The sequence below is a fragment of the Carcharhinus amblyrhynchos genome, chromosome 34 (genome assembly GCF_965287045.1).
Source record: "Carcharhinus amblyrhynchos chromosome 34, sCarAmb.v2.hapA, whole genome shotgun sequence".
Lineage (NCBI taxonomy): Eukaryota > Metazoa > Chordata > Chondrichthyes > Carcharhiniformes > Carcharhinidae > Carcharhinus > Carcharhinus amblyrhynchos.
This window is the reverse complement of record NC_137357.1, coordinates 12,501,427-12,624,496: the sequence shown is the minus strand read 5'-3', so window position 1 is coordinate 12,624,496 and position 123,070 is coordinate 12,501,427. Positions and strand designations below refer to the sequence as shown.

Genomic DNA, 123,070 nt, shown 5'->3' with positions numbered 1-123,070 from the left:
ATATAAAGAGCAAGAGGGTAGTCAGGGAGAGGGTTGGCCCACTCAAGGACAATCTGTATGGAGAGCCAGAGGAAAAGGGCAAGGTACTAAATGAGTACTTTGCGTCAGTATTCACCAAACAGAAGAACTTAGTAGCTGATGAGTCTGGGAAAGGGTGTGTGGATTGTTTGAGTCATGTTGAGATCAAAAAGGAGGTGGTATTGGCATTCTTGAGAAACATTAAGGTAGACAAGTCCCCAGGGCCTGATGGGATGTACCCCAAAATATTGAGAGGGTCAAGGGAGGAAATTGCTGGGGCCTTGAGAGAAATCTTTGTGTCCTCACTGGCTACAGGGAAGGTCTCAGATGATTGGAGAATAGCCTGTGTTGTTCCTTTGTTTAAGAAGGGTAGCAAGAAGATTCCAGGCCAGTGAACCTTACATCAGTGGTAGGGAAATTATTGGAGGGGATTTTTTGATACAGGATTTAGTCCCACTTAGCATTAAGTGGATGTATTAGTGAGAGGCAACATGTTTTTGTGAAGGGAAGGTCGTGTCTCACTAACATGATTGAGTTTTTTGAGGAAGCGACAAAGATGATTGATGAGGGTAAGGCAGTGGTTGTTGTCTACAAGGACTTCAGTTAGGCTTTTGACAAGGTCCTTCATGGCAGATTGGTGCAGAAGGTGAAGTTGCATGGGATTAGAGGTGAGATGGCAAGGTGGAGACAAAACTTTCTCTGTCATAGTTGACAGAGAATACGGTGGAAGGGTGCGTTTCTGAATGGAGGGCTGTGACAAGTGGTGTTCCTCAGGGATCAGTGCTGGGACCTTTGCTGTTTGTAATATATATAAATGATTTGGAGCAAAATGTAACTGAATTGATTAGTAAGTTTGCAGATGACACAAAGGTTATTGGATTTGCGGATAGCAATGAGGACCATCAAAGGATGCAGCAGGATATAGATCAGTTGGAGACTTGGGTGGAGAGATGGCAGATGGAGTTTAATTCGGTCAAATGTGAGGTAATGCATTTTAGAAGGTCTAATACAGATAGGAAATACACAGTAAATTGCAGAACCCTTAAGAGTATTAATAGGCAAAGGGATCTGGGTGTACAGGTACACGGTCACTGAAAGTGGCAATGCAGGTGGAGAAGGCAGTCAAGAAGGTATACGGCATGCTTGCCTTTATCGGCTGGGGTATTCAGTTTAAAAATTGGCAAGTCGTGTTGCAGCTCTACGGAACCTTAGTTAGGCTGCACTTGGAATATAGTGTTCAATTCTGGTCACCACATTATCAAAAGGATGTGGATGCTTTGGAGAGGGTACAGAAAAGATTTACCAGGATGTTGCCTGGTATGGAGGGCATCAGCAAAGAAGAGAGGTTGGTGAAACTTGGTTTGTTCTCACTGGAGCAACAGCGGCTGAAGAAAGACCTGATAGAAGCCTACAAGATTGAGAGGGGTGGACAGAGTGGATAGTCAGAAACTTTTTCCCACGGTGGAAGAGTCAATTACCAGGGGCAGAGGTTTAAGGTTTGAGGGGCAAGTTTTAAAAGAGATGTACAAGGCAGATTTTTTACACAGGGTGGTGGGTGCCTGAACTCATTGCCAGGGGAGGTGGTGGAAGCGGATACAGTAGTGACTTTTAAGGGGTGTTTTGACAAGTACATGAATGAGATGGGAATACAGGGATATGGTCCCCGGAAGCGTAGGGGATCTTAGTTAAGATGGGCAGCATGTTCAGTGCAGGCTTGGAGGGCCGAAGGGTCTGTTCCTGTGCTGTAATTTTCTTTGTTCTTTGAGAGGTTGGAGAAACTTGGTTTGTTCTCATTGGAATGATGGAGGTTAAGGGGCGACCTGATGGAAGTCTGTAAGATTATGAGAGGCATGGACAGAGTGGATAGTCAGAAGCTTTTTCCCACTGTGGAAGAGTCAATTACAAGGGGACATAAGTTTAAGGTGCGAGGGGCAAGGTTTAAAGGAGATGTACGAGGCAGATTTTTTACACAGAGGGTGGTGGGTGCCTGGAACTCGCTGCCGGGGAGGTAGTGGAAGCGGATACGGTAGTGACTTTTAAGGGGCATCTGGACAAATACGTGAATAGGACAGGAATAAAGGGATATGGTCCCTGGAAGGGGAGGAAGTTTTACTTCAGCTGGGCAGCACGGTCGGTGCAGGCTTGGAGGGCCAAAAGGCCTGTTCCTGTACTGTAATTTGCTTTGTTCATGGCACCCAAGGCTGCCATGTTGCTAGATTGTAAATGGTTTTGCCGAGCTCCAAGAGGTCTTATTCCTGCTGTCATCAAAGCCCCAGTTTGGGCAAAGAGGAATTTCAAGTTGTCCTACAGCTGAATCTAGGCTTTTCATGTCTGATCCTGTCTCAGTTGTTGCTCTTTCAACTTGCTGTGTTTTGTTTTGATTTCTTGGTTTAATTACAGAGTCTGTATAAAGTTGTCCAGTTTTTCCAGTTAAACACACATGGAACGCTTGCAAACATTGGCTCGATTGTGTTCTTTTGATGGAAATGGTGTAGAGACATGCAGTTATCTGTTAAAACTGATTGTTGGATTTACCTCGTGTTAATGTTGGAATCGGTTAATAGGCATTTAAAATCAATGACGCTGGCACTTAGCCTGTCAGTCTAGCCCATTTAGAATCTCCTACTCCTGCAATTAAAATGGGGCTGTTGATGATGTGTGAACAGAGCTGCAAGTATCTACTTGCCGAGAGAGTTAGAATTGTTTTGAAAGAACAGGAATTTGGTGAGTGGGAATTTGATGGCAAATGTTTTGAACTGAGGGACGGGTCAATATGTGAATGATCAGAGGGATCAGTTTGGGATGTTTTGAAGTGCGATGAATCAGCTGGGAGCTGCTGTCGTGTGGGAACTCTGGGATGGTTCACACTCAGGTGGGCGTGTGCCTGACCCACAAGTGGGTGAACTTGCTCGATTTTCCAGTCAGTGAGTGGGTGCACATGCACAAAGGGTTAATTAAGGACATTAGCAATTCAGTAGATTGCGATTTCGTGCTCCCCGTGTGATTTTCGGCTCATCACACAAAATGCATCACTTTGTTTTGCATTCCCTCATCCAAGGGCTGGATAAAAGATTCCCAGAGGAAGCAACGCTTACTCGGTCACTAAGTTTGTAGCTGTGACAGTATTCTCCTCTAGTTTCCAAGAAATTTCTTCACCCAGAGGGTGGTGAATGTGTGGAATTCACTACCACGGAATGTAGTTGAGGCCAAAACATGGGTGATTTCAAGAAGAAATTAGATTTTGCTCTTGAGGCTAAAGGGGTCAAGAGATATGGGGGGCGGTGTTGGGGATCAGGATATTGAATTTGATGATCAGCTATGATCAAAATGAATGGCGGAGCACGCTTGAAGGGCCAAATGGCCGCCTCCTGCTTCTAGTTTGTATGTTTCTAATTCTTACACATTTGAAAGATGACTTTGAGCTTTTTTGGACTTCCCTGGATGATTTTCCTGAGGTTTGCTCAGTCATTTGAAGGCACGAGTCCTGTGCCTCTGACCCAATGGGGGAAATGTATTCTGCTGGTGGAAGATCCTCTGAAGAGGAAGAGCAGAGGTGAGATGAGAATGGACAGCATCCCAGGGCAAGACTTTTAGAAGGAGAGGCACAGGGTCAGTTGGTGCAGGGCCAGCAGGGAAGCCATGATGAGAGGGTTAGAGAATGATGCCATTACCCAATGGCTGGAGTATAAAGGTCGCACTCAACTATCTCCAACTGTCTGAGTTCCAGTGCCACGGGACATAATGACAGCAATATCTAGCATGATAGGTCCCAAAATCACTTCCAGTTGTGTGTCTGGACACAATGACCCTTGACCTCTATGATTCCAGCTCTTTCCAGGGCTCCGTGAGGGACCTATGCCATGTCTTTTGGTCACAGTTGTGTCGAGCTGGTGATTGATGCCATCTTTACATGTTCACCAACCACGAGACAGACAAGGATAGCCAGGTGGAAGGAGCATGAGGCTTTATATTGTTGGCCGGGCTCCCTCGCATTCAGGGTGTTAGCAACAAGCCAGGAATTTTCATCAATGGTGGGGGTTCCACAAGTAAGTGTGCAGATTGTGGCCATGGGACATCGATTCTCCATGTTTGTGCCCACTGCCCAAGGTGCACTCTCAATGTTTACATTCTGCCTTGGATGTGTTCTCAATGTTTACATCCTGCTGTCCTCACAGGCATCAAGGTTCCTGGTCCTGGGTAACTCGCCCCATCCCTTAATTAAGTGGCTGATGATCTTAATCCATCACCCAAGACCTGAGGCTCAGGAGAAAGAGACAACAGGGGCTTAGCTCCATGAGTGGTGATGGAGAGCACCATCAGATACCTGAACCAATCTGGGGGAGCGTTGCAGAATTCTCCAGAGTGCATCTCCCTCATCGTTGTTGCATGCTGTGCCCTGCACAACCTGGCTCTGACAGCGGGGGTGGGTCCCAGTGGAGCCTGAGAATCCACAGAGTGAGGACATTGAGAAGGACAACAGAAGCATTCAGGGGGCCAGGGGGAATGTGGGATGCTTTGATCCAGCGAACTGTTAGTTAGTTATCCAGGACATCAAGGCTGATTTGATTCAATATCTCTTGCAAAAAGATCTTCAACTGAGAGCCCCACGCAGAATTTCAGCGCTGTGCAATGTCCTCCAGGTACAAGCTGGCTGCAGCATTGGCAGCCTGCTGACTTGACTTTCCTGGTGGCTGTGATAACCTTGGCTGATGTCCTTGAGGGAACATCTGAGTTGTCTCCGATTGGGAAGGTGCGTCTGGCCCTATAGCTGGACACGCTTCAGTCATCGTGGCATTGTCAGCACTGACAGAGTGTCAAAGGGCTATTGGCCTTGCCTGGAACATCTCACAAGGAACTCATGGAGACAGCACCCACGAGCGTGAGATTGAGGTGAGTTTGCACCTCCCTGCTCCCACCAATGGACAGGCAGCTGGAAGAGACACTCAGTGCCTCACTGACCTATCTCACTGACAGTGACCTCCAGAGGTCAGAGCCGGTGCATTGGCTTACAGTCCCTGGAATCCTTGTGGGGGCGGGGGGGCCCTGAATCAGCCTCTCCACTGGAGGTGAAATTTTCTTGATTGAGGAAGCTATGTGCTTGGTGCCCATGTTAGGCATGGATCTCTCTGTGGTGGAAGTCAGGGCATACAGATGTTCATGGATCTCTGCCAGCTATCACCATGCATCAATCTGGGCCTACACAATCTGCAGCCTGATGCACATTTCCAGAGGCTCGGATCTATGTGGTCAGTGCTCCCACTGTCAGTGCCCGGTAATCTCTCTGCCTCTACCGCTTCCTTACGTGAGTGTAATGTGCCCTAATCACTGAGGACTATCCTCAGAGACAATGACCTACTGCCTATTGATGTGTCAATACCTTGTGTCTGATTTAGAGAGACACTGTGATGCAGGTGCAAGAAGGATGTTTTCCTGGGGCGTCTTGGAGTCACCTACAACTCCAGATCTGCGAAAGGAAACCGCAACATCAGTAAATTTAATCACTGGTCTCTCTGTACGTGCTGGGGAACCTGATGAGGCAATGGAGAGATGCTGCATGATGCCTCCTGCATTAGAGTTTCAATGGGCATTCTGTGTGGGACGGCTCCCATTCTGCTAAGGGGAGCCCCCTGCAGCCTCCCTTCCCCACAGTGCATGCATTTGGGACCTGCACTCTTTGTGCCAGACTCCATCTCAACAAGACAGGAGAAGCAAGCTGACAGTTCATCTCCAGCGCATCAGCTTCACTCTGGTTGAGGATCAGCAGATGCGGGATATATCTCTTCTTCTTGTTCTTCTTCCTCCTCCTGACAGTGGACAACAGAAAATCTTTTCCATGTTCCATTTTCCTTGAGGTTCGTTCCAGAAGCTTCCCCCTCTTCGGGTGTTTGTCCTGCCACTTGTGGCATCCCGCCCTTCCAATGCACTGTTGTGTAACAAGGCAGTCACATTCAGACCCCTGAGACAGCTCCACACCATTTCTGCACTTAGCCTTGCTGATCACGGGAGCTCATTGAACCTTCTGGGACTGTGGAGCAATGTTCTGCTCACAGACTGGGTACTTACCTCTGGCCAGGCCTTCTTTGTCATGTGGGGTGCCTTTGCCTGCCCGTCTGATGTCAGTGGCTGGTACTGATGCCATTGCTGAACAAGACAAGTTACAGTGGTTCCAGACAGTGCCCTCAGTGGCACCCACAGCTCCTGGCAGCCTTCAGGACATAACGATCCGCATATCCCCCGCCTCCCCCCACCGACTCAGACACACCCTAAGGATAAAATTCAGGCCGATGTCAGTGGTACAGGAAATGTCTTGAGTTGCACAAACTCACGGTTCGGGTTTTTGAGGTAGCAGATGTCGGGCGTCAGTGCAGGATGTACAGAAAACTTTACTGGAACACATCTCCCATCAGGTGGTCAGGAGGGTGAGAGAATCAAAGAATCCCTGCAGTGGAGAAGAAGGTCATTCAGCCCATCAAGCTGACACTGACAACAATTCCATACAAGCCTCACGCCTGTAACCCCACACATTTGCCTTGGTAATCCCCCTGACACTAAGGGCCAATTTAGCATGGCCAGTCAACCGAACCCACAGAGCTTTCAGATTGTGGGTGGAAATCAGAGTCACCCGGAGGAAACCCACGCAGACACAGGAAAAATGTGCAAACTCCACGCAGTCACCTGTGGCAGGAATTGAACCCAGGTCTCTGGAGCTGTGAAGCAGCAGTCCTGACCACAATGCCACTGTGCCGTCCAGGAGCCTGTGTCTGACATGGAGTGCAGGGACCCTCGGGGAAGGTGGACTCGGAACCCAGTCTCCAGTGCACATTTCCTCGTGGAGAATGCAGAACACACGCGTGGCACTGTGGTAAATGACCTCACGTGACTGCACAGCAATGGGAAAATGCAGTGGTGATGGGGTTTGACAGTTTCTCCCAGTGCCAAGTCCTGCATATTGTGTTGTCTGCTGGGTGCCAGTGGAAAGGGCATCATTGAGAGGGTGCAGAATATTTAATGGGGGAAAGCAAGATGCCACAAGTTGGAGTCTGTTTGAGAATTATTGCGATAGAAAGAGCAAGTGTTGAGGTCCTGCAGTCAATTTAAGGATCTGAGTAAGACGTTCAAAAGCAGGGCCTGGAAGGTAGTGATCTCTGGAATACTCCAAGTAGCATCTTCCAATTGTTAAAGAACAGCAAACAAGTTAACCTGTGACAAGAGAGATGGTACCGGAGGAAACACCTGAGGTTTCTGGAGCAGAGAGGCTGGACAAGGCAGATGGCTTACACCTCCAGGCAACTGGAAGCTGTGTCTTCACTGGAAGTGGACGCATGTTGTGCTAGAGGGTTTATAATCAGCTGGCAGGTTGAGTGAAATCTCAGAGGAGAAAGAAGGGATGCAGAGGACTAGAAGAGGCAAATCGCATTGCTGGAAGGAGTAATTCAGAATTAGGAAAAATCGGACAGCAACATAAAGTGAGGTTATTGCAGCTGAGTTTGGAGTGCATGTGCGTTAATGCCATGGCATATGACAAATAGGTGAGTGGGGGGCAAGGGAACAACATACCACGATTGTACTTGGCACCAGTAGGAGACCTCATTCAGAGTGAAACAATTAGGAACAGAATTCAGTAAAGATAGGGAAGGAAAAAGGAGAGCAATGCTGTATTGATGGCTGCACCAGAGACACATGTTGTCATCGAGGGATTGAAATCTATTTTCTGAGTGATGATCCATTCTGCTGCTGTGTACATACCACAGGCCAGCAAATAGCACAAAGGAGATTGAGGGGCAAATTCGCAGACAAGCTTGTGAAGATGTAAGAACTGCACAATGGTGATAATGGAAGATTCAGTTAGCCTATGAAGGACCAGGATGATATTGGGAAAAGACGTAGGGCAGGGCAGGTGAGGTGAACTCCTAAAATGGTGTAGCTTCTAACCCAACGTGGAAGGAAGCAATGGTGAGTCTAGTTGCAGGGGTTCATCTAGTGGATGTAATGATCCCAGACTCTAAAACTGCCGAGGTGCTGAGAATCCTTTGAACTGTGTAAACGTTGATGGAGAATTTGTCACTGTCACAGATATGTTCATTTTCTAATTTATGAATTCAGCAGTGAAAGCTTTAACGGGAACCCCTTCTCTTGCAGTATTCGTGCCTGACATGTTGCTTTGTTCTGTATCTGTCCCAAGGGAAAGGTTCTGTGCGGAAGATGAGCTTCGAACAGGCGAAGGGTTTGGATCGGGTAAATGAGAGAATGCCTCCACGCAAGCCGCTGACCGTAAGTCAGCCTGCGACACCAGGTGCAGTTCAGGCCCACCCTGCTCGGGCACCGGCTAAGGCTCAAGGTCCGGTTCAAGTGCGGCCCCAAGCTCCGGGTCAGGGAAAGTGGCCTCCTCAAGTGGGTCATGGACCGCAAAACAACCCACAGCAACATCAGGTGGCGGTTGGGCGGTCCCAGCACAGCAGCAGCGTCTCCACTGGCAAGCAGCAACCTGCTGCCCAGCGCCCCCTGCCGACACAGCCTGGTGTGGCAGCTGCCAAGACTGGAAACAAAGGAAGGGATAAGATGGCACACTAACAGCTCGCCTGCCCTGTCTTACAGGCGCAATGAGGTCCTATTTATTTATTCCGATTGCTTGCAAGATGGGAGTGTCCCAGGATCCAAACTCCCACCTCATTCCCTCAACTCTGGTCAGCAGTGATCGGTGCCCAGTTGACTTGGCAAGTGGAGGAAATGAGGCTGTTTCGCTTCAGAAGACATCACACCTCCATCAGGCTGAAGAGGTCGGGAAGAACTTTACTAATGGTTTCATGAGGGCCTTGCTGAGTCTCTGAAGGACCAGGAGCTTTCCTGCCTGGGACACCTCCTCTTGGGGAAATGTGTGGGTGGGATTGGGTTTCACAGTGACCCATAGCTCCTCTCATTGCTGTACTCTGATAGATATTTGAACCCAGAGTATTAAACCTTAGTTAAAGGTGCTGGAGGCATTAGGGAAGTACAGTCTTCACTTGTGAAGTGTTGCTGTGCAATGAACGATGGTAAACGGGAGACCCTGCAGGGAGTCCGTGTAGTCTTGAAGGCTGAGAACACTTGTCTTCCTTCCTGACTGTTGGCCGGCCCTCATCCCCTCGCCTCCCCCATAGCGCTCCCCTCACCAATATTTTGGGATGATTTGTTTTACCGCCTGGTGTCTGAGGCGCTCAGTGTCACCTGGTGTCTGAGGCGTTCAGTGTCACCTGGTGTCTGAGGCGCTCAGTGTCACCTGGTGTCTGAGGCGCTCAGTGTCACCTGGTGTCTGAGGCGCTCAGTGTCACCTGGTGTCTGAGGCGCTCAGTGTCACCCCAATGACCCCATGACTTTTTGTATGAATTCTGACTCCATTTTGTTCAGTGAAACTGAGAGCTCGTGCAAAGGTTTTGGAGAAAAGAGAATGTAGAAACAAACTTGTTTCATTCTGGGTTTTTATTTAATTTTTTTTTGAAGAAACTAAGTTGGTTGAACAGCACACGGTCGACATCTTGTTTTGATTCTTGCGTCGTCATCTTGTAGTAAGTGACCAAATGTCTGTTTTTGATCATCGGTCCCTTTTAAAATTTTTTTGGGGTGGGGGTGGTGTGGCAGTGGTGCTGTGATGGGTGGGATCGGCTGGAGAGTGAAGTATGAGAGTGAACTCTGGCACTACCAAAACTACAACTGGAGCAAATGTCAGCCAGAGAGACGGGGATTGAAATGGAAACCATTCCAATGCCTTTCGCGCTCTCTCTCTCTTGCCTCTCCCCTTTGCTCTCTCTCTCCCTCTCCAATATCTGCGCAATCCCACCCTGTCCTGCAGTGTCTCACGCACTCAATTTTTTCTCTCCATGTCCCTCCACCCTAGGCCAGCCCCTCATTGTCAGTCGTCAAGAGTCTTGCAGGTTGAAGATTTTGTTGTTCTCAGTCCGCATTGAAAATCTGATTGCCCAGACACACTCCTGCAGTATTTCCCGGTAAAACCCGCCCCATTTCAATATTGGGTTGAAGATCCTGTAAAGCCTCAGGAGATCAGTCAGTTATGTGTGGAGAGGATGGGAATCAGGCTTGCCCCTCTTATTCTCTAGCTGTTTAGATGAAAAATTAAGTTCTTAAAATTGAGAGCTGATGATGGTGACCCTTCTCTCATGTGAAAATGTTGGAGTGGGAAAGGCCGAGTTCATTGAACTTTCTTCTCAAATTAATAATCCAGTTTTAAAACCCAGGTTACAGAGGAAAATTGTACCGGCCTGGATAATCTGGCTCATTCTTCTGTACAAATCCACTGAGTGTTTCCAAAAGGAGTTTCTTTTTGTTTCTTTTATCTCTGAGAACAGATCTATGTTAGTACAATGAACTATTCACTGACTGAGAATAGCAGCAAGTCTCCAGTCTTAAGGGGATATTAGTGTTCAGCATACAGTTCAGGAAAATTCTTCCCCAGCTGTGCTTTGAGTGCATAGTTCTGTCATGTCTGTTCATGGTAGTCTTCTGACAGTGTGTGTACTTATTGCAGAGCAGTGCCAGTTCCGGCCCATGTATGGCACTCGTTACAATGACTCCCAAATAGTTTTGGTTTGCCGATTCTCTTCAACTGTTGGCACACATCAGTATGTTATATTTTGTTTGGATGGTAGTGTGTACTTCTAGCTGCGCTGGAATCTGTGGCTGTAATGGTGCGTTTGTTGCAGTTTTCCGATAAGTGAACATCCCCAGATGGATGAAACACTTTTGCCAGTTTTCAGATGCTCAAAACAGTGGACTTAAAATCTCTACTGAATGTTCATGGTGCTCCAACTTTGCTGTTCCCTCTCTGGGAACTCCCTGCTGTGTAGGGACTGTATGTAGTGCAGGTGAGCACCACTGGTTGTAGAATAGATACAGAAGGCTAAAGCAGGATGCCAAGAGTCATTGGTCAGGGAATGATTGCTGTGGTGTAGGTTGCCACAAACCAGCCGATTGCTTGTACAAAGGCTATTTGGTAACATGACCCAGAGTCAGCTTGTTATGGCTTAGTTTGTTTCCCAGCTTATCCCACATTCCTACTCTGAAACGCTGAGTACTGGTATCTCTGACTTTCCAGCTGAGAATGGCAAGAGGAGTGAGTACAAGCTGCTGATGAGGTAGGCTTAAAGTATTTTCATTATTTAACTTAGTGAAATAAGGGTTTTTAGAGTTTGCTGGCTTTCGCTGAAGTTGTAACAGTCAACTAACTCCCTGTTCTCATTGCCTTTTAATCATGAGAGGGTACATGAAGTCAGCTGCCAGCTTCAAGAGACCCAAGCGGCTTTTAAAAATTGTCACGGGCTTGCTGCAGCACCTGTCCAAACTGAGGCATTGCTGCGATTGCCATTTGCTGCCTGAGATAACGTGAAAGGTTTGCAGGAGAATGCTTCTCGTTTTCTTCATCCTTGTAAACATAAGGTATTCAGAAATATTCAAACATGGACATTGGTGGAGCACTCAATTCATTCTTTGATTGCCTGCACTTGAGAAAAACTGACCCTGACCCACATGCCAGACAAGACTGGTATCCTTCAATTCACGTGCAAGCAATCCTATTCATCCCACTCCTCTATATCTCATGTCTAACATGAGCTTCTTCAGTTTCACATCATAGACTGAAAGGTAGAAGCTTTCTCCGATTGAAATTATTTTGGTGAGAAATGGCCCTTCAAAAGACCTGACTCCCTCTTTTAACCATTTGGCTTCCAGTTCAACAGGAAAAAATTATTATTTTGGTGTCTTTGAGTTCTCCTTTTTGCGGAATCTTGAAAAATGTGCTGTAACTTTTCCTGTGTTTTTTTTTAATTTAAGAAAAGAACAACTCCCCTGAGGAGAGAAATACTGCATTGATACTGTTGGTTAAAAAGAGTTTCATTAACTTGTGTTTTTTTGTAAGTGCACTGAGAAAACTGTAATGGTTTCTAATTTAGCACGGCGAGATGATAGCAAACTTTTCTTGTAACAAAATTTGCATTAAAAATACAAGTTTGATTTCATTAGACAGTGATGTGAATGTGAGTTCCTACCCTGCTCTGTGAATGTGAAGCTGCAGTGAAGTGTCAAGTGTTCTCTGGTGTGGGTCAAGACACAGGGAGACCCCAAGTGGAACAGATTTCATTCCCCAAAGGACACTGGTTGTTCTTCATGATTACTTTGGTGAAAGTAGATCTTTATTTCCCATTTATAATGCTCATGTCAAATTGTCTAATTGCTGCAGTGAGATTTACAATCCAGTAACATGATTGCTGTACCTGTCTAAATGAGCACTCAGTCTCAGTGGAGGATGTTTGCTGTTGGGCAGTCCTCCTTGGTTAGTCCTCGTACTCGATCACGCTGTAGCTGAAGGCTGTCGGAGGACAATGAACTGTTCAAAATGCCCTTGGTGGAGAGGATATGCTGGTGCAGGAAGGATGCAATGTTCCCTGTTTATGGCTTAGGGGACAATGTGAACGGACAGACAATCCCCACCCTTGGAGAAGATATGATGAGTTAATGCTGCAGAGTGACTCTGGGGTAATGTCTGATGAAAGGTTTGGAGCTGTGAGTATGAGAGGAGTGTGTGGGCATGGGGTAAGGTGGGCAGATACGGGGATACGGTGAGGTGGACAGAGTGGAGGTGCGGTGAGGTGGGCAGAGAGTGAGGGTGGGTCAGGAGGAGACCTGATATGTATGCGTGTGGATTCTGTTTGTTGGTGACTGGGGTCACTGCTGCAGCAGACGAGGGTGAGTTCAAATGAATTCATTTGGTGAAAAATGGTGATAATATTGCAGTGGAGAGAGAGAAAGAGAGACTTCAGAAGCTCACTGTATAGTGCAGCTTAGTGACCAATGCCTGTCACCACATAGCGATAGTAGACAGACAAATGGAACAGAAGGAAGTGGGGTTTGTGTCCTGGAATGGCCTCGGCCAGTCAAAGAACTATCCGGTCAGTAATCTGCAGTGTTGTCATCTGGAGGATTCCAGTTTTCATGGAGAAATGGGATTGCAGGATATGAAACATAGAAAATAGACCTCACCAGCCTTTTGTGGTCGAGAATTCCACAGGCTGACCAATTTCTAGATGAATAAATTTCTCCTCATCTCAGTCCCTTTTCTTTCAATAATGACCTCTGGTTCGAGACCGCCATTGGGAACATCCTTCCTGCATCTACTGTTCCAGTCTTGTTGGAATTTTATAGATTTAGATGAAATCACCCCCTCAGATTCTTCTGAACCTCAGCGAGTATAACCTAACTAATTCAATCTCTCCTCACACGTCAGTCCTGCCATCCCAGGAATCAGCCTGATAAACCTTTGCTGTACTCCGTCTACAGCAAGGACATCCTTCCTCAGATAAGGAGATCAAAACTGCATACAGTACTCCAGGTGTGGCCTCACCAAAGGCCCTATATGACTGCAGCAAGACATCCTTGCTCTGCACTTGAATCCTCTTGCTATGAAAGCCAACATACCGTTTTGCCTTCTTTACTGTCTGCTGTACTTGCATGCTTACCTCGTTGCACATTCCTCTTCTCTGTTAATAGCCATTAACGTCACAATCTGTCTTCCTGTTTTTGCACCCAAAGTGGAAAACTTCACATTTATTGACATTATCCTGCATCTGCCATGCATTTTCCCACTCCACTCAGCCTGTCCAAATCACGCTGAAGCATCCTCCTCACAGCTCAACCAACTTTGTGTCACCTGCAAATTTGGGGAATTTGCATTAAGTCCCTTCATCTAAATCATCAATGTACATTGTGAATAGCAGGAATCATAGAAAGTAGAAGCAAGAGTAGGCCATTTGGCCGTTCAAGCCTATTCTGCCATTCATTTTGATCATGGATGATCATCAAATTCAATATCCTGATTTCCCCCCTCCCCCCATCCCATATCTCTTGATCCCTTTAGCCCCAAGACCTCTATCTAATTTCTTATTGAAATCAGACAATATTTTGTCTTCAACTACATTCTGTGGGAGTGAATTCCACATATTCACCACCCTCTGGGTGAAGAAATTTCTCCTTACCTGTGTTCTAAAAGTTTTACCTCTTACCTCAAACTATGACCCCTAGTTCTGGACTGTCCCACCATCAGGAACATTCTTTCTGAATCTATCCTGTCTAACCCTGTTAGAATTTCATAAATTCAGTGAAATGCCTTCTCACTCTTCCAAACTCCTGTGAATATAATCCTAACGGATTGGGCCTCTCCTCATATGAAAGACCTGCCATCCCAGGAATCAGCATGGTAAATCTTCGCTATACTCCCTCTGTAGCAAGGACATTCTTCCTCAGATCAGGACACCAAAACTGCACACAATACTCCAGGTGTGGCCTCACTAATGCCCTTTTGCAATTGTAGCAAAACATCCCTATCCCTATACTCAAATCCTCTTGCTATGAAGGCCAACGTATTATTTGTTACATTTACTGCCTGAAGTACCTGCGCGCTTACTTTCAGCGATTGATGCATGAAAATACCACAGTCTTGCTGAGTATCCACATCTCTCAATTTACACCCATTCAAGTAATGATCTGTCTTCCTATTTTTGTTGCCCAAGTGGATAACATCACATTTATCCACGTTGTACTGCAGACTGTTAAATTACACTGAAGCATCTCTGCATCCCCCTCACAGATTATCTTCCCACCCAGTTTTGTGTCATCCTATTACCAACCCCTGAGGTAACCTACGAGTCACTGTATGCCATTTGGAAAAAGACACATTCGTTCCTGCTATTGTTTCCTGTCTGCCGATCAGTTTTCTATTGATGTCAACACACTACCTCCAATCCCATGCACTTGAGCTTAACTCGTTAATCTCTTGCGTGACCCCCATTACAGACAAAACGGCACCAATAAAATGCTTGGACCTGCTTGAAAAATCTTCAGGGAAACATGATTAAAATACATTTCTTAAGCCCACAGCTTCAGCACATGTGGGACTTTGTCAAAAGCCTTCTGAGTCTCCAAATAAACCACATCTACTAGTTTCCCCCTCATCATCCCTCCGAGTTCAATCCTTAAAGAATTCCAGTTGAGTTGTCGGGCATCAGCTCCCTTTCATAAATCCTTGCTGACTCTGTTCAATCCTGCCACTATTTTCCAAGTGATCTGCTATAACATCCTGATGGACTGTAAGATTTTTCCTACTGCTGAGGTCAGGCTGACTGCTCCGTAATTTCTCGCTCACGGAAAGCGGACAGGTGGATTTTTTCGTCTTGATGACCAGGATAACTAATTTTTGGGGCTTATGGGTACAGCATCCTTGGCCTGCTATTGGGTACCACGTCAAATATCTGGAGCGCTTCCACCACAGACACCCGGGGTGGAATATCCAGTCATTAGCACGGTGGGCCTGCATGGATCAGGATTCAAATCTTGGATGTTCTGACCCGGAGTTGGGAATGTTAACAATGAGTGAATGTGCTGGGAAGATCCTTCTGGAGAGGATCACGTGTCTATGCAGATGGCCAGGAGGGTGTGCTGTGCCCTCACGAATCCAGCAATCAGTTCCACTGGAAAATGAAACCAGCTGTAAATTCTTTCTATTGCCAGCCACACACTCTCCAGCTGCAGCTGGCTGCAGAGTGTTACGTATAGGATAGCTACTTGGTTTTATGATAAACATACAAACAAGGAGCAGAAGCAGGCCATTCAGCCCTTGTGGCCTGTTCTGCCATTTAATATGATCGTGATTGATTGAGCCATCAGCTGAAATCTGCAGCCCACCTACTCCTGAGAATCTATCACCCTCCTTGTTTACGAAGAATCTGTCCACCTCTGCCTTAACGTTATTCTAAAACTCTGCTTCCACCATCTTCCCGATATCCTCGGGAAGAGTTCCATAGATTCACGATAGAGTGAAAAAAATTAATCATCTCCATTTTGAATGGACAGCTTTTTCTTTTTAAACAGTGACTGCACCACCCATTCTCAATCCTCTTGACAAGAAGAAACATCCTCTCCAAGACCACCCTGCCAGTACCCCTCAGCATCTTAAAGCTTTCAATCAAATTGCCTCTTACTCAGCTGAACTCAGTGGATACAAGCCCAGTCTGTCCAACCTCTCCAGATAAAACATTCCTGGTGTTAGTCTAACAAATCTTCTGTGATCATGCTTGCAAAACATCAACATACTTCCTTAAATAAGGTGACCGATAACTGTACTTGATACTCCGTGATGTGGTCTCTTCAGTGATCTGTACTTCAGGTGGGAGGCCAATCTGAGGCTTCTCTGTCCAGCCAAAGTTAAAAGATTGCTTCCTGCAAAGCTGATGAACTGGTTATTTTCACATTGCTGTTTGTGGGAGTTGGCTCCCAGATTTGGTTACAGCTCCAGTTCTATACAACACACACCCACTATTTTCCCAAAGCGTCAGTGCTCAACACAATATGCTTTAAACAAGACCCCGCAGTGTTTTGTTTTCCATTGCCTGTGTTATTTTTAACGTGATGGTTTTTATTGCCCCCATGGTAAAAGATGTGCAGTTTCTGAACTGGAGATTGGGCAGAAGAGAAACAAAAGGCTATGAAAACACACGGATCCGGTGATAGGATCGAAACACACAAGACCTGGGCTCTGTGACAAAACTTGTGAACCAAGACTGAAGTTTGGAACCACCCAGAGGAAGCCTTTGTTCACACAATCACAGAATTGTTGTGCAGATGGAGGCCATTCATCCCATTGTGTCTGCACCAGCTCTCCAAATGATCAATTAGTTACAATCCCATGCCTTCTCCCCATAACCCTGCCCATTCTTTAACTTTAGTCTAATTCCCTTCCCTCTGAATGCTACCTCCACCACACTCCCCGTCAGTGCTTTCTGGACTTGAGCCACTGGCTGTGAGAAAAAGATTTCCCCCAATCGCTTTTGTTTTTTTTCACCAATTACTTTAAATCCTCTCCTTCTCCTGATAGGAACAGTTTCCATTTTATCCAAACCTTTCAGGATTTTGAACATCTTTATCAAATCTGGTCTTAATTTTCTCCGAGAAGTGTTCTTGCTTCACAGTGACTTCAATCTTTGTCCTTGGGACTATCATTTGAATCTCCTTCACATTCTTTCTAAAGTGTGTTGTCCAGAACTGGATCGCTGCCCCAGCTGAGTGTTCCTTACAAATGCAGCAAATCTGCCCTGGTTTTGTATTCTCTGCTTTATTAATTTTCTGACCTGTCCTGCCACCTAAGAATTATGCACAAGCACACCCAGGTCCCTCTGCTCCAAGAATTGTAGACTTTTATTGCCCTTCTATATTCTTCCTACCAAAACGAATCGCCTCATTGCTCCACTTTGAACAAAATATGTCACTGCCCAGTCCACCAGCTTGTCAATGGCCTTTGGAACTCTGATGCTATTCATTTCTGAGTTCAGTGATTATGATCACATCACGTTATCCTCTCACTGAAGTTGATTCCAAGTCTGAATCTTCCACTCTGGCAGGCATGTGGCAGGGAGGTGAGTGAGCAGAGTTGGGCTGATTCGTTTTCTGTGATACCCCAGTGTTGAAGGGTCTCAATCATGCCAAACAGCAGTGGGACAAGGACCTGTGCGACCTGTATGTCTGCTTTGAAGACAAAGGAGAGAACAGACCAAAAGTCACCTTGCTGGATACTTAGAGGGATCAAGAGTTGTTCTCTAAAGACAGTCCATGTTGTATCAACGTGCCGGGGCAGTGCAGACACTGTGATCCTTGGCTTATCGGCATTGTTGGAATGTGAGATTGCAGTCTCCAGTTTTCACAACACCCTCCCTGCTACAGGTCAAACTACTGAGCTGATTCTGCTTGAGGGTTACTTACGGAGCAGGATATCACTGTCAACTTCATTATTCTCCCAGTTATGGTCTGGGATCGATCTGAGATTGAGACTGACCCTCTTGACAGTGCGGCGCTCCCTCAGCACTGACCCTCTTGACAGTGCCACTGTGTGTATTTTGCAACCAGATTTCAAGTGTCTCTTGAATTGCTGACTTTCTGACTCCAAGTCCTCAGTCCCATTCACTGAACTGCAGACTCTCATCATAGAAGATGCACAACAGCCAGAGAGTCATACACCTGAGCCCTTTCACTGCTCACCCTCTGATCAGTCACTGTGTTTATAAACTGTGTGCTCACCATTCTAATATATTAGCAACACTAATAAATGTAATCTGCCACTCAGTGGTGATTGTTGGGCTGCTACTTTTTCCTGGGGCTAGCTGAGTTAACAAAAGCTCAGTTGTTCTGAGTGAGTGACCCTCACACTTCGGAAAAAAAAATTAATCTCACCGAATACAATACTCCACGTGCGCGCCCCCACCCACCCCCTCGCCTCGACCTGTCGGCTGCCTTTGACCTGGCTGAACCTCCTCCAATGCCTTTCCACTCTCAACCAGCAGGAATGCTCTCTCTTTGTTCCATTCTCATCTATCTCATCACAGCCACACAAGAATTCACAATGGATGCTCCTTCTGCTCCTGCACCATTACCTTGGCAGAGTGGTTTAGCAATGCTGCCTCAAAGCACGAGGGACCTGAGTTCAATTCCCGGCTTGGGTCACTGTGTATGTGGAGTTTGTACATTCTGTCCATGTCTGTGCGTGTTTCCTCTGGGTGCTCCAGTTTCCTCCCACACTTCAAAGATGTGTGGGTTAGGTTGATTGGCCATACCAAATTCACCCTTAGTGTCCTGAGATGTGTGTGTTAGAGGGGTTAGCAGGATAAATATGTAGGGTGTGGGTGGGATTGTGGTCGGTACAGACTTGATGGGCCGAATGGCCTCTTTTTGCACTTGTAGGGCTTTTCTGATTCTCTGGTGCCTTCCAGGGATCAGTCCATATGCTTTGCTCCTTTATCATCCACATGCTTGCCTGTGGCATCTGAAAGCATAGCATTAGTTTCCGCATGGACGCGAACACACAGCTCTCCCTCACCACCACCTGTCTGAACCCATTCAAGTTTCTAGGTTATCTCCATCTAATGCTGAAGAGGCAGAAATTTCCTTCAGTTAACAAGGAGTGAGCCTGAGGTCCTGTTCTCGAGTTGCTGCACCAAACTGCATCGGTGAGCTGCTGGCTCCATCCCTCTCCATTGGTGACCTTCCTGATTCATCCCTCTCCCTTCATGAGCTGCTGGCTCCGTCCCCCTCCATCGGGGAGCTGCTGCCTCCATCCTTCTCATCTGAGATTAAGATGATGTATCTTTTGGTTTCATGTTTGACCCCAGCCTTGTATTCCTGCCATCATTCAAACTATCAATTTCCATCTCGATAAAATTACCCAGCTTCATCCTGTCTTACTGACTTTGTTACTGAAACTTTCACCCATGCCTTCGTCACCTCCAGAATCGACTATTTCAGCACGCTCCTGGCTGCATTCCCACATTCTAACCTCAACCATCTCAGGGTCATCCAAAATCCTGCTGCCCTTTGTCTTCAGTCTAAGTGCTGTCCCTAATTACTACTCTGCACACTGATCTACCGACTTGGTTCCCAGTCAGGCAATATCTTGAGTTATAATTCTCGACCTTTTCAAATTCCTTCACCACTCCCTTTGTCTGTAATCTCTCACGGTTTCCTCGTTGAATATGTTTAAGTCATGGGTAGATAGATTTCTGATCAATAAGGGAATTGAGGGTTATGGGGAGAGAGCGGGAAAGTGGAACTGATCCACTTCAGATCAGCCATGATCTTACTGAATGGTGGGGCAGGCTCGAAGGGCGAGATGGCCTACTCCTGCCCTGATTTCTTATGTTCGATGCACAGCTGCACAACCCTCCAAGATATCTGCATTCTTCCAGCTGTGGCCTCTGGTCCCTGCCTATTTTTAATTCCCCCCACGTTGGCAGTCATGACTTCAGCTGCCTGGACCCCAAGTTCTGAAGTTCCTTCCCTCTTCCTCACTTTCCTCATTTAAGATATGCTATAAAAGTCCGTCTTTGAGCAAGCTTTTCTGACCTAATATCTATCTCCTGATGTGTCTCAGTGTTGTACCGTTCATGTGAACTGCCTTTTGTTGAAGGGATCAAACGAATTGAGTCTCAGAACATATAGGGCTTCAACTAACAGCTTATCAAGCTTGTTCAGCATGCATGAGGGAGCGAATTCAGCTCTGAGTCAAGATTGCTTCTGAGTGACTCTGCACACTGCCACCCCCCCGGCCCTGCCCCGCTGCAAGTTCTTTGAGCGTTCTTGTATCTTTTCATGTTACCCTGTTTACGTGCGAGGTTCTGATGAAATAAGGTCATAGAGGTTTACAGAATGGAAACAGGCCCTTCGGCCCAACTTGTCCATGCTGCCCTTTTTTTAAAACCTCCAAACTAATCCCAGTTGCCCATATTTGGCCAATATTCCCTCTATACCCATCGTACCCATGTAACTGTCTAAATGCTTTTTAAAAGACAAAATTGTGCCCACCTCTACGACTACCTCTGGCAGCTTGTTCCAGTCACCACCCACTGTGTGAAAAAATTGCCCCTCTGGACTCTTTTGTATCTCTCCCCTCTCACCTTAAACCTATGCCTTCTAGTTTTAGACTCCTGTACCTTTGGGAAAAGATATTGGCTATTAAGCTGATCTATGCCCCTAATCATCATCATGTTGCTCTAAGTTCTGCTTTTGTCGCATTGTGCTATCTCCATTGCTGTGTGAGATTTTATCTTTAAACTGTTCTCCTGTTCCTATCCTGTATTGATCATGTTAACATCATTGTAATATCAAATCATTACACATAATTTCTAATGTGTAAGTTTCAGCTGTGGATACCAATCACCAGAGTTATCCTGCGGCTTGGTTCGCTTCTCAGAGGCAAAGTGGATCTGATGCATTATCTCCAGACATCATGGGGTTATGGTCAATTGTATCATTCTTATTGCTGCAATTTCTCGAGATTAACACCAGGCATGTGACTGTGTCAGTACTGTTTGTGGGATAGTTACTTGAAGTTTGACTCCCTCTGCCAGGCTGCCATTTTTTTAACCCTCTCTGTCCCTTCCACTCTGGTTGCAGCCTCAGCTCCCTTTTTCCCCGACGCACCTTTGGACATTTCATGACACTAAAAGTATTCTATCAGTTGTTGAGTAAACTCTGGCTCGGGTCACTGATTGTGTGGAGTTTGCATGTTCTCCCCTGTCTGCTTGGGTTTCCTCCAGGTGCTCTGGTTTCCTCCCACAGTCTGAAAGATGTGCTGGTTAGGTGCATTGGCCATGCTAAATTCTCCCTCAGTGTACCCAAACAGGCGCCAACTCGGGAATTTGCACACAAACTTGATTGCAGTGTTAATGTGGGCCAATTTGTGACACTAATAAATAAACTTAAATTGTGATCGTGTTCAGTTACAGCTGTGCACCACGCTGTACAAAGATAACACCTTGACCCTGTTAAATAAACCCTGCGTCTATCGTTAATGTCCACAGTTAAGTCATTTGAAGCTGGAATATTGTTTGGGTGATTCCGTACAGCCAACTCCTGTTCTGAAACAGCAAGTAGGAGGCATTGTCCACGTGTCAGGAATGGTGATAGGCACCTGGCTTCAGCTGGCTTGCTATGGACAGAAGCTACAGGAGATCTGACTGAAGGACAGAAAGACTTGGATTTATCGAAACTAGAAGCAGGCGAAGGCCATTCAGCCCTTTGAGCCTGCTCCTCCATTCATTTTGATTCTGGCTAATATTCAAATTCAATATCCTGAATCCCCCTTTCTTCCATATCCCTTGATCCCTTTAGCCCCAAGAGCTATATCTAATTTCTTGGTAATATCAGGCAACATTTTGGGCTCAACTACGTTCTGTGAGAGTGAATTCCACACATTCATCACTCTCTGGGTGAAGAAATTTCTCCTCACCTTTCTCCTCACCTCAGCTCTAAAAGGTTTACCCCTTTTCCTCAAATTCTGATCCCTCATTCTGGACTGCCCCACCGTTGGGGACATTGTTTCTGCATCTAACTCTGTTTTTATGAGATTCCCCCCTCATTCTTCTGATGTCCAGCGAATATGATCCTAACCAACTTAGTCTCTCCTCATGTGACAGACCTATCCCAGGAATCAGCCTGGTAAACCTTTGCTGTACTCCCTCTATACCAAGGCCATCCTTCCTCAGATAAGCACACCAAAACTGCACACAACACTCCAGGTGTGGCCTCACCAACGCCCTACAATTGCAGCAAAATATGGCACCTTTGATGTCAGGAAACACTGTACAGCCAGTCAAGTATTTTTTAAAGTTCTATTGTAATGTGACATGGGGAGCAACTAATTTGTGCACAGCAAGATCCCACTGGCAGACTTGTGATGATGAGTGGATAAATTGTTTTGATAATGTTGGGTGAGAGAGAAACCTTACCCTGCTCTTTGACATAGTGCCACAGGATCTTTCGCATTCACCCTCGAAGGCAGACAAGCCAATGTTTCAACATCTCAACCAAAAGACAGCACCTCCTGCAGTGCAGCACTCCACCAGTACTGCATTGGGTGTGTCAGACTTGCTGCAATTTGAACCACTTACCAGTTGACGCTGAGAGTGATGCCCACTGCATTCCATTTGCAAGCTTTTATTGTAACTGAGTTGTGAGTGTTGCACTGTGACTGCTGCCTTCAACCCAAGGTTTACAATTCTTGCCATCATGATTGAACTGAAGCCATGTTAGAATGATGGAATCATTTTCTATTTTGCTCACTGATTCCACTTCCTGAATGGTTTTGCTTCACCCTGTCTATTAATAAACATACATCTCATTTTTGATTCCTTGAGATGGTAATTTTTTCCATTTCTGTCTGCCTCAGAATTCCTCCCAATTCCCCTCTGCTCCCAGTTGCAACCCTTTACCTACTTATTCCCTAACGATTGGAGCCTCACATTCCTTCCAAACTCCCTTCCTTTTCATTTCCCTGCTTTGTTCATTCAGATCTGGCTGTGCAGTGATATTGGATTTTGTTGCATTATTCACCACTCTCCTCCAGCACCTCGCTACCAACCAGGAGGGTGGGACTGCACTGGCCTGCTTCCATTCTGAGCTATTTGATTATAGCCCAAGATTCATTCGCAATGACTTCTCTTCCTGATCTCACACACAAACTCTGGTGTCTCCCAGGGATCAATCCTTGGCATTTTCCTATTTCTCATCTAAATATTAGCCCTCAGCAATGTTGAAAAGCACAACTGGTTTTCACAAGGGTGCAGAAAACATTCCACCTCATTAACACCTCTGTAAACTCCTCCATAATTCTAAATCGCCAATTTGGTTCACCACTGAACAGAATGTGTAGCAATCACTTCCGATTAGATTTTGGGAATATTAAAGCCATTATCTTTGAACAACATTCCAAGCTACCAACTCCTCCATTTTCCGAATAACTGTCTGACACTGAACCGCATGTTAGCAATCTCGTGGGCAAGGCGTGAAGGGTAATTGTGAGGAAGAACTTTTCCTCACGGAGTGAGTGGTGCCAAGCTGAAGCTTGCTGCCTGCAAGCGTTGTGGAAGCACAGATCTTTAATTTTGAAATTGGGACAAAGGGAGACAAAATTTAAGGGCTTTGGGGGTACGACAGGAAATGGGGATGAGACGGGAAAGGGAAATGGGGATGGGGTGGAGTGGGGAATGGGGATAGGACGGTGGATGGGACACGGAATGGAAATAGGGTGGGGATGGGACAGGGAATGGCGATAGGACAGGGAATGGGGCTAATTTATTTGATAACACAGAACTGAGATGGACTCCACTGGCAAATGACAACCTTTTATGACTTCTGTGAATAAAAGTATTGGTGTCAGATTTAACCCCTGAGCATACACATGCAGTGTGTGCTGGAACATTCAGTCTTATTGAAAAGACATTGAGGCCTGGAACACTCAGTCCTGTTAAATACACAGTCAGTACTCAGACACCCATGAGGGATATTTGTGTACAGGCTACCCATGATGTGTTTATTCCATGTCTGGATGAATGAAATGTATGTGAAGATGTGACCCCACTAATGTTTACAAGGACCTTCACAGGTGGAGCCCCTCACTCACTCTCTTTCGTATTGACGCCTGGTTTATGCTTCATTCCTGGATCCACATCAACAGTCTGGATTCAATTTACAACCAACCGGCTTTCTCTGAAGAGAAAGCTCTTGTTTGAATTAAGGGTGGTTTATGTATTTGAGATTAACTATTTCCTGAGTGAGCCAGAGAGCCAGACTGTTCCTCAGTTTGATGGGTAAATGGGGTGTAGGGCATGGCCCTGTACCCTCGGCTGCAGGAGATCCCTGACCAGTGGTGGACAGCTCTGTCCACTGAAGGAATGCGAGCAGGAGACCCCTGTCCAGTATGGGTCCTATATACCGAACTCCCAGAGCAGTCCTCTGTGCCGATGGAAGAATCATAGAATCCTACAGTGCAGAAGAGGCCCTTTGGCCCATCACTTCCACACTGACATCCAAGAAACACCTGAATTCCCATCTAATCCCATCTGCCAGCACTTGGCTCATAGCCCTGAATGTTATGATGTGCCAAGTGCTCATTCAGATACTCATTCATGGATAAAAGCAAATTATTGTGGATGCTGGAATCTGAAACCAAAAGAGAAAATATTGGAAAATCTCAGCAGGTCTGGCAGCATCTGTATGGAGAGAAAAGGGCTGATGTTTTGAATCTAGATGACGTTTTGTCAAACTGAAGGATTTCTTAAAGGATGTGAGGCAGCCCGTCTCCACCACCCTCCAGCAGCACATTCCAGACTGTCACCACCCTCTGGGTAAAAACATTTTCCTCACATCTCCCCAAACCTCTGCCCCTCACCTTAAAATTATGTCCTCTTGCGACTGACCCTTCAACTAAAGAGATCAGCTGTTCCTTATCCACTCTGTCCATGTCCCTTATGATCTTGTTCACTTCAATCAGGTCGCCCTCAGTCTTCTCTGCTCCAGAGAAAACAACCCAAGCCTATCTTTTCATAACTTCAATGTTTCATCCCAAGCAGCATCCTGGTGAATCTCCTCTGCACCCCCTCCAGTGCAATCACAATCTTCCTATAATGTGATGACCAGAACTACACACAGTTCAAGCTGTGGCCTCACCAAAGTTCTGTACAACTCCAACATGACCTCTCTGCTTTTGTGACCTATGCCTCGATTATGCCTTTTTCACCTTCCCACTAACATGCCCCTTCCACCCAAGGGATAAGTAAGCAACATTAAAGCTCATGGTATTGGGGGGTAACATATTGACATGGATATTGGCAGACAGGAAGCAGGGAGTGGGAATAAACAGGTCCTTTTCAGAGAGGTGGGCAGTAGCATTCAGTGCTGGGACCCCAGATATTCACGATATACGTTAATGATTTGGACAAAGAAATTGAATGCAAAAACTCCAAATTTGCAGATGACAGTGTGTGCTGAGAGGAGAATGCTAAAAGGTTGCAGGGTGACTTGGACAAGTTGGCTGATTGGGCAAATACTTGGCAAATGCAATATAATGTCAATAAATGTGAGGTTATCCACTTTGGTGGCAAAAACAGGAAGGAAGATTATTATCTGAGTGGTGGCCGTTTAGGAAAAGGAGAAATCAGAATACTACAGTGCAGAAAGAGGCCATTCGGCCCATCGAGTCTGCACCAGCCTCAATCCCACCTAGGCCCTATTCCCACATATTTACCCACTAATCCCTCTGACCGCTGCATCCCCAGGACACTAAGGGCAATTTAGAATGGCCAACCAACCTAGCCACATCTTGGGAAGTGCAGCATGACCTGGATGTCATGACGGAACAGTTGCTTAAGGTTGGACATTGAAGTACAGCAGACAGTGAGGAGAGCTAATGGCATGCTGGCCTTCATAACAAGAGGATTTGAGTATCGGAGTAAGGATATCTTGCTGCAGTTATACAGGGCCTTGGTGAGGCCATACCTTGAGTATTGTGTGCAGTTGAGGAAGGACATTCTTGCGATTGAGGGAGTCCAGCAATGGTTCACCAGGCTGATTCCTGGAATGTCAGGACTGACATATGAAGAGAGACTAGATCGACTGGGCTTGTACTCACTGGAATTGAGAAGAATGAAAGGGGATCTCATAGAAACATAAAAAATCCTGATGGCATTGGACAAGTTAGTTACAGGAAGAATGTTCCCAATGTTGGTGAAGTACAGAACTAGGGGTTCACACTCTTAAAATAAGGGAGAAGCCATTCAGGACTGAGATGAGGAAGAACTTCTTGACTCAGAGAGTTGTGAACCTGTGGAATTCTCCAGCACAGAAAGCTGTTGGGGCCAGTTTGTTAGATATGTTCAAGAGGGAGCTGGACGTGGCCCTTGTGACTAAAGGGATCAAGGGGTATGGAGAGAAAGCGGAAGTGGGATGCTGAAAGTGCATGACCAGTCATGATCCTATTGAATGGTGGAACAGGCTCAAAGGACCAAATGGCCCAATCCTGCACCTATTCTGTGGACAAACTCGTGAAGGTCCCTTTGTTTCACACAACTACATGGACTTTAGCAAGACCTTTGACAAGGTACCACATGGTAGGTTGTTGCATAAGGTTAAATCTCACAAGATCCAGGTGAGGTAGCCAATTGGATACAAAATTAGCTTGATGACAGAAGACAGAGGATGGTTGTAGAGGGGTTGTTTATCAAACTGGAGGCCTGTAACCAGTGGTGTGCCTCGGGGATCGGTGCTGGGTCCACTGTTAATTATTTATATTAATGATTTGCATAAGGATATAGGATGCATGGTTAGTAAGTTTGTAGATGATGCCAACATTGGTCGCTTCGTGGACAGTGAAGAAGATTATCTGGGATTGCAATGGGATCTTGATCAATTGGGCAACTGGGTTGATGAATGGCAGTTGGAGTTTAATTTTGATAAATGCAAGGTGATGCATTTTGGTAGATTGAACCAGGGAGGACTTATTCGGTTAATGGTAGGGCGTTGGAGAGAGTTACAGAAAAAAGAAATCTCGGAATACCAGTTCATTCTTTAAAATAGCCATTGCTATTTCTTTTTCAACGATAAAAAATACACATTCCTTGAAAGTGGAGTCACAGGCAGTTGGAGTGGTGAAGAAGGCACTCGGCATGCTTGGTTTCATTGGTCAGAACATTGAATACAAAAGTTGGGATATCTTGTTGAAGTTGTACAAGACATTTGGAATACTGTGTAGAGTTCTGGTCCCCCTATTATAGAAAGGATATTATTAAACTAGAAAGAGTGCAGAAAAGATTTATTGGGATGCTACCGGGACTTGATGGATCGAGTTATAAGGAGAAACTGGATAGAGTGAGACTTTTTTCCCTGGAATGTAGGAGGCTCCAGGGCGATCTTAGAGGTCTATAAAATAAATAGACTTCTAAAAAATCTGGTCAAGAAGAAGAAAGAGGCACATGACATGCATAAGCAGCCGGGATCATGTGAATCCCTTGAAGAGTATACAGGGTTTAGGAGTAGAGTTTGATAAGGTTTGCGTTTGATAAGGTTCACCATGGTAGGCTTCTGCACAAAATGCAGATGTATGGGATTGGGGGTGATCTAGGGAACTGGATTAGGAATTGGCTAGCGGATAGGAGACAGAGGGTAGTGGTTGACGGTAAATATTCATCATGGAGTTCGGTTACAAGTGGTGTGCCTCAGGGATCTGTGTTGGGGCCACTGCTGTTTGTGATTTTTATTAATGATCTGGATGAGGGTATAGTTGGGTGGATCAGTAAATTTGCTGATGACACCAAAGTCGGAGGTGTGGTAGATAGTGAGGAAGGGTGTCATAGTTTGCAGGAAGACTTAGACAGGTTGCAGAGCTGGGCCGAGAGGTGGCGGATGGAGTTTAATGCAGAGAAATGTGAGGTAATTCACTTTGGTAGGAATAACAGATGTGTTGAGTATAGGGCTAACGGGAAGACTTTGAATAGTGTGGAGGAGCAGAGGGATCTAGGTGTATGTGTACATAGATCCCTGAAAGTTGGGAATCAAGTAGATAAGGTTGTTAAGAAGGCATACAGTGTCTTGGCGTTTATTGGTAGGGGGATTGAATTTAGGAGTCGTAGCGTTATGTTGCAACTGTACACAACTCTGGTGCGGCCGCACTTGGAGTATTGTGTGCAGTTCTGGTCCCCACATTACAGGAAGGATGTGGAGGCTTTGGAGAGGGTGCAGAGGAGGTTTACCAGGATGTTGCCTGGTATGGAGGGGAGATCCTATGAGGAGAGGCTGAGGGATTTGGGGTTGTTTTCGCTGGAAAGAAGGCGGCTAAGAGGGGATCTTATTGAAACATATAAGATGATTAGAGGTTTAGATAGGGTGGATAGTGATAGCCTTTTTCCTCTGATGGAAAAATCTAGCACGAGGGGGCATGGCTTTAAACTAAGGGGGGGTAGTTATAGGACAGATGTCAGGGGTAGGTTCTTTACCGAGAGGGTGGTGAGGGATTGGAATGCCCTGCCTGCTGCAGTTGTAAATGCGCCTAGTTTGGGGGCGTTTAAGAGGTCTGTGGACAGGTTTATGGACGAAAAGGGATTGGTTTAGGTTAGTGGGTCATTGTTGTTGTTTTTTTTAACTGGTCGGCGCAACATCGTGGGCCGAAGGGCCTGTTCTGCGCTGTAATGTTCTATGTTCTATAGAGTTAAGAAAGAAATCAGGAGGGCAAAAAGGGAGCATGAAATTGTTTTGGCAGATAAGGCAAAGGAGAATCCAAAGAGCTTCTACAAATACATCAAGGGCCAAAGAGTAACAATGAAGAGAATAGGGCCTCTTAAGGACCAACAAGTTCATCGATATGCGGATCCACAAGAGGTGGGTGAGATCCTAAGTGAATATTTCTCTTCAGTAGCTACTGTTGAGAAAAGCATGGATGTTAGAGAACTCGGGGAAATAAATAGCGATGTCTTGAGGAGTGTATGTATTACAGACAAGGAGGTGCTGGAAGTCAAGGTAGATAAGTCCCCGGGAGCTGATGAAGTATAACACAGGACATTTTGGGAGGCGAGGGATGAAATTGTGGGTCCCCTAGCCAAGATAGTTGAATTATCGATACTCACAGGTGAGGTGCCTGAAGATTGGAGTGGCAAATGTTGTGCCTTTGTTAAAAAGGGCTGCAGGGAAAAGCCTGGGAACTACAGGCCGGTGAGCCTCACATCTGTGGTGGGTAAGTTGTTGGAAGGTATTTTGAAAGACAGAATCTACAAGCATTTAGAGATGCAAGGACTGATTAGAGACAGCATGGCTATGTGAGTGGAAAATCATGTCTCACAAATTTGATTGAGTTTTTTGAAGGGGTAACCAAGAAGGTAGATGAGGCCAGTGCAGTTGATGATGTCTACATGGACTCGAGCAAGGCCTTTGACAAGGTACCGCATGGTAGGTTGTTGCATTAAGTTAAATTTCACGGGATCCAGGGTGAGTTATCTAAATGGATACAAAATTGGCTTCTGTCGGTGGTTGTGGAGAACTGTTTTTCAAACTGGAGGCTTGTAACCAGCGGTATGCCTCAGGGATCAGTGCTGGGCCCACTGTTATTTGTCACTTACATTAATAATTTGGATGAGAATATAGGGGACATGGTTAACAAGTTTGCAGATGACACGAAGATTGGCGTAGTGGACAGTGAAGAAAGTTATCTCCAACTGCAACGGGCATGTTGGACGCGGTGGGCTCGAGGAGGAGTTCTTGGAATGCTGGCGGGATAGTTTCCTTGAACAGTGTGTGTTGGAGCTGACGAGGGAGCGAGCTTTCTTGGATCTGGTGTTATGTAATGAGGCGGGTAGAATTAGGGACCTTGCAGTGAAGGATCCTCTTGGGGAGAGTGATCATTGTATGGTGGAGTTTCTGGTGCAGATGGAGGAGGAGAAAGTGGGTTCCCGGACACGCGTCCTTTGTTTGAACAGAGGGGAGTACGGTAGGATGAGAGAAGAATTGGCGAATGTGGACTGGGGGAGCGCGTTGGAAGGTAGGTCTGCTGAGGAGCAGTGGAGGATCTTTAAGGAGATCTTTCTTGGTGCTCAGCAGAAATTTATTCCGATGGTCAAAAAGGACCGTAGGAGGAGAGGTAATAAGCCGTGGATAACGAAGGAGGTGAAGGAAAGTGTTAAATTAAAAGCGGAGGCGTTTAGAGTAGCTAAGAGTAGTGGGCGAGAAGAGGATTGGGAGAGGTTTAAATGTCAACAAAGATTGACAAAGAAGTTGATCAAGAAGGGTAGGAGAAACGATGAAGCTGGGCTAGCGCTTAATATAAAAAAGGATAGCAAGAGTTTTTATAAATACATAAAAAGGAAGAGGCTGGCTAGGGTGAACGTTGGACCCTTAGAGGATGAGAAGGGGGACTTAGTGGTAGGGGATGGGGATATGGCTGAGGTCTTGAATAACTTTTTTGTTTCGGTCTTCATGGAGGAGGGCGTGAATAATTTGCCAGGTGTTGGCGATGGAAAGGTGGTAGGACTGGAGGGTCTCAATGACATTACTGTTACTAGAGAGGCGGTGCTCGACAGACTGGAGGGGCTGATTGTGGACAAGTCCCCAGGACCGGATGGAATGCATCCGAGGGTTCTGAAAGAAATGGCAGAGGTGATAGTGGATGCCTTAGTGGTTATTTTCCAGACGTCGCTGGATTCCGGGGAAGTGCCGGAAGATTGGAAAACGGCTAATGTTACGCCGTTGTTTAAGAAGGGTGCCAGGCAAAAGGCAGGGAATTATAGGCTGGTTAGTTTAACGTCTGTTGTAGGTAAAATGTTAGAATCTGTCATCAAGGAGGAAATAGCGAGGCATCTTGAGGGGAATTGCTTGATAGAGCAGACGCAGCACGGTTTCGTTAAAGGGAAGTCGTGTCTGACAAATTTACTGGAGTTCTATGAGGATGTGTCCAGGTCGGTGGATAGAGGAGAGCCGGTGGATGTGGTCTTTCTTGATTTTCAGAAGGCGTTTGACAAGGTACCTCACGAGGTTATTGCAGAAGGTCAGGGGACATGGAGTTGGGGGTAGGGTGTTAGCGTGGATAGAGGATTGGTTGTCAAATAGGAGGCAGAGAGTGGGGGTCAATGGGTGCTATTCGGATTGGCGGTCGGTGACGAGTGGAGTGCCCCAGGGGTCGGTGCTGGGGCCTCAGCTATTTACCATTTATATAGATGATCTGGAGGAGGGAACCGAGTGTATGGTGTCGAAATTTGCTGATGACACCAAGATTGGTGGAACGGCAAATTGTGCGGAGGGTGTGGAGAGTCTACAGAAGGATCTAGATGGGCTGGGCGAATGGGCCAGGAAATGGCAAATGGAATTTAATGTTGGCAAGTGCGAGGTGGTCCACTTTGGTAGGAATAATGGTAGGAAGGATTATTACTTACATGGTGAAAAACTGCAGCAGGCGACGGTGCAGAGGGACCTTGGGGTCCTTGTGCATGAGTCGCAAAAACCCAGCTTGCAGGCGCAGCAGGTGGTCAGGAAGGCAAATGGGATGCTGGCCTTCATAGCGAGGGGGATTGAATATAAAAGTAGGGAGGTCTTGCTGCGGCTGTATAGGGCATTGGTGAGGCCGCAGCTGGAGTACTGTGTGCAGTTTTGGGCGCCGTACTTACGTAAGGTTATTTTGGCCTTGGAGGGAGTGCAGAGGAGGTTTACTCGGCTGATGCCGGAGTTGAGGGGGTTGAGCTATGAGGAGAGGCTGAATAAACTGGGCTTGTACTCGTTAGAGTTTAGAAGAATGAGGGGAGATCTCATTGAGACGTATAAGATGATGAATGGGATGGATAGGATAGAGGTGGAGAGACTCTTCCCGCTCAGAAAGGACAGTAGGACTAGGGGGCACAGCCTCAAGATAAAGGGGGGGCGGTTTAGAACGGAGTTGAGGAAGAACTTCTTCACTCAAAGGGTGGTGAATCTCTGGAATTCTCTGCCTGTTGAAGTGGTGGAGGCTACCTCGCTAAATATTTTTAAGACGCGGGTTGATGAGTTTTTGATAAGAGAGGGGATTAAGGGTTATGGGGAGAGGGCGGGAATGTGGAACTGAGCCACGACAGATCAGCCATGATCTTATTGAATGGCGGGGCAGGCTCGAAGGGCTAGATGGCCTACTCCTGCTCCTATTTCTTATGTTCTTATGTTTTAAACAAAAAAGGGCTGCATGGATAAGTTGGGCCGAAGGGCCTGTTTCCATGCTGTAAACCTCTATGACTCTAACTAATGTCATTGCTGTTCATTGAATACTTCTTTGTCAAATTATTCCTTCCATAGTGTATCACCTCATAGTTTTCAGGGTTAAATTCCATCTGCCATCCCATCTATACCTACTGGTAGCCCAAGAGGTTTGTGTGAGTTTAAATTTGAAGCTGTCTTGATCTCTTTTTGCAAATGGGGAATGAAGTCCACTGAAGTTTTGCCCTCTCTCGGAGCTGATGCCCTCTCCGGTGCAGACACTGCTGACTGCCACAGTGAATGGAGCTCTTCATTCGGTCCAAAGAGCCTGGCCGAACCCTGAGCTCAGTCGCCAGGCTGCAGATCCAGGACAATCTGAAATAGTAGCCCCTGTCAGCAGGGCTTAGAGAGGCAGAGAGTGAGTTAATGTCCAGCTCATTGCCCTGAACATGGGCCAGATTGTATGCAAATAACTCCCTGAGACTCTGTGTGCTCTCACTGGTTGCTGCGAGGGATATGTTTTACACACTCACGCTCACTCACATGCAAACGCACACACTCACTAACCTTCATAAGTAACAGGAAATAGTTCCAGTCAAAACCTGAACTTGAGAAGAGGACTTTAGACCAGCTGGTGACGCGAGAGAGGGAGAGTCACACAGTCCCTAAGTGCAGAGCTGCTCGTCTGAAACACAGCCAAGTCAACAGTAAGTTCATTTTCAAATTGAATTCTTATCCAGAGGAAATGTCTTTCTGCTTTTCACAGCTGGTTTGTGACAGACTGTATTTGTCAAGCGCCAGTTCAGTGCTGCTTCCAATGGCTTTGTGTGAATATATTGAACAAACTGTGTCTGACCAGATATCAAGTTGCAATGAAGTACTGAGTGTCAGAGTGTCTGAAAGTGTATCAGTGTGCTTTTCAGTCTGTCTCTTACTGTCAGTCTCACTGTCCGTGTGTGTTTGTCATGTCTCGCTGTCAGTGTGTCTCAGTCTGTGTCTCGCTGTCGGTGTATGTTTGTCATGTCTCACTGTCCGTGTGTGTTTGTCATGTCTCGCTGTCAGTGTGTCTCAGTCTGTGTCTCGCTGTCGGTGTATGTTTGTCATGTCTCGCTGTCAGCGTGTGTTTGTTGTCTCACTGTGTGTGTTTGTCTGTTCTCACTGTCAGTGTGTTTGTTGTGTCTCACTATCAGTATGTGTCAGTCTGTCTCTCTCTGTCAGTCTGTCTCAGTCTGTGTCTTACTGTCAGTACATCTGAAAGTGTGCCACTGTATATCTCACAGTGGGTGTATGTATTTTAGTCTGTTTACACAGATGTGTGTAAGGATATGTGTGGGCCAGTTTGTATATGTACATATGTACCGTGGATGTATATCTAAGTGCATCTGATTTTGTGTGTGCATAAACAGGTCTGTTTTCGTGTGCATTGTTTGTGCAATCATGTTCACACACTTCTGTGTTTTTTAATATATTTTTATTGAAGATTTTTCTTTTTTTTTACAAATACAACATACTCTCAGAAATGGGTCCAGTATAGCAAGGTCATTCTTAAACAAGTACAAGTAGGAAGCGGGGAGAAAAACAGTTCAGTTGTTTTGGATTACTCATTAAATCCAGCACCTCCCATCATACAAGAAATGAAAGGATATATTAAAGGATGGAATATCAGGATAACAGGATACAGCCACTATTGGCTAGCGGTATAACCAAACTTAGAGGATAACGGTGACAGCAGTTATGGAAAATTAATTTTTTTTGTACCATTCCCATTGCTTATTTAACCGTAAATAATACAGGATATTAGCACTGGTAAAATGGTGATTAGAGCACCATGGATTTTCATCTTTCACTTGGGCACGCACCAAAGGAAGCTTCCTCTGTCCCCGCCACAGTGGGGGTACCAACAGTACAATCCCAGGATATATAGTTTGTCTGTACCATAACAGGAGTTGAGCAACAAATCTCTGACCCCAAAACAACTGAAATAATAGGTGAGCTCTTGGGAATTTTCCTTGCTCATTGTGACGATGGGTGGAGCACCACCCATTACCTTCATATTAAACCACTTGCTCACCTCTCTGCAATGGTGCTACCCATTTGACCACAATTGTAATGAAGGCTATGGCACAATATAATTGCTGCAGCACAGGAGACCGTTTGGCCCATCGAGTCTGCACTGGCTCTCTGAAAGAACATCTTACCCAGGCCCCCGCCCTATCCCTGCAACCCCATACATTTAACATGGTCAATCCACCTAACCCGCACGTCTTTGGACTGTGGGAGGAAATCAGAGCACCTGGGGGAAACCCACGCAGACCCGGGGAGAACATGCAAACTCCACACAGACAATGACCCAAGGCTGGAGTTGAACCTGGGTCCCTGGCACTGAGACACTGCTTACCACTGTGCTACCCTGCTGCCTGACTGTGCTCGGTTATACTCCCATCAATATGAACAAAGCACAGTACAAGATCAACACAGGGATATCATAACATCGGGTATAGTCCAGTATTAACCAATCCTGATATTTGCAGTGTAACAGGAAACAGGCTGCTAACACCTCTGTGCTCATCTTTGTCAGGATCACACAACTTTGTCAGGATAAAAGACAATATTACGGAGTCAGAGTATAATTTCAAGGGAACAAAGGTCAGGATTAATGATGAACTGCAGGATAATATAACCATCCAAGGGGCTGGTATCGGCCAAAGCCATGACAGGATCATTGAGCAAGATCCTGAGTTTCTCCGAAGCCGTTGCCTTTGTGCAATGAATGTCATTGTCCCAAAGCCCTCAAAAAAAGAATCCTAGGGCCCCTGGGCGGTGATATACATGGTGATCACATCCGACTGCCTCCAGCCCTTCATGAAGGAGGACAAGATAATGTATGAGCAGTAGTTGGAGTCTTTGACTGACCCCCAGGTCTCAAAGATCAGACACAGTGTGCTCCATTGAACTCAAAACACCCAGTCTTCAAATCGCGATTGTGAAAGCGTGGCAGCCAGTTCCCGAATTCAGCTGGGAATTCATCCCCAGCTCCCCAATCTGGGCTCCTCCTCCGGTCCCATCTCCCCAAATCGACCAGGATGTTTGACATTCCATGCAGCAGGATTTCCAAGGATTGAAGATGAGTCCCTACTGAGGAAACTGCCTTCCTGACTGACAGGATTCTCTCCTCAACTTCATCCATTCTCTTAAGGATAACTGTCAGTTTACCAATGTGAACAGCCTAGAGCCCAGACTGCTATCCACCACTTCACTCACAATGGCAGCCATCATCTCGATGCCTATAGCATTGCCAAAGCGTAGGCCTGCTCACCAATGAAACTAGCACTGTGAACTGTCTCCAACCACCTCAATCCGACAAGCATTTTCTTCACTCAACTCACTGTCATCGCAATTTAGCTCACATCACATGACCCCGTTGCTTTGCTTTTAGTTAAGTATATGTTTGTGTGCATGTTGATGGTATGTGCAGGTGTGTACTTGTGCATGTGTATGTCTGTTTGTGTGCTTATTATCAGTCTGAGTTTGTGCATGTGTGTAATATTTGTGTATGTGTATCTGTTTAACTATCCATGTGTTAGTCACATGCTTCTCAGTTTTTGTGTGTGTCTGCGTAAGTGGACGTTCACATGTATATCTGTATGTACGTCTGTGTAATGGGATTGTGCGTGAGCATAGAAGCAAAACATTGCGGATGCTGGAATCTGAATCAAAAACAGAAAATGCTGGAAAATCTCAGCAGGTCTGACAGCATCTGTTGGGAGAGAATGGAGCCAACGTTTCCAGTCTAGGTGATCTTTTGTCAGAGCTGAGTGCACATGTACATCTGTGCATGCTTGTACATTCACTGGTATGTGTCCCTGCTTTTGTCTGCATTTATGTACATTCTTGCATCTGATTTGTGTGTGATTAGGTAAATGTTCATGTTCATTAGAATGCCTCCATGTCTGTGTAAGCTTTTGCATATAGAACATAGAACACTACAGCACAAACAGGCCCACAAGTTGCGCCGATCACATCTATACCTACCAAGCCATAGAACTATCTGTAACTCCCAATCCCATTAGATCCCATATACTCATCCAGAAGTCTTTTAAAAGACCCCAGCAAGTTCGCCTCTACCACCACCAACAGCAGCCGATTCCACTCATTCACCACCCTCTGAGTGAAAAGCTTTCCCCTGACGTCTCCTCTGTACTTGCTTCCCAGCACCTTAAACCTGTGTCCTCTCGTAGCGACCGTTTCAGCCCTGGGAAATAGCCTCCGAGAATCCACCCTATCTGTTCCTCTCAACATTTTATAAACCTCTATCAGGTCGCCTCTCAACCTTCGTCTCTCCAGGGAGAAGAGACCTAGCTCCCTCAACCTATCTTCATAAGGCATGCCTCCCAATCCAGGCAACATCCTTGTAAATCTCCTCGGCACCCTCTCAATAGCTTCCACGTCCTCCCTGTAGTGAGGTGACCAGAACTGCGCCCAGTACTCCAAGTGGGGTCTGACAAGGATCCTATAAAGTTGCAGCATTACCTCCCGACTCCTAAACTCAATCCCTCAATTAATGAAGACCAGTACACCATAGGGCTTCTTGACCACATCCTCCACCTGCGAGGCCGATTTAGGAGTCCTATGGACCCAGACCCCAAGATCCTTCTGCTCTTCAACCCAGCAAAGACTCCAATGTTCTCATGTTTGTGTTTTAATTTGCATTTGTGCATACATGTTGCATGTTTGTGTATTACACATTTTTGTGCATTTGCATGTTTGTGTGTGTTGCATGTTTGTGTATGTTGCATGTTTCTGTGTGTAGTATTCCCCAAATTGTCCATTTCACCCCACCCTGTTTTCTGACCTTGTCATTGGCTGGTTCACCTTGACTGTGATTGATGGTGAAAGGTTGGAATTGCTCCACCGTAATCTTCCCACATGCAATGAGGGTGGGGGGGAGGGGTGCGGAGTGGGGTAGGGTGGGGAGGACTGTAGGGGCGTGGAGCAGGGTAGGATGGGGAGGGGATAGGGATGCAGGGAGGGGTGTAGAGATGGGTAGGGCTGTGGAGGGGTGTCGGGTGGGTAGGGGTGGGGAGGCGGGTGAGGGAGGGGTGTCGGGTGGGGAGGGATTAGCAGAGCAGAAGGGTGGGGTGAAGGTGGGGGGGAGGGGTGTGAAGCGGGATAGGGTGGGGAGAGCGGTAAGTGTGGGGACGGGTTGAGGTTGTGGAGGGGGTAGCAGTGCAGAGTGAGGGGGCATGAGGGTAGGGAGGGGGGAGCATCCTGAAAATAGGGAAAGAGAAAGCAGCAGTTGAACAATTCTGAAGTGGATTTGTAAACTGGGTTGAAGCTGAATCGGCAGTTGTTGGTAAAGATGTTTTATTGGAGTGATTTGCAGATGGGTGAAACTGATAAAATCCAAATTAAACTGACGGCCTTTAAAGAATGAATAAACAACACTGCCAGAGGGTGGAGGCTTTGGAGAGAGTGTAGAAATGGTTTACCAGGATGTTGCCTGGGGATGGAGAGTATTAGCTATGAGGAGAGTCATAGAGTCAGACAGGTTTACAGCATGGAAATAGGCCCTTTGGCCCAACTTGTCCATGCCACCCTTTTTTTTAAATCCCTAAACTAATCCCAATTGCCCTCATTTGGTCCATATCCCTCTATACCCATCTTACCCATGTAACTGTCTAAATGCTTTTAAAAAGCCTCTACAACTACCTCTGGCAGCTTGTTCCAGACACTCACCACCCTCTGAGCGAAAAAATTGCCCCTCTGGACACTTGTGAATAAACTGGGATTGTTCTCCCTGGAAAGACAGAGACTGAGAAGCGACCTGATCAAAGTTTAAACAATTATCAGGGGTATGGATGGGGTGAACAGTTGGAAGCTTTTTCCTTGGTGCAGAAACGATAATTACAAGAGGGCACAAGTTCAAGATAAGGGGGGAAAGGTTCAGGGGAGATGTGCGGGGGAGATTTTTTACACAGAGGATGGGGGTGGCCTGGAATGTACTGCCAAGTGAGGTGGTTGTGGCAGACATGTTAGCGATATTTAAGACTTATCTTGATAGGCATCTGAACAAACGGGCAATCGAGGGATATCAGCAGTTGGCCTGGACAAGACAACGTGACCAGTGCAGGGTTGGAGGGCCGAAGGGCCTGTTCCTATGCTGTACTGCTGAAAGCTCGTCCTACCAATAAACCTGGACTTTAACCTGGTATTGAGAGACTACTTACTGTGCATACCGCAGTCCAGTGCCAGCATCTCTACATCATGTGCTGTACTGCTCTATGTTCTTTGTTCTTTTTCCATTGCCTTTCACAATGGGCAAACACCCCAGAGCCATCGAGAGACAATTAAATACTTGGAAACTGTTGTGATGCAGAAAAATGACAGCCAATTTACACAGAGTACAATTCCAGATACAGCAATGTGATAAAGGCCAGATAATCTGTTCTAATCATGGTGCTGGAGGGTCAAATGTTGGCCACCCTAGCAGGGAGTACTCCCCTGCTGCTGTACATCATAATGCGATTCACTGCGAGAGAAGCTGGGGCATTGGTCTGACGTCTCATCCAACAAGTGACATCTCTGAAAGTGAGAATTCCCTCAGCCAATGCGGCGCTCCCTCAATCTCTCCCCTCCACCAGTGTGGCGCTCCCTCAATCTTTCCCATCCGCCAGTGTGGCGGTCCCTCAATCTTTCCCATCCGCCAGTGTGGCGGTCCCTCAATCTTTCCCATCCGCCAGTGTGGCGGTCCCTCAATCTTTCCCCACTGCCAGTGTGGCGCTCCCTCAATCTTTCCCATCCGCCAGTGTGGCGGTCCCTCAATCTTTCCCATCCGCCAGTGTGGCGGTCCCTCAATCTTTCCCCTCCGCCAGTGTGGCGGTCCCTCAATCTTTCCCCTCCGACAGTGCGGCACTCCCTCAGTCTCTCCGGTCTGACAGTGCGGTGCTCCCTCAATCTCTGCCCTCTGACAATGAGGCACTCCCACAGTACCAACAGTACAAGTGTATGTGTTGTGTGCTCATTTTCCAGTGGGATTTGGACCCACAGCTTTCCAACTGTAGAGTACACTGAGCCATGATGACACCTGATTGGGTATGATATCCTGAACACAGCACTGGCTGGGACAGCAGAAAACCTGCTCTGTCCAACCTGTTCCATGAGAGGATTTTGTTCTCTCAGGTTGGGCTTTGACAGTTTCTCCCCAACCCCTTGCTCATCCAACCACCTTCATCGAACACCCTATCACGGATATTGGACCTTGTAGAGGGGCAACACATCAGAAGTCCAATGCTGTCTTCACTGGTGTAAATTGCAGTCGTAATCAGGAGCAGGAGAATCCCTGTTCATTCCTCATCACCGACCCATTGCTACCTCCATGCAAGCACCTTTCCCTGTCCTGCTCACTGACCCCACACATCATCACACATTCAAAACCCTCCCTCCCTCCCCATCCACTAAATGTACCATCCACCTCCATCCCTACTCCACTCCCTCCATACTGCTGTATCCTCCCACCATCAGAGAATCCCTACAGTGCAGAAGTAGGCCATTCAGTCGATCGAGCCTGCACTGACAACAATTCCACTCAGCCCCTGTATTTCCCCGTAACCCCACGTATTTACTCTATTAATCGACCCATCTTGAGACACGAAGGGGCAATTTAGTGTCATCAAGTTAACCAGCTCATTTTGGACTGTGGGAGAGAACATAAGAAATAGGAGCAGGAGTAGGCCATCCAGCTCATCGAGCCCGCCCTGCCATTCAATAACATCATGGCTGACCTGAAAGTGGTTCAGTTCCACTTACCCACCTGCTCCACATAACTCTAAATTCCCTTATCGATCAGAAATCTATCGACCCGTGACTTAAACATATTCAATGAGGTAGCCTCCACCACTTCAATGGGCAGAGAATTCCAGATATTCACTACCCTCTGAGAGAATAAGTTCCTCCTCAACTCTGTTCTAAACTGCACCCCCAACCCTCATTTTGAGGTTGTGCCCTCTAGTTCTGGTTTCCTTTCTAAGTGAAAAGAATCTCTCTACCTCTAGCCTATTGAGCCCCTTCATTATCTTGTATGTCTCTATCAGATCCCCCCTAAGCCGTCTAATCTCCAATGACTACAGCCCAATCTACTCAATCTCTCCTCATAAGCTAACCCCCTCATCTCCGGTATCAACCTGGTGAACCTTCTCTGTACTCCCTCCAAGGCCAATATACCCTTTCGCAAATAAGGGGACCAAAATTGTACACAGGACTCCATTTGCAGCTACAAACCGGCACATCCAGAGGAAACCCACACAGACACAGGGAGAATGTGCAAACTCCACACAGACTGTCACCCGAGGCTGGGATTGAACCCAGGTCCCTGAAAGTATGAGGCAGCAGTGCTAACCACTGTGCCACTGTGCTGCCCTGGGTCCCTGGCACTGTGAGGCAGCAGTGCTTGCCACTGTACCACCTGGGTCCCTGACGCTGTGAGGCAGCAGTGCTTGCCACTGTGCAGCCATGATTGATGTCACGTATACGTTTGGTGCACTGAGGCCTGTGTAACTACTAAACCTGTTGAACTTTCTTTAAGGAGCCTCTGCATGCAGCTCACGTGACCCTTGCTCAATAAAGCCAATTATACAGCAACAGACGAACCATGAATTACATTCCTTCCCTTTGCTGGATGCTCCCTCTTGTTACTACCCCACCAACAATAGCAGTGCGAGGAACTGAGGGGCTAAGTGCATGAGGAACTCCCTTATGCTCAATCCCACTCATAGCTGTGGCTCTCTTCAACAAAAGAGGACTTGACACTTTGTGAAGTTTGTTGCCAGGAACAGCCCAGAGGCTGTACAGGAACTGAGAGTGAGTCACTGATCCCTCGAGCTACACAGCAGCACAACATTGAGTGGACATACACATCCCAGTAAACTGGCAGGCTCTGCTTTAACCCTTAACTAACAAGGGTACAGATTGTGTTTGGCAGCAAGTTACAGCCTGAAATCTAATTGGGGGAGAGTGGGTTGTAGGTTGGGGAGTTCAGCAAGTTCTGGTTTTAGGAGGGAGATGGGCAGTGGGGAGCAGTTTAAATACAGATTAACAAATTCCTGAAGTGAGCTACAGACTGGAATCTAATCAAGGAATTAGGGTGGTTTATATTGAGAATAACTGGTATCAGTTGCTAGTACAGAACTTGAGCATTGCTGAAAAAGGAACATGTCAAAGCTTTTCATCTTGTACTCATCAGGATACTTTGCAAGGAGCAAACATCAGTTTATACTGTATGAAAGGAGAGTGCTGATTGGTTGGCAAGACAACTATCACAGGCAGAGGTATTGCCAGGTCGAATGCACGGTGATTGACAGTTAACTGTCAAGTACCAGTCAGCTTACTGGCAGCATCCTGTTAGTGGTGCAGAACGTGCAACAGCTAACTTCACCTGCTGCTCAAATTATTGTGATATTTTGATCTTCTAGGGGTCATAATCTGGGCACTTTTCAGACAGAAAGAACATATATACACATTGTGCCTGCTTCAGATAAACAAAATAAGTGACAGGCATTCAGTGACATATTTCTCAAAGCAATGCCTTTACCAACCAGAGTGGTTTAAATTTCAAACAATCCATGCCAATAAACTGTCAGTCACCTCGGGTGTTCTCCGTGGCAACACCTCTACCAATCAGAATCTCTTTGTCAACCAATCAGCATATTCCCCTCAAAATGCATAAATTATTGTTTTCCCCTGTATCTATTCTTGCAACGTACCCTGTTAACCTGCAACACCACAAGCTCTTATTTTGATATGACGTTTATCAAATGCCTTTTGGAAACAAGTATACACATCTACAGGTTCCCCTTTAACAAATTGTCAAAACCTTCATGAGGTATGAGCTGCATCATGGGCAATGATATGCTGATAAGTCAACAGGTTGATTAGTTATCTAGTTTATGACAAGAAATCATTTGGGGAGAGGGCGGGAATGTGGAACTGAGCCACGACAGATCAGCCATGATCTTATTGAATGGCGGGGCAGGCCCGAAGGGCTAGATGGCCTACTCCTGCTCCTATTTCTTATGTTCTTATGAGGACTGAGGATACTTTTTGATTAATTGAGCACAATAGCCTGACCTAAGTTAACAATCAAATTGCTGTTATCACATTTCCAGGTTGGTCCACCTGCCATTAGGTTTCTGGATTGTCGGCAGCAAACTGACTGTGTCAGATACAATGACCAAGACCCATCACATGCTCATCATAAGGCTGTAACTACAACCCCACCCAATAAACTTAAGCAAATACTCTAGACAGATATGACAGGGCAGCACAGTAACAGTGGTCAGTGCTGAAGGGAGTGCCCGACTATCAGAGGGTCGATACTGAGGGAGTGCCGCACTGTCAGAGGGTCAGTGCTGAGGGAGCACTGCACTGTCAGAGGGTCAGTACTGAGGGAGTGCTGCATTGTCAGAGGGTCACTACTGAGGGAGTGCTGCATTGTCACAGAGTCAGTACTGAGGGAGTGCTGCACTGTCAGATGGCCAGTACTGAGGAAGAGCCGCACTGTCAGAGGGTCAGGGCTGAGGAGTATTGCACTGTCACGGGGTCAGTATTGAGGGAGTTCTGTACTGTTGAGGGTCCCGAACTAAGGGAGTGCCCGACTGTCAGAGGGTCCGTACTGAGCGAATGCCACACTGTCGGAGGGTTAGGGCTGAGGGAGTGATGCATTGTCACAGAGTCAGTACTGAGGGAGTGCTGCGTTGTCACAGAGTCAGTACTGAGGGAGTGCTGTGTTGTCACAGAGTCAGTACTGAGGGAGTGCTGCACTGTCAGATGGTCAGTACTGAGGGAATGTCACACGGTCAGAGGGTCAGTACTGAGCGAGTGCCGCACTGTCAGAGGGTCAGGGCTGAGGGAATGCTGCACTACCAGAGGGTCAGTACCGAAGGAGTGTCGCACTGTCAGAGGGTCAATACTGAAGGAGTGCCACAGTGTCAAAGGGTCATTGCTGAGATAGAGCCGCACTGTCACAGGGTCAGTACTGAGGGAGTGCTGCACTGTCAGAGAGTCAGTACTGAGGGAGTGCTGCACTGTCAGAGAGTCAGTACTGAGGGAGTGGCACATTGTCAGAAGGTCAGTACTGAGGGAGTGGCACACTGTCAGAGGGTCAGCGCTGAGGGAGTGCCGCATTGTCAGAGGGTCAGCATTGAGGGAGTGCCGCACTATCAGAGGGTCAGCACTGAGGGAGTGCCACGCTGTCAGAGGATCAGTACTGAGGGGGTGCCACGCTGTCAGAGGATCAGTACTGAGGGGGTGCCACGCTGTCAGAGGATCAGGACTGAGAGAGTGTTGCTAAAAAGGAGCATCTGCTGCCCCCTCAGATGGATCTGAAAAATGGTATGGTACTATTTTGAAGAAAAGCAGAAGTGTTTACTCCTTTCTCTCTGAACTACTATAACCAAAACACATGGTGTGATTATGATCTAACCGGACTGCATTCAGACAGTGACTGTGCTGTACAAAGCATTTCATTGACTGAAGAACTCGCAGACTTTCTGAGGCCGTGAAAGACCCTCTCAAAATGTAAATTCTATCTGTTTTTTCTCCCACTTGCTCCCTCACTGGAGAGAGGACTGAGTCCACAGCAATGTAACTCAGTCTTGCATCAGCCCACCCACTGCTGTTTCCAAGATAGCAAAGTCCATTAGCAACAAAGGAATGAGTGGCTTGGCTCAGAGTTATGGAAAAGAATGAGTAATATTGGCTATTTGGAAAGCTGCACACAATTCCCGGATCCAACCAGTGGCAGCTTGAGGGAATGAGTGAGGCTCAGAGAGAAAAACTGCCTAAAACATTAACATGTTGAATACAGTGCGCCAGCCACTCAGTAACTTACAGGAAAGCCTGTATTCATTCTGAAAATACAGTATTAATAAATTGTCAGCAAACTGAAGTACTTCATGTTAAAGACGGAATGGTGATTATTAAACCAGTACTGCACAGAATTAACCCAGTTTCATGCAAAAATCACCCTCTGTTAACCTTGTTATGATGAGTATTACTCCTGAAAATCATGGTAGGTACCAACCTTGTAATACTCAATATTACCATAAAATCATAGGAATAGGAGCAGAATTAGGCCACTTGGTCCATCAAGTCTGCCCCGCTATTCAGTCATGGCTGATATTTTTTTCATCCCAATTCATAGAATCATAGAATCCTTACGGTACAGAAGAAGGCCATTCGGCCCATCGGGTCTGTACCGACCACAATCCAACCCAGGCCCTATTCCTGTAGGCCCCATGCATTCACCTTGCTAACCCCTGACACTAGGGTCAATTAAGTGTAGCCAATCAACCTAACCCACACATCTTTGGACTGTGGGAGGAAACTGGAGCACCCGGAGGAGACCCACACAGAGAAAGTACAGACTCCACACAGATAATCACCTCAGGTCAGAATTGAACCTAGTTCCCTGGTGCTGTGAGGCAGCGTACTAACCACTGTGCCGCCCAATTCTCCTGCCTTTTCCCCATAATCTCTGATCCCCTTATTAATCAAAAGCCTACCCATCTCTGTCTTAAACACCCTCAATGACCTGGCCTCCACAGCCTTCTGCGGCAAAGAGTCCTACAGTTTTCTGACCCCTGGAAGTCTGTAAAATTCGGAGACAAAGCTGTGCAACACAGGAAGATATTTGTAATATTAACTCTTTAACTGACAATCTTAGCTCTGGAATACAAAGGTTAACTCAAAAGGGCTCTTGGCTCTGCATGTATCATCAGTAACCCTGTATTTCAGGAGTAATCAGTCAGTACTCCCTGAACAGCCTAATTATATTCTTTGCTTGACCCTGTAATATATAGTGTGGACTAGTTAATCCTATAATCTGTCATTGGACCCACCCTTGGCAGTTTAATTTTTATGTCAGTTGACAGTGTAATTCTTCTGTCCTGACCTCAGAAGAAGTTGTGTCCCTCCTTCAGTGAGGAGACTGGGTCACAGAGTGAAGAATGCTGCGCATCCTGCAGTTGAGGGATGTTCATTCAGTGTGCGGCTCTCCAAGTCCAAGCTCATTGGTAGATGATATCTGTCTAAATGAAGCAACAAGTCCATCACAGAATCCCAACAGTGCAGAAGGAGGCCATTCAATCCTGCACAGCCAGCAATCCCACCCAGGCCCTATTCTCGTAACCATACCCTACTAATCTCCCTGACACTCAGGAGCAATTTAGTTTGGCCCATCCACCTAACCCACACATCTTTGGAGTGTGAGAGGAAACTGGAGCACCTGGAGGAAACCCACACAGACACAGGGAAAATGTGCAAACTCCACACAGATCGTGACCCAAACCAGGAATTAACCTGGGTCCCTGGCACTGTGAGGTCGCAGTTCTAACCACTGTGCCACCATGCCACACCAGGTCCCTGGCACTGTGAGGCAGCAGTGCTAACCACTATGCTACTGCACTGCCCCGGGTCCCCAGCGCTGTGAGGCAGCAGTGCTAACCACTGTGCCACCATGCTGCCCTGGGTCCCCAGTGCTGTGAGGCAGCAGTGCTAATCACTATGCCACCATGCTGCCCCAGGTCCCCAGTGCTGTGAGGCAGCAGTGCTAACCACTGTGCCACCATGCCACCCCGGGTCCCTGGCACTGTGAGGCAACAGTGCTAACCAATGTGCCACCGTGCTGCCCCAGATCCCTGGCGCTATGACGCAGCAGTGCTAACCACTGTGCCGCCTCGGGTCCCTGGTGCTGTGAGGCAACAGTGCTAACCACTGTGCCACCGTGCTGCCCTGGGTCCCTGGCGCTGTGAGGCAGCAGTGCTAACCACTGTGCCACCATGCCACCCCAGGTCCCTGGCGCTGTGAGGCAGCAGTGCTAACCACTGTGCCACCATGCCGCCTCGGGTCCCTGGTGCTGTGAAGCAACAGTGCTAACCACTGTGCCATCGTGCCACCCCATGTCCCTGGTGCTGTGAGGCAGCAGTGCTAACCATTATGCCACCGTGCTGCCATGGCTCCCTGGCATTGTGAGGCAGCAGTGCTAACCACTGTGCCACCGCGTCACAGAGACTTCATGTCTAATGCATTGAAGAGCGTCTGTGTTTAACTTACTGATTTGACTGAGGAAAATGCATGTGAATTTCTATCCAGTTTCAGAACTTCACAAGTATTTTGTAAATAATCTCCTCCTTCTGAAGTGAAATGGAGTCAGTGCTACAGTATAACGAGGAGCAGCAGCAAGATGGACAGCCTGTCAGTCCACATTCAGTGATACCTCATGAACTGTAATTCTTCAGAGGTTTATATAAAGGCCTTGAAACTCACATCAACTAAAATGTTATAAGACCCAACATATGATTTTAAACCAAGCAAATGATTCTGTTTCCCGATTAAATTATTTTGACATGCTTTCCTCTGCAATCATTAAATTCTCAACCTGGGACTTCACCGGGTATTTTGAACTCTCACCAGTTTAGATTTCAGAACAGTCACTTGCAATTATGTAGCACCTTTAACCTGATAAAACTTACCAAGGCATTTTCTTTTCATTCATGGGATGTGGGTGTTGCTGGCTCAACCAACACTTGTTACCCATTCTGAATGGCCCTTGAGAAGGTAGCGGCGAACTGCCTTTTTGACCCACATGGCGTAGGTACGGCCACAGTGCTGTTAGGGAGGTGGGGTTCGAGGATTTTGACCCAGCCAGTGAAAGAACAGCTGATTCATTTCCAAATCAGGATTGTGAATGACTTGGAGGAGAACCTGCAGATGGTGTTCCCCATACACCTGCTACCCTTCTCAGTGGGTTTGGAAGGTGCTGTCAAAAAAGCCTTGGTGAGTTCTTGCATGGTTAATAAGTTTGCAGATGACACCAAGATTGGTGGCATAGTGGACAGCGAAGAAAGTTATCTCCAATTGCAACGGGATCTTGATCAATTGGGCCAGTGGGCTGACGAATAGTAGATGGTGTTTAATTTAGATAAATGCGAGGTGATGCATTTTGGTAGATTGAACCAGGACAGGATTTACTCAGTTCATGATAGGGCATTGAGAAGAGTTCCAGAACAAAGAGATCGAGGGGTCCACGTTCATAGCTCATTGAAAGTGGAGTCACCAAGTGGACAGAATGGTGAAGAAGGAATTCAGCATGCTTGATTTCGTTGGTCAGAATATTGAATACAGGAGTTGGGACATCTTGTTGCAGTTGTACAAGATATTGGTAAGGCCACACTTGGAATATTGTGTCCAGTTCTGGTCACCCTATTATTGAAAGGATATTATTAAGCTAGAAAGAGGGCTGAAAAAGATTTACGAGGATGCTACCGGGATTTGATGGATTGAGTTATAAGGAGAGGCTGGATGGACTGGGACTTTTTTCACTGGAGTGTAGGAGGCTGAGGGTTATCTTATAGAGATCTTTGAAATAATGAGGGGCATAGATCAGCATAGAAAGTCAATATCTTTTCCCAAAGGGAGGGGAGTCTAAAACTAGAGGGCATAGGTTTAAGGTGAGAGGGGAGACATACAAAAGTGTCCAGAGGGACAATTTTTTCACACAGTGGGTGGTGAGTGTTTGGAACAAGCTGCCAGAGGTAGTAATGGAGGCAGGTACAATTTTGTCTTTTAAAAAACATTTCGACAGTTACATAGATAAGATGGGTATAGAGGGACATGGGCCAAATGCGGCCATTTGGACGAGCTTTGAAAAAAAGCTTAGAAAAAAGGCGGCATGCTGTAAACTTCTATGACTCTAAAATATAATACCACCACAGAAGAAGAGATGAGGGTGAATATCTAACGGGTCAAAGAATGATAGGCCAGGTGATTGCAATCTCGTTTTGTGTGATTGGAGGTACAACTGACTCCTGATATTTTGGTTCAGTTTGAAAGAAACTTTGTGAGAAGACTGTGCTGATCTCCCATGGCTGAACCTGAGTTGGTTCAATTTGGGTCATTTTAACACCATTCAGGTTTTTAATTTATCATCTGAGACACTTTATTCATCATTAGCTGTATCAAACAACTCTGTCATTTCCAGAAATCAATAAATGCATTTTTTCTACTCTTCTTTGCAAAGAAATTGCAAAGACATTAATGATTAAACTGAAGGAGTAGCTTAATCCATTACCAAGTTCTGTCAGTAATGATTGTATGTTCAGTCGGTCACTAACTCAATAATTACACTGAGTCAGTTGTTTAATTATAAAATTCTTTCAATGTAATAATAACCTCTCAGTCCTGATTTAGCACATCCCAATCCCCGTAATCACCACACATATTAACATGTACGTCAGTTCCTCCTCAATGCTACCTCTACTAATTAAGTTCAGCACAAGGCTGACATTTTTCAATGATTGTAATCTGCAAAGGTCATTCCCCCATTACAGAGCAACTTGGGTGAAAAATGTCACAAAAATGTGGAGCTCAAAACTTCATTTAATACATCTCAGAATATTTTCTGTAAGATACATCTTTGTTTATTGTGGTATTTACAGGGAAAACTATTAGAATAATGTTGGAATGAGCGATCAGAGTGAGTTTTCATGTTTAGAATTGTTAGGCTGCCTACCCAGGGAGGGGCAAAAACCAAGCCAGCTGTCACTGGCTGGGTGTCCCTCTGTCCTGTGATAACATGCCTAATAAACAGAGACATCCTTCCAATGATCCAATTGAACAGGAATGCCTGTGTGACTATCATACCGTAGAATCCTTACAGTACAGAAGGAGGCCATTGACCACAATCTCACCCAGGCCCTATTCCCATGACCCCTGCTAATCCTGACACTAGGGTCAATTTAATATGACCAGTCAACCTAATCTGCACATTTTTGGACTGTGGGAGGAAACCAGAGTACCCGGAGGAAAGCCACACAGGGAGAATATGCAAACTTCACACTGACAATGACCTGAGGCCAGAATTGAATTTGGATCCCTGACACTGTGAGGCAGCAAGCGCTAACCATCTACCTGAGTGTGAGGCATGCTTTATTAGAATCCATTCTCCCATCTCTATATCTCATCAGTTTGAGAGCAGGGTCTGATGTAACTTTCTCATTCGTTGATAAGTTGACTGAGTGAGAGTTCGTGCCTGCCGTCTGTTCCAGATTTAGTTACCATGCGGATAACTGTTTAGTACAACATATATGAGATCAGTGTGTAAAATTAAAGCACATGGGTTTGGGAGTAGTGTATTGAGATGGATAGAAAACTGATTGGCAGACAGGAAACGTAGAGTAGGAATAAGACCTAAGATCATAAGACATCGGAGCAGGATTAGGCCATTTGGCCCATCAAATCTGTTTTGCCATCCAATCATAGTTGATATTTTTCTCATCCCTGTTCTCTGCCTTTTCCTCATAACCCTGATCACCTTATTAATCAAGAACATATCTGTTGCTGCCTTAAAGACACTCAATGACCTGGCCTCCACAGCTTTCTGCGGCAAAGAGTTCCACAGATTCACCACTTTCTGGCTGAAGAAATTCTTCCTCATCTCTGTTTTAAAGAATCATTCCTTTAGCCTGAGGTTGTGGCCTCTGATTATAGTTTTTCCTACTGGTGGAAACATCCTCTCCACATCCACTCTATCCAGGCCTTGCAATGTCCTGTAAGTTTAAATAAGATCCCATCTCATCCTTCTCAACTCCAATGAGTACAGACCCAGAGTCCTCAACTGTTCCTGATACGACAAGCTCTTCATTCCAGGGATTAGTCTTGTGAACCTCCTCTGGACCCTTTCCAAGGCCAGCACATCCTTCCTTAGATATGGGGCCCAAAACTGCTCACAATATTCCAAATGGGGTCTGACCAGAGCCTTATACAGCCTCAGAAGTACATCCCTGCTCTTGTATTCTAGCCCTCTCGACATGAATGCTAACATTGCATTTGCCTTGCTAACTGCTGACTGAACCTATATGTTAATCTTAAGAGAGTCTTGAACAATGACACCCAAAGGCCCTTTGTGTTTCTGATTTCCTATGCATTTCCCCATTTAGAAAATAGTTTATGCCTCCATTCCTCCTTCCAAGTGCATAACCCCACACTTTTCCACATCACATTCCATCTGCCTTTTCTTTGCCCACTCTCCTAATCTGTCCAAGTCCTTCTGCAGCGCCCCCCGCCCCCCAGCTTCCTCAATACTACCTGTCCCTCTACATGTCTTTGTATCATCTGCAAACTTCGCAACAGTACCTTCAGTTCCTTCCTCCAAATCGTTAATGTATCTTGTAAAAGGTTGTCATCCCAGCATCGACCTCTGAAGCACACCACTACTCACTGGCTGCCATACTGAAAAAGACCCCTTTATCCTCACTCTCTGCCTTCTGCTGTCAGCGGAATCCCCTATCCATGCCAGGATCTTACCTTAATACCATGGGCACTAAACTTATTTAACAGTCTCCGATGTGGCACCTTGTCAAAAGCCTTCTGGCAGAACCTTAAGAGTATTGATAGGCAGAGGGATCTGGGTGTAGAGGGATCTGGGTGTACAGGTCACTGAAAGTGGCAATGCAGGTGGAGAACGTAGTCAAGAAGGCAAATGACATGCTTGCCTTCATTGGCCGGGGCATTGAATTTAAAAATTGGAAAGCCATGTTGCAGCTTTATAGAACCTTAGTTAGGCCAAACTTGGAATATAGTGTTCAATTCTGGTTGCCACACTACCAGAAGAATGTGGAGGCTTTGGAGAAGGTACAGAAAATATTTACCAGGATGTTGCCTGGTGTGGAGGGCGTTAGCTATGAGGAGAGTTTGGAGAAACTTGGTTGTTCTCACTGGAATGACGGAGGTTGAGGGATGACCTGATAGAAGTCTACAAAATTATGAGGGGCGTGGACAAAGTTGACAATCAGAAGCTTTATTCCAGGGTGGAAGAGGCAATTACGAGGGGGCATAGGTTTAAGGGGCAAGGTTTAAAGGAGATGCGTGAGGCAAATATTTTACACAGAGGGTGGTGGGTGCCTGGAACACACTGCCAGGGGAGGTAGTGGAAGCAGATACAATAGTTTCTTTTTAGGGACTTCTTGACAAATACGTGAATAGATAGTGAATAGAGGGATACACTCCCTGGAAGGTAGGGGGTTTTAGTTCAGTTGGACAGCGTGGTCAGGGCAGGCTTGAAGGGCCAAAGGGCCTGTTCCTGTGCTGTAATTTTCTTTGTTCTGGAAATCTAAATAAATCATATCCACTGGTTCTCCTTTATCTAACTTCCTTGTTACCTCCTCAAAGAACTCTCACAGATTTGTCAGACATGACCTCCCCTTGACAAAGCCATGCTGACTTAGTCCTATTTTATCATGCACTTCCAAGTACTCTGCGATCTCATCTTTAAAAATGGACTCTAAAATCTTGCCAATGACCGAAGTCAGGCTAACCGTCGTATAATTTCCTGTCTGTTGTCTCCCTCCGTTCTCAAACAGCGGTGTTACATGAGCTGCTTTTCAGTCCTCTTGGACCCTCCCTGTCTCCAGTGATTCTTGAAAGATCACCATGAATGCCTCCACAATTTCCTCAGCTATCTCTTTTAGAACCCTGGGATGTAGTCCATCTGGTCCAGGTTATTTGTCCACCTTCAGACCTTTTAGTTCCCCAGAACCTTCTCTTCAGTGATAGTCGCTACATTCATCTGTGCTCCCAGACTGTCTTGGAGCTCTGGCATCCCACTGGTGTCTTCCATTGTGAAGACTGGTGCAAAGTAACTATTCAGTTCCTCTGTCATTTCTTTGTTTCCTATAATTTCTTCTCCAGGCTCATTTTCCAGTAGTCCAATGCCTATTTTTGCTTTTTCTTTTGCTTTTATGCTGTCCTTGACTTCCCTCATCAGCCATGGATGCCTCGACCTCCCCTTAGCATGTTTCCTCCTCATTGGGATGATTTTCTGTTGTGCCTCTCAAATAACCCACAAAAACTTCTGCCATTGCTGTTCCATTGTCTTCCCTGATAGGTTCCCTTTCCAATCAACTCTGGCCAGCTTCTCCCTCATGCCTTTGCAGTTACCTTTATTTAATTGTAACACTGTTAGATCTGATTCTAGTTTCTCCCCCTCAAATTGCAGGATAAATTCGATCAAATTGTGGTACTGTTCCCGAAGGATCCCTTCATCTTAAGTTCCCTAATCAAGTCTGCCTCATTACACATCACCAAATTGCCTGTTCCCGAGTCGGCTCTGTCACAAGCTGCTCCAAAATGTCTCTTAGACATTCCTTTTCTTGGGATCCATTACCTACTTGATTTTCCCAGTCCACCTGCATACTGAAATATCCCATGATTATTGTAGTACTGCCTTTTTTATATGCCTTTTCTATTTCCTGATTTATTTTCTGTCCCAAATCCTGACTCCTGCTAGGGGGCCTGTACATAACTCTCATCAGGGTATTTTTAATTTGTAATTCCTCAACTCTGCCCACAGAGATTCTGTGCCTTCTGCTCGTGTATCAGTTCTTGCTTTTGATTTTACTTCATTCCTTACTAACAATGCAACTCCGCCCGCTTGGCCCATCTGCCTGTCCTTTCAACAGGACACATATCCTTGAATATGAAGAGATGAGGAGAAATTTCTTCATCGAGAGTGGTCAGCCTGTGGAATAAGAACATAAGAACTCGGAGCAGGAGACGGCCATCCGGCCCCTCGAGGAATTCAATAAGATCATGGCTGATCTTTTTGTGGACTCAGCTCCACTTACCCGCCCGCTCACCATAACCCTTAATTCATTTACTGTTCAAAAATTTATCTATCCTTGCCTTAAAAACATTCAATGAGGTGGCCTCAGCTGCTTCACTGGGCAGAGAATTCCACAGATTCACAACCCTTTGTGTGAAGTTCCTCCTCAACTCAGTCCTAAATCTGCTTCCTCTTATTTTGAGGTTATGCCCCCTAGTTCTAGTTTCACCCACCAGTGGAAACAACTTTCCTGCTTCTATATTGTCTATTCCCTTCATAATTTTACATGTTTCTGTAAGATCTCCTCTCATTCTTCTGAATTCCAATGAGTATAACCTCATTCTACTCAGTCTCTCCTCATAAGCCAACCCTCTCAACTTCAGAATCAACCTAGTGAATCTCCTCTGCACTCCCTCCAGTGCCAATATATCCTTTCTCAAGTAAGGAGACCAAAACTGTACACAGTACTTCAGGTGTGGCCTCACCAGCACCTTATACAGCTGCAACATAACCTCGCTGTTTTTAAACTCCATCCCTCTAGCAATGAAGGACAAAATTCCATTTGCTGCTTTAATTACCTGCTGCACCTGCAAACCAACTCCTTGAGATTCCTGAACAAGGACACCCAGGTCCCTCTGCACAGCAGCATGCTGCAATTTTTTACTATTTAAATAAGTCTATTTTGCAACGTTTCTTTGTTAATGCAGCTATTCAGCATGAGGAAGACGCAGCATGTCGGTGGGAGAGGCTCAGTTCAATGTTCAATTTTGGAGAGCTGTTGGAACAACTCCTCTCCAATTGCTCCCCCTGACTTAATTTCCATATTCTCCCGAATAACACCCGCTATTTCTGCACCTGTGACCTCACAAACATGGAATTTTTAAGCTTAACGCTTCTATTTCATCTGTCAGAGGCATCAAACATATTGTGTGAATTCCAGAAGGGACTATTTTGAAGAATGGAGGGTTTGAGATTTTAAAATTGACTTTCTACATGTGGACACCCCGGGCAAAATTGGTGTGTTGCCTCTGCTGAGCTGCTCTGTATCTAATCGAGTGGGTGGAAAGGTCCCTTCGGAGGGCAATTAAAAATCATGAAGAGACCCAAACTCAGGCAGATGTCCTGCCCTAAAGGAACCAGGGAACTAACTGGTTGTGTTTTGTTGATTATTCAGTTCATGGACTAAGTTACTTAAGATGTGGAGATGCCTGCGTTGGACTAGGGTAAACACAGTAAGAAGTCTCACAACACCAAGTTAAAATCTAACAGGTCTATTTGGTAGTGCTACCAAATAAACCTGTTGGATTTTAACTTGGTGTTGTGAGACTTCTTACTGGTAGTGCTACCAAATAAACCTGTTGGACTTTAACTTGGTGTTGTGAGATTTCTGATTAAGTTACTTAGCCAATTTTATTCAGTGCTTTCAACTGATCCATGTAAAAATGGTACAGCAATTATCAGGGTGATTTTAATCTACATATCAATTGATCAAACCAGGTCGGTCAAGGCAACCTTGAGGACGAGTTCATAGAATGTATCCACAATAGCATTCTTCAACAGTATATAATGGATTAATGAGGGTAGGGCAGTGGATGTTGTCTACATGGGCTTCAATAAGGCCTTTGACGTGGTCCCTCATGGCAGACTGGTACAGAAGGTGAAGTCGGATGGGATCAGAGGTGAGCTGGCAAGGTGGATACAAAACTGGCTTGGTCAAAGAAGACAGAAGGTAGCAGTGGAAGGGTGCATTTCTGAATGGAGAGCTGTGATAAGTGGTGTTCCTCAGGGATAAGTGCTGGGACCTTTGTTGTTTGTAATATATATAAATGATTTGGAGGAAAATGTAACTGGGTTGATTAGTAAGTTTGTGGATGACATAAAAATTGGTGGATTTGTGGAAAGCGATGAGGATCATCAGAGGATACAGCAGGATATAGAGACTTGGGCAAAGAGATGGCAGATGGACTTTAATCTGGACAAATGTGAGGTAATGTATTTTGGAAGATCTAATACAGATAGGAAATATACAGTAAATGGGAGAACCCTTAAGAGTATTGATAGGCAAAGGGATCTGGATATACAGGTACACAGGTACACTGAAAGTGGCAATGCAGGTGGAGAAGGTAGGCAAGAAAGCATATGGCATGCTTGCCTTCATCAGCTGTGATATTGAGTTTAAAAATTGGTAAGTCATGTTGCAGCTTTATAGAACCTTAGTTAGGCCACACTTGGAATATAGTGTTCAATTCTGATCGCCACACTACCAGAAGGGTGTGGAGGCTTTGGAGAAGGTACAGAAAATATTTAGCAAGGTGTTGCCTGATATTGGAGGGCATTGGCTTATGAGGAAAGGTTGGAGACACTTGATTTGTTCTCGCTGGAACGACGGAGGTTGAGGGGAGACCTGATAGAAGTCTACAAGACTATGAGAGACATTGACAGAGTGGATAGTCAGAAGCTTTTTCCCAGGGGAGAAGAGTTAATTACTAGGGGGCATAGGTTTGAGGTGCGAGGGGCAAGGTTTAAAGGAGATGTACGATTTTTTACACAGACAGTAGTGGATGCCTGGAACTCGTTGCCGGCAGAGGTAGTGGAAGTGGATATGGTAGTGAGTTTTAAGGGACGTCTTGATAAATACATGAATTGGATGGGAATAGAAGGTTATGGTCCCCAGAAGGGTAGCAGGTTTCAGTTCAATTGGGCAGCATGGCTGGTGCAGGCTTGGAGGGTTGAAGGGCCTGTTCCTGTGCTGTAATTCTCTTTGTTCTTTGGAATCTATGAGGGAGCAAGATATCCCAGATCTGGTTCTGTATAATGAGACAGGAATAATTAATGATCTCACAGTCAGGGATCCTCTCAGAAGAAGTGATCACAATTTGGTTGAATTTAAAATACAGATGGAGCGTGAGAAGGTAAAATCCAATACCAGTGTTTTGTGCTTCAACAAAGAAGACTACTAAATGATCAGGGAGGCATTGGCTAAGGTAGACTGGGAGCAAAAATTTTACGGTGGGACAGTTGAGGAACAGTGCAGGACTTTCAAAGCGATCCTTCATAGTGTTCAGTGAAAGTATATATAAGTGATAAGGAACGTAGAACACTGCAGCACAAACAGGCCCTTCGGCCCACAAGTTGCACCGATCACATCTATACGTACCAAGCCATAGAACGATCTGTAACTCCCAATCCCATTAGATCCCATATACTCATCCAGAAGTCTTTTAAAAGACCCCAGCAAGTTCGCCTCTCCCACCACCGACGGCAGCCGATTACACTCACTCACCACCCTCTGAGTGAAAAACTTTCCCCTGACATCTCCTGTGTACTTGCTTCCCAGCACTTTAAACCTGTGTCCTCTCGTAGCGACCGTTTCAGCCCTGGGAAATAGCCTCCGAGAATCCACCCTATCTATTCCTCTCAACATTTTATAAACACTATCAGGTCGCCTCTCAACCTTCGTCTCTCCAGGGAGAAGAGACCTAGCTCCCTCAACCTATCTTCATAAGGCATGCCTCCCAATCCAGGCAACATCCTTGTAAATCTCCTCTGCACCCTCTCAATAGCTTCCACATCCTTCCTGTAGTGAGGCGACCAGAACTGCGCACAGTACTCCAAGTGGGGTCTGACAAGGATCCTATAAAGTTGCAGCATTACCTCCCGACTCCTAAACTCAATCCCTCGATTAATGAAGGCCAGTACACCATATGCCTTCTTGACCATGTCCTCCACCTGCGAGGCTGATTTAAGAGTCCTATGGACCCGGACCCCAAGATCTTTCTGCTCTTCAACACAGCTAAGACTCCTACCCTTGATATTGTACTCCTGCATCCTGTTGGTCCTGCCAAAACGGACCACTACACATTTATCCGCATTGAAGTCCATCTGCCACTTCTCCGCCCCGTCTTGCATCCTATCCATGCCACGCTGCAACTTCTGACATCCCTCCAGACTATCCACAACACCACCAATCTTCGTATCGTTGGCGAACTTGCTAACCCGTCCCTCCACTTCCTCATAAGGAAGGACTGTAGAAAAAGAGATAATCAACCATGGATATCTAAGGAAATAAAAGAGGGTATCAAATTGAAAGAAAATGTATACAAAGTGGCAAAGATTAGTGGGAATCTTTAAAGGTTAACAGAAAGCCACAAAAAAAGCTGTAAAGAAAAGTAAGATGGATTATGAGAGTAAACTAGCTCAGAATATAAAAACAGATAGCAACAGTTTCTATAAATATATAAAATGAAAAAGAATGACTAAAGTAAACATTTGTCCTTTAGAGGACAAGAAGGGGGATGTAATAACTAGAAATGAGAAAATGGCTGAGGCATTGAACAGGTATTTTGTGTTGGTCTTCACAGTGGAAGACACAAGTAACATGCCAAAAATTGATGACAAAAAGGTTATGGCAGGTGAGGACCTTGAAACTATCATTATCACAAGACGTAGTGTTAGGCAAGCTAAAGGTAGACAAGTCTTCTGGTCCTGTTGGATGCATCCCAGGGTACTAAAAGAGATGGCAGGGGAAATAGCAAATGCACTAGTGGTAATTTACCAAAATTTGCTGGACTCTGGGGTGGTTCCCGCAGATTGGAAAACAGCAAATGTGACGCCATTGTTTAAAAAAAGGAGGTAGACAAAAGGCGGATAACTATAGGTCGGTTAGCTTAACTTCTGTCGTAGGGAAAATGCTTCTGGATATGAGTTGTTCCATTGGGAAAACACAGCATGGGTTCATGAAGGGCAGATCATGTTTGACTAATTTGGTGGAATTCTTTGAGAACATTACATGTGCAGTGGACAATCGGGAACCTATGGATGTGGTGTATCTGGATTTCCAGAAGACATTTGACGAAGTGCTGCACCAAAGGCTGCTGCATAAGATAAAGGTGCACAGTGTTACGGGTGATGTTTAGCATGGCTAAAGGATTGGTTAACTAACAGAAAGCAAAGAATGGGGGTCAATGAATGTTTTTCTGGTTGGCGATCAGTTACTAGTGGTGTGCTTCAGGGATCATAGAAACGTAGAACAACTACAGCACAATACAGGCCTTTTGGCCCACAAAGTTGTGCCGAATATGTCCCTACCTGAGAGATTACTAGACTAACCTATAACCTTCTATCTTACCAAGTTCTATATACTTATCTAAAAGTCTCTTAAAAGACCCTATCGAATCCACCTCCACCACCGTTGCCGGCAATCCATTCCACACACCCACCACTCTCTGAGTGAAAAACTTACCCCTGACATCTCCTCTGTACCTACTCCCCAGCACCTTAAACTGTGTCTTCTTGTGGCAACCATTTCAGCCGAGGGAAAAAGCGTCTGACTATCCACTCAATCAATACCTCTCAGCATCTTATATACCTCCATCAGGTCATCCGTCATCCTTCATCTCTCCCAGGAGAAAAGGCTGAGCTCCCTCAACCTATCCTCATAAGGGGATCAGTGTTGGGACCGCAATTGTTTACAATTTACATAGATGATTTGGAGTTGGAGGTCAAGTGTCAAAATTCACAGATGACACTAAGAAGGGTGGCAGAGCAAATTGTGCAGAGGATGCTGAAAGTCTGCAAAGATAATCTAAGTGAGTGGGCAAGAATCTGGCAAATGGAGTACAACGTTGATAAATGTGAGGTCATCCATTTTGGTAGGAATAACAACAAAATGGACTATTATTTAAATGGTAAAAAATTGCATCATGCTGTTATGCAAAGGGACCTGGGTGTTCTTGTGCAAGAATCACAAGGAGTTGGTTTGCAGGTGCAGCAGAGGGTAATTAAGACGGCAAATGGAATTTTGCCTTTCATTGCTCGAGGGATGGAGTTTAAAAACAGTGAGGCGGTGTTGCAGCTGTATAAGGTGTTGGTGAGTACTGTGTACAGTTTTGGTCTCCTTACTTGAGAAAGGATATACTGGCATTGGAGGGGGTGCAGAGCAGATTCACTAGGTTGATTCCGGAGTTGAGAGGGTTGGGTTATGAGGAGAGACTGAGTAGACTGGGGCTATACTCATTGGAATTCAGAGGAAATGAGGAGATCTGGTAGAAACATGTAAGATTATGAAGGGAATAGATAAGATAGAAGCAGGGAAGTTGTTTCCACTGAAAGGTGAAACTAGAACTAGGGGGCGTGGCCCCAAAATAAGGGGGAGCAGATTTCAGATTGGGTTGAGAAAGAACTTCTTCACACAAAGGGTTGTGAATCTGTGGAATTCCCTGCCCAGTGAAGCAGTTGAGGCTACCTCATTGAATGTTTTTAAGGCAAGGATACATAAATTTTTGAACAGTGAAGGAATTTAAGGGTTATGGTGAGCAGGTGGGGAAGTGGTGCTGAGTCCACAAAAAGATCAGCCATGATCTTATTGAATGGCGGAGGAGCCTCGAAGGGCCAGATGGCCTACTCCTGCTCCTCGTTCTTATTTCTTATTAAATGATCTAACTGCACTGGTGTAATTCAGTTCTCTACATCACTCGTACTTGTTTCTGGATTAATATTCCTATTTTCTGTGTCATTATTCCCTATTCCCTTCTTCTGGGTGACTATTTTTCTTTAAGAATGTGACACATGTAGGGTTATTCTGGGACTGAGTACGATACCACTCACTCAGTGATGTAAGAGAGCACATGACTCACCCAGGGTCAGTTGAGTGTTGAACAGAGCTGTGTGTACCAGCAAGCATGGAGGCAGCCACTGGCTTATAACCTTTACTGTATATTTGTAAATAGCTCGAAGAGACAATGAAATCTTACAGTTAACCTATGCCTGATTACAAAAACTTAATGGACCCACTGGACTGTAACCAACACCCATACAACAACTGTCCCTGGTTTTTGGGTCACTATTCCCAGTGTCTGGATTCGTAGTCTTTTCTGATTCCAAATTCTTATGGGAGTTTAGGATTCATGGTCACGTGGGAGATCTGGAGGTGGCAGATTATTTTTGGAGTTCAGTTCTGTTGTTCCTTTAAGACTTTTGAATATTTCACACTGTTAACATACGTGTTCAGCCTGCTAACTCTCAGATGTAAAGAGTCTACCAGAAGTCTGAACTCGTTCGTCATGTCTATACACAACAACTGGGGTCTGTAAGTGCAACACTTAAACATATGCTTCCATGACACTGATACTGGGCATCAAGTTACAGGGTAACAATATTAGTTGGATGAACTAGTACCTTGTTGGTTTGCTGGTTCATACCTTGAGGTGTAGTGACTGAGGTGGACTTGGTAACAGGACATTCTGGGCAGTCAGTGTGTCTCTGGGTGCTTTAGGTTTTCTGCAGACTGTTTACTGTCTAATTTGTCCTTGAGTGGGGTTGGGGGAAGTGGGAAAACAAGCTCATGGGCCTGAGAAGTGACTCGCTGTCATATTCTCACATTTAACCCTTTGATATTCCTCTGTACAGATCTGTAAAGAAAGTTGGTGTCTGAAACTGAAGCAAGCATTCCCCACAGTTTACAGAATGGAGAAAACGGTAAGAGGGCATCTCATGCTCAAGGCATTAACCAATGTCTCTTTCCACTGATAAAGACGAGGTTATTTTAACTCTCTCCTAAATGAATACTGCATTTTAGTCCCAGGACTGTTGGTTTCTGCTGGAACTGCTTCCTGTGCAGAACACTGATGTGTTTGCAACTTCAGTCTGAACTTTGAGAGTTCAGATTTATAAGTCACTGAATCCTGTCTTTCAGTATATGCGTGTCTCTCACTCACTCAGAACGAGCTTTGTCCTTTGACAGTCCAGTAACTTCCTTCTGTTCCTTGACTTTGTCCTCTCCTCTGATCTTTGCTCTCTTTTTTATTTGAATTTCCTAATCTCCCTTCACGTTCTTCCTCCTGCCACCATCACTGTGTTGTAATTTAGACTATCTCTGCTCTCAGTGCTCTGTACGATTGACCTCTGATCCCCTCTTATTGCCAACGCCCTGTCATTGTGAGCCTTGGAAAACACAAGCTTCCAGTCTGCCAACATCATTTGCTCATTTATTTTGTCTGATAACCATGGCACTATTCCAACACAGTCTTCACCTTTCCCTGGGGTCTCTCTGGAAAGCATGTTACCCCTCTATTTCAGTTCTCCCAGATTCCTCGAGGAACAGAGAGGAGGAGGCCAATTCAGCCCCTGAAACCTGTAACATAAGAACAGGAGGAGGCCAATCAACAGTGGTTGGAAGTTTTATGGGATGTTTCATCACATGCTTGCCACCTCCAACCAGTCACATGTTTTCACCTCGTTACTCAAACTACTCTGAAGATTTATGTTAATTTATAAAGTAAAAAGTTTATTTATTCATTACAAGTTGGCTCACATTAAAACTCCAAAGAAGTTACTGTGAAAATCCCCTCATCACCAAACTCTAGCACCTATTTGAGTACGCTGAGGGGGAATTTAGCATGGCCAATCCACCTAACCTGCAAATCTTTGGACTGTGGGAACACCCAGAGAAAACCTACGCAGACACAGGGAGAATATGCAAACTCTACACAGACAGTGACCCAAGCCAGGAATTGAACTCGGGTCCCTAAAGCTGTGAGGCAGCAGTGCTAACCACTGTGCCACCATGCTGCCCCTTCATTATGTCAAAGAAAGTGAAAACAGTAAATGTTTAAAAATTCCTCACGATTTTACCCTCACATTACACTCAACAGGGTGCTGCAGAAATAAGGCTTGCATTTCTATAATCCCTTTCACAACCTTGCTGAAATCAAAACACTTGGAAGAATGAATTGTTTTGAATTGTATTTGTTTTTGTATTGTTGGAAATGGGACAGTGAATTTGCAGACAGGAAGATCGCACCTGATATGACAGTCAAATAATCTGCTTTGAAGTTGTAATGTCCAAACTGTGAAAAGGGTTTGGGTTTTTAACAGAAAGAAAGGAACATGGTTTGCACACACAGATCCACAATAACACACAACAGGTTTTATTGAAAGATGTTTTCTGCCCTGCACAGAATACAAAGTAAAAATAGAACAGCAGCCTGTGGCAATACCCGAATGATATCACTGTAAAATCATGTGATCAGCTCTTAAAGCAACCTGCATACCTTTTAAATATACAGCAGAAGTAAAATTAGCTTAGGGATAAATATTGGCTGAGACACAGCAAGGAATTCACCTGCCCTTCTCTGATATCTCCAGGATAGGCACCTCAGTTTTAATGACTCAGCTGGAAGATAGCATCTGTGACAATGCAGCACTGAGTATTGTGCTGAAAGTGAACGCCTGGATAATGGGTTGAGTAATTTTTAATTTAAGGATAATGGCAGGAGGCAACACTTGTGACCTCTTCCAAGGTGAAGATCCATCCTGGAATGTTTGATCACAAGTCTCTCCCATAGATTGTGGTACAGGATTTGTTCCAGTCTCCTCAACTCTCATCCCCTTTATCCTCTTTCTTTCTCAGGATGGTCCCATCTTCCAGCCCAAAATCTTCCTGGTTTCTAAACACACGAGTGTTCAGCTAGCAGAACAACCAAGTGGAACGTTCCAGAAGAGGACTCCACCACCAATGGAAGTTGTCAGAGCTTCTCCTTCTGACAGTCCTCCCATACTGAATGACTTCATCCCTACTCACCTTCAAAACCAACTGAGCACTCAGATCCACTCGAGCCCAGAAACAGCCATCAATGGATGGAATGAAACACGAGCACCTGTTCCGGTAATGAATTCAGGCTAAGTCCCTGTGGCTATAGGACACTTTAGGAACTTTCAGGCGGTTATTGGATAGGCACATGGAGCACACCAGAATGATAGGGAGTGGGATAGCTTGATCTTGGGTTCGGACATAGCTCAGCACAACACCGAGGCCAAAGGGCCTGTACTGTGCTGTACTATTCTATGTTCTATGTACAGGCTTGTCCCTGTATAACACTAGCTTACAAAACTTGGGAGCAAGGTTGGAGCTGAGAAATATAAAGGGCAGTGGCAACTTCGATATGAAATTGGCTGAGTGACAGAAAGCGGAGAGGAATGGTTCATGGTTTTGTTTTGTTTTGACTGGAGGAATGTTTATAGCTCTGTTCTCCTTGGGGGGTGTCAGTGTTAGGACCCATGCTTTTCCTAACGGATATGAGTTCACTTAGACCTTGGTTACAGGACACAATTTCAAAATTTACAGCCAATACAAAATTTGGAAATATTGTGAACTGAAAGAAGGATTGTTAAACTTGAAAGGATGTAGACAGCTCGGTGAACTGGGCAGACAAGTGACAGGTGAAATGTAATGCAGTGAAATGTGAAGTGATTCACTTTGATTTGATTTATTATTGCACATGTTTAACATACATTGAAAAGTATTGTTTCTTCCGTTCTATACAGATAAAGCATACCATTCATAAAGAAGGAAATGAGAGGGTGCAAAATGTAGTGTTACAGTCATAGTTAGGGTGTAGAGAAAGATCAACTTAATGCAAGGTAAGTCCGTTGAGTGCATGGTTAAAAAGGCATGTGGCATCTCGGGCTTCATAAATAGGGTAAGAAGTCTCACAACACTAGGTTAGAGTCCAACAGGTTTATTTGGCAGCGCTAGCTTTTGGAGTCTCAGGTTCCTTCATCAGGTGACTGAGGACTTGTGTTCACAAACGGGTCATATCCAGACACAAACTCAATTTACAAGATAATGGTTGGAATGCGAGTCTTTACAGGTAATCAAGTCTTAAAGATACAGACAGTGTGAGTGGAGAGAGAGACAAGCACAGGTTAAAAAGGTGTGTATTGTCTCCAGCCAGGACAGTTAGTGAGATTTTGCAAACCTAGGCAAGTTGTGTGGGTTACAGATAGTATGACATGAACCCAAGATCCTGGTTGAGGCCGTCCTCATACGTGCGGAACTTGGCTATTGGTTTCTGCTCAGTGATTCTGCGTTGTGTGTTGTGAAAGCCGCCTTGCAGAACACTTACCACAAGATCAGAGGCTGAATGCCCATGACTGCTGAAGTGTTCCCCGACTGGAAGGAAACACTCCTGCCTGGTGATTGTCGAGCAGTGTTCATTGATCCATTGTCATAGCGTCTGCATGGTCTCCCCAATGTACCATGCCTCGGGACACCCTTTCCTGCAGCATATCAGGTAGAGAACGTTGCCTGAGTCGCAAGAGTATGTACCGTGTACCTAGTGGATGGTGTTCTCACGTGAGATGATAGCATCTGTGTCGATGATCCGGCACGTCTTGCAGAGGTTGCTGTGGCAGGGTTATGTGATGTCGTGCTCACTGTCCTCTTGAAGGCTGGGTAAAACAGTGACCATGACACCACACAACCCTGCCACAGCAACCTCTACAAGACATGCCGGATCATCGTCACAGATGCCATCATCTCACATGTGAACACCGTCCACCAAGTACACGATACATACTTTTGTGACTCAACCAACATTGTCTACCTGATAGCCTGCATGAAAGGATGTCTCGAGGCATGGTAGATTGGGAGACCATGCGGACGCTGTGACAACAAATGAATGAACACTGCTCAACAATGACCAGGCAGGAGTGCTCCCTTCCAGTCGGGGAACACTTCAGCAGTCATGGGCATTCAGCCTCTGATCTTCGGGTAAACGTTCTCCAAGGCAGCCTTCACGACACACAACAATGCAGAATCGCTGAGCAGAAACTGATAGCCAAGTTCTGCCAAGACAAGGATGGCCGCAATCGGGATCTTGGGTTCATGTCACACTCTCTGTAACCCCCACGACTTGCCTGGGTTTGCAAAATCTCACTAATTGTCCTGGCTGGAGACAATACACATCTCTTTAACCTGTGCTTGGCTCTCTCTCCACTCACATTGTCTGTACCTTTAAGACTTGGTTACCTGTAAAGATGCGCATTCCAACCATTATCTTGTAAATTGAGTTTGTGTCTGTTTATGACTTGTTTGTGAACACAAGTCCTCACTCACCTGATGAAGGAGTCTGAGACTCCAAAAGCTCGTGCTGCCAAATAAACCTGTTGGACTTTCATCTGGTGTTGTGAGACTTCTTACTGTGCTTACCCCAGTCCAAAGCTGGCATCTCCACATCATTTATAAATAGGGACAGAGAGCATAAACTTACAAAAGTTATGTGAAAATAAAATACTGGTTTGACCTTCACTGGAGGATTACACCCAATTCTGGACACCATACTCGAAGAAGAATGTGAAGATGTTAGAGAGATTCAGAAGATTAGTTCCAAAGGGAAAGAACTGAAGTCATGGAGATAGACTGGAGAAATGAGAAGGTTTTCCTTAGATAAGAGAGGTTGAGACAACATTTGATCGAAGTGCTCAAAATCATGAGGGATCTGCTCAAAATGGAAACCGTTCCCATTGGTGGAAGGATCAAGAACCAGAGGGGAGAGATTTAAAGTAATTAGCAGAAGGAGCAATGGTGACTTGAGGAGAAACTTCTCCTCATGGGTGAGTGGTTAGGATTAAGAATGTACTGCCTGAGAGTATGCTGGAGGCAAGTTCAATCAAGGCTTTCGATGAGGAATTAGACTATCAGAAAAGGAATTGTTTGCAGAGTTAAGAGGAGAAGCTAGGACAGTGAAATTAGGTCAATTGTTCCAGCAGAGGGTCAGCAGACATGATGGGATGAATGGCCTTCTGTGCTATAATCGTATGATTCTATGTTGGCTACAGTTCTGTTGCTGTCACACACTGGGGTACAGTACTTGTGCATTCAAGGCCAATACTGTGTGTGATACTGACTGTAGGTGTGATTCTGTTGCTTTTACTTTGATTTGTACTGAGACCCAGTGAATACATTTGGAGACGTGCAACAGGACATTTGAGTCAGGGGTCTCTGTTTATTAATCGTTAATCGTTCACATAATCTGGCTCACACTCTCCTTTTTTGTTTCTCTTGCTGTTGCCTGCACATTATTCTCACTCTTTCTTTCTTAACTGGTCTCCCCGCTCTCTTTCTTCTCTCTCCTTTCTCAATCTTTCTCTCTCAATGATATGTCTCGGAATCCTTTCTCTGTGTCCTTGTCGCCTGTCCCTGCATGTAACACTCTGTCTTTCTCTGTCCTTTCCTTCCTTTAACCCTCCCTTTGCCTCATAAACCCTCACCTCCCATCTGCCTTCTCTCTGTCGGCCCCCTGTCCTCTCTTTCTCCCATCCTCCCTCTCTCCTTCATTCTCCCTCGATCTTCCCTTTTCTCTCTCCCTTTCCTTTTCCTCTCGCTCTCTCTCTTACTCCTCCTCTTACTCACTCACTCTCTTTCTCCCTCTCTCTCCCGACTTTCCTCTCATTCTTTCACCCTCTTTCTCTCTCTCCATCTTTCCCTCCCTCCCTAATACCTCAGGATTCGTTGGTCAATGGAATTGAAAGACTCTCTGCAGGTCCAGATGCAGCACTCGCCCATCACCCCAGGGGTAAGTGATCATTTATATACCAAGCTCAGAATGAAGCGTACAAAGGGAAAGACATAACAGATAAGTTGTATAAATGACCTTGATGAGGATGTAGAAGAATGGGTTCGTAAATTTGCGGATGACACTAAAGTCGGAGGAGTTGGAGAAAGTGCGGATGGATGTTACAGTTTGCAGAGGGACATAGATAAGCTGCAGAGCTCGGCTGAGAGATGGTAAATGGAGTTTAATGCGGAAAAGTGTGTGGTGATTCACTTTGGAAGGAGTAACAGGTTGACAGAGTATTGGGCTAATGGAAAGACTCTTGGTAGCGTGGATGAGCAGAGAGATCTCGGTATACATGTGCATAGATCCCTGAAAGTTGGCACCCAGGTTGACAGGGTTGTTAAGAAGGTGTACAGTGTGTGAGCTTTTATTGGTTGAGGGATTGAGTTTCGGAGCCGTGAGATCATGTTGCAGCTGTACAAACTCTGGTGCGGCCGCACTTGGAGTATTGCGTACAGTTCTGGTCGCCTCATTATAAGAAAGGTGTGGAAGCATTGGAAAGGGTGCAGAGGAGATTTTCCAGGATGTTGCCTGGTATGGTGGGAAGGTCTTGTGAGGAAAGGCTGAGGACTTGAGGTTTTTTTCGTTTGAGAGAAGAAGGTTAAGAGGTGACTTCATTGAGGCATACAAGATGATCAGAGGATTAGATAGGGTGGACAGAGAGAGCATTTTTCCTCAGATGGTGATGGCTAACACGTGGGGACATAGCTTTAAATTGAGGGGTGATAAATATAGGACAGAAGACAGAGGGATTTTCTTTACTCAGAGGGTAGTAAGGGCGTGGAATGCCCTATCTGCAGCAGTAGTGGACTCGCCAACTTTAAGGGCATTCAAATGGTTAGACATATGGATAATATTGGAATAGTTTAGGTTGGCGGGTCATTAGATTGGTTCCACTGGTTGGCGCAACATCAAGGGCCGAAGGGCCAGTACTGCGCCATAATGTTCTATGTTCTATGTAGAATGTTAGCGCACAAAACATAACCAGCCATTTGCACCTCACACTTCAGTCAGTGTAGAGAGCGTTATACTCTGTGTGTACACGGTGAAGCCTTACATTGTTTGCTGGAGCAGACGAGGAAGGAGCATCAGAGAGAAAGCTAAGACTTTACCTGTTAAAAACCTGTTTAAAATAAGTTTAAAGCACTTTGTTCTTTGTAGAACTGTTTAAAGCATTTACTTATTGTATTTACTGCTTTAAGAATTGTGAGGGAGTGATTATCAGGCAGTTGTGGCCCATCAGCTTTAATTATCAAGTGTCCACACGGTGAAGCCTTACATTGTTTGCTGGAGCAGACGAGGAAGGAGCATCAGAGAGAAAGCTAAGACTTTACCTGTTAAAAACCTGTTTAAAATAAGTTTAAAGCACTTTGTTCTTTGTAGAACTGTTTAAAGCATTTACTTATTGTATTTACTGCTTTAAGAATTGTGAGGGAGTGATTATCAGGCAGTTGTGGCCCATCAGCTTTAAATCAGCGCCAAGTTTAAAAGGAGGCCTGGTGTAGATAGCGGGCAGCGTCGGAGCGGGCAGCGGAGTGAGAGGGAAGCAGAGTGAGCTATTAGGGCTTAATATCAAAAAGGGCTGGAAGGTAAAAAGGCCAGGTGGAAAGAACAAGGAAAAAAAAAAATTTTTTTTTCAAAACTACTACAGCAAAAAACAAGGAAAAAATTTTTCCCACAACAAATTATATTGAATAATGGAGGGACATGTGATGTGCGGTTCCTGTATGATGTGGGAACTGGTGGACCCCAGGGTCCTTCCCAGAGACCATGTCTGCAGTAAGTGCAGGTTGCTGGAGGAGCTCCAGCTCAAGGTGGATGAGCTGGCCTCTGAGCTACAGACACTGAGGCTCATCAGGGGGAGAGAGGGTGTCATTGTCAATGGGGTGCAAGTGACATCCACCCCCTCTAGACTGTCTAAATCTAAGGGTCAGGAACAAAAGGGGGCTGCTGGGAGGAGGAAGGGGGGTGAGGAGCGGAGGCCTCAGCCTCTTAATCTGCATAACAGGTTTGAGGTTCTTGCTTCCACTCTGGAAGAGGACGAGGCAGGTGAGGTTGGTGAGCAAACTGCACACGGTACAGTGATGCAGCAGGACATAGGCAAAGAGAAGGGGAAAAGGAACGTAGTAGTGATTGGGGATAGTGGGGTGAAGGGTATTGACACTGTCCTTTGTCACAATGACAAAGTGCACAGAAGGGTGTGTTGTCTGCCTGGTGCTCGGGTACAGGATGTCGCAGCTGGGCTGCAGAGGAATCTGGAGTGGGAGGGTGAGAACCCAGTTGTGGTGGTACATGTGGGTGCCAGCGACGTAGGCAAAGTGCGGACTGAGGATCTGGGGAGGGAGTATGAGAAGCTGGGAATGGAATTAAAAAGTAGAACCGACAAGGTGGTCTTCTCTGGGCTACTGCCTGAACCGAGTGCAGACGGGCGTAGGGTTGACAGGATAAAGGAAGTGAATGGGTGGCTCAGAGATTGGTGTGGGAGGAATGGGTTCGAATTTATGGGGCATTGGCACCAGTATTGGGGTAGGTGGGACTTGTTCGGGCGGGATGGGGTTGGTCTGAATCGTGCTGGGACCAGAGTGCTGGCGAATCGAGTAAAGAGGACTGTAGACAGGGCTTTAAACTAATTAGGGGGGGGGAGGGTGCGAGGGTAGGTGATGTTAGGAGGTCTACAGTTAAGGATAGGGTACAGGTAAGGGAAGAGGCTGAGGATGTCCCAAGTGGTGGCGTTACGGCAAATAGGGTCCAGAAGAAGGCTGGGATGAAAGCGCTTTATCTGAATGCACGAAGCATTCGGAATAAAGTGGATGAGCTGGTGGCGCAGATCGACACAAATGGATACGATCTGGTGGCCATTACAGAGACGTGGCTGCAAGGTGACAGGGACTGGGAGATGAATGTACAGGGCTATCAAGTGTTTAGGAAGGATAGGCAGGAGGAAAGAGGGGGTGGCGTAGCTCTGCTGATTAAGGACAGCATCAAGGTGGTAGCAAGGGATGATATCGGAGCCAAAGAGCAGAAAGTGGAATCGTTGTGGGTGGAGATTAGGAACAGCAAAGGGAGGAAGACGCTGGTGGGTGTCGTCTATAGGCCCCCGAATAATGATCTGGAGGTGGGGCGGGCTGTTAACACGCAAATAAGTGCGGCGTGCAGGAATGGGACGGCAGTAGTTATGGGGGATTTCAATCTGCATATTGATTGGTCGACCCATGTTGGACGAGGTGGGCTCGAGGAGGAGTTCTTGGAATGCTGCCGGGATAGTTTCCTGGAACAGTGTGTGTTGGAGCCGACGAGGGAGCGAGCTATCTTGGATCTGGTGCTATGTAATGAGGCGGGTAGAATTAGGGACCTTGAGGTGAAGGATCCTCTTGGAGAGAGTGATCATTGTATGGTGGAGTTTCTGTTGCAGATGGAGGAGGAGAAAGTGGGTTCCCGGACACGCGTCCTTTGTTTGAATAGAGGGGAGTATGGTAGGATGAGAGAAGAATTGGCGAATGTGGACTGGGGGAGCGCGTTGGAAGGTAGGTCTGCTGAGGAGCAGTGGAGGATCTTTAAGGAGATCTTTCTTGGTGCTCAGCAGAAATTTATTCCGATGGTTAAAAAGGACAGTAGGAAGAGAGGTAATAAGCCGTGGATAACGAAGGAGGTGAAGGAAAGTGTTAAATTAAAAGCGGAGGAATTTAGAGTAGCTAAGAGCAGTGGGCGAGAAGAGGATTGGGAGAGGTTTAAATGTCAACAAAGATTGACAAAAAAGTTGATAAAGGAGGGTAGAAGAAGCTATGAAGCTGGGCTAGCGCTTAATATAAAAAAGGATAGCAAGAGTTTTTATAAATATATAAAAAGGAAGAGGCTGGCTAGGGTGAACGTTGGTCCCTTAGCGGATGAGAAAGGGGACCTAGTGGTAGGGGATGGGGATATGGCTAAGGTCTTGAATAACTTTTTTGTTTCTGTCTTCACGGAGGAGGACGTGAATAATTTGCCGGGTGTTAGCGATGGAAAGGTGGTAGGACTGGAGGGTCTTAATGACATTACTGTTACTAGAGAGGTGGTGCGCAACAGACTGGAGGGGCTGATTGTGGACAAGTCCCCAGGACCGGATGGAATGCATCCGAGGGTTCTGAAAGAAATGGCGGAGGTGATAGTGGATGCCTTGGTGGTTATTTTCCAGACGTCGCTGGATTCCGGGGAAGTGCCGGAGGATTGGAAAACGGCTAATGTTACGCCGTTGTTTAAGAAGGGTGCCAGGCAAAAGGCGGGGAATTACAGGCCGGTTAGTTTAACGTCTGTGGTAGGTAAAATGTTAGAATCCGTCATTAAGGAGGAAATTGCGAGGCATCTTGAAGGGAATTGCTTGATAGGGCAGACGCAACACGGTTTCATTAAAGGGAAGTCGTGTCTGACAAATTTACTGGAGTTCTATGAGGATGTGTCTAGGGCGGTGGATAGAGGAGAGCCGGTGGATGTGGTCTTTCTGGATTTTCAGAAGGCGTTTGATAAGGTACCTCACAAGAGGTTACTGCAGAAGGTCAGAGGACATGGAGTTGGGGGTAGGGTGTTAGCGTGGATAGAGGATTGGTTGTCAAATAGGAGGCAGAGAGTGGGGGTCAATGGGTGCTATTCGGATTGGCGGTTGGTGACTAGTGGGGTGCCCCAGGGGTCGGTGCTGGGGCCTCAGCTATTTACCATTTATATAGATGATCTGGAGGAGGGAACCGAGTGTAGGGTGTCGAAATTTGCTGATGACACCAAGATTGGGGGAAAGGCAAATTGTGCGGAGGGTGTGGAGAGTCTGCAGAAGGATCTAGATAGGCTGGGCGAATGGGCCAGGAAATGGCAAATGGAATTTAATGTTGGCAAGTGTGAGGTGGTCCACTTTGGTAGGAAGAATGGTAGGAAGGACTATTACTTACGTGGCGAAAAACTGCAGCAGGCGACGGTGCAGAGGGACCTCGGGGTCCTTGTGCATGAGTCGCAAAAACCCAGCCTGCAGGTGCAGCAGGTGGTCAGGAAGGCGAATGGGATGCTGGCCTTCATAGCGAGGGGGATTGAATATAAAAGTAGGGAGGTCTTGCTGCAGCTGTATAGGGCATTGGTGAGGCCGCAGCTGGAGTACTGTGTGCAGTTTTGGGCGCCGCACCTGCGCAAGGATATTTTGGCCTTGGAGGGAGTGCAGAGGAGGTTTACTAGGCTGATACCGGAGTTGAGGGGGTTGAGCTATGAGGAGAGGCTGAATAAACTAGGCTTGTACTCGTTAGAGTTTAGAAGAATGAGGGGAGATCTCATTGAGACGTATAAGATGATGAATGGGATGGATAGGATAGAGGTGGAAAGACTCTTCCCGCTCAAAAAAGACAGTAGGACTAGGGGGCACAGCCTCAAGATAAAGGGGGGGCGGTTCAGAACGGAGTTGAGGAGGAACTTCTTCACTCAAAGGGTGGTGAATCTCTGGAATTCTCTGCCCGTTGAAGTGGTGGAGGCTGCCTCGCTAAATATTTTTAAGAAGCGGGTTGATGGGTTTTTGATAAGAGAAGGGATTAAGGGTTATGGGGAGAGGGCGGGAAAGTGGAACTGAGCCACGACAGATCAGCCATGATCTTATTGAATGGCGGGGCAGGCTCGAAGGGCCAGATGGCCTACTTCTGCTCCTATTTCTTATGTTCTTATGTTCTTATGTAATCCCGTGCTGTGCCTGTCCTGGGAGTGTTTGATGGGGACAGTGTAAAGGTAGCTTTACTCTGTATCTCAGCCCATACTGTAGCTGTCCTGAGAGTGTTTGATGGGGACAGTATCGAGAGAGCTTTACTCTGTATCTAACCCTGTGCTGTAGTTGTCCTGGGAGTGTTTGATGGGGACAGTGTAGAGGGAGGTTTACTCTGTATCTAATGCCACACTGTACCTGCACTGGGAGTGTTTGATGGGGACAGTGTAGAAGGAGCTTTATGCTATGTCTAACCCCATGCTGCACCTGTCCTGGGAGTGTTTAATGAGGACAGTGTAGAGGGAGCTTTACTTGTATCAAACCCCATGCTGCATCTGTCCTTGGAGTGTTTGATGGGGGACAGTGTAGAGGGGACTTTACTCTCTATCTAATCCTGTGCTGTACCTGTCCTGGGAGTGTTTGATGGGGGACAATATAGAGGGAGCTTTACTCTATATCTAATCCTGTGCTGTACCTATCCTGGGAGTGTTTGATGGGGGACAGTGTAGAGGGAGCTTGACTCTGTATCAGCACTCTGCTTTGTCCCTCGAAGACACTATGCTCATTGCGTGCTTTTCAAACTGCATTGTAGTGGATACCGGAGCAGTGCAGAGTAAAAGTAGATCTCGACGGGAAAAGATCTGGATAAAATATGATGGTGCTGGTCCAATGGATGAAGTGGGAATGCCGATTGCTTCCAGGCCGGTGAGTAAAGATACTGAGTTAGGAAATGACTGACTCACTGTGACTCTATTCTTCATGGAGAGAGTCAGATGGACAAGCACAAGATACATAACAACATTCCAATCAAAATCATCGCCTCAAAATCTTGAACAGAATTCTCCCCGCACTCTGGATTACTGCCCATTCCCAATCCCAGACTCTGGATTACTGCCCATTCCCAATCCCAGTCCTGGACTCTGGATTGCTGCCCATTCCCAATCCCGGACTCTGGATTATTGCTCATTCCCAATTTCAGACTTTGGATGACTGTCCCTTCCTATTTTCTGGACTCCAGATTACTGCCTGTTCCCAATCCCAGATTCTGAATTATTGCCATTCCCAATTCCGGACTCTGGATTACAGCCCATTCCAGTTCCAGACATTGGATTACTGCCCATTTCCAGTCCCAGACTCTGGATTATTGGCCATTCCCAGTCCCAGACTCTGGATTATTGGCCATTCCCAATCCCGGACTCTGGATTACTGGCCATTCCTAATCCCAGACTCTGGATTACTGCCTGTTCCTAATCCCGGAGTCTGGATTACTGCCTGATCCCAATCCCAGACTCTGGATTACTGCCCATTCCCAATCCCAGACTCTGGATTACTGCCCATTCCCAATCCCACACTCTGGCTTATTGCCTGTTCCCAATTCCTGAGATTTGAATTCCTGCCCATTCCCAGATCACTGGGGGGAACATGTTCCACCCACCTGTACAGGGAGCCACAGTGGAAATGCTCAGTCTATGAAGCTATCTCCCAAAGTCTGTGTGAAAACCTTAGTAAAAAACAATCCCACAACCATTTGTATCTGAAATGGATTTGAATACAAATAGGATTTTACCTGACATTGCTTCAGTAGCTGTGAGCCGCGAGCCTCCTCAGCAATCCTCAGTAAAAGGTGGATGCGTTTCCACACATATTCATTCCCATGTCAGTTATTGTGGACAAAGGCACTTCTACTTTTCAGAAATCGTAAAGATGCACAAGTTGTGATAGACCAAAACACAGGGTCATCAGGGGCTGCACACTCGATGGAACTGTCTCTTTCCTCTCTTTCTCTCTCATTTGACTCTTTGTTTGTTTTGGGCAGAGTGTGGACAAGCCCAGGGACTGGTACAAGAGAATGTTTCAACACATTCACAGCAGACACACAGGTAACTGCGTATCATTGCTTTCATGGACAAGTAAGAACATGGCAGGGAGAGGAATGGAAAGGAGGGAAGCAAGAAAAGGAGTTGGGGGTAAGGTGTTAGCGTGGATTGAGGATTGGTTGTATAACAGGAAGCAGAGAGTTGGAATCAATGGGTGCTAATCTGGTTGGCAGTTGGTGACTAGTGGAGTGCCGCAGGGATCGGTGCTGGGGCCTCAACTGTTTACCATTTACATAGACAATCTGGAGGAGGGGGCTGAGTGTAGGGGAACAAAATTTGCTGATGACACGAAAATGAGTGGAAAAGCAAATTGTGTGGAAGGCGCAGAAAATCTGCAGAGAGATCTGGATAGGCTGAGTCAGTGGGCGAGGACCTGGCAGATGGAGTATAATGTTAGCAAATGTGAAGTTATCCACTTTGGTAGAAATAATAGTAGGAGGGATTATTATTTAAAGGGCAAAAAGCTGCAGCATGCTACAGTGCCGAGGGACCTGAGGGTCCTTGTGCACGAATTGCAAAAACCCAGTCTGCAGGTGATCAAGAAGGTGAATGGAATGTTGGCCTTTATCGCGAGGGGGATAGAATATAAAAGCAGGGAGGTCTTGCTGCAACTGTACAGGGCACTGGTGAGGCCACAACTGGAGTACTGTGTGCAGTTTTGGTCACCGCATTTGCGAAAGGATATATTGGCCTTGGAGAGAGTACAGAGAAGGTTCACCAGGCTGATACCGGAGATAAGGGGATTAGCCTATGAGGAGAGATTGAATAGACTGGGTCTGTACTCGTTAGAGTTTAGAAGGCTGAGGGGGGATCTTATAGAGACTTACAAGGTAATGAAGGGGCTAGATAGGGTGGAGGTCGAGAGATTCTTCCCGCTTAGAAAGGATAGTAGAACTCGAGGGCGCAGCCTCAAAATAAGGGGACGGTGCAGTTTAGATCAGAGTTGAGGAGGAACTTCTTCACTCAAAGGGTGGTGAGTATCTGGAATTCTCTGCCCATTGAAGTGGTGGAGGCTACCTCGCTGAATATATTTAAGTAACGGATAGATAGATTTCTGATAGACAAGGGAATTAAGGGTTATGGGGAGAAAGCAGGAAAGTGGAACTGATCCACTTCAGATCAGCCATGATCTTGTTGAATGGCGGGGCAGGCTCGAAGGGCTAGATGGCCTACTCCTGCTCCTATTTCTTATGTTCTTAAAATCGGAGAGAAGAATCAGGGAGAGGAGGTGGAGGGAGGGTGAAGGGGGTTGGCGAGAGGAGGTGGAAGTGGGCAACAGTAGAGGAGAAAGCAGGAGAAGAAACTGAGGTCGAAAAATAGGAAGATTTTCATTTATAGAAACATAGAAAATAGGTACAGGATTAGGCCATTCGGCCTTTCAAGCCAGCACCATCATTCAATATGATCATGGCTGACCATGCACTTTCAGTATCTCAGTCTCACTTTCTGCCCATACCCCTTGATCCCTTTAGCCAGAAGAGCCACATTCAACTCGCTCTTGAACATATCTAATGAACTGGCCCCAACAACTTTCTGTGGTAGAGAATTCCACAGGTGCACAACTGTCTTAGTGAGAAAGTACTTCCTCCATCTCAATCCTGCATGGCTTACTCCTTATTCTTCGACTGTGGCCACTAATTCTGGACTTGGGCAACATTCTTCCCACTTCTAGGCTGGCCAGTCTCATCAGGATTTTATATGTTTCTATGAGATCTCCCCTCATTCTTCTAAATTCCAGTGAGTACAAACCCAGTCGATTCAGTCTCACTTCATATGTCAGTCCTGCCATTCCAGGAATCAGTCCGGTGAACCTTCGCTGCACTCCTTGAATAGCAAGAATGTCCTTCCTCAGACTAGGAGACCAAAACTGCACACAGTACTCACTAAAGCCCTGTACTGTAATAAAACATCTTTACTACCTACTCAAATCATCTTGCTATAAAGGCCAGCATGCCATTAGCTTTCCTCGCTACCTGCATGACAACCTTTAGTAACTGTTCCACCATGACACCCAGATCATGTTGCACTTCCCGTTTTCCTAAACTTTTCCTATACAATGCCCTTCTCAATTTTATGACATCCTGAAAGGCTGCACAGTCTTAATATCAAGACGGCAATTCTAACCGAGCAGCACCCCCTTATTGACACTGGGTGTGTAGCCAATGTTGAGTACTCAACTGTTTACTTGTGTTTGTTTGAACTCACAATATATTGATTCAAATAGATTGCTCCCCATTGAGTCATGACTGATAATCTTATCAAAAAATGTTAAAATCTAAATGTCTTTGGGTAAACACCTGAACTTTGACTCTGAGCTTTATTGGTTCACTGGGAGAAAGATAAAGTAAAGTTTGTTTATTATTGTCACAAGCAGGCTTACATCAACACTGCAATGAGGTTACTGTGAAAATCCTGTAGTCGCCACACTCCAGCGCCTGTCCAGGTACACTGAGGGAGAATTTAGCATGGCCAATGCACCGAACCTGTACGTCTTTCAGACTGTGGGAGGAAACCAGAGCACCTGTAGGAAACCTATGCAGATACAAGGAGAATGTGCAGACTCCACACAGACAGTCACCCAAACTGGGAATTGAACCTGGGTCTCCGGAGCTGTGTGGCAGCACTGCCACTGCCAACCACTGTGCCACCTTGGCATCCATTCTTGAGGGACTTAACTTTCCATGAGGGAGGGATTTCCAAAAGAGGAATTATTGTGGGAGGAGATCCCTGGAGGCTTGGATCCTTGTGGCTGGGGATTTCTGGTGGAAGTTAATTCTTGGGGAAGTGGATTCCAGAGGGATCAGATTTCCCAATTCTGGGGCGGGGGAGTAGATTCTGAGTTGAAGGGATTCCTGGGGGATGAGATCCCAAGAGAAGGACATTGAAGGGGAAATGGAGGGTGGTGCATTGGACATTCGGAAAATGTCAAAGGCGCTATATAAATGTATTTTGCTGTTTCCAGAATAAAATATCTGGATTTTTGATTAATCTTTTATAACAGATGATGAATTTGGCATCAATGATGTGACAGACCAAACAGACGGTAAGTTTAATGATATATTCTAACTGGATAAAGATCACTCATTTCACACTTAGCAACCTGGTTCAGTGTTCAGATCTGAAACTGATTCATTTGTTGACGGGAAGGGGGACAAAGAATGTGGAATAAAGATGGGTGAATGAGGTTGAGGTGCAGATCAACTGTGATTTGACTCACTGTCACAATAGGCTGAAGGATTCAATGGCCGCCTCCTCTTCCTATTGTATTTGGTGAGTTGAAAGGTTTTATTTGTGGATTTTTGTTCAGGGTTTCCATGTTTACCTTTCTGAGTGATGTGGATGTGACTTGCAAACCCGGCATTTATTACCTGACATGCATCAGAAGAGAAAACTGATAATCTTATCAAAGAATGTTAAAATCCAAATGTCTTTGGGTAAACACCTGAACTTTGAGTCTGAGCTTTGTTGGTTCACTAGGAGAATGATGAAGTAAAGTTCATTTATTATTGTCACAAGTAGGCTTACATCAACACTGCAATGAGGTTACTGTGAAAGATCCCCGAGTTGCCACACTCCAGCAACTGTCTGGGTACACTGAAGGAGAATTTAGCATGGCCAATGTACCTAACCCGTATGTTTTTCAGACTGTGGAAGGAAACCAGACCACTTTGCAATTTCTGCACAAGAAATTAAATAAACTCCAGGAAGGGAGAGGCCTTCTTGTATGAGTCCCAGACTCACTCCCAGAATTCATGACTGAAACAGAGACCTGCGCAACATTTCAGAACAGAGTAGATCAGCATTTGAAGGCAAGGAGGCTGAAGGAATATGGAACAGAGTGGGTACGGAGGATTGACAGACTGGAAGGGTAGAAGATTATTGTTCAGTGACCCTTGTGAAAGTGTGATGGACACTGTTCCTGGTCCATTCTCCATGGTAATCACTTGATTAATCAGAGCACTTGCCAATCCATCAGTACCATTTTCTTATGCAGAATAACTTGTTGTTCCCTTTGAAATTTGGTTTTCCTGCATTTGTCCTGATGAGCACAGACAAAAAGCTTCAGTAACATGTTTCTTTTTATTTAGGAATATTTATCTTTGTCAATGAAACGGATATGTGGCATTGTAGGCAGTCTGTCATAGAGCTTTACAGCATAGAAAGAGGCCCTTTGGCCCCATCATGTTTGCACTGGCCATCAAGCACCAATCTATGTTAATCCCATTTCCAGCACCTGGTCCATAGCCTTGAATATCTCAGTTGGTTATCTCAGTTGGCTGGATGGCTGGTTCATGATGCAGGGTGACGCCGACGGTGCAGGTTTGTTCCCGAACTGGCTATGGCTATTCATGAAGGCCCCGCCTTCTCAATCTTGTCCTACCACCTGATATCTGATGATCCTTGGGTTAATCACCACCAGCCTTTGGTAATCTCAGACCATGATGACTTCGCCTTTAAGGGCGGCATGGCCTTTAGCACTGCTGCCTCACAGCACCAGGGACCCAGGTTCAATTCCTGGTTTGGGTCACTGTCTGTGTCGAGTTTGCACATTCTGCCCGTGTCTGTGTAGGTTTCCTCCGGGTGCTCCGGTTTCCTCTCTCAGTCCGAAAGATATGCTGGTTAGGTACACTGGCCATACTAAATTCTCCCTCAGTGTACCTAAATAGGAGCTCGAGTGTGGTGACTCAGGGATTTTCACATTAACTTCATTGTAGTGTTAATGTAGTTTACCCGTGACAATAAAAATACACTTAAATTACATCTAAATGTACTTTAAAATTGAGGGTTCCTGCCTTGACCACCTTTCAGGCAGTGAGTTCCAGATTCCCACCATCCTCTGGATGTAAAAGTTTTTCCTCAAACCCCTCGAAATCTCCTGCCCCTTACCTTAGCTTACTGTGGGTAGGACATAACATGAAAAAGAGGTGCAGGTCGATGAAGTGAGTAGGCAAAACTGTGGCAGCTCTGTAACTGCATCAGGTCATCCATTTTGGACTGAAAGAGTATAAAACTTTCTATAACTAGTACTTTTTGATGGGGAGAAGCTAAAAACAGTGTGGAGGTTGAAGTAGATTATTGAAATGCTATGACAGACACTAAAAATACTCAAAAAGGCTAATGGAATGCTGGCCTTTACCTTTCGAGATCAGAAAATAAGTCAACATAAATCACGATTCAGCGATTCAAAACACTGGTTAAACAACATCCGTGAGCAGTTCTGGGTATGCCATGATATATTGGCCTTGTAATCTGAATTAATAAAACAATACCAGAGTTAATCTCAAGGAAAGATTAATGAAAGTATCTTTTACAGCAAAATTCCAGAACTGTACGACCAAGCAACTAAATATGAACATGTGGTTCTCAGTTTCATCACCCAAGTCATTGATTTGTCATGACTGGAGTTTAGAAGTTAAGGGGTGATTTGATCAAGATTTACTGTAAGGGTAGATCAAGAGAAGTTATTTCAATTACTTAGAGACAATTAAAGCTACCGAACAGAACACATGGGCACACAAAAGGATTACAACCCCCAGAGATTGATAATTTAACAGCTGAATTTCCAGCGACCAATAGAAAGAGCTGAGGAACAAGATTTCACATTTGAAGACTTTTATTGTAACAAACAAGCTGAAAGCAACATAAATCAAGCAGTATGTAACAGGCAAATAATACACCATGCTAAAGAAAAGGTATGCACCCGCATTAACTAATGGAATCAAAGTGCACCTTTGCTGTGCACCATGCTTTCAACAGGTGTGTAACACTGATAGAAACTATCCCTCTGTGATTCATAGAACATAGAACATTACAGCACAGAACAGGCCCTTCGGCCCACGATGTTGCGCCGACCAGTTAAAAAACAATCACCCTCTAACCTAAACCAATCCCTTTTCATCCATAAACCTACCCACGGATCTCTTAAACGCCCCCAAACTAGGCGCATTTACAACTGCAGCAGGCAGGGCATTCCAATCCCTCACCACCCTCTGGGTAAAGAACCTACCCCTGACATCCGTCCTATAACTGACCCCCCCTTAATTTAAAGCCATGCCCCCTCGTGCTAGCTTTCTCCATCCGAGGAAAAAGGCTATCACTATCCACCCTATCTAAACCTCTAATCATCTTATATGTTTCAATAAGATCCCCTCTTAGCCGCCTTCTTTCTAGCGAAAACAACCCCAAATCCCTCAGTCTCTCCTCATAGGACCTCCCCTCCATACCAGGCAACACCCTGGTAAACCTCCTCTGCACCCTCTCCAAAGCCTCCACATCCTTCCTCTAATGTGGGGACCAGAACTGCACACAATACTCCAAGTGCGGCTGCACCAGAGTTGTGTACAGCTGCAACATGACGCTGCGACTCCTAAATTCAGTCCCCCTACCAATAAACGCCAAGACACCGTATGCCTTCCTGACAACCTTATCTACTTGATTCCCAACTTTCAGGGATCTATGTACACATACACCTAGATCCCTCTGTTCATCCACACTATTCAGAGTCCTCCCGTTAGCCCTATACTCGACACATCTGTTATTCCTACCAAAGTGAATTACCTCACACTTCTCCGCATTAAACTCCATCCGCCACCTCTCGGCCCAGCTCTGCAACCTGTCTAAGTCTCCCTGCAAACTATGACACCCTTCCTCACAATCTACCACACCTCCGACTTTGGTGTCATCAGCAAATTTACTAATCCACCCAACTATACCCTCATCCAGATCATTAATAAAAATTACAAACAGCAGTGGCCCCAAAACAGATCCCTGAGGCACACCACTCGTAACTGAACTCCATGACGAATATTTACCATCAACCACCACCCTCTGTCTCCGATCTGCTAGCCAATTCCTGATCTAATTTCCTAGATTACCTTCAATCCCATACATCTGCATTTTCTGCAGAAGCCTACCATGGTGAACCCTCCAGCTGACACAGTTCTCCCTGCTGTGCTAGGTCAAAACTTAGTGGACTTCAAAAATTGTTCCGCTCAGCACGAATTCTCTAAATCTGATTTTCACCAGCAAACTCCTGGTTTCTTAAATCTCCAAAAGTCCCATCTGCCCCTTCCCTTTCAGAGAGAAAACAAACAAAACACAGGCATCTTCCTTGTTGTTAGCATAAAACAGTCCTTCTCAGCTTCCCCACACAGCAGTAGCTACTTTGTCAGTTTCTCTCTGTGTCTCACAAAAAGGCTGTGCCTTTTGTGTACAGATGTGAGAAACATCAAATGATTTCCATTTGACCCTCTCCCTCATGGCAACCAGATCACATGGGCCTGTATCCAAGTAGAGGTGTTTATTTCGAAATAATCATCCCCTTTTTCACCCTAACTTTAAGGAGACATTTCAAAATCTAACTGTCTTGTAAAGTCTGGGTTCTATACAACATGGTAAATGATCGAGCAGTTGTTAATTTGAAATCTGAGACTGAGAAAAGTTTTGGGAGACAAAGATATTAAAGGTTATGAGGCCAAGGCTGGTAATTATGTCTCAAGGGACTGTACTGTCCCTTCTGTTCATGTGTTCCTGAAGTGAGACTTGAACACTGAGTGAGAGGTGGAAAGTACTTCACACAATTCCATAGCTGACACCTGGTCTGGTAGCAAAAGGCCAAGGAGTTGACAAGTATGAAGGTAGGATATGGAATATCCTTATTTCAAACTCTTCTCTTTCAGGAGACCTTTCCCACGGTTTGCCAGATGTGGAGGTACCAGAATCTGATATTTTGCAGTCGGATTTCACCCTGAATCATTGGTAGGCATCTTGGTGACATTTGCTGTCATTGGAGATTCAGAATAGGAAGAGTTAATTTCTCCTCCTTTACCTAACACAAATTCCTTCCAAATGACCTTAGCTGTAATTCCTGTCTGCAGTGTTGTGGAATGAGTGTCCCTGAAGTAGCCAAACATGATGGAGGTTGGAAGTTTACTCCTGATGAGGTTTATTAGTTAGACAGTTAAAATCCAGACAGAACTCAAACTATCCTGACTGGGTGCTTCTGGGAACATGAGTCAGAGATGCTCGAAGCATTCCTTCAACAGCACAATGCCTGATCCAGGGATGAAATGCCTGGAGGCTACAGCTAATAGAGATGCTGGCAGCCCGTGCTCAAGATCATCTCCCCTATGCCATTCTCCCATCTCCCTTTCCACCCTTCCCACTCAATCAGACAGAGGGGCTGAATGGCCTCCACCTGTTCCCATTTTCAGGCCCACAGAGAGAGGTGGCAGAGAGACCAAGTTTCCTCTCAGGCACAAGTCAGAGTGCTGAGAAAACAGAGAGCTGAAAGAAGATGTTGCTTTGTCTGCTGTGAGCAAACGATGAAATAGTGACTGTGGAATGTGAACGATGTGTTTGTGTTCAGTCCAGCCACAGACGAGAGTCTCAACATGTTGTCAGATGTGGAGTTTCACCAAGAAACTCAGACTCAGCTTGCATCTCCCTTAACAACCATAAGATTTGATTTGGCATTTCCTTTCTGGTCTGCAGGAAGGAGCTGGAACTCAGAGGGGAGCAGAGTGAAGGCCAAAGGCTGCAGGCTCAGCACAGGAGTATATTCAACTATGAGCCACAAGATTGGACAGTCCAGAGGCCTGAGCAACAGGTCAGTTCCTTGTCGCTGTGCTTTCTCACATCACCCTCTGTTTATTCTCTCTCTCGATCTCACTCTCTCTACACTCTCTCTCTCTTTCCCTATCTCTCGTTCCTTCTCTCTCCATCCCTCTCTGTCTCTAATCCCTCTCTATCTCTATTTCTCTTGCTGTCTCTCTACTGCCCTGTACTTCTCTCACTTACTGTCTCTCTATCTGTCTCTCGATATACCTCTGCATCTTTCCCTTTCCATATCAGTCCCTCACTCTAACTCTCCCTCTCTTCATTCCTCCTTCTCCTTCTTCGTGCATTCCCCTCTCTCCTCCCCCTTTATCTCCCACTCGCTACATCCTCCCTCCATCCGTTCCGCAGCCCCCCACCCCCGCCCCCAGCTCTCCCATCTCATCTCTTCTTACCATCTTGCATTCCCTACTCTTGTTTCCCCCATCTCATTGCCCCCTTCCCTCTTTTCTGCCCCACATTTCATCCTCCTCCCTCTTGTCCCTTCTCTCTCAAACCCTACTCGTCTCACTCCCTCCATCCCCCTCTTGATCCGTCAATCCCCCCTCGCTCCGTCAATCCCCCCTCGCTCCCTCCGCCCCTCTCGCACACCCTCCGCCCCCCGCGCTCCCTCCGCCCACCCCTCGTGCTCCCTCCACCCCCCCGCGCTCCCTCCATCCCCCCCTCGCGCTCCCTCCGCCCCCCCTACGCTCCCTCCGTCCCTCTGCCTCCCCTCGCGCTCCCTCCGCCTCCCCTCGCGCTCCCTCCGCCTCCCCTTGCGCTCCCTCCACCCCCTCGCGCTCCCTCCACCCCTCCACGCTCCCTCTGCCCCTCCTCTCGCGCGCTCCCCCCGCCCCTCTCTCTCTCTTGCTCCCTCCGCCCCTCTCTCTCTCGCTCCCTCCGTCCCTCTCTCGCGCTCCCGACCTCCGTCCCTCTCTCGCACTCCCGACCTCCGTCCCTCTCTCGCGCTCCCGACCTCCGTCCCTCTCTCGCGCTCCCGACCTCCGTCCCCCTCTTTCTCTAGTAATTGGTATCTTGTTGATAATCTGTCCTCTTTCTCTGGAGAGGGAGGGGGACATGTCAGTGCATCAGACTGTGAACACTCACGCTCTCTCTCTCTCTCTCTCTGCAGTCAGTCAGTCTGTCTGAGCTTGTAACTGATGGAGGCTGTAAGAATCTCTCACAACAAGCTCACCCTCTGCTTCGTCAGATTGAACAAACTCAGGTCTGACTACTGCAAACATCAGACTGACCAGAGGCCCATTAGAAACCAGGGATCTGTAAATCCTCACAAACTGCAACACCAAATGTTCCAGCTTGTTCCTGAGTGAAATTTTTAGGGAGCTGGATTAACATCAGTAGAGATACAGTCAGTAACACAGGATGCTGGGGGAGAAGAGTTACTGAGTGACAGCATGAGAGAGCTAGATGAAAATCAATACAGATATAGTCAGTAACACAGGGTGATGGGGGAGAGGGGTTACTGAGTGACAGTGTGAGGGAGCTGAATTAACATCAGTAGAGATACAGTCAGTAACACAGGGTGCTGGGGGGAGAGGGGTTACTGAGTGACAGTGTGAGGGAGTTGGAATAACATCAGTAGAGATACAGTCAGTAACACAGGGTGCTGGGGGGAGAGGGGTCACTGAGTGACAGTGTGAGGGAGCTGAATTAACATCAGTAGAGATACAGTCAGTAACACAAGGTGCTGGGGGGAGAGGGGTTACTGAGTGACAGTGTGAGGGAGCTGGATTAACATCAGTAGAGATACAGTCAGTAACACAAGGTGCTGGGGGGAGAGGGGTTACTGAGTGACAGTGTGAGGGAGCTGGATTAACATCAGTAGAGATACAATCAGTAACACGGGACTGGAGGAGAGGGATTACTGAGTGACAGTGTGAGGGAGCTGAATTAACATCAGTAGAGTTACAATCAGCAACACAAGGATGCTGGGGAGAGAGGGATCACTGAGTGACAGTGTGAGAGAACTGGATTAACATCAGTAGAGACACAGTCAGTAACACAGGGCGCTGGGGGAGACAGGAGTTGATAGGTACCTCCTGGTTGTCAGTCCCCCAATACCTCCTCTAACATTACTATTTTTTTCCAATTAATTAGGATGCGTCTTCAGTTCTGAGCTCACCAACGAGGAGACTGTCAAACTCAGTTGAGGTAAGGGACTGTGCTAAATATCTTAACTATCTCCATCTCCAATCTCCTTACTCAAAAAAGGATACACTGGCACTGGAGACGGTGCAGAGGAGATTCACTAGGTTGATTCCAGACTTTTGATTCTGGAGTTGAGAGGGTTGACTTATGAGGAGAGACTGAGTAGACTGGGGCTATACTCATTGGAATTCAGAAAAATGAGGGGAGATCTGAGAGAAACATATGAGATTATGAAGGGAATAGATAAGATAGAAGCAGGGAAGTTGTTTCCACTGGCGGGTGAAACTAGAACTAGGGCGCATAGCCTCAAAATAAGGGGAAGCAGACTTAGGACTGAGTTGAGGAGGAATTTCTTCACACAAAGGGTTGTGAATCTATGGAATTCCCTCCCCAGTGATGCAGTTGAGGCTACCTCATTGAATGATTTTAAGGCAAGGATAGATAAATTTTTGAACAATAAAGGAATTAAGGGTTATGGTGAGTGGGCAGGTAAGTGGAGCTCCACTTACCTGCCCACTCAGCCATGATCTAATTGAATGGCGGAGCAGGCTGGAGGGGCCAGATGGCCTACTCCTGCTCCTAGTTCATACGTAACTTCAAATCAGACGAGTGTGCTCTGGGCCTTGTTTGTGACATGCCCTCATTGTGCTACTATACCTGACTCTTGCTCTCTGCCCACTGCAGGTAGTAATCCCCAAGACAGTTAATCAAAACAATTGGGGAGAGAGAGGGAAAGGGAGGCCTGACAGGGAGTTGAGTAGAGGACAGAGTGGGGCAGAGAAGGGCAGCAATCCTAGCTTGTTAATACTGCAGGAAGTGACAGGAATATCCTCGAGACAGAAAGAGCGAGAGATGTGGAGAGAGACTGAGAAGGACTGAGAGACTGGGAGAGAGTGGGAGATGGGGGAGAGCGGGATAGTGGGAGAGAGAGAGACAGACAGGGATAGAGATAAATTCAAAAAATGACAGGGATGGAGAGAGACAGGTGGAAAGAGAGGTAGGGAGTGAAATGTGGTGAGACAATTGGGGAGAGAGGGAGAAGAATGGTGACAGAGAGAGAGAGATGGTGCGGTGGTGGTGCAGAGAGGGAGAACGAATCTCAGACAAAAACCCAACACTGAAGGATCATTGGGATTGCTAAGAGGTTGGGCTGTGTATGCACTGGCACCCCAGAGATGAGGAATTCAAGCTCAATGTCGAAGAATGTCCACAATTTTGTTCCTGTATCAGTATCATGGCCCAGTGCTCCTGAAGATTGTTGTTTGCTGATCTGGAGCATCCCTAACTATTTCTTTTGTTTATTGGTGCAGATTTCACTCGAGAAAGAGTTGAGCCAGCTGGGAGCGGAGTTAGATTCTGATCTGAAGAACCTCAAACAGCGACTGGCAAAGAGAGAGGGGATGCTCCAGGTACTGATTTCCTTGCTAATAGTCGCCCTGACTTTAGGCAGCTTTGCACTCAATCCTGAACAGTGACTTAGCTGTTCCACTCACTGCTTCCAACACATTCCTGGCTGACTATCTTGTCTTCCAACCCTCTTCTCTGAAACTCTGCTGTCTGTTTGCTAATTCAGAGCAAGTACTGTTCACACATCATGCCTCATAGTCTGTGACTATGGGTTGTACTTTCAATCCTGGTTAAACGACAGCTCAACTATAAAATTCTCACATCTTTCATAACTTTGTCCCTCATTATTCCTGTCATCTTGTCCAGCCTACAATTCACTGAGATTACTGCAGTCTAACCTCTGATGAATCCTCGCTTCCAATCACTCCATCATTGGCGACTGGACTGAAGATTTCCAATTTGTCCCCTAACCTCTTTGCCCTCTTGATTTCGCTCTCCCTCTTTCACTCCTATAAATCCAGCTCTTCCTTCAGCTGTGTTAATATCTCTGTGGCTCAATGGCACTTCTGTGAAGTAGGAGGCCATTCTGTGCAGAAGGAGGCTTTTCAGCTCATTGAGTCTGCAGTGACTTTCCGAAAGAGCATTCTACTGATTCCCATTGTTCATCACTTTGCATGTGTTTTTTTTCAGACAGCAATCTAATTTGCTTCTGAATACCTCAATTGAAGCTGCCTCCATCACTCTCTCAGGAAGTCTCCAGACTGAGTGAACAACAGTTCCTCACATTACTGCGACTCCTTCTGCCCTTATTTTACACCTGCGCCCTCTGGTTCTTGTTGCTGTCTTGAGCAGGAACAGTTTCTCAGTATTTATCCTCAGGATCTTGAATTCCTCTATCAAGTTTTCTCTCAGCCTCCTGAGCAACATTTCCTTTCTTTTTATTCATTTGTGGGACGTGGGCATCACTGGTTGGCCAGCATTTATTGCCCATCCCTAGTTGCTCTTGAGAAGGTGGTGGTGAGCTGCCTTCTTGAAGTGCTGCAGTCTATGTGCTGTGGGCTGACCCACAATGCTGTAAGTGAGGGAATTTCAGGATTTTGTCCCAGTGACTGCAAAGGAACGGCAATATATTTGCAAGTCAGGATGGTGAGTGGCTTGGGGGGAATTTGCAGGTGGTGGTGTGCCCCAGGTATCTGCTGCCCTTGTCCTTCTAAATGGAAGTGGTCGTGGCTTTGGAAGGTGCTGTCTAAGGATCTTTGGTGAATTGCTACAATGCATCTTGATGATAGTACACATTGCTGCTTCTGAGTGTTGTTGATGGAGGGATTAAATATTTGTGGATGTGATGCCAATCAAGTAGGCTGCTTTGTCCTGGATAGTTTCAAGCTTCTTGAGTGTTGTTGGAGCTGCACATGTCAAGGGAAGTGGGGAGTATTCCATCACACTCCTAACTTGTGCATTGTAGCTGGTGAATAGGCTTTGGGAGTCAGGAGGTGAGTTACTCACCACAGTATTCCCAGCCTCTGACCTGCTCTTATGGCCACTGTGTTTATGTGGTGAGGCCAGTTGAATTTCTGGTCAATGGTAACCCAAACTGGGGGATCCAGTGATGGTAGTACCATTGAATGAATAGAGGCAGCGGTTGGAGTGTTTCTTATCTGTGGAATCATTCTTGTGAATCTCTTCTGTCCTCTCTCCAACACCTTCACATCCTTCCTCAAGTATGGTACCAAGAACAGGTCACAGTGTTCCAGATGAGGCCTATCTGTTACTAGTTCAGCATGACCTCTTTTCTCTTGTACTCTGCCCCTATTAATAAAATCTGAGATATTACATGCTTTATTAACTGCTCTCTCAACATTTCCTGCCATCTTCACTGACTTATGTACAGATACATCAAGGTCCCTTTGTTCCTGCACCTCTTTAAGAGTTCCTCCCTTTGTTTTATACTATCTCTACATATTCTTCCTGCTAAAATATATCATCTCACACTTCTCCGCATTGAACTTTGTCTGCCACTTGTCTACCCAGTTCACCATATTGTAGTAACAATTTAGATGAGAATACAGGAGGCATGGTTCGTAAGTTTACAGATGACACCAAGCTCGGTGGCATAGTGGACAGTAAAGAAACTTACCTCCAATTGCAACGGGATCTTGATCAATTGGGCCGGTGGGCTGACGAATAGCAGATGGAGTTTAAGTTAGACAAATGCGAGGCGATGCATTTTGGTAGATTGAACCAGGGCAGGACTTAGTTAATGTTAGAGTGTTGGGGAGAGTCACAAAACAAAGAGATCTAAGGGTACATGTTCATAGCTCCTTGAAAGTGGAGTCACAGGGAGACAGATTGGTGAAAAGGGCATTCAACATGCTTGGTTTCATCGGTCAGAACATTGAATACAGGAGTTGGAACATCTTGTTGAAGTTATACAAGACATTGGTAAGGCCACATTTGGAATATTGTGTGCAATTCTGGTCACCCTATTATAGAAAGGATATTATTAAACTAGAAAGAGCGTGGAAAAGATCTATTAGAATGCTACCAGGACTTGATGGATTGAGTTATAAGGAGAGGCTGGATAGACTGGGACTTCTTTCCCTGGAGAGTAGGAGGCTGAGGGGTGATCTTACAGAGGTCTAGAAAATAATGAGGGACACAGATCAGCTAGATAGTTAATATGTTTTCCCAAAGGTAGGGGAGTCTAAAACTAGAGGGCATAGGTTTAAGATGAGAGGGGAGAGATATGAAAGTGTCCACAGGGGCAATTTTTTCACAGAGAGGGTGCTGAGTGCCTGGAACAAGATGTCAGAGGTAGTAGTAGAGGTGGGTACAATTTTATCTTTCAAAAAGCATTTAAATAGTTACATGGGTAAAATGGGTATAGAGGGATATAGGCCAAATGCAGGCAATTGGGATTAACTTAGGGGTTTTCAAAAAAAGGGTGGCATGGACAAGTTGGACCGAAGGACCTGTTTCCAAGCTGTAAACCTCTCTGACTCTATGACCAATCGGTGTTTGCTCTTTTGAAGTACGAGACTATCCTCGTCACAGCTGACAACATTTCCAATCTTGGTACTATCAGCAAATATTGAAATGATGCCCTAAACACCACAGTCTGGGTCATTAGTATATGTCAGGAAGAGCAACGGTCTCAACACTGATCCCAGGGGGGCTCCACTCCAAACCTTCTTCCGGTCTGTAAGACCACCCTTTGCTGTCACTCAGCCAACTTAGCCATGTATCCACTGTCCTTTTATTCCATGGGCTAGAATTGTATTCACAAGTCTGCTGGGTGGCATTGTATCAAATGTCTTTTAAAAATCCATGTACACCACATCAACAGCATTGCCTTAAACAATCTTCTCTGTTACCCCCTCAAAAAACTCAAAGTTAATTCAACAGGATTTTCTCTCAACGAATCCATTCTGGCTTTCCTCAATTATCCTACACCTGTCAAAGTAATGACTGATTTTGTCCAGAAAAATAGTTTCCAGAGATTTCCCTCCCTCTGAAGTCCCTCAGTATCTATGGATATATCTCATCAAACCTGCTAGTTTACTCTGTTACAAACAGTACATTTCATTTGTTCACAGAAATGACTACTCAATATTTTCCTGTCACTTTGCTTAGCAGCTTCAGCCACTCACACCAATTTATATTACCTTTCTCGACCTTGTTTCTGATGTGTAATGTTCCTCAATCAATACGGATCCACCCCGGTTAAATTTAGAATGGGCTGATCCAGCTCTGATGAAAGGACATCCAGACTTGAAATGTTGGCTGTTTCTCTCTTCACAGATGCTGTCAGACCTGCTGAGATTTTCCAGCATTTTCTGTCTTTGATTCCAGCATCAGGAGTATTTTGCATTTATCTTAAGAGTGGGACAGGTTTCAGTAGGCCCTCCAGTTGAGTTCCTATTCTGTTTGCTTGGTCACATGTTGATTCCAATTCACTCACTCGCTGCAACACTGGGTCAGAAATGGCTGGGTTTCAAATTAATAACTGGACTGAATGCAGGACGAGTACAGGACAGATTAGATTCAGAGTTAGTTCTGGGCCACATGGTGGCACAGTGGTTAGCACTGCCACCTCGCAGCGCCAGTAACCATACTTCGGGTCCAGCCTTAGGTGACTGTGTGGAGTTTGCAAGTTCTCTTCATGTCTACATGGCTTTCTTCCGAGTGGTCCGGTTTCCTCCACAGTCCAAAAGTGTGAATGTTTGGTGACTGAGCCAGGTCAATGTGTGGAGTTATGGGACTGTGTCGGAGGGGTGCGCCTGCGAGGGGTAATCTTGCAGAGAATCAGTGCAGACTCAAGAGGCTAGTGGCCTCTTTCTGCAGTGTAGGGATTTGATGGTTCTATGGTACATTGTCCCATTGGTACAGCATGGGGTTAGATACAGAGTAAAGCTCCCTCTATACTGTCCCCATCAAACACTCACAGAACAGGTACCGCACGGGGTTAGATACAGAGTAAGGCTCCCTCTACACTGTCCCTATCAAACACTCCCAGGGCAGGTACAGCACAGGGCTAGATACAGAATAAAGTTCCCTCTACACTGTCCCCATCAAACACACCCAGGACAGTTACAGCACAGGATGAGATACAGAGTAAAGCTTCCTTTACATTGTCCCCATCAAATACTCTCAGAACAGGTACAGCATGGGGTTAGATACACAGTAAAGCTCCCTCTACACTGTCCCCATCAAACACTCCCAGTTCAGGTAAGCACAGGATTAGATACAGAGTAAAGCTCCCTTTGCACTGTCAGGTACAGCATGGACTGGGTAAAGTCTGAGAACACTGACTACATGATATGCTGACAGCTTTGTGCCTCAGACTTCAGTTTCTTAGCAGATGAGTTGATGTCAGGTGGAGTTTAGGACCCTGTGTTGACTTGTTGACTCAGTGTTACTAACTGACAGCTTCCAAGAATTCCCCATTCCAATCATTCCATCCTGTCTCCTCCCGGGTTCCGGACTCAGATCTTTCAACACTTCTCCGTCTGCTCTTTTTCAGGAAAGCTTGGGAAGCGAGCAGCTGGAAGGGCAGCGTCTGGGAGTCAGGTGAGTGGCAAATGGCAGCGTGTGGGCGAGGAGAGATAGGGAGTGGGTGTGAAAACAGGTCAGGCTGTAGCTGGAATCATTCAGCATTTCACGGCATTTTGGGTGGAATTCTCCCAGCCACTGCCTCGCTTCAAGCTGCCTGTGTGAGTTTACAGCAATCACAGTCTGGTTTCTGCACCAAGATATTAATGAAATGATCCTGTGACATGATTTACCTGCCCTGGGCTCACAGCCTGTCGATTGTGCTGTGATTATATAAGCAGTGTCTGAGCAGTTGATTAGAAACGTAACGGCAGGATCATGTCTCCCTGCTGTTGGGGAGTGTGGAATATATCTGAATACTAAAGAAAGGGGCTGTGGTGTACACCAGAGTTTCTGTGAGGGGTAGGGGGTATATCAGGGTATTACAGTGAGGGTTGTGGGGTATTTCAGAGTGTAACATTGAGGGGTATGGGGTATATCAGTGTTTCAGTGAGGGTTGTGGAGTAGTTCAGGATATTACAGTAAGGGCTGTGGGTTATTTAAGTATTACAGTGAGGGCTATGGGGTGTATCAGAATTTACAGTGAGAGGTGTGGGGTATATCAGAGTGTTACAGTGAGAGGTATGGGGTATATCAGTGTTTCAGTGAGGGTTGTGGGGTATTTCAGGATATAACAGTAAGGGCTGTGGGGTATTTAAGTGTTACAATGAGGGCTATGGGGTGTAACAGAATTTACAGTGAGGGATGTGCAGTGCATCAGTGTTACAGTGAGGGCTGTGGGATATGTCAGTGTTACAGTGGGGGCTGTGGGATATGTCAGTGTTACAGTGGGGGCTGGGGGATATATTAGTGTTACAGTGAGGGCTGTGGGATATATTAGTGTTACAGTGAGGGCTGTGGGATATATCAGTGTTACAGTGAGGGCTGGGGGATATATTAGTGTTACAGTGAGGGCTGCGGGATATATCAGTGTTACAGTGAGGGCTGCAGGATATATCAGTGTTACAGTGAGGGCTGCGGGATGTATCAGTGTGAAGTCTCATCATGCCAGCTTAAAGTCCAACAGCTGTTGTTGTGAGACTTCTTTCTGTTTTTACCCCAGTTCAACGCTGGCATCTCCACATCACATATCAGTGTTGCCATGAGGGCTGTGGGGTATATCAGACTGTACAGTGAGTGGTGTGGGGTATATCATAGTGCAACAGTGAGGGGTGTGGGATATATCAGCTGTTACAGTGAGGGGTCTGGGGTATTTCAGAATGTTATGGTAAGGGTGTGGGGTATATCAGAGTGTTACTGTGAGGGGTGTGGAAAATATCAGGATGTTACAGTGAGGGCTGTGGGGTATATCATAGTATTACAGGGGTGTGGGGTATAGCAGAGTGTTACAGTGAGGGGTGTGGGATATATCAGCGTGTTAGTGTGAGGGATGTGGGGTATATCAGAGTGTTACAGTGAGGGATGTGGGATATATCAGAGTGTAACTTTGAGGAATGTGGAGTCTATCAGAGTGTAACAGTGAGGGATGTGGGATATATCAGTGTGTTAGAGTGAGGGATGTGTGGTATATCAGAGTGTTACAGTGAGAGGTGTGGGATATATCAGAATGTTGCAGTGAGGGGTGTGGGGTAGGAAGAGTGTTACGTTAAGAGGTATGGGGTATATCGGTGTGTTAGAGTGACAGGTGTGCGATATATCAGACTGTTAGACTGACAGGCGTGGGGTATATCCAGAGTGTTACAGAGAGGGGCGTGGGGTATATCAGAATGTTAGAGTGAGGGGTGTGTTGTATATCAGAGTGTTACAGTGAGGAGTGGGTGGTATATGTGTGAGATTATAGGCTTCTCTGCTGATCCGCAGACATGATGCACACTCTCCTGTCTCTTGCAGCCTGCAGGTGGACTCACAGGGGTTCATTATCAAATCCTGTGGCTGTCCTCTGGGGTCCTGTCCAGCTGTTATCTCCATTGTGTTGTCCTTTGTAGAGGGACAAAAAGAGTTAAAGAAATAATTTTGAACATCTCCCTGAATACTTGTTGTTCATAAGGGTAATGGGTTCACTGAATTCAAATGTTCTTTTCTCTGAATGCTGCAAGACCAGTGGAAGAGTCATCCTCAATTCAAATGAAACTCTGACCTACTGCAATAGTTCATGAGTTCAGATTCTTCTACACAAGAAACTTGCAACTCCAAAGAATGTTTTCTGCTGCTGCTGTCTGATTCGGATACCACTATTGAAATTATTGGAATAGGGATGTCTATAAATGGATGATCATGACTGCCCCCTCTGTCCCTGAATGTTCCTCCTTCTGATTGGGCACACTGCCAATCCTTCCTGCATTGTAATTGGCTGGCTTTCTGCTGAGTAGCCATTAATTGGCCATGACACACATGATTTAACAAATTCCAAAGGCAGGGTGGGAATGAGGGGTTCGCAGACTTCTGTGTCAGACACCCTCCCACCGACAAGGTTTGTAAAGTTCAGCCCAAAGAATATACAAAGGGAAATTTGTTGGTTTAGTAAGTGGCAAATAATTGGCAGTTTGATTATAGTAATTGTATAAAACTTTGGTGAGCCACAGCTCGAGTACTATGTGCAGTTGTGGTCGCCACATTCCAGGAAAGATGAGCACTCCTATACTATTCTTCTTTTACATCTATGACTGTGTGGCCAAATTCCCGTCCAGTTCAATTTTTAAATTTGCTGACGACACCAGTAGAGGGTCAGATCTCAAACAATGCTGAGAGAGAGTACAGGAATGAGGTACAGAAACTGGTGAACTGGTGCAGCAACAATAATCTTTCCCTCAATGTCAACACAATTAAGGAGATTGTCATCAACTTCAAGAAGTATACAGGAGAACATGCCCCAACATTAATGGGGGCAAAGTACAAAGGGTCGAGAGCTTCAAGTTTTAGATGTCCAGATCACCAACAACCTGACCTGATCCCCCGACACCGACATTATAGTTAAGAAAGCCCACCAACCCCTCTACTTTCACAGAAGACAAAGAAACTTTGACATGTCAACTACAACTCTCTCCAATTTTGACAGATGCACCATAGAAAGCATTCTTTCTGTATCACAGCTTGATATGGCTCGTGCTGTGCCCAAGACCGCAAGGAACTACAAAAGTCGTGAAGGTAGCCCAATTCATCATGCAAACCAGCCTCCCATCCATTGACTCTGTCCATACTTCCCGCTGCCTCAGCAAAGCAGCCAGCATAATGAAGGACCCTGTGCACCTTAGACATTCTCTCTTCCACCTTCTTCTTTTGGGAAAAGATACAAAAGTCTGAGATCATGTATACCAACCGACTCAAGAACAGCTTCTTTTCTGCTGCTGTCAGGCTTTTGAATGGACTTACCTTGCATTAAGCTGATCTTTCTCTACACCCCAGTTATGACTGTCACACTGCATTCTGCACTCTCTCCTCTGTGAATGGTATGTTTTGTCTGTATAGCATGCAAGAAACAATTCTTTTCACTGTACGTTAACATACGTGACAATAAATCAAAGCAAATGAAATCAAAAATGTGATTGCACTGGAGGGGGTGCAGAAAATATTCACCAGGATGCTGCCAGTGATGGAACATTTCAGTTATGAAGAGAGGTTGGATAGGCTTGGGTTAATTTCGTTGGAGCAGAGAAGATTGAAGGGTGACCTGATTGAGGTGTACAAGATTGTGAGACTTGGACAGACTGGATGAGGAGCAGCTGTTCTCCTAAGTTGAAGGGTCAGTTTCAAGGGGCATAGGTTCAAGGTGAGGTTTCAGGAGGAATTGAGGAAAAACTTTTTCACCCAGAAGGTGGTGACAGTCTGAAATGTGCTGCCAGGGAGTGTGGTAGACCTCACGTCCTTTAAAAAGTACTTGGATGAGCTCTTGGCACATCATAACATTCAAAGCTATGTGTCAAGTGCTGGCAGATGGGATTGGGTGGGAGTTCAGGTGTTGCTAATGTGTCGGTGAATGATTCTATGATAATGTTGGAAGGTGCGAGCTTACCCACCTGAGCAGGAAGAAAGGGAAAAAGAGCATTGTTTGAATGGAGAGAGTCTACAGAATGTGTGATACAGAGGAATATGGGTGGCCTTGTATATAAATGGCAGAAAACCAGCACATAGGCACAGTAAACCATTCATAACGTAAATGGAAGTTTGGTCTTTATTGCAAGGAAAACAAATTATTGAAATAGGGATGTGTTGCTCCAGTTTTACAAGGCCTACAGTTTTAGTTTCCTTTCCTTGCATTGGAAGCAGTTCAGAGAATGTTCACTTGGCTGATTCTTGGGATGAAACGTAGAAAATCGGAGCAGGAGGAAGCCATTTGGCCCACCGAGTCTGCTCCGCCATTCATTATGATTATGGCTAATCATCCAGCTCAATAACCTGTTCCCACTTTCCCCCCACATCCTTTGATCCCTTGAACCCCAATTTATCTTCACAAAGGGAGACATGAATAATGTACCAGAAGGACTGAGAAACATAAGTTCTCATGAAGGGCTGAAGGTAATCAGCATGAGTGCAGAAGTGATTTTGGGAAACAGTTGGGACTGAAGGTAAATAAATCTCCAGGACCTGATAACCTTCATCCCAGAGTACTTAAGGAAGTGGCCCTAGTAGTAGATCCATTGGTGATTATTTTCCAAAATTCGTTGGACTCTGGAATGCTTCCTACAGATTGGAGGGTAGCTAATGTAAGCCTGCTATTCAAAAAGTGAGGTAGAGAGAAAACGGCACTGTCGACCAGTGAGCCTAATATCGGTACTGCGAGAGTTGTTAGAGTCTACTATCAAGCATTTCATAGCACAGAATTTGGAAAGCAATTGGATAATTAGACAAAATCAACACGGATTTGTGAAAATATGACAAATGTACTGGAATTCTTTGAGAATGTCACTCGTAGTGTACATTGAGACTTTCAGAAGGCTTTCGACAAGGTCTCACATAACAGATCACTATATAAAGTTAAAGAGCATGGGATTACGGGTCATGTCTTGAGATGGATAGAAAGCTCCTTAGCAGATAGGAAGTAAAAAGTTGACAAAATGGGTCTTTTTCCAATTACCTCGTGGGATCTGTGCTAGAACCCCAACTGTTCACATCATATCTTAATGATTTGGAAGAGGAACTGAATGTATTGTATCCAAATTTGCAGATGATACAAAGTTGGGTGGGAGGGTGAGCTGTGAGGATGATGCCGAGATGCGTCTGTCTGATTTGGACAGGCTGAGTGAGTGGGCATATGCATGGCAGATGTAGTGTAATGTGAATAAATGTGAGATTATCCACTTGGGCAGCAAAAATAGGAAGACAGATTATTACTTGAATGGGCGTAAATTGAGAGAGATGGATACTCAGCGAGAACCAGGTGTCTTTATGCATCAGTCATTGAAAGTAAGTGTGCAGGTACGGCAGGCAGTAAAGAAGGCTAATCGTTCATTGACCTTTGTAGCGAGAGGATTTGAGTATCGGGATAGGATGTTCTGCTGCAATTGTATCGGGCATTGGTGAGGCCAATACCTGGAGTATTATGTGCAGTTTTGGTATCCTTATCTGAGGAAGGATGTCCTTGCTATAGAAAGAGTACAGCAAAGGTTTACCAGGCTGATACCTGGGGTGGCTGGTCTTTCACATGAGGAGAGACTAAGCCAGTTAGGATTATATTCATTGGAGTCTAGAAGAGTGAGAGGGGATCGCAAAGAAATGTATAAAATTCTAACAGGGTTAGACAGAGTTCGATTCAGAAAGAATGCTCCCAATGGAGGGGGAGTCCAGAACGAGAGGCTCATAGTTGGAGGATAAGGGATAAACCTTTTTGGACTGAGGTGAGGAGAAATTTCTTTACCCTGAGGGTGGTGAACATGTGGCTTTCACTCCCACAGAGGCCAAAACATTGTCTGATTTCAAGAAGAAATTAGATATAGCTCTTGGAGCTCAAGGAATCATGGGGGATCAGGATATTGAATTTGATGATCAGCCATGATCAAAATGAATGGTAGAGCAGGCTCGAAGTGCCGAATGGCTGCCTCCTGCTAATATTTTTTAGCTTTGTAAGAGCCAAGCATTGTCTTATGAGGGAAGGTTTAGCAATTCTCCTCCCTGGGTTTCTGAGGAATGAAATGTGATCTTTTGAAGCATTTAAGACTCTTTAAAGGGGGCTCAACAGGGTGATTCTGGGAGGATGTTTCCTCTTGTGAAAGAGACTAAAACAAAGAAGCAGTTTGAAAGGGACTCCCATTTAAGACAGGGATGAGGAGGATTTATTTTTTCTGAATGTTGTTTTGCAATTCTCATTCCCAGATAGCAGTGGAGGCTGGAGGTCATGGAAAATATTCAAGGCTGAGTTATATAGATTTTTCATCAACAAGGGAGTTAAATGTTATCAGGGGCAGACTGGAAAGTGCAATTAAAACTACAATCAGATCAGCCATGATTTGACTGAATGGTGAAGCAAACTCAAATGGCCTATGCTCCTATTTCTTATGATATTTTATATATTAACGATTTGGATTTGAACGTTGGGGGCACAATTGGGAAATATGTAGATGACACAAAGATTGGCTGAGTAGTGGATAGTGTAGAGGAAAGCTGTAAGCTCCAAAATTATATAATGGGTTGGTAGAGTGGGCATGAGAGTGACAAATGGAATTTAACTCTGATAAGTATGCAGTAATGCATTTAGGGAGGTCAAATAGTAAAAGGAGCAGATGAAGAGAGAGATGAAGATGAAGAGAGAGATCTTGGCATACAAGTACACAGGTCCCTAAAAGTAGCAGAACGGGCAGATAAAATTGTAAAGAAGGCATATGGAATGCTTTCCTTCTTTGGCAGAAGTGTAGAATACAAACATAGGGGTATAATCATGAACCTGTAAAACACTGATGAGGCCATAACTGGAGTATTGTGTGCAGTTCTGATCACCACATTACAGGAAGGATGTAATTGTTCTGGAGAGTGTGTAGAGAACATTCACTAGAATATTGCCAGGGCTGGAGACCTTTAGCTTCAATAAGAGATTGGAGGGAGAAGCAATGGCCCAGTGGTATTATTGTCAGAGTATTAACCCAAACTCAGTGAATGTTCTGGGAGCTCAGGTTAAAATCCCATCATGGCAGATGGTAGAATTTGAATTCAATTTTAAAAAATCTGGATTTAAGAATCTGCTGATGACCATGTAATCATTGTTGATTGTCGGAATAGACAAGTTGGGCCCAAGGACCTGTTTCCATGCTGTAAACCTCTATGACTATGACTCTAAGCCTGCTCCGCCATTCATTACAATCATGGCTGATTGTCCAACTCAATAGCCTAATCCTGCTTTTTCCCCATAACCTTTGATCCATTCACCCCAAGTGCTATATGTAGCCACCTCTTGAATACATTCAATATTTTGGCATCAACTATTTCCTGTGGGAATGAATTTCATAGGCTCACAGCTCTTTGAATGAAGAAATGTCTCCTCATCTCTGTCCTAAATGGTCAACCCAGAATCCTCAGACTGTGATCCCTGGTTCTGGACTCCCTCACCAACAGGAATATCCTCCCTGCATCTACCCTGTCTTATCCTGTTAGAATTTAAAACTAAACAGCTTAAACCATGGAGAGAGTTACATTGAAATTTATGCGTGTAGAGTGCAGAGTATGGACACCAGCTGTGCTGTATACCCATTTGGGAGGGCAGCAGCTTCCAGATCCTGAGGCAAAATGCAGCAGCTTCCCCCACTGCAGTGTGACCTCGTGGTGAGGAGATGGGAAAGATCAATTTCCTGAACTCTCAAACTGACCCTCAATGGCATTCATTCAAAGGTCTTGTTATTCTTTGTTCACTCGAACCCCAGAGGTGATAATCTCTGCTGCTGCTACTGTGCAGTAAGAGTTACTGATTTTTTACAGTTCACACAGCTTTACATTCAAGAATTGGAAAGTTCTTCTTTCCAAGATGTAGGTGTCAGTGGCCAGGCCAGTGTTTGTTGCTCATCCCCCATTACCTGCAGAAGGTGGTGGTGAGCTTAAACCCACTGCAATCCATGTGGTATCGGTACACCACAGTGCTGTTAGGCAGGGAGTTCCAGGATTTTGACCTAACGACAGTGAAGGAAAGTCAGGATGGTGTGTGGAAGCTTCTAACTATCAGGAGATTCTGTAGAGGCTGAGCTTCTTTCTCTGAGGGCTAATCTGACCAAGATCTTTAAAATTCTGAGAAGGTTTAATAGGGCAGATGTAGAGATCTTTCCACTTGTTGGAAATACCTAAGTATGGATCATAAGGTACTAACACATAAATCCAATGTGGAATTCAGGAGAAACTTCTTTACCCAGAGACTGGTGAGAATTTGCTATCACAAGGAGTAGTTGAGGTGAATAGTCTCGATGTATTTAAGGGGATAAACACGTCCTGGAGAAAGGAATAGAAGGATATGTTGACGGGATCAGATGAAGCAAGTTGGGAGGAGACTCATACGGAGAATTAACACTGGCATGAACAGGTTGGTTTTTCCTTGCTGCAAGTTGGAGTTGTTCATTTTGGAAGGGAGAACTAAAGAGCAGAGTATTATTTAAATGGAGAAAAACTGCAGAAAGCTGCAACATAAAGAAACTTGGGGGAACTTGTGCATAAAACACAAAGTCAGCTTACAGATACAGCAGGTAATCAGGAAGGGTAATGGAATGTTGGCCCTTATTTCAACGGGGTTGGTACCTAAGTATTGCTGCAACTGTACAAGGTACTGATGAGACCACATCTGGAATATTGTGAGCAGTTTTGATGCCCTTATTTAAGGCAATATTATCTCATTTGTGACAGATCAGAAAAGGTTCACCAGGATGATCCCAGTATACAGGGATTGTCTAAAAAGGCAAAGTTAAACAGAGTAAGAGTAAAAGGATGAGAAAAGAAGGGATAGGACCTATAAAAGGTGAAGGGGGAAAAGTCTGTGTGGAACCGGAAGACATGGCAGAGGTGCTTAATGAGTACTTTGCCTTGGTATTCACGGTGGAAAGTGATCTGGGAGGTTGTACTACAAGTTTGCGGCAGACTGAAAAGATTGAGTATGTGGATATTAAGAGAGAGGATGTGTTGGAACTTTTAAATTCTATCAAGATAAATAAGTCACCGGGACCAGATGGGATGTACCCCAGGTTATTGTGGGAGGTGAGGGAAGTGATTGCAGAGCCCCTGGCGATGATCTTTGAATCGTTGATGGAGACGGAGAGGTTCCGGAGGATTGCGAATGTGGTTCCTATTTTCAAGAAAGGGAACAGGGATCGCCCGGGAAATTACCGACCGGTGAGTCTGACTTCAGTGGTTGGTAAGTTGATAGAGAGGATTCTGAGGGACAAGATTTATGAGCATTTAGAGAAGTTTAGAATGATCAGGAATAGTCAGCACGGATTTGTCAAGGGCAGGTCATGCCTTACGAGCCTAGTTGAGTTCTTTGAAAATGTGACTGAACACATTGACGAAGGAAGAGCGGTGGACGTGGTTTACATGGACGTCAGCAAGGCGTTTGATAAGGTCCCCCATGCAAGACTTCTTGAGAAGGTGAGAGGGCATGGGATCCAAGGGGCTTTGGCCTTGTGGATCCAGAACTGGCTTGCCTGCAGAAGGCAGAGAGTGGTTGTGGATGGGTCTTTTTCTGCATGGAGGTCGGTCACCAGTGGAGTGCCCCAAGGATCTGTTCTAGGACCCTTGCTGTTTGTCAGTTTCGTAAATGACCTAGATGAGGAAGTGGAGGGATGGGTTAGTAAGTTCGCCTACGATACGAAGGTTGGTGGTGTTGTGGATAGTCTGGAGGGATATCAGAAGTTGCAGCGTGATGTGGATAGGATGCAAGACTGGGCGGAGAAGTGGCAGATGGACTTCAACGCGGATAAATGTGTAGTGGTCCATTTTGGCAGGACCAACAAGATGCAGGAGTACAATATCAAGGGTAGGAGTCTTAGCTGGGTTGAAGAGCAGAAGGATTTTGGGGTCCGGGTCCATAGGACTCTTAAATCGGCCTCGCAAGTGGAGGATGTGGTCAAGAAGGCATATGGTGTACTGGCCTTCATTAATCGAGGGATTGAGTTTCGGAGTCAGGAGGTAATGCTGCAACTTTATAGGACCCTTGTCAGACGCCTCTTGAAGTACTGTGCGCAGTTCTGGTCGCCTCACTACAGGAAGGATGTGAAAGCTATTGAGAGGGTGCAGAGGAGATTTACAAGGATGTTGCTTGGATTGGGAGGCATGCCTTACGAAGATAGATTGAGGGAGCTCGGTCTCTTCTCCCTGGAGAGACGAAGGTTGAGAGGCAACCTGATGGAGGTTTATAAAATGTTGAGAGGAATAGATAGGGTGGATTCTCGGCTATTTCCCAGGGCTGAAATGGTCGCTACGAGAGGACACAGGTTTAAGGTGCTGGAAAGCAAGTACAGAGGAGATGTTAGGGGTAAGTTTTTCACTCAGAGGGTGGTGAGTGAGTGGAATCGGCTGCCGTCGGTGGTGGGAGAGGCGAACTCGCTGGGGTCTTTTAAAAGACTTCTGGATGAGTATATGGGATCTAATGGGATTGGGAGTTACAGATCGTTCTATGGCTTGGTGGGTATAGATGTGATCGGCGTAATTTGTGGGCCGAAGGGCCTGTTTGTGCTGTAGTGTTCTAAGTTCTATGTTAAACAGCCCACCCCCTTACCTTGAGGCTGTGCCCTCCAGTCCTGCTATCCTTTCTAAGTGGAAAGAATCTCTCTACCTCTACCCTATCCATCCCCTTCATTATCTTATACGTCTCTATAATATCCCCCCTCATCCTTCTAAACTTGAACGAGTACAGACCTAGTCTATTTAGTCTCTCTTCATAGTCCAACCCCCTCATCTCTGGTATCAGCCTAGTGAACCTCCTCTGCACTCCCTCCAAGGCCAATATATCCTTCTGCAAGTGCGGCAACCAAAACTGCACACAGTACTCCAGCTGCGGCCTCACCAGTACCCTGTACAGTTGCAGCAAGACCTCCCTACTTTTATATTCTATCCCCTTCGCTATAAAGGCCAACATTCCATTAGCCTTCTTGATCGCCTGCTGCACCTGTAGACTGGGTTTTTGCGACTCGTGCACAAGCACCCCCAAGTCCCTCTGCACCGTAGCATGCTGCAGCTTTTTGCCTTTTAAATAATAATCCCTCCTACTATTATTCCTGCCAAAGTGGATAACCTCACACTTGCTAACATTGTACTCCATCTGCCAGGTCCTCGCCCACCCGCTCAGCCTATCCAGATCTCTCTGCAGACTTTCCACACCCTCCACGCAATTTGCTTTACCACTCATCTTCGTGTCATCAACAAATTTCGTCACCCTACACTCAGCCCCCTCTTCCAGATCATCTATATCAATGGTAAACAGTTGAGGCCCCAGCACCGATCCCTGCGGCACTCCACTAGTCACCAACCGCCAACCAGAATACACCCATTGATACCAACTCTCTGCTTCCTATTAGACAGCCAATCCTCTATCCACGCTAACACCTTACCCCCAACTCCGTGCACCCTAACCTTCTATAGCAACCTTTTATGAGGCACCTGATCAAATGCCTTTTGGAAAAAGCTCCACTTTTCGTTCGTGCCCATACCTGACAGTTTCTGTTCCCGTCTTATGCTCCCGAATTCTTTCCTAATCATATCATAATTACCCCTGCCCCAATTATAAACCTTGCCCTGTTGTGTGACCCTATCTCTCTCCAGTACAATAATGAAGGACACCGAATTGTGGTCACTATCTCCAAGATGCTCTCCCACAAACAAATCTAACACTTGGCCCGGTTCGTTACCCAGTACCAAGTCCAAAGTGGCCCCACCTCTTGTCGGCCTATCCACATATTGTGTCAGGAAACCCTCTTGCATACACTATACAAAAAGTGTCCCCTCCGAACTATTCGACCCATTAAGGTTCCAATCAATATTTGGAAAGTTAAAGTCACGCATAATAACTACCCTGTGACCTCCACACCTATCCATAATCTGCTTTGCCATTTCCTCCTCCACATCTCTGTGACTACTAGCAGTTACACTGAGAACAAACGCACATTGTCAGAGATGGTTCAGGAATGATTCTCTTGTTTATCCATCCTGTACATTGTTGTATTTAGTTTTGGAAGTTTGTGGATATTTTGTTCCTGTAGTCTAAACACACTATGGGACTGTTTCTGATGATAAATACTATGTAATTCTCGTTTTGTGACGTCACAAGCAAGGTTAATATTCTCCAGTTGGGTTTTGTTATAATTGGGTGTTTTTGTTCAGCCGCCGAATCCATAGAGTGCGTTTCAGAGCGTACACCACATCCATGGCGGTGACTGTCTTGCACTTAGCGTGCTCGGTGTAGGTGACCGCATTCCTGATCACATTCTCCAGGAAAACCTCCAGCACCCCGCGGGTCTCCTCGTAGATCAAGCCCGAGATCCGCTTGACTCCACCACAGCGAGCCAGGCAGCGGATAGCTGGCTTGGTGATGCCCTGGATATTATCACGAAGCACTTTGTGGTGCCGTTTTGCTCTGCCTTTCCCCAGTCCTTTGCCTCCTTTTCCTCTGCCAGACATGATTCTTCTTCAGTCAAATCGCTGCTGATTAATATTCTCCACGCTGTAGAGCTCTGAGACTGTGCAACTAAAACTGTTCAGTGTGACTGAGTGTCCTGCTGGGCTATTTCAGAGGGCAGTTCAGTAAGGTGGGACTGAAATCACTTTAGGTTAGACAGAGTTAAAGACTGCAGCACATTAGTAAGACAGTGTGGTTTTTACAAGAAGGTTGGTGTTTTATTGACTCTCAAACTCCCACTGTGGGACTGAAACAGTTCTCTGGATAAATGGTCCAGGCCTCCGCATTAATGATCCAGGAACATAATCACTGTCTTTGCTGTGCCTCCCTGGGTTAGACTGCTCAGATGTTAAAAACTTATTGCAGGCATTAGAGGGAGGTCGAGTGAGAAGCTGAGAGAATTATACAGAGAGAGAGAGTAGCATGAAGCCAAAATGGGAGAGACAAAGATGGACAGAAAGGACATTGTGGGCGATTCAGGAATGAGGATATCTCATTAATGTATAGTTTAGAGTCAGGAATATGCAGGTCAGACAGTGGAATGCAAACAGGCTCATTAACATACAGGACAGGCTGATCAGCATGCAAGGCAAGTTCCCAGAAATGGTTGGCTGAGGTTTGTTAATGGATAGCTCTTACTGTGAGAGAATGGCCTGACAATGTTCAGCTCTAAGGGATCAGCTCCATTCAGCAACTGCTAATAATGGGCTTGTTCTGCTCTGTCTGGGAGCAGTGTAGGAGCAGAGGGATTTGGCAGATCTCATGCATCATTAAAAATAGCTGCCCAACTGATTGAGCTGGTTCACTCTTGGCTTTCCAGTCTGAGGTTTATTTATTCGTATCACAGGTAGGCTTACATTAACCCTGCAGTGAAGTTATCGTGAAAATCCCCTCGTCGCCACACTCCGGCGCCTGTTGAGTACACTGAAGGGGAATTTAGCATGGCCAATGCACGTAACCAGCACATCTTTTGGACTGTGGGAGCACCTGGAGGAAACTTACACAGAAACAGGAAGAACATGCAGACTCCACAAAGATAGGTATCCCAGGCGGGAGTTGGAGCCGGGTCCTTGACACTAAGAGGCTGCAGTGCTACACTCTGTGCCACCGGTACAAAGTATCCAACTGGGCATGAAGCCAACACTCTCTGTGAAACCTCTGAGTTGGAGACTGTGCACAGGTTTGGAATCCACACTTTAGTCAGATCTTGAAGTGAATTGTGAGGGCATTTGCAGATTCACTACAATAACTGGGCAAGCACAAACTGTTCTGGAGGATAGTCATATTCATTAACTCTATTCCACTCCACAGATGTTGCCTTACCCGAGTATTTCCAGCATTTTGTGTTTTAATTACAAATTGTTCTATTCCCACATTTTGTCCAAGTCATTGTGTAATTTCTGATTACTCCTGTTTGGTTGACATCAGGTACAAAGTTAGTCATTTTACATTGAGTTTCTAAATTAATGAGTTGAAAGAATTTTGAAGCAAAGTTCTTCATTTTGCTCAAGTTGTCAGTGTTTGGGAAGATTCAATGAATCAAAGCTTCTCTTTGGGTGTAGTTTGAAGGCAAGTTTCCGGACTGAAACTTGATAATGGCTGTCCATCGAGTGAATCCTGATTTTTAAAGTGAAATATCTTTCTCTCTCTTCTTCAGTACAATGAACTCACCTCCAGGATGGGACCGGTCAGCCCTCAATTTCCAAACCAATGGCCGTCGCAACAAGTTTCCCGTTAACGTGAGCAACCATGGAGATGTGAGTGGGAGAGATCATCCAGGAGGTGAGAAAGATTTGCATTTGTATAGCATCTTTCACAACCTCTGCATGTCTCAGAGAGCTTGAGAACCAATGACTTGCAGAAATTCAGCAGCCATTTCACACACAGTGAAGATCCACAGACAGCAATGTGACAATGGCCAATCATCTGTTTTAGTGAGGGATAAATATCAGCCCTAGGACGCCTGGAAGAATTTCCCTGTTCTGGTTCGAAATTATGCCATGGGATCTTTTCTGTGCACCCAGAGGCTGGACAGTTCCAGGCTGACACTCTCAGTGAGTGGGCTACCAGTTTGCTTGGGTGGTAAGATGGTCAGTTTGTATTGAGGAGGTTAATTATCTGGCTAAATAATTTTGAACCCTTAAAAACTGACTGGGAGTTGGAGACCTTTTCGGAAGTTTCAGACTGCAGCAAAATTGACCATTGGAAGCTGAAACTTCCTGTGAAATACCCATGGAGTCTTTGCACTGGAACTTTGAAGCAGCACCCAACATATCATCCAGGGGTACCGCTGGGATATAACAATTCGGAGACTGGAAGAACTGGGCCAATATTTTCTACATTACAACAGTGTAAAATACTTTGGGATATCATGCACTTGTGAAAGATGCGAGAGGAAGATTATGATGGTGACAGTATATTACTTTACAAAATACAATTATTTTTCACATTTGCAAGATTCCTCTATTGACAGCCTGTTTTACACTAGCCATTCTGAGTTGTCTTATCATAGAACCCCTACAAGTGCAGAAGGAGGCCTTCTGGTTCATCGAGTCTGCGCCAACCACAATCCCACCAGGCCCTATACCCATAACTCTACTTATTTACCCTGCTAGTCCCCCTGACACGAAGGTACAATTTACTATGTCCAATCCACCTAATCTGCACATCTTTCGACTGTGGGAGGAAACTGGAGCCCATCGAAAGAAATCCACGCAGACTTGGGGAGAACGTGCAAACTCCATCCAGACAATGACTTAAGGCTGGAATTGAACCCAGGTCCCTGGCATTTGAGGCAGCAGTGCTAACCACTGTGCAACCATGCAGCCCTTATATCATATAATCTTACCACATACAGCACAGAAAGAGACCATTTGGCCCATTGAGACTGCACTGGTTCTTTCCTTCCCCCATTCTTTCTCGAATTTTTGAAAATATGGTTCAGTTTCCATTATTTTTCCAAAACCATTTTTAAAGATACAGTGAGTTTTCCACTCACCAGAGTTGGGAGGGTTATCATGAGCATGAACCAGAGTGTCATCTATTATCTACAGCCATCAACTGTTTACACAAATTGGAATGAGGCAGAGAAACCAGACGGCATAGGTTGAGGTGAGAGGGGAAAGATTTAAAAGGGACCTGAGGAGTAACTTTTTCACACTGGGTGATGTGCACATGGAATGAGCTGTCAGAAGAGATGGTAGAGGCGGGTACAATTGTAACATTTAAAAGACATTTGGGCAAGTACATGGAGAGGAAATATTTAGAAGGACATGGGTCAAATGCAGGCAGATGGGATAAGTTCCATTTAGAAAACCTGGCTGGCATGCACAAGTTGTGCCAAAGGGCCTGTTTCCATGCAAACCTTTTCTCTTTCATTTACAGAACCGTGGAACTCTGGGAATAATGGGAACAGCCCAGAGAAGTCTCACAACTTGGAAATGGGGAAGGTAAGCACTGATACTTGGGCTGGGTGCAAGGGACAAGTCAATGGGAACTTGTTGCAGCATTTAATGCTTCTTCATAAGAACTAGGAGCACGAGTAGGCCATCTGGCCCTTTGAGCCTGCTCCGCCATTCAATAAGATCATGGCTGATCTTTTTATGGACTCAGTTCCACTTATCCTCCCACTCACCATAACCCTTAATTCCTTTACTGTTCAAAAGTTTATCTATCCTTGCCTGAAAAACATTCAATGAGGTTGCCTCAAGTGCTTCACTGGGCAGGAAATTCCATAGATTGTAGGAAGAAGTTCCTTCTCAACTCAGTCCTGAGTCTGCTTCCCCTTATTTTGAGGCTATGCCTCCCAGTTCTAGTTTCACCCGCCAGTGGAAACAACTTTCCTGCTTTTGTATTCCCTTCATAATCTTATACATTTCTATAAGATCGCTGCTCATTCTTCTAAATTCCAATGGGTATAGCCTCAGTCTACTCAGTCTCTCCTCATAAGCCAACCCTCTCAACTCCAGAATCAACCAAGTGAATCTCCTCTGCCAGTATGTGCTTTCTCAAGTAAGGAGACCAAAACTGTACACAATGTTCCAGTGTGGCCTCCCCAGCACCTTATACAGCTGCAACATAACCTTACTGTTTTTAAACTCCATCCCTCGAGCAATGAAGGACAAAATTCCATTTGCCGTCTTAATGACCTGCTGCACCTGCAAACCAACTCCTTGAGATTCCTGCACAAGGACACCCAGGTCCCTCTGCACAGCAGCAGGCTGCAATTTAAATAATAGTCCGTTTTGCTGTTATTTCTACCAAAATGGATGACCTCACATTTACCAACATTGTACTCCATCTGCCAGACCCTCCCTCACCCACTCACTTAGACAATCTAAATCCCTTTGCAGACTTTGTTTGGCCACCCATCTTAGTGTCATTTGCGAATTTTGACACAATACACTTGGTCCCCAACTCCAAATCATCTATGTAAATCATAAACAATTACGGTCCCAACACTGATCCCTGAGGCACACCATTAGTCATTGATTGCCAACCAGAAAAATACCATTTACCCACACTCTTCGCTTTCTGTTAGTTAATCAATTCTCTATCCATGCACATTATCCATGTACATTACTCGTAACATCATGCACCTTTAACTTATGCAGCAACCTTTGGTGCGACACCTTCTGGAAATCCAGATACACCACAACCACAGGTTCCCCATTATCGACTGCACGTGTAATGTTGTCAGAGAATTCCACCAAATTGGTCAAACATGACCTTCTCTTCATGAACCCATGCTGCGTCTTTCCAATGGGACAATTCATATCCAGATGTCTCGCTATTTCTTCCTTGATAATAGATTCAAGCATTTTCCCGACTACAGAAGTTAAGCTAACCGGCCTATAGTTAGCTGCCTTTTGTCTACCTCCTTTTTTAAACAGTGGCATCACATTTGCAACTTGACCTGGTATATGGACTACCATGGCTGATGACGATGGTCATGACTGGTGATGCTGCGGAAGAAGCAATTCTTCCTGAGCTCAAGTCCAGCCACAGCAAATTAGGAAGATGAATTCTGGTAATGTTTGATCTGGGTTCAGCTCAACAAATGTGAAACCTGCTTTGGTTCAACAATGCTCCTTAGGGAAAGAAACCTGTCTAACAACATTCCCTTTCAATTGGACCGGTGCATGGTTTGCAGGAACCCAAAATGTTCTGCGTGGAGAAACAGGCTGCATGAAACCTGTATCCCTCGTATAAATTGCTTCAGAGTCAGAAGATTCCTGTTCCACTGCAGAACCATGAGCATATGATAACATGCTGGGACTTGATCGAAGGGTGGGACTGAGGGAGTGCTGCACTCTCAAATAGACCAGTTTCAAGTGAACAATTAAGACCTACACTTGCCCTCTCAGAGAATGTAAAAAATCCCATTGCATGCTTTCAAACATGAATAAAGTGTAGCGGGAGCTTGACTCTGTATCTAACCCCGTGCTGTATCTGTCCTGGGAGTGTTTGATGGGGACAGTGTAGAGGGGGTTTTACTCTGTATCTAACCCAGCGCTGTACCTGTCCTGGGAGTGTTTGATGAAGAGCAGTGTACAAAGAACAAAGAAAATTACAGCACCGGAACAGGCCCTTCGGCTCCCCAAGCTTGCACTGACCATGCTACCCAACTTAACTAAAACCCTCTCCGCTTCTAGGACCTTATCCCTCTATTCCCAAGCTATTCATGTATTTGTCCAGACTTAAAACTTACTATTGTATCTGCTTCCACTACTTCCCCTGGCAATGAGTTCCAGACACCCACCACCCTCTGCATTAAAAAAATCTGCCTCATACATGTCCTTTAAACCTTGCCTCTCGCACCTTAAACCTGTGCCCCCTAGTGATTGACTCTTCTACCCTGGGAAAAAGCTTCTGACGATCCACTCTGTCCATGCCTCATGTAATGTTGTAGATTTGTATCAGGTCGCCTCTCAATCTCCGTCATTCCAGTGAGAACAAACCAAGTTTCTCCAGCCTCTCCTCATAGCTGATGCCCTCCATATTAGGCAACTTCTTAGTAAATCTTTTCTGAAGCTTCTCCAAAGCCTCCACATTCTTCTGGTAGTGTGGTGACCTGAATTGAACACTATATTCCAAGTGCGGCCTAACTAAGATTCTATAAAGCTGCAACATGACTTGCCAATTTTTATACTCAGTGCCCCGGCCAATGAAGGCAAGCATGCCGAATGCCTTCTTGAGTACCTTCTCCACCTGCATTGCCACTTTTAGTGACCCGTGTACTTGTACACCCAGATCCCTCTGCCTGTCAATTCTCTCAAGGGTTCTGCCGTTTACTGTATATTTCCTGTCAATATTCGACCTTCCAAAATCCATTATCTCACATTTGTCCGGATTAAACTCCATCTGCCACCTGTCTGCCCAAGACTCCAACTGATCTTCATCTTGCTGGGATAAAGGGAGCTTTACTCTAAATCTAACCCCATGCTGTACCTGTTCTGGGATTTTTTGCTGGGTACAGTGCAAAAGGAGCTTTAGTCTGGATCGAACGTTCTGCAGTACCTGTCTTGGGAGTGTTTGATGGGGGGAGCAGTATGGCGGGAGCTTTACTCGATATCTCACCCTGTGCTGTACCTGTCCTGGGAGTGTTTGATGGGGGCAGTGTATAAGGAGCTTTACTCTGTATTTAACCCCAAGCTGTACCTGTCCAGGGAGTGTTTAATGAGGACAGTGTAGTGGTAGCTTTATTTTGTATCAAACTCCATGCTTTACCTGTCCTGGGAGTGTTTGATGGGGACAGTGCAGAGGGAGCTTTACTCTGTATCTAATCCCGTGCTGTCCCTATCCTAGGAGTGTTTGTGAGCCTAGCCCTTCCTTTCAACAGCTGAATTTGGTTGAGTGAGTTGTGTTCTGTTGGGAACTGAGAAGCAGGCAGTGATTGTGGTTCCAGAGGAGATTACTTTCTTCAGCTGACTTGTTCTGATTCTTTCCACAGATGAAGGCTGCACGGGCCAAGTTTGATTTCCAGGCTGAATCTCCAAAGTAAGTTGAGCGTACAGAGAGCAGTGAGATGGGAGAGGAGGTCAATGGACAAGATAAGGCCAGCTGGGCCATCCAGCCTAACACAAACCCAGTGACAGCTGGGACATTCAAACTGGCACTTTATCCCTCCACAGATGATGATCCCTTCCTGGATCATGTCCCATTACTTCAGCTCCCCTCTATATCCAGGCAAAAACCAGGATTAAAATGGCATCAACATGCCTCGGTCAGGGAAGGTGGATTCATCCAGGATTCCTGCTCCTGAGCTAGTAGCAGCTCCTCACTTGCCTCTGCATACAGTTTCATGTATTGAATGCTTTGATACTCACATGGTTGAATAGTTTATGTTTATCAGTGTCAGTTTGTCATTGGTCACTGGATCGGTTACTGGAGGACATGTGAAACCTATGAATCCAGTGGGAGTCAACACTTGAGAGCCATCAGTGTGGGAGGGAAGTCTCTTGTGGTCTCACTCTCTCTCTCTCTCTCTCTCTCTCTCTGAGGATTTAATCCTCTCAGGACATTGCTGCCACCACCTTGAATTTTGCTTTGCATACAACAGTCTACTGCAGAGGATAAAACATCATGCTGGTTGCTCAGTTCTTGTGCTGCTGTCATTTTGCTTGGCATCAAGAGATTTTCCATGTGCTTTGATGATTCTTTTCACCTTATTCCTGTGGTTTGCCCTCTAGAGAACTCACTCTTCAGAAGGGAGATGTTGTCTATATTCACAAAGTGCTCGACCAGAACTGGCTCAAAGGGGAGCACCATGGGAGGCTCGGAATCTTTCCTACATCTTATGTTGAGGTAGGACGTTTCTCCTCAATTTGCAACCAGCTTGGTGCCTGTTATTCTGCAAAGAAAGGTCTGGAGATGACTGAGAAGTTGGGTAGAGGAGAAACCTCTTGCTGGGGTGGACAGGGATCTCTGCAGTAGAATATTGGACTCCTGTTGGGAGGACTCGGATCTGTCCAGTGGAGGGTTATTGGACCCTTCCTGGATTGTGGTATTGAGCGATGAGAGATTTGAGAAATTCCAAATCCAGCCTTAGTGGATTCTCCTCAACGCTCAGCCCTGAACTGACTGCTGTCCCGTCTGCGTGGGTTTCCTCCCGGTGCTCCAGTTTCCTCCCACAGTCTGAAAGATGTGCTAGTTAGGTGCATTGGCCCAAACAGGCGTCGGAGTGTGGGATTTTCACAGTAACTTCATTACAGTGTTAATGTAAGCCTACTTGTGACACTAATAAATCAATTTTAAATTAAACTTAAAACTTTAGACTTATTTTCCTTTTTCAGTTTATTCCAGCGACTGAAAGACCAACTCCGATTAAAAGCCCGCCAATTCAAATCCTGGAGTATGGAGAAGCTATCGCTGTTTTCAGTTTCAAAGGGGACTTAAGTGTGGAGCTCTCCTTTCGCAAGGTGTGTGTATGTGGGTGTGCACGTGCGTGTGTGTGTATGTGTGCGCACATGTGTAAATAGCTTTGATTTAACTAAAGCATGAACTAATCTCAATCGTTAGTGAGACAATAGCATATGGGATTAATATGACAGTATCATTGCTCATGTGAAATTGGGTCAATGACAGAAAACCAGAGCTTGCACAGTCACAATGGGCTGAATATGGTCCTCCTGTACTGTATTTTAACTCTGTGTGTATCTGTCTTCCTTTTGCTGTCTGTGTGTGTGTCTCAGTCTGTTAATCTGCATGCCTCTCTTTCTCTCAGTTTTCCTTCCCTTATTCTCTTACTTTCGCTCTCTCCTGCACCCTAGGCTATCCTGCCTGAGTTTCAGCACCATCTTGTGGAAGTGTGGAGATTTACAGAGGAATTCTGAGCCAGTTCAGGGAAAGGAGCATTCGCACTACATTTTGCCAGTTCTTCGACAACACTTCCATCTTCCCCATTCTCACATTAATCCAATCAGAATTAAGTCTGTAGAATGCAGCAGTACTTTGAGTTGTCCTGCAGTGACATGCACTGTCAGTGACGGAGCTCTAGACATCAGAGAAAGTCTACCTTTCATGACTGGAGAAGGATATTGAACCTGCGGTGGAGGAGCTCAGCAAAACTGTTGACTTCCTTGCAATAGACAAAGCTCCAGTTGCTGGTGGTATACCTGAATGGGAAATGGACATTCCTGTAACATTTACACAAACTGTTCTGCTTCTGCTGGATGGAGGGGTAGTGCCTTAGGCCATGTGGTGCAAAGATGGTGAACCTGTACAAGAACAAGGGTGACAACAGTGAACGCAACAACAATCACGGCACCTCCCTACTGATCCGTGTGGCAGAGTATTTACTCATCAGCCTTATCAGATTGCAGATCCTAGCTGAATACGTCTACCTCAAATCCCAGTGTGGTTTCAGAACTGGAAGCTCTACACCTGACATGATCTTTTCAATCCACATCTTCAAGAGGAGACGATTATGTATTACCTTCAGCAATCTCACCAACCCTGAGACCAACTATTGAAGCTGTTGAGGTGGATTGACTGCCTGCCAAAGCTGCTCAATGTGATGGCAACATTGCAACCCTTTGAGAGCCACTGTGGAGTCAAACAGGGTTGTGTTCTGCCACTGACACCCTTTGGCATATTCTTCTCTCTGTTGCTCTGATTTTCTTCAGCTCATCAGCAGAGAGTGTCTCCTTACATACCAGAACTGATGGTAGCTGTTCAGCCTTGCCCACCTGAGATCCAAGACAAAGGTGTCCCAAGTGCTGATCGAAGAGTTGCTCTTTGCTGACGATGCCATACTAATATTCCATATTGAGGAACATCTTCAGCGGCAAAGAGACAGACTGTAAAGAGTTTGACTTGATCAACAGCATCGGGAAGGCAAAGTCATGGTCCAGGATAAGTAAAAGTATAACCTAACAAGTAAGAGTAAGACCTTAAGAATATTGACAGGCAAAGGGATCTGGGTGTACGGGTACACAGGTCATTGAAAGTGGCAATGCAGGTGGAGAAGGTAGTCAAGAAGACATAAGGCATGCATGCTTGCCTTCATCGACCGGGGCATTGAGTTTAAAAATTGGCAAGTCATGTTGCAATTTTATAGAATCCTGGAATGTAGTGTTCAATTCTGGTCGCCACACTGCCAGAAGGATGAGGAGGCTTTAGAGAGGGTACAGAAAAGATTTAGCAGGATGTTGCCTGGTATGGAGGGCATTAGCTATGAGGCGAGGTTGGAGAAACTTGGTTTGTTCTCACTGGAATGACGGAAGTTGAGGGGCGACCTGATAGAGGTCTACAAGATTATGAGAGGCATGAGAGTGGATAGTCAGAAGCTTTTTCCCAGGGTGGAATAGTCAATTACTAGGGGGCATAGGTTTAAGGTGCAAGGGGCAAGGTTTAAAGCAGATGTACAAGGCAGATTTCGTTACACAAAGAGTGGTGGGTGTCTGGAACTTGTTGCCAGGGGAGGTGGTGGAAGCGGATATGTTAGTGACTTCTAATGTGCATCTTGACAATTACATGAATAGGATGGGAATAGAGGGATAGGATCCCGGAAGGGGAGGGATTTTAGTTAAGTCGAGCGGCATGGTCAGTGCAGGCTTGGAGAGCCCAAGAGCCAGTTCCTGTGCTGTAATTTTGTTTGTTCTTTGATTGTGTTATACTGCCATCTATCAGCTTTGACTGGAGGTTATTGTTAGCTTCACATAGTTGGGCTCCACAATTGCCAACAATCTGTCACTTGAGACTGAAATCAACGCACACATTGCAAAAGCTGTGGCTGTAACATCCCAGCGGAGTCAGAGAATGGTCAAGAGATGATCAAGAAAGTGTAAAACATGTTGGCCGCCTTCAGTCGGGGCTTTGAGTCTAGGAATGGGAAAATCATGTTTAGCTGGAAAAGACTTTGTTGAGGCTGCATTTGGAGTATCATACACAATTCTGGTCACCACACGACCAGAAGGATGTTGAATTGGAAATGGTGCAGAAGAGATTTCCCAGGGTGTTGACTGGTTTGGAGAATATGGACTATGAAGAAAGGTTGAATAAACTTGGATTATTTTCATTGGAATGTCAGAGGATGAGGGGGGACCTGATAGAGGTTTACAAGATTATGACAGGCTTGGATAGAGTGGATAGTCAGAGACTTTTTCCAGGGTTAAAGGGTCAATTACTCAGAGGCATAGGTTGAAAGTGAGAAGGGGGGAAGTTTACAAGAGATGTAAAGGGACGTTTTTCACACACAGGGTGGTCAATGCCTGGAATGCACTACCAGAGGAGGTGGTGGAAGTAGATTCTACAACAACATTCAAGAGGCATCTGGATAGATACATGAATAGGCAGGAAATAGACCTGGACCATGTAGAGGCAAGAAAATATTACATAAGAGAGGCATCTCTGTCAGCACAGAATTGGTGGGCCGAAGATCTTGTTCCTGTCCTATATTGTTCTTTGGGTGTGGAATATCAGTAATCTGGCTGAGAACATCAAACTGCAAATCTATCAAGGCTGTGTCCTGAGCCCACTCCTCTATACTGGTAAGACTGACCAGACAGGAGATAAGGCTTGTTTCCACTTTAGCTGTCTCAGACTTATCCTCAGTAATTTCATGGCAGGACAAGGTCACCAACTCCAAGGTCCTGGAGCAATCTCCATCAGCAAATACTCAGCTGGCTGGGAAGAGAGGCTAGAGAAAACGGAGACCAGCAAATCACGGTCCACAATCAGAGATGGCCATATCAGAGCAGGACTCCTGAGCGGGGCAGGATTGGGTCTTGGGAGTAGTTTGCAGTTTGGGAGTGGAGTTGTCAGAGCCGTAGGATATCTCGATACTGATGCAGATTTGCAGGGAGACAGTGTTGCTGCCTAATGTGAGCTGTTGGTGGAACTGGCACAATGGTGCACAGAGCTGAGGTCCCCATGAAGGTTCAGCCTGGCAAACTGCCAGGGTGAGTGATCCACTATGGGTTCCAGTGCTGTTGCTGGAAAGGCTAACTTGTCCCAGACTTCGATTGAGAGAGGATTTGTTTCCATCATAAATTTTTTCCAACACAGAAACAGTCATTCATTGCATTTGCTCTGTGCTGGTATTTCTTCTGTTTTTATTCATTCATGAAATGTTGGCATTGTTGGCTAAGCAAATGCACATCCCTGTTTCTCCTTGAGAAGGTGACGGTGAGCTGCCTTCTTGAACCGCTGCAGTCCATCTGGTGTGGGTATAACCACAGTGCTGTTAGGGAGGTAGTTCCAGAATTTTGACCCAGCGATAATGAAGGAACAGTGATATATTTACAAGTCAGGATGGTGAACGCCTTGGAAGGCAAGTTCCACGCAAGTCTCCTCCCTCCCCTCTTCACCACTCCCTATCAATAGTGTTCCTTTCTCGCTCATGTGTTTACCAGGCTTCCCATAAAATAGATCTATGGTTCCGGTCTGTTCAGCATTTCCTGATGGATATAACCTCTCAGCATTGCTCTGCTAAATCTTTTTGCACCTTCTCCACTGCCATTGTATATCTTTTTTATATTATGCACATTACTCTTAAGTATGGTCTAACCAAGGTTTTCAAGAGGCTTCACATTGCTTCCCTCAAGCCCAGAGCTTGGTTTGTCAGTGCTGGAGGACTCAGTCCTATTTATGTAGTTCTAGATTGATGCAGTTTTACAATGTGGCTTTAACTGATCTCTCTGGATTGAGGCTAATTTCAATTTAGATTACAGATATCACGTATGCGCAAGTGTTAATGGTGTTTTGTGGAAGCATCCAATGATTATAACAACAACTTGTATTTATAATGCACCTTTTATCGACCAAAGCTGCATCATAAGAGCCATTATTTAAAAAATGCTTTGACCCCAAGCTTCAACAGGAGAGCCAATGGATTTAGTTGAAGAGGTTGGTCTTCAGGAATGTGTTCAGGTGAAGAGATTGGTGGAGATGTTTAAGCAGAGAATTCCACAGCTTCAGACCCAGACAGCTGAAGACAAGGTTGAGCAGGAGGCCAGCATTAGATGAGTGCTGATACCTCCGAGGAGATTGCAGAGATAGTGAAGGGGGAGGTGATGGAGGAATTTGAATACAGGGATGTTACTGAACTGAGATCCAATATCTAGGTCATCGAACGCAGGGATAAAGGATGAACAGGACTTTGTGTGAGTGAGTGAGGATATGGACAGCAGAGATTTGGATGAGCTGAGGTTTATGGGGAGTAGATGATGGGAAACCATGCACAAAACTATTGGGGTATCAGATTGGAGATACCAAGAGCATAGTTTCAGCAGCAGATGAACTCAAGTTAGGGTTGGAGTCAGATGATGTTATAGAGCTGGAAGTCAATGGTCTTGATTACATAGTTCGAAGTTCAGCATGGTCTTACAAAGATTCTATCACTTGTTTATGGCTCAGGGTGAAACAATCTCACTGATCAGAAGAGTTGATGACAACTGGTTGGAGGGGAGAATCACAGGAACCAGCCGACAAGGGATCTTTCCAGCCAATTATGTACAGGTGGTAAAAAGTCCAAAGGTGAAAAATGCTGGTGAATATGCCATTGGTTCAGTCCCAATGTCCCCAAATCACCACTATCCCAATACTTCACCGACCATCCCAATCCAGCAACCTCCCAATACCTCATCCACCCATGTAACTCAGCCACACCCCAACATGTCACCCACCCCTGTAACCCATCATTATCCTAATACCTCACCCACCCCCGTAACCCAGCCATACCCCAAAGCTTCACCATCTCTGACAACCCAGCCATACCCCAATATTTCACCCACCCCTGTAACCCATCCATACTTTACAACCCCACCATCCCCCATAACCCAGCAGCAACTGAAAACCATAGCGAGTCCTCCAGCTCCATATCACTGCAATACTTCCACCCCCGTAACCCAGCAACATGCCATGACCTCGCCAACAACTCCAAACCAGCAATACCCACAAACGTCACTTGCCCCCATAACCCAACATTATCCCAAATCCCCAACTGCCCTAACACAGAAATACCCCAATACCTCACCCAATCCAATCACCCAGCAATACCCCAATGTTTTATCCACCCCAATCATCCAGAAATATTCCAATACCTCATCCACCCCGATAACCCAGCAATACCCCAATGTTTCACCCAACCCCATAACCCAGCAATACCCTAATACTTCACCCACCTCAATAACTCAGCAATTCCCCAAATCCCCACCAACTGCCCTAACCCAACATTATCCCAATACCTCACCCAATTCAATCACCCAACAATATCCCAATATCTCACCCAATCCGATCACCCAACAATATCCCAATACGTCACCCAATCCAGTCACCCAGCAATACCCCAATACCTCATCCACCTCAATCGTTCAACAATACCCTAATACATCACCCACCTCCATAACCCAGCAATACCCGCAAGCTTTACCTGCTCCAATCACCCAGAAATACCCCAATGTTTCAACAACTCTGACAACCCAGCAATACCCTAAAATTTTGCCAACCTCCACAAAAAAGGAGGGCTCAGATTCATCAATTAGACTCCCAGAGAAACAGAACTCAGCACCAATGGTATCCACCAATCAGCCAACAGTTCTGACATCAAGAACCAATCATTACTCGGTGCCAGCTTTGTCAACCAATCAGCATGGAGACAGTTCAGTCTCCCCTCTCACCTGGGACCCGCAGGCACCAATCCCACCTCTGGGCCGAGGCGCAGTAACCATGCCAACTGTATCCTCCAATCAGCAGGTAAGGATCAACCGCTTTATTTTCATAGCATCTTTAATATGATGAAAAGTCTGAAGGTGCGTCAGGGAAGCATGGTGAAATAAAGCACAATACCACGCCACATAAGGAAATATCAGAACAGTTGACCAAAAGCTAGGTTTTTTAGAGGAAAGGGAGTTGAAGAGCTTCAGGGAGGATATTCCCAGATCCCAGAAACTGGCAGAGGTATTAAAATCAGGGATTCTCAAGAGACCAGAATTGGTGGGAATGCAGAAAGCTCAGAGGGTTGTGAGTTTGGAGGAAATTACAGATTTAAGGAGGGGTGAAGCTATGGAACGATTTGAAAATAAGGATGAGAATCTTAAAATCAAGTTGTTGTTTGATCAAGAGCCATAACGGAGAACATAACGAATTACCACTAACAATCCCCCACATCTTGGGGATTCGGGACATTCAGCGACGCCCACCCACATCCTGAGAATTGATAAAAATAAATGAGCTGAGTTAATTCTGGAATCTTCCACAAGGAGCAGGAAGGGCAGTGAAAGGAGTCTCACAATGATTTCCCATCCTAGAATGAAGTACAAGCATATCATTTCCACTGCATTCCTGAGGGGAGAGGCTGCTTGGATCTGTTGATCCTTGAATTGACCCAGGAAGTCCCACCAGGAAGCGTCTGACTGTCCTACTCCCTCCACATCGAGGGAGTAAAGATCAAAAATAGAGAAGGAGGGGATGCAATCTCTCTCACTCCATATGTATGTCAAACATGCAGAGGGGACAGCAATCCCTGAATCTCTTTAAAAACAGGATCAACCAAAGCAACATCCTCCATCCCAGAATTGCCCTTGGAAAGGAGAGGATTTGCACATGGCGAGATCTCCACTGGGTTGCCCAAGCTCTGTCCAGGTATGGAACGGGAACGCCGGGCTGTGTCCAGCCAGCAGACATGGGTGATGGAGGGTTCACAGGGAGCACCTGTAAGAAACCCTCTCTGTATGCAAGGATTAGGTTGGAATTATGAATAATTATTTGAGGTGTGAAGCTGCTGAGGGAATATTCAGAGTCTTGGTTCTATGACGACTCCAACTCAGCTACTCTGCAAGTCCTGAGCTCCTTGACACGGTGAGTTAGGCTTGAACGTTATTGTTACCATTTCTGTTACTAAACTCTTTGCTCTTTACAATTGGACAGTTCCAGATGACCTCTGAGCCCTGCTTCCAATCACGCAAAATTTATACCGAGCCAACAGGACCCCAGATCGGAGCTTTAGGAGTTGTGCTTGGTGCTGGCTGGAGTCCGTGAGTAACAGTCCAATTGACTGGGATTCTAGGGGGGTGAGGTCGGGGTAAGATTGGGAAATCAGGAGCACTCAGTTCATTCGTGTCCCATGCATCTCTATCCAGAGTATTTACCCCTTCACTCAAGTCAAGGGAACATTCCTGGGAAGATCAGAATCAGCGATCAAGGTCATGGCTCTCTGATCCCACTGGGAATAAGTGGGAATAAACCCTGGGCGTAGGAGCTGGACCCCATTCCCAAGGGTCTGGGAAGATGGGGCTGGATCCCATTTCCAAGGATACGGCAAGGAATTGCATCCTATTTCCATGGGTCTGGGGGAAGAGCAGTTTTCCATTCCGTTTTTTGGGTTGCACACATGGGCTGCTCACCTGGTTTATTGGTCTTCATGGAATGGGAATTCTGTAAAAATGGAAGAATATTTTCTGATTTCTGTGTGGGTGGACGTAGATTGGGACTCTCATACTGTTAAAGGTTTAGATGGGGTAGAGTTTGTAAAATGTGTTCAGGAGAATTTTCTACATCAATATATAGAGGTGCCAACTAGAGAGGATGCGATATTGGATCTCCTATTGGGAAATGAGTTAGGGTAGGTGATGGATGTGAGTGTGAGGGAACACTTTGGATCCAGTGATCATATTGCCATTAGTTTCAACCTGATCATGGATAAAGATAGATCTGGTCCTCGGTTTGAAGTTTTGAACTGGAAAAAGGCCAAATTTGATGAAATGAGAAGGGATCTGGGAAGTGTGGATTGGCACAGGCTGTTCCCTGGTAAGGATGTAAATGGAAAGTGGGAGGCCTTCAAAGGAGAAATTTTGAGAGTTTCTATGTTCACGTCAGGATTAAAGGCAAAGTAAATAGGAATAAGGAACCTTGGTTCTCGAGGGAGATTGTAACACTGATTAAGAGGAAGAGAGAGTTGTATGAAATGTACAGGCAGCAAGGAACAGATCAGATGCTCGAGGAGTATAAAAAGTGCAAGAAGCTACTTAAGAAGGAAATCAGGAGGGCTAAAAGAAGACATGACGTTGCTTTGGCAGACAGAGTGAAGGAAAATCCAAAGAGATTCTACAGGTATGTAAGGAGCAAAAGGATAGTGAGGGATAAAATTGGTCCTCTTGAAGACCAGAGTGATAGACTGTGTATGGAACCAAAAGAGATGGGAAAGAAACTTAATGGGTTTTTTGCATCCGTATTTACTGAGGAAACGGGCATGGAATCTATGGAAATAGGGCAAACAGGTATGGAGGTCATGGAACCTTTACAGATTATAGGGGAGGAGGTGCTGGCTGTCTTGAGGCAAATCAGAGTGGATAAATCCCCAGGATGGGACAGGGTATTCCCACGGACCTTGAGGGAGGCTAGTGTTAAACTTGCAGGGGCGCTGGCAGACATATTTAAAATGTCAGTATTCACGGGGGAGGTGCCAGATGATTGGAGGGTGTTCCGTTGTTTAAAAAAGGTTCCAAAAGAAATCTGGGAAATTACAGGCCAGTAAGTTTGACATCGGTGGTGGGCAAGTTATTGGAAGGTGTAATAAGGGATAGGATAAACAAATATTTGGATAGACAGGGACTTATTAGGGAGAGTCAACATGGCTTTGTGCACGGTAGGTCATGTTTGACCAGTCTATTAGAGTTTTTCGAGGAGGTTACAGGAAAGTGGATGAAGGGAAGGCAGTGGATGTTGTCTACCTGGATTTCAGCAAGATCCCTCATGGGAGGTTAGTTCAGTCACTAGGTTTCCATGGGGAGGTAGTAAATTGGATTAGACACTGGCTCAATGGAAGAAGCCAGAGAGTGGTTGTGGAGAATTGCTTCTCTGAGTGGAGGCCTGTGACTAGTGGTGTGCCGCAGGGATTAGTGTTGGGTCAATTGTTGTTTGTCATCTATATCAATGATCTGGATGATAATGTAGTAAAGTGGATCAGTAAATTTGCTGATGATACAAAGATTGGAGGTGTAGTGGACAGTGAGTAAGATTTTCAAAGCTTGCAGAGGGTTTTGGACCAACTAGAAAAATGGGCTGAAAAATGGCAAATGTAATTTAATTCAGACAAGTGTGAAATATTGCACTTTGGAAGTACAAACCAAAGTAGAACGTACAGGGTAAATGGTAAGACTCTGAAGAGTGCAGTTGAACAGAGGAATCTGGGAATACAGCTACAGAATTCCCTAAAAGTGACATCACAGGTGGATAGGATCGTAAAGACAGCTTTTGGTACATTGGCCTTTATAAATCGGAGTATCGAGTGCAAAAGTTGGAGTGTTATGGTAAGGTTGTATAAGGCATTGGTGAGGCCGAATTGAGTGCTGTGTACAGTTTTGGTCACCTAGTTACAGGGAGGATGTAAATAAGGTTGAGAGAGTGCAGAGAAGGTTCAGAAGGATGTTGCCGGGACTTGAGAAGCTGAGTTTCAGAGAGAGATTGAATAGGTTAGGACTTTATTCCCTGGAGCACAGAATAATAAAGGGAGATTTGATCGAGGTATATAAGATCTTGATGGGTATAGATAGAGTGAATGCAAGCAGGCTTTTTCCACTGAGGCTAGGAGAGAAAAAAAAAACCAGAGGGCATGGGTTAAGGGTGAAAGAAAAGTTTAAAGGGAATATTAGTGGGGGGGCTTCTTCACGCAGAGAGTGATGGGAGTGTGGAATGAGCTGCCAGATAAAGTGGTAAATGAGGGGTCACTTCTAACATTCAAGAAAAATGTGGACGGGCTCATGGATGAGAGGGGTGTGGTCCATGTACAGGTCAGTGGGACTAGGCAAAAAATGGTTCGGCACAGACAAGTAGGGCCAAAAGGCCTGTTTCTGAGCTGTAATTTTCTATGGTTTGGATATTCTGTTTTCTAAATTCTGTCCCTGTTCCAGGTACAGGGCACTGTATAACTATCATCCTGTGAATGGGGATGAATTGGAATTGATCGAAGGTGATCTTGTGGATGTCATGGAGAAATGTGATGATGGCTGGTTTGTAGGTAAGGTTTTTCCTACGAATGATCAGGATGAAGGAAGCTCTCACGTATAATGTTAGGCAGCATTCACACAACGGAGACAACTCCACCGTATTCACTTGGCGACACTATCTCTCCCATGCAGGCACATCTCGACGAACCAACAATTTCGGAACATTCCCCGGGAACTATGTGCGACCAGCATAACCTTCCAGCACAACCTTCCAGCACTGGCATGAGAACCTCCATCACATGAAGGAGATTACTTAATACAATAACGTCTCTCTCTCTCTCTCTCTCTCTATCTATCTATCCTCTGCCACCCCATCACCGGCTCTACTCGCTCCCACCTCTCCCCCCTCCCCTCTTCTCCCCCTCCCCTCTTCTCTCCCACCCCCTTCTCCCCCACCCCCCAACCTCTCGACCTCTTCCCCCCCCACCCCCTGACCCTCCCTCCCCCCTCCTCTCTCCCCTTCCCCACCACTCCCCGTCCCACCCCCACTCTCTCCCCATCCCCCCCTCACTCTCTCCCTGTCCCCCCCCACCCCACTCTCTCCCTGTCCCCCCCACCCCACTCTCTCCCCGATTTCCCCCCCACCCCACTCTCTCCCCGTCCCCCCCACCCCACTCTCTCCCTGTCCCCCCACCACTCTCTCCCCGTCCCCCCCACCCCACTCTCTCCCCGATTTCCCCCCCAC

General features: G+C 45.7%; 2 protein-coding genes across 4 annotated transcripts in view; both read left to right on the top strand.

The window, feature by feature from the left end:
* The window catches only part of LOC145361409 (serine/threonine-protein phosphatase 2B catalytic subunit gamma isoform-like), a 39,285-nt gene extending 27,257 nt beyond the window's left edge, over positions 1-12,028 (top strand). For both annotated transcript variants that reach the window (XM_080217133.1, XM_080217135.1), the window contains exon 14: positions 8,201-12,028. In XM_080217133.1, coding sequence (XP_080073259.1) covers positions 8,201-8,589 — 389 coding nt within the window. In that variant the 3' untranslated portion in view covers positions 8,590-12,028. The remainder of the gene's footprint in view (positions 1-8,200) is intronic.
* A 20,642-nt stretch (positions 12,029-32,670) lies between these two features.
* Positions 32,671-122,729, top strand: sorbs3 (sorbin and SH3 domain containing 3). Of its 2 annotated transcripts, XM_080217253.1 has the most exons (21): positions 32,671-32,783; positions 60,137-60,205; positions 62,139-62,393; positions 66,015-66,084; positions 72,420-72,532; positions 73,644-73,707; positions 76,706-76,747; positions 81,384-81,462; positions 82,198-82,312; positions 84,418-84,471; positions 85,779-85,877; positions 90,839-90,885; positions 105,096-105,220; positions 106,823-106,887; positions 110,391-110,437; positions 111,130-111,244; positions 111,733-111,858; positions 116,798-118,135; positions 119,309-119,415; positions 122,290-122,396; positions 122,518-122,728. In XM_080217253.1, the coding sequence occupies exons 2-21, from the start codon at positions 60,194-60,196 to the stop codon at positions 122,577-122,579; spliced, it is 3,042 nt and encodes a 1,013-aa protein (XP_080073379.1). In that variant the 5' UTR covers positions 32,671-32,783; positions 60,137-60,193; the 3' UTR covers positions 122,580-122,728. The 2 variants fall into 2 exon arrangements, with proteins under 2 accessions (XP_080073379.1, XP_080073381.1); XM_080217255.1 differs by lacking the exon at positions 76,706-76,747 and having other exon boundaries at positions 122,518-122,729.
* The last annotated feature ends 341 nt before the right edge of the window (positions 122,730-123,070 follow it).

Coding starts and splice junctions, on each gene's coding strand:
- sorbs3 (XM_080217253.1), top strand. Junction 66,085..72,419: donor ACTCGCCCATCACCCCAGGG/GTAAGTGATCAT, acceptor ACTGCATTGTAG/TGGATACCGGAGCAGTGCAG. Junction 111,859..116,797: donor TGGAGCTCTCCTTTCGCAAG/GTGTGTGTATGT, acceptor TTTATGGCTCAG/GGTGAAACAATCTCACTGAT.